The sequence below is a fragment of the Phaethon lepturus genome, unplaced genomic scaffold (genome assembly GCF_000687285.1).
Source record: "Phaethon lepturus isolate BGI_N335 unplaced genomic scaffold, ASM68728v1 scaffold7041, whole genome shotgun sequence".
NCBI lineage: Eukaryota > Metazoa > Chordata > Aves > Phaethontiformes > Phaethontidae > Phaethon > Phaethon lepturus.
The window spans coordinates 1-101,316 of NW_010516922.1; the positions used below are offsets into that span (position 1 = coordinate 1).

Below are 101,316 nucleotides of genomic sequence, written 5' to 3' on the forward strand. Positions count from 1 at the left end.
CGCACATGGCCGTGCTCATTATAGACACATCCATGAACACACAAATGCAAAGAGGCAAAGTAAAGCCACACACGCAGGAGCAACCTGTGTCAGCGATGGGAGTGGGGGGGATGGCATGGTGCTGTGAGGAAGGGCCCCTCATCAGTATGGCGCAGGCGCCGTCCCTCAAGCAGCAGAGAATTCTCCTTTGCTGCTTTAGTCAGTGGGGCAGGGGGGAGCCAAAAATGGCAGATGAAAGGAAAATCAGAAAGCAACAAGCAGAAATGCCCAACTTTTTGTGTGTATGAGCTTGGAAACGTTACCCAGCCCCACACTGAAAGCTGCCAGCTCCGGAGAGGGCAGGAACCTACATTGCCTTGCAGGTTTCCCTCTCAGTCCTGTGTGATTTTGTAGGTATTTTCCTGCCTTCATGACCACCAGCCTCACCGGTTATGTCTTCCTGAGCTGAGGAGGCCGAAGTTGGCTGGAGGTCCAAGGAAGGAAAAATGTGCTGAGTGGGTGTGACAGGGCAACAGGGGTTTTGGGGCCTGTCGTGATACAAATCAGTATTTGTAACTGACTTTTCTTTCGAAACCAGCTGAGAATCTGACCCTCGGAAAAGGAAAACTCAGTCATTACCAGGTCAACCAACCAGTGCCTGAAATTAGTTTTAATTTCAACTACCTGGGTAATTTTTAACACTGCTTTCAGGAATGGGGAGTGTAATTAGACAGGTAGTCTTCACTGGTTCCTTATTAAAGAGTCCACTTTCCTTTTAGTTTACCTCTTGGAAGTTTCCTTGAATGTCTGTAACTGTTAAAACAGTCTCTCTGCTGACACACCGTGCCCTTTGGCAGTGAAGGGTTACGTGGTCCCAGGCCAGGAGCAAGAGTCTTTAGATTTCCTAGTGCTCCCTTTAGTTTACTCATGCAGCGTGTCTCCACAACATGAGGCATACTACTTCAAAAAACAGTTGATAAATGGTTAAATAAAAGGAACGTTTTTGTGATACAACATACTTCAACTCATGGAATCGCTTTACTATGAAATAGGATGGAGAAAAACATCCTAGGATGAAAACCAAGTTCAAGGACAGTTATTGGAAAGAAGGCTAGCATTTTCAGGTTACACAGAATATAAATTTATCAACTGAGACAAAAGAGTCTCAGTGAAGTTTGCGCTACTGAGTGAAAGAACTTCCATTTAACAGTGATCTAAGATTATGCAGACAGTGAAACAGATCCTGATGAAGAAAATCAGACTTGTCATGATTTCTTACAGGCACACATGATGACTTCTTTTTTTTACTAGGAACGTGATTTGTTAAAAGATATTTTAAGAAAGAAATGCATATAGTGGTGTACAAACGGAGTCACAGATCCAGGTGAATCTCACTTGCATTTCAGAAAAGCCTGTTTATAGCATTATACATGTGTAGGAAAACAGATGCAAAGAGTGAACTACACCTTGTATTGCTAGCTGGAGGACCAGGTTGAAGAATATAGAAGAGGTCAAATGACAGGGATGTAGCAACCTATGATCAAAGAGAAGCCCAAATACAAAAGCACGTTTCTTTCTGAACTAAAATAGTAAGTGTTCTATAATTGAACAAAGAGTGAAGGGCGTCAGTAGAGTCAGTCTAAGTTATAATATAACAGAGGGTGTTAACAAATTTTCAAACTGCCAACCAAGTAGGTGAAGAAGGAATGGGAACTGCTGGTGGTAGCTTAGGTCCTGTCTGGTATGATATACGTAGTTTGCTTTCTGTTATGATATGGTACATATCAAAATAAGTAAGCATAAAATTAAAGTGTTACACATATTATAACCAATTGTGACACATAGTAATGATACTGAAATAATGTCCTGAAGACCTATATACAGATGCTTAAGTGAAAAGTGACTTTATGTGAGTACCATTGCTAGATAATAAGTAAATGAATTTTACAGCAATGCTTTAATAAATGAAGCAGATGTTTTCATTGATTTCTTTGTGCATTATTTTGCTGTTTGAAGTTTTGCCTTTTTCTTCCTTGTAGATACGATGTTGAGAATCCACTAGATAAAATCCTTCCATCCAGAAAGCATCAGCACAAAAGTGAAAAATGCCACACGGGGACAATACACAACAGCCACTTACCCTCTGGGGGTAAGAAGTTAAAAGACAGTGGAGAAGATTTAAAAGCAGCAACGATTTCTGAGGACCTGAAATCCACAGTGAAGGAAAAGCCAAGGCCCAGGTCTGGTCTCATTGTCAGAGGAATGATGGCTGGACCAGTAGCAAGTTCACCAGAGGTGATTTCCAACACTTACAAAATATTGGGCTTGGCTGTGGATTTTATATCTAACCTTCTGTGATAAAGTCATTTGCAAATAATATTAAAATTACTTCTGCATGCTAATCCATTAAATCCGCAGTCTGAAAATATGTGGTAAGTTAGGGAAGTGGTTCTGATTAATTCAGAAATTCAAATTGTTTCAGATATAACCACTACATGCAACTGCTCCCTGCATGTCTGTGATCTTAGGTTACAGAATTTCTTTAGAAATCTTTTCCATTCTTGATATATCTTGACAGATGGGACCTTCCATTTTACTAGCAAAATTGCTTATTTACCTTAGCAGTATCTACAGCTTTCAATGTTTTCTTAGCCACGGGTATCTTTTTTACTCTTTTTTTTCCAAAACCCTACAGTTAATGAGTAGCCGTTTGGAATTGAAAATTACTTGCAGTTAGAAATACATTTCTAAATTGGTCCAATCAGATCATATTCCATCAGTAAGTGTTTTTAAAACACAATTCTAAAATTCTTGCCTCTCTTTTTTTTTTTTTTCCCCTTCTTCCTGCTTTTATATAGACAGGAACTTTGCCAGTGAGAAATTAGACTTGTAATAATGAGAAACTGAGATATTTTAAACATATCATTTGGATAATACTGAAGAGAATATGGAAGTTAAATGAATTATTTAGATTTTTCTAAATATCTCTGATATGGAAATAAAGACTAGGTACCTGTAGTGGGCAGTCTTTCCAGTAAAATGTCTTATATGTCTCGGTTTCCTCTGAGTTCGGTACAAACCCAAAATTAAGCTTCTAGGAGGTATTTTGTTGATGATCTTGCGTAAAAGGAAGCAGTCTTTTAAGGGTATACAGCATCTTTAATACTGTTCAAATTTTAAGTAGAAGTGTATGTTTGTTCTTATTTATTATAAATTTAAAAAAAATCTGATTCCTATTTAACCTGATTCCTAATAATGAAGGAATTGCTTAGCCCAGAAATTAGTGATAGACCTTTCCTTTGGTTTTCATGTTTATTTAAAGATGCTCAAATTTTAATCTATGGTTTTAATGGCACTTATTTCTAGGATCTGCAGAAAAGGAGGCTTTCAAAGCGATCTACTAGCATAAGCAACACAGCACAGTTCAAGGGTGAAGAACATGAAGAAAATGATCTGAGTTTCCCAAGTGCTGATTTTCAAGAAAGCAAAGGATCTTCAACACAAGTAAATATGGAGTTTGCATCAAAGACACTGTCAAGCTCACATATGAATTCAGCCTCTGAAAAACTAAGAAATGTCCCCAAAGATACAGATGGCTCTGTTGCCAAACTGCTGCCTGAAAGAGAGAGGACGAAGACAGAAGAAAGAAAATCAGTTCCAAGCTTTGATACAAACAGCAATGAAAAAAGCCTTAAAGTGAGTGCCTCCCATAGACATTCAGGGGCTGGAAGAGAGAAGAGAGAAAGGTCCCTCAGGAAAAATGAGAGTCGGTTGTCAGGCCCCAGGTAAGAATGTTTGTAAGAATATTACACTAAAATGTTGAGGCAATCCGATGAAGGACTAGGAGTGACTGAGATATGCCTTCTGATTTCATTGAGGGGAAGTAGCTGGAAGAGGTAAAGATACTGAAAGTCGGAGAAGTTTTAAGATTAAACTTCCTAACTTTTGACATCCCAAGCCACTCAAGACTCCTTTCTTGGGCAATGAAGAGACCTAGAGGTGCTGGTTTCTCTTTGCTACCTCAGAAGGGAGCTAGTTACTAGTTCAGACTTAGACCACTTAGACATCTAAGCAGTACAGATGACTCCCACCTGCGGAGGTCATCTACAGTGTTCCACAGAGACATTGATCACTCCTTAGGAAATAGTGTTGATTACCTCTAAATATTGCAGTGGTACATCCAGAAAACCTCAGAGGATAAAATTAAGGAGTACCAGCCAAGTGCATAGATATGTACACATGGTTTAGTGCAGTGCTGTGTCGAGATACCCAAGCCATGCCCAAACAGGCCTGCTTAGCTACCAGAATTATTTTACTCAAAGTTAGCTCAGATTTTTTTTTTATTGTGCTGCATTGCTTCACATTGATATAAAAGGTTTAGAAGAGCCTCCTCCTGTGAGCTCCAAATATCTATTTCTGGCTTTTCTCTGTGTTATACTCTTAGTCGATTTTTTTTAAAGTTTGGGTTTGTTTTTTTTCTGTGCAGAATTTGAGAAGAGTGGGAGGCATGGGATTTTGTTTATTTGGGGAGTGCTAATGCAGTAGGACCCAGACTGCCACATCTGAGATCTGGCTTTGTAGGAGGGGCTGTGACTTGGGTTGGGTTTTGAAATGCTTCAGATTGAGTCATCTGTCAAAGTTTAACCAGTCTGGAATTCTGAATTGGTGAAGATACTCTTGGTTTGAGCAGTGCAGGGTGAATGTGCCCTGTCCATATATAAAATCCTCACAATAACGACTGCTGCCTCGTATCTAGGGCTTTTCGTCAGCAGCTCTCAAACAATTTCAAGCAGGGAGTGAGTATCACTCTGCCCATACTACAGGTGGGAAAACTGAAGCACGTAGAGGGAGACGTGCATACCAGAGGTCACACAGCACGTCAATAGTAAAGTCAAGCATAGCATTCAGGCACCCTGAGTGTTGGTCTTGTGGTGCACTCCCAGTGCTAGAGGTAAGCGTGTGTTATAACTGGTAGAAATATTTTCAAGTGTATATCACCTGCTGCTCCATAAACATATCGGCATGCCATTATCCCCTTCTGTGGACCATAAAGTAGTATTTCTGTTTTACTCAATTTAACAGAAGCCAGGTTTGTTGGTTTTGTTTAAGTGCTGAAAACTGCTAGAACTGCAACTACAGATTTTTTTCTAAATTATTGCTATTTTGTTTTCCTGTTTAATTTCGTACAAATCTTGAGATACAGTGTATTGAGGCTCTGTTGAGATCATGAGGAAGCAATTATATATCAGGTCTTTCCACATTTGTGTTATGGTCTGTGGGAGTTAAAAAACTGTGGATCTACTGGAGCTGCAAATGGGCTGGGAGTGGCACTTGCTTCCCCTCTGGAACAAAAAGCAACTGAAAACAGCCACCAGCATTATGCATTTATTAGCTAACTTAATTTGTAGAAGGTTATTGAATGACAGGCCAAAGTAAAACTGTCTTAAGTCTTAAAATCCACAAGAGGTCAGTTCTCCACTATGTACTGTACTGGAAAGCTGACTTATCTCAAATAACAGCCAAAGCCAGGCAATACAAGTCCAGATGTTGCTGGACTGGAACAGGTTCCTGCAGATCCACCTTTGATATTCTGCTTCCAGAAGGATTTATTAAGTCTTTTGTGACTCCAAGTGAATGCAGAGAGACAGCTCATAAGTCAGTCTGGAAGCAGAAGCAATAGGGTCTGACTCCATGCAACTCTTGTTTCATATAGCTTGACAGTGTATAAGATAGTGCTAACCCATCACTTCATCTTTTCCAGTTTCAGGATGGTTTATTACTTCACACTCATCATTAATTGGGGTAGAGAATACAGCTTCAGTGGGCTTTTGACAGCTCCCCAACAAAGCTGAGAACAATAAGTGTATTCCTGGTATTTGATAATCAATGAATATATAGTATGTTATTTATGAGTGTCAAAGGCATATTGGACTGGATCAAATTCTTTGGGAAGACTGTGTCTGACCAAGAAACCTCTTCTACTAACTTCACTCAGCTGCAGTTGGACGTGCTGACACTGCCCAACCTTATGCAATAATTGTGAAGTGATCGGAAAAGGAGAAGCTGGACTGAGAGGGGACTTCCCCAGTGCACCATTTTCTGCAAAGTATTGTGGTACTGTGCTCCATTGCTGTAGTAAGTGGTTTGAAACAGTTCCCTTCCTCCAGAGAACTGGGTTTTTTTGATCCAACAGAAGAGGGAGCTATTTCCTAAGAAGAATCCACGTAATCTGTTTCGAAAGCAAAAAAGGGACTTTCCTTGCCAGATGATTTGAGTTAAAGCCAGGAGAGTATTTGAAGTCATGCTGAGCTCTGAGCTCCTGAAAACTGTCACTGAAATCAGCAGCACTGCTGATACTCCTGAAGTTAAGTGGAAGTAACAGAGAGTGGAAGTGAGACTCCAAATAAACATCGACCATTACAATATAAGGCCTGGCTCTTGCCAGACTTATATCCCTTTGATCAAATCCTGCAGTGTTTGAGAGCCTTTCAGCATTTGTCCAGGCATGAAAAATTACAGTGTAGGAGCAGATATTTGTCTGGATCCTCTTCCATTCTTTGTTACTGCTACCTGACGCCTCTGACATAAATGCTAATCTAAGTATTTAGATGAGTAGCTCTAAATCTATATAGGATTAACCACAGATAGTTCGTTCACAGGCATCTGCAATTCTGTTTTTGTTTCCCACAGAAAACTAAACACATACAAATCTTATTTTTCCTTCCATTCGCCGTACTTTTTCATTCTCTTTTCCTATATGCAAAAAATGGTGTTGTTGCACACAGGCTGCAGGCATCTGTTGTCTACATAGGAGAAAAAAAATGAAACACCACCACTGCCATGCTTCAGAAGACAAGCTGCATGTTATCGAATAAATGCTCACGAATTGGTTGGGCAGAAATACCTAGCTATAAAAATATCCTGGGGAATTACAGATCCACAGTATTTTGACTCATACATTTTAATGAAAGAAATGATTGTGCTTTTTTTTCATCAACTGTCTAATTCTTAGCTACTGCATGAAGTGTGTGCGGTGGGGTAACTGTGTTGAGAGGCCAGATTTGTGACTTGATACTTCAATCTTATGGTATCAACATGAAGTTAGACCTCTGAGTACCATATTTCATGTAAAAGTTTGTCCTCATTAAGAATTAGAGGTTCTGTCTTTGTTCAAATAGATATTATTTTGCTATCTTGACAATGAGGAGTCATTTGGATTTCTGTGATGACCCAAATTAAAGGCTTACATGCAAAGCCGGCAAAATTCAAGAGTGAGCACTAAGTTTTCCAGAATGACAAACCAACACACCCACCACAGATAGGAAAAATAATGCACATTCATTTATTTGCATTGCGATTGCTGCAATTCCTTGTTTCTTTCTAGGAAAATGGAATCAAGTTATCATAGAATCATAGAATCATAGAATAGTTTGGGTTGGAAGGCAGCTTTAAAGGTCATCTAGTCCAACCCCCCCTGCAATGAACAGGGACATCTTCAACTAGATCAGGTCGCTCAGAGCCTCGTCCAATGAGACCTTGAATGTTTCCAGCGATGAGGCATCTACCACCTCTCTGGGCAACCTGTTCTGAAAAGCTGTTCAGGAAAGCATCTGCTTTCAAATTCAGGTAACTCTAGTGATGTTTTAAAAGGCCAATGCTTAACTACAGTTATTACCTAATTGTTCATAACTGTAATTAAATATTGACTTTTAATAGAAAACTGCTTGCTATTTTTTCAACATACCTAATGTTGATCCCCTTGCAGACATATTGTCATTACATAACAAGTGCACAGCATTCCTTTAATCACAGAAAGATAGAGGTGAAGAACAATTTGTTCACCTGCATCTTCATTTATCTACATACTACCTGGCAATATGATGTCTGAATTCTTCCCCAGAAAAGGGACAATAATGATTGCAAAGAATTAGAACAAAAGGATTATTTTCTTCCTTGTATTACAGGAGGAACAGAAATTTTTGTTCTGTTGGGTCAATGATAGCTCTCTATGTCATGACTGTATTCTTTTCCATGTCACTAGAAGTTACTCCATAAAGTATAATATGCTGAAGAGTTTGCCTGCCTGCTCAGATGTAATTATGAATGCAATCTATATGCCATTTTTTAAAGAATTCCTTAAGTCCAATTTTTCTTGGCAAAACCACCATCTAGACAAGATGGCCCAACACCCAGTCCATCCGAATATTAAAAGTGTCCAATGTTGGGGAATCCAGCACTTCCCTGGGGAGTTTTTTCCAGTGGGTAATTGTTCTCACTGAAAAATTTTCCTCTTGTGTCTAATCGGAATCTCCCCAGGAGTAACCTGTACCCATTAACCCTTTTCTTCATGTGACTCCTTGTAAAAGGGGAGTCTCCATTGCCTTTGTAGCCACCCTTTAAATACTGGAACATGGTGATAAGGTCTCCCCTCAAGGCTGAACAAACCCAGTTCTCTAAGGCTTTCCTCATATGGCAGGGTTCCCAGTCCTTTGATCATCATTGTGGCCCTTCTCTGGACCCTCTCCAGCCTGTCCACATCTTTTTTGTATAGTGGGGACCAAAACTGATCCCAGTATTCCAGGTGTGGCCTGACAAGCACAGAGTAGAGTGGGATAACAACTTCTTCATCTCTGCTGGTGATGCCCTTATTGATGCAACCCAGCATCCTGTTGGCTTTCTTTGGCTCAGCAGTGCACAGTTCACTCCTGTTGAGCTTGTTGTCTACCAGGACTGCCCAGGTCCCTTTCCACAGAGCTGCTTCCCAGCCAGGTAGATCACAGCCTGTCCTGCACTCCTGGATTATGTTTTCCCAGGTGCAAGACCTTACATTTGTCCTTGTTGAACTTCATAAGGTTCTTGTTAGCCCAATCTTCCAGCCTATCCAGGTCTTCCTGCAGGGTGGCTCTCCCTTCTGAAGTATCCATTTTCCTGCTCAGTTTGGTATCATGGGCAAACTTCATCAGGGTACACTTGATCCCATCATCCAGATCACTTATGAAGATACTAAACAGCATTGGGGCCAGTATGGATCCCTGGGGGACACCCTTGTGACAGGTCGCCAGCTTGAAAAGGAGCTGTTTACCACCACCCTCTGGGTGCGGCATCTTGTTTTGTTTATTGTACCATATATGTTGTGTTGGTAATGGTAACCGTGCTGGTCCCTGGAAGCTGTAGATACAGGAGGTTATTTTAAGGACAGTATTTCTGAGTTTTAAACTTCCTTTTCTCAGGAGTTGGATGTCGGACTTTTTGTATTCCATGGCTTTAGCTTTTAATAGTTTAGATAGAATGCTTTAGTGGTCACAGTACTTTTCTTCTTTTCTGCCTAAACCAAGTAATAGTAGTACAATCATAAATATATGAAGTAAATAAGGTAAGGTAAGGCAAAGGTTTGCTTTGACAGAGAAATCATACGGCAGAAGTAATTAACAGTGAATTAGTTTATGATACTTTCCTATGTGGTTTTATCATGCAAAGGCAGATAGTTGATGAGTTTTCTTGTTGTATAAACTGATATGATTATACAGCACTCCTATTATTTTACTGTACAACCTTCTGTTTTAAGGAAATGCAAAGTGTTTCTCCAAGAATATATGAAGACAAATACATAATCCAGTATTTGTATATTGATACCAAACTACACACAGATGTGTATCCAGAATTGTCAGTAATTCCTCCATGCTCCTTCATAGCCATTTTATTTACAGAATCACAGAATCACTAAGGTTGCAAAGGACCTTCAAGATCATCAAGTCCAACTGTTAACCCAATGCCACCATGCCCCCTAAACTATGTCCCGAAGTGCCACATCCACAGGTTTTTTGAATACTTCCAGAGATGGTGACTACCACCTCCCTGGGCAGCCTGTTCCAATGCTTGACCACTCTCTCGGTGAAGAAATTTTTCCTAATATCCAATCTAAACTTCCCCTAGTGCAACTTGAGGCCATTTCCTCTCATCACTAGTTGCTTGGGAGAAGAGACCAACACTCACGTCACCACAACTCCTTCTCAGGTAGTTTTAGAGAGTGACAAGGTCTCCCCTCAGCCTCCTCTTCTCCAGACTGAACAACCCCAGTTCCCTCAGCCGCTCCTCATAAGACTTGTGCTCCAGACCCCTCACCAGCTTCATTGCTCTTCTCTGGACACGCTCCCACCTCAACGTCCTTCTTGTAGTGAACACAGGATTCAAGGTGCAGCCTCACCAGTGCCGAGTACAGGGGCACAATCACTTCCCTGCTCCTGCTGGACACACTATTTCTGATACAGGCCAGGATGCTGTTGGCTTTCCTGGCCACCTGGGCACACTGCCGGCTCATGTTCAGCCGGCTGTCAACCAGCACCCCCAGGTCCCTTTCCGCCGCTCTCCAGCCACTCCTCCCCAAGCCTGTAGCGTTGCATGGGGTTGTTGTGACCCAAGTGCAGGATCCGGCACTTGGCCTTATTAAACCTCATACAGTTGACCTCTGCCCATCGATCCAGCCTGTCCAGATCCCTCTGCAGAGCCCTCCTGCCCTCCAGCAGATCAACACTCCCACCCAACTTGGTGTCATCTGCAAATTTAACTTAAATTAAAAATGATATTTATATCTCAGTGCCACTTCAGTGGAGAATTTGAAACCCCATTTATCCTTTAAGATCATTTTGATGCTGCTGTTTGTAGTTCATTCCCAAAGGAGTATTTCTCACTGTTGAGTCCTTTTTGTTGAGTCCTTGTTCCTCTCTGTAGTGTTAGGTGTGTGTAGGGCACACGCAAAATGTGGATGACTCTCTATTTTAAAAAATTTTTAATTTGAGATTTTCAAGGGCATAAAAAATTATGTTTAGAAATGCACAATTCAGCTAACTAAAAAGTTGCTGTATCATCTTTTATGATTTTGTTAAAATGTTGCACATTCCACTGGAACTTGAGAGAGACGATGATGAAGGAACATATTTGGATCAAAGGTAGCAAACTACTAAAGACTTTCCTGAGTCTTTTAACCTGGGCAGAGCTTTGAATGGCAGGGAGGAAAGATTGTCTGCCACCTTTAATATCTCGACATGGTGTCAACCTCCGTTGAGCAGCAGGGTTGGACCAGATGACTTCCAGAGGTCCCTTCCAACCTCAACCATTCTGTGATTCTCCTTAATGCTGAACCCCCTACAAGAAGGAAGTATTTATCACTAAACTGAGCACACAGAATAAAGAATGAAGGTCTACATTGGAATGGAAGTCATGATCTTTAGGAACTGTAAAAAAATAAATAGCTGTTGAAGCTGATGTCTGACCTTAGATCTTTCTATTGCTTTTCCAGAAAAACCATGGTGAATAATGAGTTATTTGGGAAGGCTAAATGGTGTTAGAAGGTCAAGATTCCCCCATGTTTCACGGCTTGAGCAAACAAAATCGGGGAAAGGCAAGCAAAACCACTTCACAGCAGTTGAGAAACAATTCTTTCATCTCAACTACAGAGACGTACTATAGTTGTTGCTTATGCAACCTCTGAAGTTGAAGTGTTCTCCTAATTTTCCATGCCCCTTAATTTTGTCAATGTAAGGTGTGGTGGTGATGTGGAAAACCTCCAGTTCTCAGCTGAATAGTTTCTAAATGAGTAAATCTGAGTTGGCCAGCTGCATTCTGACTGGGCATTTCTGCAGTGTAGTGGAACCACATTATGCCGAGTTAGATGGGCAGATACTATCTGTAGACCTCAGTTTCACTTCTGGTAGTTAAGAAGAATGTATTGCAATGTTTGAACTTCTAGCTTTCATGTATAAAGCCAACCATTCTCCTTCCCCCAATTCCAAGAAAAATAGCATAAAAACTAGAATCAGAGCTATGAAAGAATAAAAACATGGAAAACTGGAGTCAAAGACCCAAGGGAACTAAAAGACTTAGCAATCAGGACCTGAAGTTAAAGATATCCTGCCAATTTCACAGAAATTAAAAGGGAATGGCTATGAGAAAGGCCAAAAAACCAGGGAATATTGTTACATCAGAACAAAAATTTCCTCCTGCAAGTGAGCAAAAGGATACAGCAGTGGATCCCATTGTCCAAAAGCAGAAATTATAATACAGTTTCAGGAGCAAGGAAGGTAATTGATTCTCCACTCATCCTTTCATTGTGAACAATCACCCTACTTATCCGGTTCTTCTAATTGCATCTGCCATACCCTCCTTTGCCTTGCCATTAGTCTTGGCTACAGACTGAATGTGAACTAGTGGTTTCCTTTCAGAAGTCTGCAGTACAGATGGATATTTCAGGCAGTTTGGACTGTTTTATGACTATGTAGCTTGGCTTCAGATGCCTTTTCCAACCAAAACCTAAGTCTCTCTGATGCACTTCAGCTCCACCACCAAGAAAGCAAGTGCCAGTGAGTTCAGAGCCAGAACTTCTCTTCCTGCAATAGTTTCTCAACTGAGTTCACCTTAGCTGGACACTCTTTAGTGGTTCCCAAAATATCACTCATGATTTGGTAATAAGCCTTTTTCTAGCAGTGCTCTGCATTCTAACACAAATAGGGTAGGGTTAGTGAATTGCCATAGATACCAAGTTTCTTAGTGGAACATTACTCATATTTCATAGAATCTTAGAAATTACAGATGGAAAAGACCTTTTAAGGACATTTGTTTCTATGGCAGATGATTCATTACTCTCTCTCTATATATTTGCTGTAATACTTTTTCCAGGGTTTTGTCTAGTCCAGTCTTAAATGACTCAAGTGACACCTCTCCCCTGAGAATATATTCCAGTGTCTAGCAATACTTAGTCTTAGGAATTTTTCACTTATATTCACCTTGCATTTGCTTTTTTTCTGCCCTGTTATCCATGACTGAAGTTGATTTTAACTGAACTTTCAGTTCCTTGCTACATACTCACCTCTGTTAAAACACTTCTAAATATTTTTCATGCTCCTTTGGACACTTTTTTTTTCTAAAGCTTGTATCATCTGCATGTATTTTTATCTTTCCTGCACTGAAATTTTGCTCTTGTTTTTCTGTTAGGTTTTCTTGATTTGTTTTATATTTCTTTCATGTATTTAAGGACTGCTCTAACTTTGTCGCACTGTGACTCTCACTAATACAGGGTAAGAACAGTCACCTGCTGCTAATGGCATGATTCTCAGCATTATAAAACCACATTAGCACAGATGCCACTGCAGTGTATCACAGGCATATGCCTTCTTACTTTCAGTTTCGAGCACATTGAATGCAGAATGTCTCCTCGGTGTCTTAATGTGTTTTCCTCCAAAATGACCTTTGTAGTATAATTATGAAGTCAGTCTAATCTTCTGTGATAAGGCAATATGTGTTTCTATTTATTGATAGAAAAGGTATCTCCCTTCAGCTCCCTGCATTTCCTTGTAAGACCAACAAGGAGTGAATGGTTTGGCTTTGTTTTCTGAACCACCTATGGCTTTCTTCATCCTGAATGGAGACCAGGATGGAGTGCAGGTGAATCCATTGTGTAACTGAAAATTCCTGCCTTTTCATATGTCCCAACAAAAAGTCCTTGAAAATTCAATTTTATGGAGCTAGGACATACTTAGAGGAAAACAAAATAATCTTCTTCAAGTAAATCCTTTAATTCCTTTAAAAATATGTGCATGTTTTTTTGTATTCTTTTAGATATCTGAGACTTTCAAAATAATATTTTGAAAGTGTTATGGTCCTTAAAGGATTAATATTCATGCTTTCTGTTGTTAACAGGAATAAACCATCTTACTATCTATGTGAGGACCAAGCTTATACCTGCCAGTTATACATGATTGAATGCTTAAAACTGCTAAGGTCCTCTCACTCGTTTTTATTCTGCATCATTTCTGGCCACAAGCTGTGCTGATTTACATTAGAACATTGGCAGAGAATGTTGGCCATGAGTTTCTGAACAAGTCCAGAGCAGAATTTGACATTCCCCCCATCTGGACTTCAGAAAAGCAGCCTTTGGCCTGTTCAGGGACCTGTTTGGAAAAAATATTATAGAACACAGGTCTAAAAAAAGGGAGGTCCAAGGAAGCTGATTGATCTCCAAGGATCACTTCCTTCAAGCTCAAGAACAGTCTAGCTCAACATGCAGGAAGTCAAGCAAATGCAACAGGAGTCCTGGATGGGTGAACAAGAAGCTGCTGAGAAAATCGAAACACAAAAAGTAAGCATAGAAGAAGTTGAAGAAGGATCAGGTGACGTGGGAGCAATACAGAGACACTGTCTGGCTGTGCAGGGTTGAGGTTAGGAAAACCAAAGCCCTCCTGGAGATGAATACGGTCAGGGATATGAAAGGACACAAGAAGGGCTTCTGCAAGTACATCATCAGGAAAAGAAAGACTAGGGAAACTGTGGACCTACTGCTGAATGGGGCAGGGGACCTGGTGACAAAAGACACAGAAGAAGCTGAAGTATTCGGTACTTGGAGCAGGGAGCAATTATCCTCAGTAGGGGAGGTTCGTATTACGAAAGATTTAAGCAGCTTATAGATACACAAGTCCATGGGACCTGATGATGTTGAGTGCTGAGGGAGGTGGCCATTGTCAGTCACACACCATTCTGGATTATATTTTCAATTGTGGCAATTGGGAAAGGTTCTTGAAAACTAGAAGAAAATGAATGTCACTCCTGTTTGCAAGGAAGTTAAGAAGGAATGTCTGGGGAACTTCAGGCTGGATAGCTTCACATTGATCCCTGGGAAGGTAATGGAGCAAATCCTCCTGGAAGCTATTTCCAAGAATGTTAAGGACAGGAGGATGATTTGGAATAGTCAGCATGGATTTATGATAGGGAAGTTGTATGTAACCAACCTGATAGCTTTCTATGATGAGATGATTGGCTTGGTGGGTGAGGGGAGAGCAGTGGACATTATTTATCTTGATTTTAGTAAGGCTTTCAACACTCTTCTATAACATCCTCATCGACAACCTGATGAATTACGGGCTAGATAAATGGACACTGAAATGGATTAAAAACTGTTAGGACCACTAGGCTCAAAAGGTTGTGATCAGCAGCTTGAATGCCAGCTGGAGGCCAGGCAGTAGTGGTGTACCACAGGGGGTTGATGCATGGATCAATACTGTTTAAGATTTTCATTGATGACCTGGATGATGGGACAGAGTGCATCCTCAGCAAGTTTACAGATGACACAATTTGGGAAGAGTGAGTGACAGACTAAGTGGTTATACTGCCATTCAGTCCCATTCAGAGGGACTTTGATGGGCTGGAGAAATGGTCTGGTGGGTGTCTCATGAAGTTCAATAAAGGCAAATGCGAAGTCCTGGACTTATAGAAGAATAACCCCATGCCCCAGCACAGGCTGGGGGCTGACCAGCTGGAAAGCAGCTCTGCAGAGGACCGAAGGGTCCTGGTGGACAGCAAGTTGAACTTGTGCCAGCGGTGTGCTCTCATGGCAAAGGCAGCCAACAGCACCCTCTGTTGCCTTAGTAAGACCATTGCAAACAGATCAAGGGAGGTGATCTTTCCCCTCAGTTCAGCCCTGGTGAGACGCATCTTGGAGTGCTGTATCCACTGCTGGGTACAAGAGAGACACAAACGTACTGGAATGAGTCCAGCATAGGACTCCACAAAGATTATTAAAGGATTGGAGTTTCTTGATGTATGAGGAGAGGCTGAGCGAGCTGGGACTTTTCAGCCTGGAGAAGACATGGCTCAGAGGGATCTTACCAATATAGAAATACATGATGGAATTTGGGGGAGTCAGAGGCGGACTTTTCTCAGTGGTGCCATGATAGGAAAAGAAGCAATGGGCACAAACTGAGCTACAAGAAGGTCCATTTAAACATAAGAAAATTCTTCTTTCCTATAAGGGTGGAAATGCTGGAACAGGTTGCTTAGGGAGTCTGTGGTGTCTCCATCCTGGGAGATGCTTAAAACATGACTGGACATGGCCCCGAGCAACCTGCACTAGTGTAACCTGCTCTGAGCAGAGGGTTGGACTAAGTGAGCTCCAGAGTTCCCTTCCAACCTCAGCTATTCTGTGATTCTGAGCTCATGACAGAAATAAGAGAGCCAAAGCAGCTGCCCTTTTTAAAATATGGGCTATCACTGAAACAGGATAATACAGTGCCTAATGAAGGTTAATGTATGAATGTCAGATTTCATAAAGAATACTAATCAGCATTCCAGTTTTAATTGCATTGTTTAAATAAAATTGAATTTCCTACTCAAAAGAAAAATAGTTTCAGAAAAGTTATTTAATGTACATTATTTACCCAACAGTTATGATTTGCTGCAGTCTTTTCTACTATGCATTTTGGTGTAAAAATAGGTTTTCTAGGAATAGAGAATACTTTTAAGACTGTACTGTTTGCCCAATGGGCTGTAATACTTCAGTTGTATACAAAAATGGTGTGTCAGATGAGGTTGCTTTGCCTAAAATAATACCTGGCATTTTGGTAAGTAATAAAGTTTTGATTCTGTGAGCTGTTGAGCAGTTCCTAAAAGTCATTGTCACCTTGATAGCCTATTCTATGAAATGAGGTCTGAGCTCAGCTATATTCTTATAAACTAAAGCCTGTTTAAAATCAGTCAGAAGACCCCAATTGATTCCAGTATATGCCAGCATACTCAATGACATGCAGCATGTATGAGCGAAGTCCGAGGAATTCATTAAATTTTTCCCTACTATGAGAGGAAGAGGATGTATTGGGCAATGGTGGCATTTCTAGGAAATAGGAGTTTAGTCAGAGTGCAACATTTCAGATAAAAGAACAGAAAGGATTGCAGAGTTGGAGCAACCTAATAGTAAATTACCTTTGCATGTTTCCTTCCATCCTTGTGTGTGATCTGTGCGTAGCACCAGGCATTGTCCTTAAGCCGCATGAAGAAGCACATGGCGTCATCTCATGCTTTCATCGATGCTTTGGTGTGGCTTTGTAGGCAGGAAGCACAGTAAGAATAGTGCAGTCGGCACCTTCCCTGAGAGACTAACCAAACCCTCCTGCAGTGTGCTCAGCTGCCAGCCGGGGAGTCAGTCTTTATTTGAGTCTTGCAATTGGCAATCAGAAGAATGGCTGTCAAACAAAACGGGATCATCTTTGGGGAATATGGATTTAATGAGCCCCTATAAAAAAAGAGAGATTGCAGTTGCAAATCACTCAGTAGTGAAAACCTTCAAGTATCTGGAGTTACATAACACCTTTTATAACATAATGCTTGGACCGGAAAAAAGAACCTAAAATAAAAGTAACTGTTGTGACTTTTGTTTTGTGCCAATGGATTTATGGCATCAGAGCCTTCGACATAACATCTGTGTGTGCTGCCATTTGCCCTTTTAGTATTTTTCCAGCTCTCCATAGGAAGAAGCACTTAGCAATTACTGGAAATCACAAATGGCTTCTGTATCATGTCTTTATTTTTGGAAAGGATGTAAAACTGGAAAGGTCCAGCCCATTACCTAAAATGCATTCAGTCAGTGGAGGATTTGCCTTATTCATGCAAACATAGAGGGACTCTAGATCTTCTCAAATGTAAAGCAAGGACACTATACATCCTATTTTTCTGCTGGAGCTTCACAACGTTTCCTTTCACTGTGTCAACATACAGGCGTCTGGGGGAGCACAGTAGGAAGAAGCATAAGGAATTACCTGCACCTTAAAAACAATTAGTCGTTTGCAGGTAGCACGAGGAATTTTTGTCCCCCTATGTGTTATGTTGCCTAAGATTAACAGGAGGAAAAAACGCTCTCTGCGCTCCGTGTGCTCACCAATAGGCTGTTACCTGTGTTCACCTTTTTTCATAATAAAATAAGAAAATTAGCCCACTCCTCATGTAAGCTCTTGTCTTCTTCCAATTTGACATTTGATATTAGCGTTCAGAAAGATAATTAATTTTGCTAAAATCTGTCATAGAATCATAAAATATAATAATAGAATAGTTAGTGTTGGAAAGGATCTTTAAAGGTCATCTAGTCCAACTCCCCTGCAATGAGCAGGGACATCTTCAGCTAGATCAGGTTGCTCAGAGCCCTGTCCAACCTGTCAGGTTACAGTGGTTTGGACTGTTAAAAATCTGAGGTTTCTGACAGGACACGTAAGGCCACAAAAACTCCACATCCTTAAAAATAAATGGCCTGAAAGTTGAAGGCCAAAACCAGAGAGAGTGGGTACTTTATATATGACAAAGAGAATGGAGGGTTGTATTCACCTCCACTGATGTGAACTGATTGAGTGTTGAAGTCTGGGAACCCTTCTCAATGCTTTACGTAGTGTCTCTTAACTGGTCTCTTGTAAGCATCTTTAATGGAATTTTAGCTGTTTTATTTTACTGATACTTGTTTATTTTGCTGACAACTGTTCCGAGTTGCTGAATGTAATGGTCAGTTCACACGAGTGGTACTGTGCTCTTTGAAAATCCCAGATGTTGGGGTGTTGCACTGAAAAATCTTTGATAAAGTACAGTATGACTAAAGGAGCTAAACTTTTATTATAGTAGGTCTGGTTTTATAGCTGGAGATAAATATTCATTCATTACCTATGACGGAGCATTCTGTTCGGGTGAGCCCAACTCATCACGCAGTTCAAACCATCTTGTAGCTCAACTTCTGATTATAATCATATTTTTTTCATATGCAAACCTTCCCAGCAAAGATGCTGTTTTCTCCTGAATTGTCATACAATCATTAAAAATCAGCACGACAAAAGCAGATTCGTGTGTGAGTTGATTTAAAATGACCCTTTCAATGACAATTTTTTTCATTTACTTTTTTTTATATTTGTAGTGAGCCATCTGTTTATGAATTAATTTTTCATAATGCAAACAGCCCAATCAAATCAGATGCAGTGCTTAACTAAAAAGGAAGTTTGGAGAAACTAAGTGTATGAGTTCTGTTACCTTTGTCAACCAGACTTACAAGCATGGCAGAATTTATATTAAATCTTCTTGACAAGGTCTTTTTCCCATATAAATATATTTCCTGGTATTGATTATGATAATTTCCTTTGCATCTTTACAACAGCTTTTAATAATTCCATTTTTATAACTTTGCCCCAAAGCAGTGGCAAGGTGCATCACATATAATGGCCTTGTTTACTCTTTTGCAATAGTAAAATAGTAACAGAGTCTAATTTTTTTCTTACCTACTTTCCAGATCTTACTCAGTGTATCAAGAATGCCGTATATGTCTGTATATGGCATAACAGCACAAGATGGTAGGACTTCATTGTGACTTCTAGGCATCCTTCTGACACTAAATCATTATGCAGAAAAGTCCAGTAGAAAAACTGTGGTAATCAGGCAGTGAAAGTAAGTTTTACCAACACAGTCCCCTTAAAGCCACTGCTGATCTGTGTTTAATTTTTAAGACCCTTTGTTTATTTGACCTCTTGTGTATGGTAGTATAAATAGGAAACAGTGGAATGTACATGCATTATTGTGCTGAGAAGTGCTTTCTCTCTGACTTCAGCTATTCTGCGTAAATTCAGTTTTCTGCAATGCATGAAGATCAGATAGGAATGTTCAAATATTTAGGGAAAGTACTGTATAGTTTGTTTATAATGAAACATATTTTCTTCCTGTCCCATTTTTCTGCCATGATAGATGACTTCCCCCTTCCTAAGTATTCTAACTGTATGGTTTTGCGTGTACAATGAATTTTCCTGGAACAGTAATCATCTGCTGAAATGGAAATTGCAATAAATGTCCTGACAGTGTTCTGAGAAACGCAAGTTCCCCTTAAGGAGGGAACTTACACCTGCAAAAATACCCCACTTAACCAGAGAACACCCTGCATCAATCTTTGATGTCAGCACTTTCCTCAGCTTGATAGGAATTTCCTTGTGCCTTGAGAACTCAAAGCACTTTGCATACCGGGCTTGGTTCTTCCTGGAATGGGTGTAGAACCAAAGTCTTTTAGACTTTCCAGAAACCAGTAATGTTACAAAAACTGGTGCCAGGTGAACTATATATGAATTGTACCATAGCTGACTTTATTTTCATTTATAGATCTTTTCAGATGAAACAGTACTGAGGAGAAATGTTTGGGACAACAATGAATCAAGGGTGCTAATTTGATGTAGGGAGTGATCTATGTACTTAAACATAGGCATATAGTGCTATTTGAGACTCTGTGATATCCAAGACATGTAATGAAGCTGGGAGTTATCATACAGTACCTGTAGGAGACCCAAGCCCTTCTGAAGCAGCAGGTGAGGCCGGATAGGATGCTGCAACCTGTAGTGCTGCATTTTCAACTCTTAGCAGCTGTGTTTTTGCAAAACTAGATTGAAATGGGTTGACCTGGGAAGAAATACATTATTCTGTAGGAAACAAGAGACAACATTGTGCAATCTCAGAAAAAACAAAAATGTGGATTTTCGTTACATCTAAGTGCGGTTGGGTGACATGAGTACTTGGCTGAAAAACATTTTATTGGCAAATTTAGTGTCATTGAGAACCTTTCCCTGCCCAGGACAGATGAAAATACTAGTGAGTAGCTCGCAGAAAGACATCTCAGATGAAATTCCATATTAGCGAAAAGCAAGGGGTGGTCTGAATTGTGTTTTAAAATATACTACAGTTAGCTAAATTAAACTCTGTATCACAATAAAAGTACTGTTATATTCAGTGAGAGCTCAATACTACTTATGCCACTATACAAATTTGCTCTCAGTCCTCCTATTCATACTGACCTGCTGGGCATAGTATTTATTTTTACCTCAAGTCCCTTGTAATATAGAATCATAGAATCATAGCATAGTTTGGGTTGGTTTACCTACCTAAAGGCCATCTAGTCCAACCCCTCTGCAGTGAGCAGGGACATCTTCAACTAGATCAGGTTGCTCAGAGCCCCGTCCAGCCTGACTTGGGATGTTTCCAGGTGAACATGGAACGTGGAAACTTGGGTGATTCATTTCCATTCTATGTTTTCTGAATTGTGGCCATCCACATTTCATTGCATAAATCCTTTAACTTGTTTACAGAGAAAGAGAAAAGTGTTTCTTTTCTTGTAGTATCAAACACTATCAGTGAGAAAGGTGCCAAAATCTTTCAAACTGGAAAAGTCCTCAGTGTGATATGTCTTTGTTCTGGTTTTATTCATCTTTCACACACTGAAAAAGGAAATTAAGTTAATGGAAAGTATGTGATATGACAGCAGTTGTTGCTATAATAATGTCATGCATACAAAGAATGTTGCTGAGGAAATTATTCCATACTATTTTTGCAAGGACTGTCAGGGTAATACCTTTTTTCCAAAGCAAAGGCCAATGATGCAGTATTGCTCTTTTGAAAAAAAAAAAAAGACCATCTTTTTACAGTTGTTAGTTGAAACTTTTCCTTGGTTCTGAATTCATTTTGGTACGAATTCAATAGGAAGAATAAACCCATCTCATTTCCAAAAATTTAACATTCTACTTAAGTTCTGACTTCATATCCAAGTTTAAATGCTTAGTCCTTTTAGTAGTTGTTTATATGAGTTTGTCGTGGTTTAGCCCCAGCCGGCAACTGAGCACCACGCAGCCGCTCACTCACTCCCCCTCCCACAGTGGGACGGGGAAGAGAATTGGGAAAAAAAAACCTCGTGGGTTGAGATAAACACGGTTTAATAGGACAGAAAGAAAGAAGGGAACAACAATGATAATACCAACAAAGGAATGTACAAGAACAAGTGATGCCCAATACAGCAATTGCTCACCACCCCGTGATCGACAGCCCGTCCCCGAGCAGCGATTTCCGCCCCCCGGCCAACTCCAGTTTATGTACTGGGCATGACGTCGTATGGTAGGGAATATCTCTTTGGCCAGTCTGGGTCAGCTGTCCCGGCTGTGTCCCCTCCCAGCTCCCCGTGCACCCCCAGCCTACTCGCTGGAAGGCCAGCACAAGAAGCTGGACTGTCCTTGGCTGCTCAGGAGCGACCCAAAACATCAGCACACTATCAACAGCTTCTCATCCCAAATCCAAAACACAGTCCCGCACCAGCCTCTGCGAAGAAAACCAGCTTCATCCTGGCTGAAACCAGGACAGAGTTTTTTACCTACTATTTATGTAATATACAATTAAATCACAAGGGCGTTTGGACAACTGCTACCTATTAGTGGATTAAAAAATTACCCTGGTAAAGGAAGTCGGTCTAATACCTTTCCCCACCTATTTGCATATTTCAAGTAGTTTAATGACTAACTTGAATCTCATCCTGATCGCCATTATTTGATGTCCTGATCCTTTGAACTCAGAGGCAGTCACACAGATGTGAATATCCTCACTTGAAATTCAGGGCAGTATAAAATCTGTCCTTGTATTTGAGCTTGCAGGACCTGACATAGACTGAAATCACACAAATTAAATGAAAGTGAATGTTGGAACAGGATTGAAATCAATCACAATGTATTGCTCTGTGCTGGTGGCTTTTCCTGATGAACTCCTGCAGCTCAGCTTTCTTCCATTGAAAAAGGTTTTGCTCTAACACTATTTATTTCTTTATACAGGAATGTTACTGAGACTGAGCACCTTTGTATAGAACATTTTAAAAGCTAAAGGTGAAAGCCACTGAATATGTTTTTTGTCTATTTGCGTCTTTTATCCTCCCTCTCTCTCTCTCTCTCCCCCTCCCATACAGACACCCCCCTTTGTACATATACATACACACACGTATGTATATACAGAGGTAAAAAACGATACCTTTGCGTGGACAGCTTTTCCCATTAAAAGTGAACATTTTGTCATTCATTCTTTGATTAATTTTATTGTAGGAAGTCTCCAACATCCACTTGCTATAGAGAAGACCAGATGAAAGATGTCCTAGAATTAGGTAAGTTATGTCAAGCTTCAGTTTGGCTTTTGCCATCATATTCTTCAGAGCACCTGTAACCAAATATGTATGAGTCGCTTCTTTTGTAACTCTTAGCTGATTCAGAGTAATTGCATTTACTACTAGCTTCTTGGCCAAGACTGTGTAAAGAAGATTAGGAAGTAATCAAACTGGCTCGCTCACGTATTTTTTATCTGTCCTTGCTGGCTAAAACTGTATTTTCTTTTTTATAAAGACAGATGACAGGAAAGTGTTGTCATATTGATGACCACCTGGCACTGAGCTTGCTGGGGGAAGCAATTTTTTTCATCCAAAACATATCATCTTTTTTTTCTTTTCTTTCAGTTGATGTTGAGGATGAAGAAGCAACCAGAGAAGTTAGTAAGAACCTGGATCTTTCAACACTGTACATGCTTCAAGTAGTATCAAAAGCAATTGATGTTTCTCTGGCAAAAGTAAGACTAACTATGGTGGTAACTACAAATAGATGTGTGAGGATGTTATTTCAGTTACATTAGCCAAAGCTGCAATGGGTTGCGTGTTTGTGTGCGACTTAATTTGTGCTGTATCCATTCCTGAGTATATTCCTTATTTGGTATCCAGGTGAAAAAGTAATGTAGGGATGCCTGTCTAAAATTCAGAAAAATACAGAAGAGCATGCGGGAATGCATCAGCCCACTTGAAGCACAGATAACAGCTGTAACTAATGAAGCTTGTATTATGACATTAATACCTCTGGTCAGTTATTCATGTGCTTATACTCCAGACCTTTAAATTGACAGTGGTTTAGAACAAATTTATTATTCCCCTATCACTGTTTCTCCCTTGCTTATCTTTCTTATTTAGAGCAGAGATGGAACCATTAAATACTTCCAATATTTTCCTTCCTATTCAGACAGAGGGAAAAAAAAACCCCAGAGACAAGATAATGAGGGTGTCTTCCAATTTCATGTAGATATCAAAGAGTTCCAAGTAACTACACAAACACTGAGCAGTTTGTTCTTATTTACTCAGCTTTACTTTAGCATGAATGAAATTTCTTCAGTGTAGCTATCTCTGAATAGCAAGTGGTCTCCAGTTGTTCAGGGCCAGGATCTGAATTTCCCATATGCTGATATACCATCTGACATAAAGCAGTCAAACATCCGAGTAACATTTATCTCATACCAGCAACTTTGACAGGTGAAACAGGCTGCCTTTTCTCCATACTGTGTCCCTCAGGGTTCTTTTCTCCCTAATGTAACCATTAGTAGGCGTTGATCTTCTAGGTGTTAAATTTAAGGCAGTATTCTGTAATGCTTTCGTGGGAAACTGTGCCCCAGACGATCTGCATAAACAGTTTCCTATGCTGAGCAGCACACAGCTTTATGAGTTGAAGGAACATTGCAGGAAAAGGAAAAAATTGCTCCTTTTCATCTGAGCGTTGCTATTTACAGTATGTATAAAGCAGAAAAGGGTGGTTATAGTTATGAGTTAGTCATTACCCTTCCACACTCCTCCTTTCTTTTCTACAAATTACTGCAAGAAAACATACCTGTGTTTTGGATTTGGTTTTAAAATGAGAACTTTTTTCTTTCTTTTTTTAATAGGAATTAAAAAATCTTTTGTTTGGCTCTAGTCTTTCTTGCTTCAGTGAAGAATGGAAAATACAGAGCTTTACATTTAATAACATACCACAGTTAAAATACGGCATTGTGCAGAAAAAGGTACTGTAAAAGACTTCCTTAAAGTGATCTTTGCTTTTTACACTGACCTGAAAAAGGCTGTGTGTTTCAGCAGTAAAAAAAAAAAGTCTCCTAAAGACTTTTTCTTTAACTTCTCTGGTTACCTCTGGATGATGTCACCTTGTCAAGTCTTGTTGGGAGACTCGAGAAGGATGGAATATTTCTGAGGGGAACTTAAAGTAGCTACAGAAAGTGTGCGTATGCGTGTGTGTGATGGGGAGTTATTCGTAGGGAGGAAGACAAGCCACTTCAGCTGAAAGCTAGTGGTGGTAAAATAATAAAAGGGCATAAATCAAGGGTGGAGTTCAAGAGGAAAAGGAATTGTAGGGGAAGAGTTTAATAAGTTTAAGATGGAGCTTGATCTGTCTCGAAATGGGAGGACATAGCACAAAGTGCCTGCAGTGCCAGGGAAGTCACAAGGAGATTTTTGCCTCTTAAAGATATGGGGCATGATGAGGCTCATTCCTAAAATAAAAGGGAACAAAAACCCCTGCTATGTCACTGGGACTGGGACATGGGAACAGCTGGGACCCCCTTTTTTTGCAGCCATGTTTCTGTAATTCTGGACTGCAGCCACAAGATGCCAGCTACTCCCTAAAACAAGGTTTTCATCAGTTTCTAGCATCAGCTACCAAGTGACCCTTTCTAAAATCCCCAGCATGTCCCTGTGGTGACCAGAGCTGGTGAAACTACCATGCCATGACTAGGGCCACCCTGGAAAACATGTACCTAATCCGTAGAAATTTTTGCTGCTAAAAAAGGTCTCTCTGGTCTAGGTCATTCAGTGGGAGACTCACTTATCCGGTGTCTATTTTGTCAATCTTGCCTGGGCCCCTGACTCTTACAGACTGAGACTGCAGTGCTTCAGACTGTCCTTCTGCTCTGTATGCCGGGTGCAGTTGGTCAGCCTCGTTTCTCAGGTGGCCGATGACCAGGCACTCAGACCAGGGACCACACACAGGGCACAGGATGCATAGCTGTCTCCAAAATCAAACAGGTCTGTTGTAAAAATGCATCCTCCTCAATTGCAGTGTAATGCTTTTGTCTTTGCCCCGTGACTCTGTACCTATGCTTCTGTGATACCCGTGCACTAGGTCTCTTCTCCTAAAAGCAAGGATCTGAGGACTTCAGTAAAGACTAGAGGAGGAGTAAGACTCCTTTTTACAAAACACTCATCAGGCTTCTGTACTCATGCAGAAAATCTTTATCTGGCCTGAAAGAAGTAGACCATTATGTACTATAGAGAAATGAGAGGAAGAAAGGCTTTGAGGCAAAGACAGTGGCTAATAAACATGTCCTTAAGATGTTTAATTAACTTACCTTGTCTAGTTAAATATTCCATTAGGTTGATGATCTCATAAGAAAGTTGCTTATGTTTAAATAAAACCTGGTGGAAAAAAGATATTAAATGTTAATTTAAACTCCAAAAGGAACCATGGCAGTAATGTTCACTGGTCCACAGTAAATGTTACTTTGGTGTTTCCAGACCCTGCTGCTAGAGAAAGGATGTCTCATCACTTCTAGCAACTCACTGGCCATTAAATTTCCTACTGTAAAATCCACAACAGGAATGGTAAACCAGAGTGTTTCACTTAGATGTGTTTTATTTCAGAGAGTTAATATAATCATCCTCGCTTCCAAAATTCTTTTCAGCTGAACAATTGTTTGATTCTCTCCTACATTAAATTTCTGTGGTGCTATAAGAAGATATTTAGAATAGTTCCTATAATTTTTTTGACTGGGATGCTTTCCCTGGTGGACTGAAATAAACCTTGCTTTTTTACTTAATATATTTCAGACGATTCACTCATTAGTTATGTAAGTAATTATAGAGTGGTAGTGTGGGTGCAATATAAATGAGAAAATGGAAAGTATCAATATATCAGCTATTTTCTGATTACAGGACCTTGATTTTCTAGGTTGCATACTGTGCATACTGCATGTACCTGCAGGTCCCATTCCAGGCTTAATGCTGTACTTAGGACAACCTGAGAATTACACTTACTACTTTGATCACATTGCTGTTTGAAAATAGTGCTGGCTGTGCTTTTCATTCTCATCCAGGTTTTTGAGAGGGGTTTGACAGATCCCAAACTGATTCATCACAGCCTGGTCATTATCTACAGGGAAAATCAGGGGTGCAGCTGTAGCATATGACAACAGTCATGCTATCAGACAGGTATCACATCATATCAGACAGGTTAATCTCGTGCTATGGAGGGTAACAACAGCATAGACTTTGGCATGAGTTGAAATCAGAACACAGACTCTCCAGAAAACCTACTGGGTGGTCCATACTTTTTTACCCTCATTGTTTTTCCTATTCTACTTCAGTAGACAAAGCTAGCACTGATATGTCAGCCTATATGAGATGTTGGTTTAGGGAGGACCTGTATTAAAGAAATGAACTTCCTCATGTTAAGAATAAACCCGTTTCTGAGAATGGCAGCATGTGGTGACGGACACATGGGACAGCGTCTGTGTGATTTAATATGCTGAATGTTAAGCTGCAGTAATTCCCAGTACTACCAATGTGATGTGTGGTATTGTGGTATCTGTGATGTTGGTCTTATGTCCTGCATAGCCTGCTCCATTCACGCATAGATGTTCCAGACAAATGATGGCTTTTCTCTGTCTCCTCGGTAAACTACTAGAGTACATAATATGATATGAGGCATCTGGGTGAGAACTGAGTGATAAAGGAAGAAGAGTGACGCTGGATGAAGTTTTCTAGGCAAGAAGAGGGCATACCATTTGCATCTCAGGATGACTGGCACAGCTGTCTCTGCCATATAGTTAACCCACAGGAAGAGGTCTTGGTCATGCAATGGGGTCAGGTCGGCTAGATGGCAGGGAATAAGCAAGGAGAAGGAAATACATTGCTACCCTATCCCACAGTCTTTCAAAACAGCTATAAATATATTTTCTGTAAAATTTGAAGTTAATATGGTATTTTTTGTTATTGTGATTTTTCCCCAACATTAATCATTTGAAAGGTTCAAACTTTCTTCATTTTCTTTCTCTTCCCCAGTGAGATAGCTGCCTGGTGCAGAGGGGTATACTAAAACTGAAATCTTTGTTTAATGATGTAAGTGGGAACTTGAGGGGAGGCATGGTGCTTATAGGAGGTAAAAGAGCAAGGCTTACTTTCACACTTGGGAAGAAGTCAGATTGGATTTCTTCCTAGAAGTTAAGGCAGACTGTGGCTCAGTAGAAGTCAGGAGATCTTTCATTTCTTTGCATGATTTTAAGAAAACTTTCCGTTGATATTTACAGATGTCTAGGCATTTTCAGGAAAAATAGGTGGGAAACACAATACCAGTTAGTAACGCTTATTTTCACTGGCTTGCAAAAAAACCCAGAGCAACAGAGAGCACTACAAAGTCATGGATGGAAAGAGAGAGGTGAAAGAATGGCTTAAGCTTGAATGGAAGCACATGGCTTGCAAAAGTTTTCACCAACATCAAACAGTGAAAATTGTTTTGCTCATGGAGTGTCCCATTATTCTCCTCAGGGTGGCCCATGTGGAGTACTGGCTGCAGTTCAAGCTTGTGTCCTACAGCAGCTTATCTTTGCAGACAGTAACACGAATAAAGACACTCGGTAAGTCAGCAATTGACATCAGAAATATTTTCCATACAGAAGTAAAAAATTTGTTTCTCTGCTGCAGCCACTCAGGAGCCTTTTGAGTTTGAACTTATTGAACTTCTCTTTGTCTCTGTGAGAGAAAGAAAGTAGCATATGATTTACTTTATTTACTTCCCTTTCAACTGTAGGAATTTAGAGGCTGTTGTTTTATTTGTGCAATTACTTGCTTGTGATTAACCCAAGAACCTCTAAAAAATCCGACAGCTTGAAGTGAGGCCAGTGAGGATTATTTAACCTTCAGATCCCATGGAGATATGATTTAAGAAAATGTAATCAAGGTTGGAAAGACCATGAAATTCATGCAATTTTAGACACAACGAATCTCGGGGATGGTGAAAAATTAACGTTATAGCTATAATTTTTCTTTTTCTTGACACTATGTTTGACCTTTCACAGTTAAACTCCATAATAGAATTTGAATCAAAATTCTGCATGTGTATTTTCTAATTACTTTAAAGGAATATGGTTAAGTATTGCTAGTGTCAGAAAACTGCTTGGACCGCTATAATATTAACGTACTTGTCACTTTACTGAAGGAACAGAGCTTACTCAGTGAAATGCTGGAAGATAATGTCTAAAAAAATTACTTTATTACCAGGCTTGTATTTGCCTTTTGTTTTCAGTAAGAAATTAAGTCCATTACAAAAGAAAAATGTCACAAAGCTTTCCTGTGCTTTATAGGTACAGTTTGTTGAATAGGGATAACAGTATTTTACTGGTTTACCACCTTGTGTTTTTTGTTGATGATACACTGACACCAATTTAGTCAGAAGAAAAGTTTTCATGCTGAGGTTTCTCCTGAACTTCATTACTTTACAATGTAAAAATGCTCATAATGTATAAAAACTTGGCCTTAAATAATAGTTTTCTGCTTGGAACCGTTTAGGAAAGTGACAGGGTCTCTGTTGATTTTCCTTAGTTTTGTCTGACTTGGCACTTAGTGTAAATTCATTGTTTGGGCTGTTTTCATCAATAATGGAAAGAAACAATGTAGAAAATCATTATTTGTCTTCAGCACCCAGGATGGGAGGTGGCAGTTAACCAAAGGATTACCAAGCCCTAGGGGGTCCACACAGGTACCCAAGTCCAGCAGAACTAGAGGGTAGGCAGTCCTGGTATCAGACACGTCATAAGCTGTTAGAAATATTGAAGACCAGGCTTAGAGTCTAAATACAATACTGAAAGTTTTACCATTACTACTACTATTGGTGTTGCTAGTTACTATTGTCACTGATTGCTTGCGGACCCTAAGACAAAGGCCAAATAAATAAGATGCTATGAATTTATCACTTGAAAGTCACTTAAAGGCAATTAACATGAACTAATAAAGAGATAGGGTCAGCGGTATAATACATGAGCAGAGTGTAATGTCAAGTTAATTCTACAACATGATGCAGTTTAGGTTTTTTTCTTCAGTTCTTTCAGTACATCACATCTGTCTGTAATTCATATCAAGAGCCTTCTGTTCAGAGCACACTTTTTAAAAGTGCAAAAATTGGTTAGCAAAACTTTATTATTCTAATTTAGATTATAATCAGAGTAGACTTTTCAAGGGAGAATGAGGCTCTTGTCCACATAAAAGAAAAAACTCTGAAAGTTCTATGCGAGAAAATCAGTACATAAATAGATTTTATGATCAGAAATCTCTACAGAATTCACTGAAGAATTATTTCTGGTTGTGAAAACCAAGAATTTGTTTCAGCCTGGAGGACAACCTTTGATCATCTGCTCCATGGTCCCTTTGAGTCTCAGGTCATCCTTAGTAAAAATAGAGATGTTATCCTTTTCCTCTTTCAAAATGGTTCATTGATCGCAAATGTCATAAAATTATGTGGCACCCAAATAAGTGGATTGAGGCCAGACTGTTTAAACTGTAAGTGCCCCAGCTCATGCCAGCCACAACCTATCCTCTTTACTTGGTGATATTTGCCTCCTATTTTTCCCCTCCTATTATCCACATGGTTTTAAAAGATTTTTTTTTCACACATATATGTATATGAAGAATGCTGCTGAAGTATGCAGAAAGTCTCCAAGGAATTTCAGGTTAGTAGGTGAGATTTTTGTGTTTATGCACAGAAATACTAAAAGTCTCCAGGCTCCTAAAAATGAATAGCAAGATGGAGATGGACTGTTTTATTCATGAGATAAACATGTTTTTCACATGATGTCTTTTCCATGGGCAGAAATTCTTAGTCAGGCATAAAGAAAGGGAAGTCTCAGAGCTTGAAATGAGAGGAGTAATATTCCTTTCTAATTCTAACCTGAATTTTCAAATTATTAGCCACTTCACAATAAGTGTTTGACTTCAGGCTTCTTCAGTGTTCAAGAAATAATTATCATGTCTCCTTACTTTGCTGCATCTCTCAGACACATTAATTAATTGCTGTTCCCATAAATTTCTGAGTGTCTGTATTAGAACACAGGCAGAGATAGGAAGTTGTGATTATGTTTTTTTTACTTGAAAGCTCTCACCAATTATTTCCCATATCTCACATCCTTCAGGAGGGAAACATTGTCTAAATGAACATTATATTCAAGGACGACACTGAACTTGAAAGTCTGTTTAATTTTTTGATATTTGGTGTTTTTTGTTTAGTCTTTTGAATTATTAGATCTTTTACTCAAATGCTGGGAACAGGTTTTGATGCCATCTCCCATGCTGGTAACACTCTAAGACTGATAATATCTGAATTTCAAAGACTGTAGTTCTTGAAGCCACAAGATTCTGTGGTTCCCAGAGGCATGAATCTGTTGTCCACTTCTTCAGGCTCATGGATGTTGGGTTTTACTCTTAAATCTGCCAGTTTTCCATTATTTGACTTTTGGCCTCCTGGTCCTCTATATCTCCATTCATATCATGGAAGTTAGAATAACAGGAGGTATTAGAAGACTTCACAAACCACAGTTTATAGGAAATGTGTTGACAGCATTGCTTACATGTTTGGGATCAATAGATTACTGTAAACATTCTGTAGTTTTGCACATCATTGTGTAAGTTCCAAGCCAACCATCTCAGTGAAGGTATTTAAGGACCTTAATAGACTCCATATAAGGACCTTAATAAGGACTCCATAGACCGATAGTGGGTCAGTTACCATAACGTTTTAGGTCATCACTTTGGGGCATACCTTATTAAAAAAATGCAAGCATAGTGCTTATTGCAGATTGTACTTAAGATAAAATTTAGTAGTAGGTAAGAACATAATGGTGTACATTTGTTGGCAAGAGTTAAGAAATAAAAACTTTAGAAAGAAATTAAATATGAAGGCCTTTATAAACTAAAAATCATATTTAATGTATACAATAATACTCTAACAGAATATTAAACCAGTTTTGTTACAGATACAAAGATTAATTAGCTTCTCTTGTCCATTATTTGCCAATATAGTATTGCTCCCTAAAGTACATTTACCTGTTTTTTTTGCAACCAGGTATAAATACGTATTCTGAAAGAGCATCCACTACTTCTTTTAGAAGAGTAGTTTTCAGGGTATGATTATAGATCTGTGTATAGTCTGTTCCTGTTGTTTATCATAACTTAACTTAGTCTTCTCTTGATTTTGGTCCATTGCTCTTAATAATAATAATAATAGTTTTTTTTTAATCGTTCCTTATAAATCAGACACTGTCTTTAGTATTAATCTCCTAGAAGTAGAGATTGTACATTTCATCTCTTAGATTCACCTGTATTGCAAGGGTATTGTTATAGAACATACAGACATAGGCTAGTAAGCTTACAATTGCTTAGCTTAAGTACCCATAACAGCAGTCTAACTATCATTATGAGCAACATAAGCTCATCCAGATCCTCTAAATGCAACACACGGCTGCTAGCACTTGACCTATGTGAATTAACTTCCCTCAAATTTCTGTTTTTCTTGACTTCAGAAGACACCTACCCACTGTGCCCAGTTTGTTTTACTAGCAATCTAAAGAGGAAGTTGTTCTAGTTACAGCTCTATTCACTAGGTCTAATTATCTTCAGTAAGATCCAAGGGACCTTCTTAAATGCCTAAAATGAGATTTGAGGTGGTTCACCTCAAAGAATGGTTCCAGAAAGCCCATATGCCACTGGCGACTTCAGTTGCATCTCCTTCTTCAGAGCCCTTTAGGTGCTGAATAGCAACACCACATCCTCCTAGCACCTGTTTGGTCCAATGCCGAGAACTCTTCACACTGAGTGCACAGTGAGTGCTCTCATGGAATTTCATTCAGCTGCCTAAGCCTCAGAGAAAGGTTGGATTCAACTGTACCTTTATACTTGGCATGTGTTCTTAATAACAGTACTAGCTCCCTGTTCAGCTCACAGGATTTTTTTGAGTTGGTCATCCAAGTTGTCTCTTTCTTCACTATAGAAGAAACCGAGATACCTAAATGATAATTTTATGAGGCAGCTTGCTGGAGCCTCAGTATTAGTCATTACAGTACCTAGATAGTCTCTAAAAAAATGCTTTTGTTCTTTTAGCTACAAACCTGCTGTGAATCTGTGTATACTGTAATTGGGGCAGTTTGCCCTCTAATGAGTAAGCTTCCCAGTACACATTTTGGTACTTGTCTGTTTCTTGCATTTCCTGGACTGCAGTTGTCTTCAACCTTCAGAAGTTCACAGGACCAAATGCCTCACCATGGCTATTGCAGACATATTGTGGCGTGCAGGAGGCAATGAAAAAGCAATTGTGGCACTGTAAGTAGGAGAAGCAGTTTTAGTTATTGTACAATGCTCCTATACTTGTGTCTGTCATATATGTACATAATTTACAAAATGAAAGTGTTGTAAGATGTATTTATGCAGTGGAAAATGAGTTAGGGAGACATGCAAAATGCCATTTCTGCTATCCCAGTAGCTGGGACAGAATAGTCATATTCTTTGAAATTGCTGTGAGAGGTTGTATGGATTTCATTGAGGCTAAGATTCCTCCAAAACCCTTATGAAGAGTTATTCTTCCAAATGCAGAATTTTACTCCAACAATTTTGTATTGCAGGATATTCTATTATGGCTGGGATTAATTTCCCTTTGCTGTAGCTGCCTACTAGTTACTTCGTTTATGCTATGCAATTAGGCTGCTTGTACACGAGACATCTAGCTTTTCGATCACTAGCTTTGGCTGTACTGGATCCTACATGATAGTTTTAAGTGAGCCAGGTTTTGTGAGAATAGGTCATTTTTTTATTAGATCAACTAAGGTAGCTGAAAAATATCAGAAAAGCTCTTGAGCACAGAAGTCCTTCTTCAAATGGGAAGTAGAAGCAGCAAATTCAAAGACATTTCAAATTACATTTTACGTATTTTACATCTATAAAATGCTTCCCCTGTGATGATATTGTACATATGTTCTTCTGCTTGTTTTAATGTCATTGCTTTAATACTCTTTTCTAATAAAAACTGTCATTAACATATTAAACCTTTATTTATCCTTTTTCTGTATAGAGAAACTTATAATTTATATTAAATAGACTGAGAGAGCACAGCACAGCTACAGTATATGCTTCACTGATGAGAGTTTGTTTAATATGTAAGATGAACTTATTATGCAAGAGGTCCTTTATATAAAAAGTGGTTAAAAATAATAATAGAAAATCTTTGGCTCATCATTCAGTTCATATTACATGTTGATTTCTCTTGAATGCCATTTTGTTCCTTTTAACATGAGCTTTGGTTTTGTGTGAATATCCTCCTCAGGCCATCAGGAAGACAGCAGTTCACTCCCATAGGAAAATACAAGGCAGATGGAATCTTAGAAACTGTAAGGCTCTGTGTAACTCACAGTAACATTCTCCTTATATTATCTTTCTAGCTTTTCTTATTTTAGAACAGTGAGTCTGATTTTCATTGCTCTCCTAGTGTTTTAAAATCTTTTACGTCAAATTAGTTAGTTGTGATCCAAAAACCAATAGGAAGTAACAAAATCCTGTAGTCCGTCTGGCTCTGAGTTGTCCCAGTGTCTGTGGGCGGTTGGGGTCTCTGAAGTCCTTTTTGTTCCATTTACCTTTCAGGCTTATAAACTCTGCCTACTTTTATTGATATGCAGTAAAAATGAACATGAATCCTTTCAAGTTGACCAGCATGGCTGTGAGCATCAAAAGGCAGTATTTTCTTCCTGTCTTACACAGAATTCTTTGCCCTTTTTTTTTTCCTCCAGAAGCTCCAAATGGCAAAATACTTTCCAGTTATGCCTTTATTTCCATCTGAAGCTCTCAAATGGCTGTGCAGACAGTGATGCCATTAGCCAGACTTTAGTGGTTTAAGGAAATATTACTGGCCTCCTAAATAAAGGAATGGATGTGTCAACAACTTTTCAGAACCAGACAGTTTTGGAACAACTGGAAGTGAAAACCTGTATAAATAGGGTGAATACAGCAGAAAACCTTGGCTATAATATGCTCTTCCAAGAGACAGATTATTTATTAATACATTACCATAATTCTGAGCTGCTGGCTATTTCAGTGTGCAACTAACACCATTATTCTGCCTCGAAGTACTACTTATCAAAAGTCATGTAGACATAGCCACAGTGAAAATGTGATGGAAAGAAGTATAATCCAGACTGCTTCAACTTTCCTCACCACAGTATCCACAAGACCATCATTTCTGTCAAAATCTGAAGGTGGAAAAATAGACAAAGAATATTGAAGTATCCTGAACTTCATGTTAATTAGGAGTATTCACGGGAGTGTTCTCTGAGTAGGATAAGTGCTCTGATATATGCCTACTATACAAGGCTCACCACATAGGTACAAATTCTTGAGCTACTTGCCCATTCTATATCTTCAAAAGCTCAGTATTCTATGTTTGTTCTAGGAGTTGTTTTTCATTGCATAAACAGTGGTTAAAATTGAATCAAACTGTTCAAAAAACTTAAAACCAACAAGAAGCAGTACTTAAAAATTCAGAAGTGCTGAGATGCGCTATTACAGCAAGTAACAACAGTAAGAGGTAGATTTCATTAGATCTTTATTCCATTTTGTTAGTTCAAATCTTTCCAGTCAGATTTAAAGTTTTGGCTACTTTAGTTCAGCTTTCAGGTTATAAAAATGGGTTGTTACTGTTTCAGTTACTGTTTTTTCTTCTTACATTTCTTCCCAGCTAATACTACATAGTACCACAAGATATGAAGATCTGATTGTATTTCTTCAGCAGAATATTCACCAGGTACTGTGTGTAGAGAAGTTACTAAACCTGTTATAGTTCAGCTGCCAGTCTTTTGGTGTTTATCGGTCTTCTATGATATCTTCTGAACATTGCTTCAAAAACTATATGGACATGTCTTGCATTTTAACAAACAGAGCAATAAATTCAGTTTTAGGACAAATGAGAACAATTCTTTCTACTTCCAGTTTGATTTGCATTTTTTTAGGAATGGGTCAAAAATGTACAGAACAAGCATAATAAAAACAGTCCTTTTCTTTTTCAGTTTGAAATCGGTCCCTGTGGGTGCATCCTTCTGACTGTGTCTGTCATCTTATCAAGATCTATCAATCTGTGAGTGTCTCTGTATCCCTGTTTCATAAACTGCAGAGCAAACAAGGTGTGCGAAGTGAGGAAACAACCATGATGTACTTAACCTTCTGGCCTTTTTAATCTGTCTTGATGTTTACTCTGATAAATATGGGGAAGTTATGCAGATTTACCCACCTAATCTTGGCTTTTTTTGTTGTATACACACAAAATTGTATATATATATGTTGTTAAAGTGGCAGCGATCGATCTACCATATCTGATATAAATGACTCCATCTAAACATTAGGCATCATGTCTAAGGTAGTTGCCTACTCTCCCTGTCTCGACAGTTGAAAGCAAGATTCGTTTAAAGGGTTATTTATTACACATAGGTATTGTTCTTGGTAGGGATGAATAACTTGTGATGTCCCAATCTCTCCGTCAATGATAATGATAAAGAAAGGCTAGTATAAAATAGATTAGGTAGCTAATTTTTAGATGGTTATAGGTAAGGTATGACAAATCTGGTCTCAGTTTATTAGGATAATAAATATGCTGAGCTCTAACTAAGGGGTAGTCATTATAGCCTCTTTTAAAAAACTCATTGAGGCTTGCCCAAGCACAGTTACAGTTAATTGTGTTTTTATGCAGATTAAACATATTTATGTGGTACTGTGAATATCAGAGTGGGTCAGAATGTAAAAGCTTTCTTCATTTTGTCAAATTCCACTTTTGTAAACATCTCCGAGAGTTATCTGCAAGTGAAAAGAACTGTGCCCTGACAACTTGCAGTAACAACCAACATGAAGAGAGCAGCTCGGGTTTGATTTATGTAAGCTTTTATTTCTTACATCTCTGCATTGTCTTGAAAATAAATAGCAACTTAGTCCAAATTTGTGACATGCATTCAGTTGCTCACCTTCTGAGATTTCTACAAGCATTTTTTTTTTCTTATTGTCATTTCTTCCTTTCTTTTGCTTACAGTAACACTACAGGCCATTGGCTTAACTCCACTTTTGCACTCTAAGACAAATGACATGATAATTTTAGAGCATATGTTATTCTCATTTTTTGGAATTAGTTACAGCAGAGAGGTCCAGATTAGTAAAGGTATTTGAGCAAGTGATGACTTATTTGGCATTTGGTAGGATCACCAAAAGCAGCAATGTTCCTAATTGCTATTGTTAGCATTGCTTTACTTGCTATAAAATGGTAAACATTCTTTAATAATATAAGCAAGGAGCTTATTTTTCCTATCACCTCTCATTTCGTAACAGATGGATTATGGCAACACCAATCAATCATCTGTGTTTGTATTTGAGGGAGCTAACTGTCTAAAGTGAACATGAAAATACCTTGTGGTGCCTATTTGCATTTTTAGGTATCTAAATATTTTTACAGTTCTGGTCCACAGTGTCAGAATTGTTTACAAAATGTAGCTCTATTTCAAGGAAGATTCATGACTTTCTCACAGAACTTCATTTTAAAGTACCGTTACTCTTCTAGCTTGGTACTGAGTAATACATTGCATTGGTACCTATCTTTTGTTTATAAGAAACAGGATTTTTTCTCTGTCATTACATACAGTGGAATGTGTTTTCAGACCTGTGCATAAATTTTTTTAGAAGTGCAAACTAAATTTCGTTTATATAATTTTCAGTAATAGATTTGAATAGCTATGTCATAGTACTTTTCTTAGGATATTACAAATATCAAGACAAATAACTCACTGCTTGTATCATCAAGAAATATGTACCATTTAGTGAGTGTTACAAGCATTGTTAGTAATTATTTACATAACTGACATAGTTCTGGATGAATAGTTGAAGACAAGTAAGAGTTGTTTTAAGTAATGGAATTTTCATCCAGTAATAGATCTCCCTGGGATTTTTTTTTTGTCCCAGTTTCTTAAAAGAAAACCAGTGGGATTTTTTTTGAAGAAAAAGAAAACTCCATGGAAGTTTCAATTTTTCTGATCTTTGTGTACATATTGTATTGAAAAAGTTAGATAGGTTATTTAATCTTAGTTGAGAAGCTGTCATATTCTAGTTTCTCAAATCATGTTGAAATGCTTCTGTTTGGGTCAGTTCTCCACCATGTGCCCACAATTCTGACTCGCTGGTGTCCCTTGGTAAATATATCTTCTATAAATAATTGACATTTCTTTAGTCAAGTTGAAGGCTAAGGATGGAATAGTCTTGAATTGTGGTTATCATAAAACAACATTGTGTAAGATGCCGAGGTATGTCCAGTGAAACCAAACCAAAACATTTGTGTTTGGTTCAACAAAAAGACGACTGGCATTTTGATTAATGAATATTGAAATGTTTCTTTCAATCACAAATGTTCTTCCTGATATTTTATGTTCCATTAATAACTCCAGTGTTTACTGAAGCTTTCACTTCAGGATATAATTAGAAGAAAAGAATACCTTATTTTATATGGTTGGGAAGCATTAATTACAATTTAAAAGGCAGAGCACTGAATGTGGACTAAATGATGAGGTTGATTAATTGAAAGATAAGCACCACTGTCCCAAGACCTGTGCAGAACTGATCTAGAAGAAGTGCAGGATGGAAGTGCATGTCTGTACAGATGGAAGATGGCATGCAGTTGTGACCATGCCACATAACTTGGGAATGATAGCTGCAGTAGTTGGCGCGGTTCCGCATGATCAAGACCTGTTAGCACCTTCTTAAATCTGTGACTAAGTTCTAGCAGTTCAGAAGGATCTCATAGTACCAACAATGGAGTAATCTCATCTAAATTTAGCCTTCTAAAAATTATGCCCTCTCAGTCTTACCAGTTCCCTCTGTAGTCAGTGAAAAGAGAGAAGCTTCTCTAAGAGAGTCATCCTATCTGAAAACAAGTGTCAGGAAAGGTGAGGAGAATTGCTGTGGGCAGTGACTATCTTTTTCTTTGATTTTGGAGGGAGTACTACTAGCTAAGACTCCTATTTCTTAGATATTTGCTATTTTGAGGGTAATGATCTATCTTACTTATCTTTATTTACTTTCTATGGAAATATTTTACTTCTAGGCTTCCTTTATGCTCAAAAAAGAGAAAAAGATTATGATTATTTGATTTATTTTGAATATCTACCTTAGAATGAGGTAAATAATCTCCTGAAATGTGTACTTATTTTTCCTACATAAAAAGAAAATATAAATGACCTGCTCCTATAGAGGTTTTACACTGTAAACATCAAGTGGCAAAATTAATTCTTTCTTACAGTGGTTGGTCAATAAAATGGGAGATGAAATTCAGTGTTAATGCAAAACATTATACATGATGAAAAAAAGGTCTCAACTATACTTACCTAGTGATGGACTTTAAATAGGCTATTATAAAAAAGGAGAGAAATTCTGGCACCACTACTCGTAATTTAATTATCTGAACATAGTAGTTCAATTTTCTGTAACAGACATAAAAGAAATAATGTACTGGGAGTTACGGTGATAAGGAATGAGGACAGAATAAAACCATGGTAAATCTTTGTCTAATACATGACCTTCTCATGTCTTTATCTTGCATGTAGTCTTGACCCCCCAGGTCAGTAAAGTCCCATTGGAACTAGAACACACTGAAAGACAGAGTTTCCCTTTAGTGTGGACTAGCTTCCACGTGAGGACAGGTGAAATCTTTCCTCTTCAGCATTGAAGAGGAATAACTTGGATGTTATAAAAATTTAGACATCCATGATAAGGTTGAATAAGGAGTGATTACATACTATTTCTCAGAGTTCAAAAACTTGGAGACTGTCATGGAAATGCTCAGGTTTCAATTTTAAAACAAACCATACTTTTTTCCCAAAGCATAAGTAACTTTCAATACTGGGAGATGAGGAGGGCAGAAGTATGAGGAGGTTCAAATAAATTTAGACAAATTACTGGAATGTACATGCTTCAGTGCCTTTAAACCCACCCGTCTAGATGTAATCTCCATGTGCCCCATTTTTGTGTTCTGCCTTGAAGTTTGCTACTGCTGCTGCTGACTGGATGCTGGGATAGGCTGACTTTGGGTCTGGCTCCATAATTTTTACATGGTTACTGATTCTTCTTGTAAACGGAAATTCCAGATTTCAGCTAGGTCTGTCAGGCAGTTGTTCTAAATCACTGACAATCTAAGTATTTTTATTTAATGGGAACGCATGCCAGGAAATGCAGCATTTTGCCCTGCTTTGTAGATTTTGGTAATGAGTTTATCATACTCCATGCACTAATGATCATCACTGGTAGAACTGATAACAAATGGCCAAAGAGGAGTGAGAATTCCTGAGGAAGTTGCTGAGAACGTGTTGTTGCTTCTGGTACAGGAAGGAATGCTAGTTACTAACAATTGTAACCTCCTTTTTTTTTTTACAACCAGTGAAAAATTAAAAAATAGTGGGCGTATTGCACTAGCTCAAGGGACTAATCTTCCTGAATGTGCAAAATGTGTACTAAAATCTTCACGTTGTTAAGAGCTACGGGACATTTTCCATGTACCTAGGAGACACTGCACTTAAAAGCGGGCTGCAAGCCCCCATGTGTTCCTCACTGTTGCATCCAAGAATGGCACATTGCCTGTAGGAGAGTTACGAATTCTCAGGAGTGGTTTATACTGACCCTGTAATGGCAGCTTCAGTAAACCCCACACTCTTACTAAAGTTGCAACATATACTGGAACTGCAGCACAACATTTCGCTGCTAGATGCTGTCTCATCACCTCTAACACTTGGCACTTTCCTCCCTGTGCTTACTCATGCAAAACCATTGCTATATTGGGATGTGGCTGATTCTGATCCATTCACTGAAAAGCCTTCTTTAAATTTCAGCTTCTTACCAACCAGTCACACTGGCTCTTTTAATTGCCATATTTTTCTTAATCGATCAGTGCGATAACTTTATTGCATAAAACCATCATTGGTAGAACCTATTAGAGCAAAGAACATATTGAATGAGAGAATTCCTTAGGTCAAATTCCTTTGTGTATTGCCGTTTTCAAGCTACATGGAAAAAATAAATAGAGCCTCATCTGAAACAGACTCACTGTGTTACTCACAAATTTTCTGATCAATAGAATCAAAACACTAGTGTTTGCAATCTCTTTCGTTGACTTAGGGATACTTTATCAATTACTGACAGCAGATCACAAATGTAATTCTGCAGTCAGCATTGGTCATTTGCGTATCTTTTCAATTTTTTCGATGAAGTGTTTCTGTGAGAATTAAGAAAACAATGGCTTTATCTGTGGGGAAAAAAAAAAAAGTAGAGTGATTTTGCAAGTCAAGAGGAGGCTGTGTACTTCATTAAGGTTGGCCACATATAAATCTAGGAAAATATGTGTCAACACCTTTTTCCTTATTGTGGTCCCACAACTCTAATAACTATCCTTCTGTAGTCTTTACTGCTCCAGAAATGTGTACAGCCGTGTTTAAAAATTGTTTGTACTGTTTCCATTTCTGAGTTTAGGAGTTTTCGTTGTGTGGGGTTCTTTTTCTTTTTTTTTTTTTTCCCCCCAAAATCCAATGCGTTTTTACTAAATGGAATAAATTACATTTTGATTCTTTGTCAGTCTAGGACTTCTCACACGAATAAGTCTGCCCCTAGTTATTAGTAATTATCTAGTTCTCTGAAATCTTCTATCAATTAACACTTTTTTAGTAAGGGGAATCATATGATTAAAGTTATGTTGTTCTGTGCTCTTGAGCACTTATTCTTCATTCCTGTGGTACCATTTTACTGAGCTATGGAAGTTAAATTTTCTTCATCTTTCATTCTAATCCAACCTTGAAATAAACACACACAAGCATCAAATTATCTTAATAGTTGTCCAGTATACTTATTCCATCTCAAAAAATATCCTTCCTGTAATAAATGAAGCTGAGCTCCACTTGGCATGTTACAGGAAAGAGAAGTTTTGACTTGTCTGAACTTCATGTGAGAGGAAAGCCTGATCAGACAGGCAAAGGAGCAGTGACTACAATCCCTCTCTGGCTATGCTGAACATCTAGCTTCAGCATTTACAGGACTTGTATACCTTCCTCAGTGAACAACTTGCTCTTTTTAAGTGCTCCAAGGATGCTGGACAAACTATGCATGGTTATCATTATTATGTTATCATTATTATGCCCCATACTATGCTCAAATATATCCGTTTGTTAACTTGGTTTAACTTCTGTAATTCTTTGTCTGGTTGCAAGCCATGTTCCAAGAACCTTCCTGCTTTGGTCCATTGGCAAACTATTTTTATCAGTTTAAAAAAATCCAAAACGGTTTTGTCTTTATTTGTCTCCATAGCATTTCACTGTGAGACATACTGTTATACATTTACATAATATATTTATAGTAAAGCAGTACCTATGGGCTGTAATAAAGATCAGAAACTCTCCTTGCCAAAGCGTCAGAAAGTAAAGCCACATTCAGAGTCACCTAAGCATGTCACCTACTACTCCACAAAGCTGTACCCGTACATGCACTAACTTACAGGGCAAACAGATGTGTTCATCCTTGTTTCGCACAGGAGAAAGTAATCTCAGATTTGCTGCAGGGTAAGAGCATGTAGCTATGCAGTTGCTATGGGTCACACTTTACCTGGCCTCAGGATCAGCTGTTTGCCCATAGCCATACAATTCCTGCTCTACAGAGTTTTCATAGAACAGGAGGGACATGTGACAAATGGGAAGCAGAAGCCTGTGGGGACTGATTTATCAAAGATCTTCCAGATGTGTATAATTTGTTGGGCATGTGCAATAAGCACGTGAGCACATTGTTTTACTGTGGCCAGAATGAGGTGGCACAAATCAGAGAAGAAACTGTAAATTGAGTACTGAACTTTGGCATCTCTAGCCATGATGTTACCTGCCTTTCAGACAGGATTTGCTGATCCATTTTCATCCACATTGTTTCATATTGCTGCAAGGACAGAAAAAGCACTCTTAATTAACCATACACTTGATTATGATAAATAATCTTAAATAATCTCAAATAACATTAAAATTATAAAAAAATACTGCAATTAAAAAATACTGCAAAGCAAGCTCTGGGAAGACTACCTTCACGCAGTAAGACGTTTTTATTGAGATATGTAACAGAAGATAATTGTCATTGTAGTAATCTGTATCAATACATTTTTTTTCTGTATCCTTTTCTATATCCTTTCTGTATACTTTTCTGTATCATTTACCATGAAATAACCCTGATTCTGACATGTTACTTGACTTTTAAACTCTTCCAGTCACGTAGGACATTGAAAAAGAAAGTGATGCTCTGATGGTGCATGAATTGCAGGTGGAACAATGGGTCCTCCACCCTCAATCCACTTTCCTTAACTGACACCTTTTCCTGTCTCAGAGCCAATCTCTAATTTAGAGTTCCCCTAAAATGCACCTGCTCTCCTCATGCTATCTGGCTGGTGAAGAAAGGCTTTCTGTGAAATGACCATTTGGCTTGTCCAATAGTAAAAGCAATTACAACCTCATATAAAAGATCCAGTCACATGTGGCAATACTCAGTTCTTGATGGAAATACATTTTTCTATGAGCCAGTTTTCTGGGAAAACTTTTTCAGAGGTAGTTCCCCCTCCTACTTGAGAACGCCTAGTAGACCAAGAGCAAGGGGAAATTACGTGTGTGAGCAGTTTGCTCTCAGTGTTTACAGTTATGTAATATAAATACATGTCATCATGTGGTTTTACAGCTTAGTCTTTTGGTGTTTGAAAAAGATAGGGAAGCAGCTATTTTTAAGGGGAAACAGCTGTCAATTACGTTACAGTGCTAAAAAACAAGCAGCTTGACCTAACTGAAAAATCCATATTTGAGAGTCTCAGACCCCTCCAAGACCCATTTGTGATTTTACAACATGGAGGAAGCATGAGATTAGATATATCAAGAATAGTGGGAGGAGAGCAAATAGAAGAGTTTGTGTGGGATCCAGTCCTTGGTAGGGAAGAACTGAGTCCTTGGTTGTTTGGGTAAGTGAACTTCTGTGCTTCCTGCTCAGTAGGTTGCATGCAATTCATAATCTTCAGGATCTTCCTTGTCTTTGAGGCTCTGTTGTGTGAATTAGACAGAGGCCCTTCTAGCTGGATGTTCACAGGGCAAGAATTGCTTGCTACATTAGTAAATATATTAATAAATGTAGAACCTTAATGAAGCACAAATTGCAGCTTCAGCTGCTAGGAGGCAATAAAGAAGGGAGTTTGCTTGGAAGAAGTTAATGTTTTTCCTTCAAAGAAAGACAAGAAGACAGGGACAATAAGTGAGACTGTCTTAGCAATATTTGAAAGAGGATGTGGGACCAAGATTTGAAGCTATGAGATTTATATTCTTTCAAAACTGGATATGCAGCGGAATACATTGATGTATTTAAAAGAAACCCCACTTTTTAACAGTTAAGAAAGAGGGGCCCCAGGGACAAAATAATAAAGCTAGAGATGATGGTAGAATGGGATTTTGAAGACAAGATACAGGAAGGAGAATAGGATCTGACACGACACAAATATGGAGGCATCTGTCAAATAAGATCTGAAGATAAGGAAGCTGTATAGCCAGCTAGATAAGGAGTGTGACCAAGGTGGAAACATGACCACAGAGGCAAAGAAGAGGAAGAGGTGAATTAGGTTTGAAGAAGTTTGCTGTGCTGAAGAACAAGGAACAAAATTTAGTGGTAAAGGAAACTGAAAAAATGAAACCAAACTCAGCAAAAAAGGGAAGAATCAAGAAGACAAAGAGGTTGTTATACTGATTCTGTTTGACATCCTGCTAGGTGAGGGACTGGTATATTGGGAAATAATATAAAGGAAGGGGAGAAGAATGGGATTCTCACAAATAATGGGGACAGACATATGACTCTTGTCTCCCTATTAAGAAAATTCAGGAAGCCTGCCACTAGCATGGGTCCACAAAACAGAGAAGTGGACTACATACTGGATGATAGCAAATTTGGTGTAGGTATGCCACAGAAAGATTTCTTATGGCAACAGGGGAAAAAATCAAGATTGTTCTCCTGACACATCCAGTTCCTTCTAGAATAGATCTGGATAAATCATAAAGCTGAGGAACGTGCCTGAAGAGAAGGAAGCTTATTAGCTCATTCTCAAGAGAATTTTCTGATCTCTAAAGAAAGAGTAAAAAGGAATGAAAAAAGTGTGGTGAGCAACAAATAGGTCTAGCAGTAGTGGTCTGAGTCTTGGTGTTGGAAACTACAGAAATAATGTGATTCATACAAGGTCAGACCCAGACCTTGTGTCACAGAAGTTACACAAGAAGCAATTTCCTTATCATATCAATAAAGAAGCATCAGGAGAAGATGTGAAGTCTCTGTGTAGAGTGGATGTGGCTGATATTAGGAATAATGTAAAAAACGCTCCAAATCTAAATTAATATTCTGCCTTACATTTCAGTAAGGAGAGCAACATGATGCGAAGTTAAGATGGATAAATGGAATCCATGCATAGAAATTGAATTAATTTTGTGGGAGGTAGAATTGAACACAACATGAAAGAAAAAAGAAACCAGATATCTTTTTGCTTATGTCTCATTCCTAAACTTATGCAAGACTTTCTGAGCTCTCTCTTGCTTTGTCAGACTTTATGAATGGGCTCGATCCGAAAAGCTTACATGCTTTCTCATACTATACCACTTGCCCCATTAAAACATACAGTAATGTTGCATCTCTGGTGCAGTAAGTCTGGAGAAGTGGATGCTCTCCACCTGTAAATACTGAAATAACTAGCATCTAAAATCACAGATACAATGACAATGATGCTTAATACCTTTTCACAATAGAGGTCACCATATAACTGTGTAATAGGAAAGAATGCTTACATTTAAGAAAGGTGGAAAAGCAGACCAAGCAACTTAGCCTGTATCTCAGCAGGTTGAAAAGCTGTAGGCAAAATTCTGAAGTAAATTTGAAGAGTAACTAACTACAGAGATAAACGGAAAATGGCAGGGAATGCAGTCTGATTTTATAGAAGATAAGTTATACAAGACTGAACTAACGTTCTGATTTGATAAAAGAGCTGCTTTTTTTTAAAGTGGGAAATGAAATAGGTTAATTCTGCCTGAAATTCAGTAAAGCATGCAATTATAGTACCAAATGGAGAACTGTTAATTAAATTGAAAAAAAAGGAATAAAATTATTTAATGGAGAGTTAATAAGAAGTTCTTGTATTTGCTGTCATGCCAAATGAGAAGTCGTTTGCTAATAAGAAAATAATAGATCTTTTAAGAATTGTAAAGGTGGTAAAGGAAAAGGACTCAGAAAAGTTATCAGTGTGGGGAAGATTACTGATAGAGTTCCTCAGTGATCAGCCTGGGATTAAACTTAGTTTTTATTCCCTACAGTAATGTTGGAAAAAGGGAGCGGTGTGCTAATGAAATGTACTGATGACTCAAAAGTTGAAAGGCACTGTCAATACAGAAAACAAATCATGTACAAAAATAGTTGGCTCAGCTTCATGATGAAGGTAATAAGAAAAGAATTTCTTTTAACTATAGAAACTACAAGGCCATGCAAACAGGGACCCCTCACTACTGTACTTTGGGGATTCCTAAGTCGTAAATGGCAGGATAAAGAGTTGAGAAGAGTAGCGGAGCACGCAGTGACTTTGAGCTTTGAGTCAGCATTATAAAATAGCATTGGATCTACTCCTTTATGTATCAGCATAAATAGTTTTAGGAGGTGAAGAAATATTGATAGACTGTGCAAGGCACTGATGCGTCCTCATCAAAAAAGCATGTCAAATTGGGCTCACCCATTAAAACTGGGAGAAGAGAAGGGAAAGGGAAGAACAGGGGAATAAGAAATCTGTCTTACAGAAGAAGAACAAAAGTTTTTTATCTTTTCTAGCCTAAAAAACAAATTTTGAGAGGGGACATAACTATTTTCTAAAAAATGTGTGGGTAACAGTTGTAAGTAAACAAGAAGGACCGAGAAGAATTATTTAATTTAAAGAACAATATTCGTACAAAATGAAAATGTATCAGTAAACTTAGCCTGTGACTCAATAAACCTAGTCAAAGTGTGTCTAGATTTCAGGTTCCTAAGCTGCCACAGAAAAACATGGAAAGCCAAGATAGCAATTAAGAAATGTGGTTTTCTGTGAAAAAGTGTAACTGGGATGGCTGGATTTTACCTGCCAGATGCAGAGAACATCATCTTCCTTTCTTCCCCCTCTCGGCAGCTCTGCTTTATCCCAGTATGGCTGTAGTACACACCGTGACTAATAGAAACACCGAGTATTGTTCTGAGAAGTATCTGAGATATGTTGATATAATTGCCCCTCAGTTCCGTAAGACTGTCCGTACAGGATCAGAGGAAAGGTCCATCTAGCCTGTTAGTCTGTCTTTGATAGTGGAAAGCTGTGGCTGCTGAAGGAAACTGTGTAAGAAATGGGGTGAATATGAAGCAATTATTCTGCTGGTATATTCTCCATGTTTCCGAAAGTCGGTAATTCAGAGACTTCCTAAGCTGGCAGTTGTATCCGGACCATTGAGTTTATTAGTCCTTGATGAACCTGTCCTCCATTAATTTTTCTAAAACCTTTTTGAACCCTTTAATTCTTTTGGCCTTTGCAACATCCTGTGGCAATCAGTTCCCCAATGTAGTTACGTTCTTTGTGAAAGAGTTTTTCCTTCTGTTTGCTTGAACCGGTTGCCCAATAAGTCTACAGAGCGTTGCCTAGTTCATGTTATGAAAGGCAGTGAGTAGCTGTTCCTTAATCATCTCCTTACCATTGAGGAGTTTTTGAACTTCTGTTGAAGAACAATCCATCAGTTGTGACCCTTTGTAGTGAAATGGTCCTTCTCTATATAGTCTCTTCTCATAGGAAATGGAACAGATCCTCCTAGAAGCTATACTAAGGGACACGGAGGACAAGGAGGTGATTCGGGACAGTCAGCATGGCTTCACCAAGGGCAAGTCCTGCCTGACCAACCTAGCAGCCTTCTATGATGGTGTGACCATAACAGTGGACAAGGGAAAAGCTACCAATGTCATCTATCTGGACTTCTGTAAGGTCTTTGGCACAGTTCCCCACAATCCTTCTCTCTCCAGTTTAGAGATATGGATTTGATGGGTGGACTGTTTGGTGGATGAGGAGTTGTTTGGATGGTCGCACCCAGCGGGTAGTGGTCAATGGCTCAATGTCCAGATGGAGATAGGTGATGAGTGGTGTCCCTTAGGGGTCCGTATTGGGACCAGAACTGTTTAATATCTTCATCAATGACAAAGACAGTGGGATTGAGTGCACCCTCGGCCAGTTTTCAGATGACACCAAGTTGAGTGGTGTCGTTGACACACCTGAGGGACAGGATGGCATCCAGAAGGACGTGGACAAGCTCAAGGCGTGGGCGCATGTGAACCTCATGAGGTTCAACAAGACCAAGCGCAGGGTCATGCACCTGGGTCAGGGCAACCCCCAGTATCAATACAGGCTGGGGGATGAAGGGATGGAGAGCAGCCCTGCCGAGATGGACTTGGGGGTACTGGGGAATAAAAAGCTGAACATGAGCCGGCAGCGTGCACTCACAGCCCAGAAGGCCAACTGTGTCCTGGGCTGCCCCCAAAGCCGTGTGGCCAGCATGGGGCGAGGGAGAGGATTCTGCCCCTCTGCTCTGCTCTGGTGAGACCCCCCTGCAGTGCTGCATCCAGCTCGGGAGCCCTCGGCACAGGAGAGACATGGACCTGTTGGAGCGAGTTCGGAGGAGGCCACAAAAATGCTCCGAGGGCTGGACCAGCTCTGCTGGGAGGACAGGCTGGGAGAGCTGGGGGGGGCTCAGCCTGGAGCAGAGAAGGCTCCGGGGAGACCTTCCTGCAGCTGCCAGGGCTTAAAGGGGGCTTATGAGAAAAATGGGGACAGACTTTTTAGCAAGGCTTGTAGCGATAGGACAAGGGGTAACGGTTTTAAACTAAAAGAGGGCAGATTTAGACTAGAGAAAAGGAAGAAATTTTTCACAAGGAGCATGGTGAAACCTTGTCCCAGGTTTCCCAGAGAAGTGGTAGATGCCCCATCCCTGGAAGCATTCCAGGTCAGGTTGGACGGGGCTCTGAGCAACCTGATCTAGTTGATGATGTCCCTACTCACTGGGACAGGGGGTTTGGACTAGATGTTCTTTAAAGGTCCCTTCCAACCCAAAGATTCTATGATGATGATGATGATGATGATGATGATGATGATGATGATGATGATGATGAAAGCCGCTCCATATGTTGATTGGTTTCTTCTGACCATCCGAACTTCCTCTGATTCTTCTATATCTATATACTTAAATTCTGTTACTATTGAGCTAAAATTTATAACATAGTGATTATTTGAAACCAGGTCTTCATGCATTACTTGTAATTGGCTTGTCCAGTTGAGGAGTCTTTTTTCAAGGCTGACTACAGGGTGTTGTCATTTCTATAGCAACCTTATTTCTCATCTTGTAATCTAAAAAAAATATACTCAGCCTGTCTGCAGTGCCGGCATATTTCTGAGTATGATTTATCTGTCCAGTCCCTGGTATATAGCAATTAGATGGCCATGCCCAAGTCGTGGCAGGCTCCCTTTATGTTCATCAGATTTTCCAGTAGAGTTTCTTCCTCTACTCTGCAAATTCTCTAAGCAAGGTCACATAAATTAACTTCAGAATGTACCAGTTTCTCTCCGTGTACGAAAATATAAAGAAACCCAGAGTGATTAGCTGATATTTGTGTGTCCATCTTTAGTTATAAAAAAATTAATGATATGAAGCCCGTCCCTAAGTGATTGATTAGCTTTGTCATCTTCCCAGCCTTTTTTTTCCCCTTTTCCTCAGGAAATCAAAGTATTTCAGAAATGGACTCTTTTGATTTTGATTTGATTTTAGGGGTGTAAAGTATATTTATTAAAAAGATCTGAAAGAATAAGTGTGATTCTACTACAAAATGGAGCACTAGCAAAAGCATTGTCATATTTTTGCCAAATTTCAGCAAGTGTACTGTCATACTGTGTACTATTCAGCTGTTTGCTAAACCTGGGGTCAATATGGTTAAGCAGATCCAGGTTTAGTATCTTTGCTTAATGTCTTGTGCACAGGCAGACATATTGCATTCGTAAGAAAGATAATGTATTTTAAAAAATGAAATAGTGAGTTGAATGTGCCAGTAAGTAAATCACTTATCACATCATATATTTGAAATATAAATACCTCCTATAGTATGTTAGCACCCCATAACAGCTCAGCTGATGAATTAAATGTGCATGATTACCTGAGTACATGTACTTATTAATAACTTTGTGAAATTAGCAAGTACATGAAAAAAAAAAGGTAAATAAGGAATGAAGCCACTTCCTTGCTTTCACTGGTTTGAATCCCAAACAGCAATCTTTTTTTTTTCTTTTTTTTTTTTTCCAGAAGGGCTCTTCCCTTCTATTTTGAACATTCATTTGAAACCTTTGCAGTGTGCCAGTATAAAAAAAATAATATTATGGAACATTTACACAATAAGCCAGTCACCCATCCTGTCATTTTCCACAGCCCCATTGTAATTATTTGAAATCCTTATGCTTGAAGATGAGTTTTTCTCCCTCCCAACCCAAATTCTATTTTCAGAATAGACTTGTAATTGTGTGTTTGTTAATATAGCTGTCTGTTGCCATGAACAAAGTGAGGTCACCAATTTTCTATTACAGCTTTGCTGCAGAGTTAAGGACTATAAAACAGCTAGCACTTACTTGAATGCACCATTTTCTGGTTTATATTGCTTTATTTTGTTTTGCTATCAATCCAAAAGATATCTAGGGTAAATATTTGACATGAACTAACTCGTATTTTGATAGTCTGGAGTTATTCCTAGTGTTACGGTTTGTATGTGACTTTTCTATTTAATATTCAGTGCTCAGATGTTCTCCATTTAAGACTTGGCAAGAATTTTCCTGGAAGTAAATTGAGAATTAATGTGTATGAAGCATTTTTAAAATGTCCTATTTATCTAAGTCAGTGTTATTTGCTATGAAAAATTCATCTGATTACATATTATGTTATATTGTAGCATCCAGTGCTCAAAATATCTATATTTTGGATTTGTATTTATGCACTTCTAAAACTTTAATAGAGTCCGTAGAGATCACTGTAATTTATTTTATCAGTGCACCATCAGTGCTAAGGTTTATACTGCCATTACAGTTTCTTCTAACTCTGGTATTTTTGTCCATCTGTCTTAAACTCTTAGAATATTTTTTTTTTATAATTTGTATATCGCAGAATGGATGAATGAATTGCAAACATGAGGCAGATTCCTAATAAGAACTGTCACGGCCACCTCGAAGTCAGCAAGTTATGTCAGTATGGCTGTGACAATTCAGAGCAGTCGAAGGTTTGGCTCAGAGCATCTATGCATAATCTAAAGTACTTCTAAGTACTTTACATCCTTAATAAACATATTATTTATAACTTGAAACTAACAGTTTCAACAAGGCTGAGGATTAACACAGAATCACCAACAGGAACATGGAGAGAAAATGAGATTTGTAATATATAATGATATTTTTTTGGAAAGGCTATTTCAGAAACCAGCAGCATTAGAAAACATGAAAAGCATGTGTAATTCACACCGGATGTATTTTGTTTTTCTGTGATGAAGAGATTTCTCCAGTTTCTATAAAGTAGATATTTTCTCTGGAGCCACCTTACACATCTTTTGGTTTTGCCCCATAAAGACGTTCGTTATATGTGATAATGTGAAAAAAAATGTTTGGTTACATGCTGAACAAAAAGACAGTTAAGTGCCAGGATATAGGTGCCTCACCCTGATCTCCCTGTTGGGGGGTGGAAATGAAGGTTTAAGTAGGAATATTTTTAAAAAGAACAGTACAAAATTAATAAAGTCTTCGGAGACGTGTTTTGCCATGTTATTTGGGTTCTGTGAGTGTATAAAAATACATCCACATTTTGTCAAGATATCAGAAAAGCTGGACTAAGCAATTCCAGCACTGAGGAATGGAGAATTAAGCAATTCAAGGATCCCATGGCAAAAACTGAAACACAAATGTTGAAATGATGACTTTACGCACATTAGGAAGTATGTTAGTCGAGGGTGTTTGCTGCTATCTCTCATCTCAACAGGCTGCTTCTGCCGTAGCAGAAGCCACACCTTCACTCGCGGCGTAGAGGATTCAAACCCTCTCCTCCCTGGTTTCAGTACAGACGTAAGCCACGTTACTCTACGCACAGTACAACTAAAAATAAAAATCAAGCTGGGAGATCTTGCAGAGTGATCTGAAATTTAGCAGATCTCATTGTCAACTTTTTGATTATATATCAATTCAGGAAATTATTTCTGCTGACAATTGCGCTTCAGCATATCTGAACACGTGCTTTATTTTACGTATTTGTCCAGGAGATTTTTAAAATCAGTATCTTGCTCTCTGATTGATTTTTTTTTTCCACAGACTTTACAGTATTACCAAGCAAACACCACCGTTCTGTGCCAGCAGTCAGCATGCTCCTGGCTCACTCTCCAGTTAGAATTGGGTACTGCTGTTACACTGGAAAATACTGATGATATAGCATTAGGAAGAAATATTTACCATTAACACTGTTCTCTTTGGTAATATCTTTTTACTGACCTTTGATTCTGTCAAAGCAGCATGCAGAGCATTGGGTTGTAAATTAAGGAGGGATTCAGTAGAGTCAGGCCTTTAACTCATTATCTGATGATGACTGGGATACTTGAAAGTCTCCTGGCTTAAAAGTAATGGGGTTTTCTGTTTTGAAGTGATTTAAAAATTATAAATGGAAAATTCCATGCAGGGACGAAGTAGTATTAGTAGTAATCATTTATTCATTATGTCTGTTTTGACATCTGAATGATCTGTCAAAGACACCAGAATGAACAAATGCTTCAGATTTGCTTGTCATCAATGAATGTCTTCACAGCCCAGCAGAAAACAAAACACATTGTTATCATTATCTGATATTTTTACAATGCATGAAGTGTGCTTGCACTTAAATGCTGACACCTTTTATTATAACACAATAAATACACCTGCACAAAAGCCGGTAAGTCTTTGGCAGGTATGAATAATAATCTTAAAAGCATTTAGAATAGGTGTAAATCTCGTAGCTATATGCCTGTTGTTTGTTTCCTCATTAGCAGAGATGATTTGAAAGGCAGATGTTCTTCTTCTTGAAAATCTGAGATACACCTCTAAACTCCCATATTGTTTGTACCTACAGATGAAATTAGAACTTCCTCCTATTGTCTTTGTCGTATGTCCCATCGTCCCTAACTGACGCATATTGTATAGTCTACTCATTTCAAACAAGGCTATGGCGTTTTCAAGATGAAACTGTTTCTAAAACTAAAGAATGGCCAAAATCCAAAGATTATTATCACCTCATCCATTCCTTGCGGTGTTGCATGAGAGAATTTTCCATATCACAGGCACACTTTCCGTGGTCTGTTCTTTGATTTCACACTAGCAAGAGATGTTATTGTGGCTCATTGTTATGACTGAGACTAAACCTGTAAATTATCTTAAAAATATATTTTTTTTAAAAGGAGAACTGTGGTTTTATGGCTATGATTTGATTTGAATGATTGTAAGTATCATGAGGGCTGGAAATCTTATATATTACATTCTGATTCTGGCTTTCAAAGAAATCCCATGAGAAAATAATTATATAAAGTTTGGGGTGAAGACAGGGAATGTCCCAGCTTTTTGCTTAGGGAATCAATTTTTGAACAGAGCAAGTGTAGCACTGTTGAAGGGAAATTTCTAGCTAGGTCTACTCTAACTACATCAGTTCGACTCTTTATTTTTTTTTTTTTTAATAATTGTGCTAATTGCCAGGAAATATAAATATTTGGGTGCATAGAATATTTTGCATGTCAAATGAGACTGAGAAGACCAGATGTGTGTAGAATAACTAAGTTTTAATTTATGATCATTCAGGCATTCTCTCTACCTTTGTAACAATACCAAAATAAGGATGTAGACAAAACAATTGAGATCAACATATTTTATACCGAAAGGAAATAGCTTCTTTATGAACCGTAGAACTAATCTATGGAGTTTATTGCCATAGCTGTCCCAGGATATAGTACACTGTTTTTTCTCAAAACTAGATTAGACATTTATTTATGTATAAAATAATGTTTGCAATTACATTGTAGCTGCAGGATAAAAATGATCACAGTTAAAACCTATATTTTTTAGGTCATCAACCAATCACTAATTCAATAATTCCAGGAGTTCTGGGAGAGGGAACTTAGTTTTGCGAGCTGTTACTCCATAATTATCAATAATGCAATTTCACACACTTTTCTCTTTCATGTCATAAAATAGAAGAAGGGACCACACAGCAGTATTATAAATGTGTACCCCTAGAGTCTTTTTTTTTCCTTCTTCTTTTCATGGACAATATAATGTATAGATTATATCATCTTCAGTTTGTGAGTATATTCCAAGTATTGATGATAGGAATAACAAATACATGCAATTTGTGAGAACACCTTATCTGAGTACTAGAATAGGTTGCCCAGGTAGGCTGTGAAGTCTACATCCGTAGAGATACTGAAAAACCATCTAGACATGGTCCTGGGCAACTGGATCTGGGTGGCCTTTCTTGAGTGGGGGGTTGGACAAGTTGATGTCCCTTCCAACCTCAACTGTTCTGTGATTCTGTAATTCTGTAAGACAAGTAGTCCAGTAGTTCTAATTTCTAAAGTTCTAAAGTTCTAAGTAGTGGTCATAATGGCTTCTTTTCTCCTTTACAGCTATTTTCTTTAGTCTAGCTCTAACAAACTTTTGCTTGCCACAGGTTTAGTTGATATATACACTTTTTTTTTTACCATGCCAAAAATCACTTTGAAAGACTTCCAAAATATAGGTTGGGAAGCAGCTTGGGGTTTTTTTGCGCCAAGATTTTAGAGACATTCAGTCTAAAGAGAATTGCTTCTAAATGAAGCAATTGTATTTAAATTTAATTGTATACTCCACTCCTTTTCAGGGTGCGCAATGATTTTGATGTACTTACAAACCGATTGATTGGCAGCCATGGCTATTGCACTCAGGTAAGTTAAACGTGAGGTCTTGGGGATGTCATACGCCTCTGCATGCAGAGCTGTGAACTGACCTCTGGGAAGAGATGGCATTTCTTGTTTCAAGTTCCTTGTGGTTTTCCTTTTTCCCCATAGTGTCAAGCACCTTCATCCTTTATTCTTTTTTCCTTGTGTATTGGCATATTGTTGTTTTTGGTTTCAGAGCCTCTGCTTTTTGGCCTGCGTTTCTGGTCTGCGTGTGTCCGTACCTGTATGTGCATGTGCTCGTACTCCTCTCATCTGGCTCCTTAGTTGATTTTAGTGCTGAGACTGCAAACTGTGTTTCCTCCCTGCCATTTCAGAAAGATGACTGAGGTTGCATGTCTGATTGTACGGTTCCTCTGTAAAAAGTCACGGCCCAGCTAACTGTGCTGATGCTGACTGAAGCTAACTGGTACTTCAAACTGGAGATGCTGACTTATTATAGGTGTGTCTAAAAGACATGTGCTTGAAAATAAGCAGTCTGAAGCGCTGTCTGACACTTAGGACCACAACTTTATGTAGTCTAAATACCAGCTTCTGTCCTGTGCCAAATGTGTCCCACTGGCTTTAAGTCTGCGGAGGCATCCACCCAGTTGGAAACACTTTGTCTTGGACACATAAGTGGAATGTAGATCCCAAAGTTCTGGGACACAGATTCCCCCAAAGCTGGAACATGGGCAGTTGCGTGGGCTGAATATGGTCCACAGCTACTAAGTGTAATGCCATTTTGGCTGCAAAAGGCAAGCTTCATGTTCTTCTCTTGTACTGTTGCTAGAAGACTTTTATACTGTGCTTATGCGGTGATTCCTTAAAAAGGTGGTGGAACATCACTGGTAGATTAGAAGTCCTAAAAACATCAGTAAGAACCTATAAACTTTGGAGAGTCCTTCAGGAGAAACATGGGGCTATAAATGTGTGCAGTATTTTTAAAATCATACATTAAGTCCAAACTGGCAATAGCAGTGTTATTCATGTCTTCAGGCATGGTAATTTGGACCATTTTTTCTGGAAACTTTCTTCTTATTTCCCCTCATGTTTCTTGACATATGTTATTTATTAATAGTAAGCTGGTTCACTGCTGTAGCACAGTCTGCTGCTAGATACCGTTACGTGCCGTTACATCCTAGCTGGCCCTTGCGGGATCTTATGCTAAGCAAAATATCTAGTGTCTCTGATCCTTGAATGTTATGCACACTCGCATGCACACATGCACACACCCCCACCTCTCACATGTATTTAGCCTCTGACACACCTGTACTTCCAATTCAATTGGAGAGGAAATAATCAACAATCTGCTACAGTAAGTACGAGCATATTAGTGATATGGACCAGATGTGATGCCATATGGATGAATGTCTTTTACTGAATAAGAGTTAACTTCATCCAGAAATAATCAGTGAGAAAAAAAAAAATCTTGTAACATATCTTGTCCAACATACAAAATACATCACTAAGCACATGTAACTGTACAGGCTTTTAATGTATATCATTCATGGTGTAGCTTTCATTGTAGAGAAAAAGGGACACCAAAATGTTTTAATTTAAAAAAACACACAACACTAATATGAGACGGTTGAAAGTTGTAAGACTAATTGTTTATCAGCAGTTTGCCTCTGGAAAGTTGAATATTGAAAACTCCGGTAATATTCTGCATTTTACTTTGGGAGTAGACTTTCCCCAAAATACCTGGAAAACTTCTTATAAGCAATCCTAATCCTAAACCTAAACTTAAAGCCACCAAATAAATTAAGAGTCTGTTACACTTACCAATCCTGAATCAATCGTGTACTGATGTCTGGTAGAGACAAGATGTTTAACTGCTGTTTTGTTTGTTTGTTTGTGTTTTTTTTTAAACATGTCACAAACAGGAATTGGTGAACTTGCTTTTGACTGGCAAAGCTGTGTCCAATGTTTTCAACAATGTGATAGAGCTGGACTCTGGAAATGGCAATATCACAATTTTGAAAGGTATCACAAGCCGCAGTGATATTGGTTTGCTGTCTCTCTTCGAGCACTATGATGTTTGTCAGGTATGCTTTCCATTCTTCTGATTTTAATTAAAAAGGAAACAATTGAATTTAAAATTGGCTTGGAGTGAGTATAGCAGCTAAGAAATTGTGGGCTTGATTCAGTTGCTCACTCAGAGGCATCTAGCGCTGTTTTAGACGCCCCAAGGCAGAGCATGGTCTCCCTTCTGGATACAGGTTCTGTGTCACAAATGCCACACCATGGTAAATGACTTGAGTAGTCTACAGCATCTCAAATTTTACATGCCTGTGCCATTTTCTAGCTGATCTCCTGAAGCGGGAGCCAGCTTACAGACTAACACTTCTGTTTAAGTGGCTACTGTGTAGATCTGTATACATGAACTAGGACCTGCTCAGTGCAGTCCGCGGAGTTAAAAGCTGTCCAGCTGACTAAACATAATTGCGTACTCTAGGCTGAGCTGGACAAGTTCACTGACTGTATTCACTAGCTCTCCACTGATTATAGTGGAGTTGAGACACCCAGCTCACACGTGGACACCTATATCCTAGTCATGTATATATAAGCAACTGAATCTGGAACTCAAATTCACCTTAAGTATTCAGTTTTCCACAAGTTCCTATGTGAATGGGAACCAGATTGATTGAATCCTCTACTCCATGCTGTAATGGTGGTCATATTAGCAGTAAAAAAAAATTAATAGACAATTAAAACAGTTGTCATATAATGGGAATGTTCCCTTTAATGTGTTTTTGAAATCAGTATTTTAATTGTAGTCATAATGAAAATTAAAAGATAGATTAAAATTTTCAAAGAAGTGACAGCCATGAATTTACCTCTGGAAAAATTTGTGGAAGCATTTCACAGGTTCGCTATCAACGCACATCGTCATCAAGATGGACATCTTTTCTAAAGACATCTTAAACAGAAATTTTATGTTTGATGCAAGGATATTATTTGAAATTCTCTTGCTTGTGTTAGATGCTAGGTTAGATAACTGTAACAGTCCCATCTGGATTTGCAGTCAGTACCTCTGTAAAAATTTGAAAGCGATTAGCAAAGAATTTGTTTGTTCTGATCTAATATAAATGTGCAACTGAAAACAAAGCTTGATTTTTACCCGTTTCCCATATGACTAAAGAAGGTTACATTTTCCTACTACTGGCAAATTATAATTTTTGTTATTTTTAGTTAACACAATCCTTTACATTATTCACAAGATTATAATAAAGCTTAAATTCAGTCAAGATGGCATATCAGTGTATCCAAATCAGATTAATTCAAAAGAAACAGGACTAAAAATAAATTAGCTTCTGTGTCTAGTTCAAGCTCCTTGTCCTTTTCTATAAAAAATGTAACATTTAAAACCTCAAAAAATGGTTATGCACCACTGTAGCATTTTTTCCATTCTCTAGTGAGGAAAATGACTTCTAAGTAGCAAAATGGTAAATGAGGTCAGTGCAGGTAAAAGCTATTTCTTTCCCATCTGCCCTCTAAAAATAAAACAAAAGTTACCCGGAAAATCAGACACCATCTTCCACTAATTCTGCAAATTATATGGTGGATGGGGTCTGTTTCTTCTACTACTGTGCCCTTGCATGGGAGCTGGACTCATGAGCAGAGATCTGTTTTCCAAGCCAGTGACTCTTAATCAGTTACAGAAACGCCAACAGACGTAGTTTGCTTTTTTTTTCAGTCTACACTGGTTAGGCATCTGATGCAAATTGTCTTGCTTTTTATTGAGAACGTCTGCCAGTGCTCCACATTGCAGTTCAGACATCTCAGCGCATGCTGCGATTCCTGCCTTAGGACTAGGACAAAAGTCAGATTCTGCTAGATTTTGGCCTCAGGTCTGGGGCTTTTGGCCTCTCTACTGTGGCTTCAGCATGAGGGGCCAGATTCTGGTTTCTGTTACAGAGATGTAAGTTTAGACCAATTCAGAAAAAATTAATGTCACCAATAGTTTGCAGTGCTGGAACTGAGAATAGCATTTGCCTGTCAGTCTTTCAAACTGACTCTTTTCTTCCTTTCAGTGTTTCAGTAAGTGGATTCAGAATCCAATTACGCTGTGGCTATGAGGATGGTAACTGAAACCAGTAATGGAAAAGGACTGTCATTTTTTGGGTTTTGGGTTTTTTTTTGTTGTTTCCAGGAGTAAGAAAATTCTGAACATGATATATGGTGAATCATAGACATTAGAGCTGGAAAACTCCCTTTAGGTCATATCCAGCCAGTCTCTCAGGGGATAATTCAGGATATTTTTATGTCCTGTTATATAGTAGGCTTTCTTTTACAAATCTGTATCCATGAAGTTCCTGTCTTTTTGTTCAGATGTACGTTTAGTAGTTGATTGTAGTGCATATAACTGTAATCTTACCTTTTTTCTCATACATCTGTACTTTAAAATAGGAGGAGGTGCAAATACAGATTTGCAAGCACCTGCAAACGTGGAGACCTTATTACCTACTGCACAGCTTGTGCTTTGGATATACTACTGTTGGCTACTGACCGTTCATTTACTTAGTTTCCTCTGATTATCGTTCTCACTCCTAATCCAACCTGCCCCTTAAACAATTCATCCTCATCCGCTAGACATTTGCAAGCTGATGTAACAGTTCCTCCCTTTTTCATCAGTACATCCTGTCCAAACCTTATTTTTATTGCTCTACTCTAGACTTCTTCCAACTTAGCAATGCATTTAGGAAGAGGTATGCAAGATACCAGGCTGGATGCAGTAAAATCACATAGAGAAAGATTTCTATACCATTTTATCTTCCGTGTCTAAAACGTAGAGTATTTGTATAGTCCACGGTTTCCTTGGCGTGTCTTCTGAGTTGAAAATGTCATAAGGGCATGAGAACTTAATTAACCCTTCTGTCAAACTTCAACAGTAGCAAATCAAAACAAAATGATCAGTCCCTTTTCTCCAGTGTTTGCCTGAAGAATCCCTCTGTTGCTGAGCCAGTAATCTCTTTCAGTGGCTCGTACTGAATGTGTTATCTTTGCTGATTGGAAAAATGTGTGCTTCATGTAATTTGTCTGGAATTGTTAATGTCTAATCATCACTCTTAGTCCTAACGTATCACCATGCTCAGTATAATTTTTGTAATGTAATTACTTGTTGCAAATTGTTTCACAATGACAGATGGATTCATTCAATGTATTTCATATGCAAACATTTAGTTTCATAGTGAGATTCCATATTTTAATGAAAAAAAAGCTAAAAGTCCAGTTCTGTTATGTTTCAGTAGGCAAGTCACACATCCTTGGATTTCTTTTCTCTGTGTTAAGCCCATGTTTAAGCTATATTAATTCCATCTGATCTTACACATTTAACTAAGAAGCCTAAATTCAGATTTTAGGTTTCCTGGGATTTCTTTAGAGCTCTTAAAGCAATAGAAGCATTTCCAAAAGCTGGTCAGTCCACAGAAAACTAGTGCAGGTTTTCCTCTCCTTGCTGGGCTGCATCATGCGGCAGTTTAGCAGTAGTCCCGGGGAAGCTGAGTCGTTTCTGCAGCAGGGACAAGACCTCAGAGAAGAGGGTGAGGCACAGAAGTGGACAGGGCCAATTATAGAAGTTGTGATTGAGACAGTCCTTGCATTTGGGTCAGAGTCTTTGGCCTCAATGCCGCATTAAAATTGCAGGTGAAAAAACTTTGAATGATGAAATGCTCTTTTCAAAACTTATTGTGATGTTAAAAGTAGAAACAGATGGAAACAGATGCTCATCATATTTATACCAGATCATTTAAGAGACTAACAGTGACAAAAGGCAAAAATAACGTGCATTCTCATCTGCAAAATCAAAAAGGTACTACTATCTTCATTATTATCATTAATAATTATAATAATAATATCTAGCATTTATGTGTCATTTCCTATGAATAGATGTCTGCTTTGCAAAAGAGGCAAGTTTCATTACCATTTTACAGGGGGGGGTAACAGATGAACAAAAGTCGAAGTGCTTATCCCAATAAATCATCCAATAAGCTAGTTGATGAACTGGGAAGAGAATACAGGTCTGCTGAATCTCTCGTTCTAAAGTTAGTACAATCCTGGCTGATGAATTTGGCCATCCTTCGGAAATGCTTTTTGAAACCACTTTAAGTATGTGCTGTTGTACATGAAGTATTCAAGGTTACTTGTCTCTTTTGAACCTTGACTCTGGTTCTTCTTTGTCTTCACTGATTCTCTCCTGCTTTTAACCTGTCCTGATAGAGTAGTTAAACCTCCTATCATCTGACCTCCCAAACTCACCCTACTCTGATTCTTGACAATGTCCAAGACTCTGTCTGAGCTGTCAGCATTTTAAGAGACTGATGCTTTTATGTTATTGTATTTCTGAAAATTAACAGAGAACGTGGCATTTGACAAAGAAGTTATGCTCATTTTTCCTATTTCTTTTCAAAAAGAGAGAGAAACATAAATAAACAGAATTTATTCATTAAAATTCCACAGATGGGAAATATTATCTTTGGTCCTTTTGATGAAACCAGCACACTCTGTGCTATAACAAGACCTACTTGAATTATTAAATTCAGCACACATGCTCTGTCTTCTGGCACCTCACCTGTTTATTTGCCCTGTGGAACGTCCTTCCTATAACCTTCTTCGCTGGGAAATATGTCTGCTAAACAGGCGCCTTTCTCAGTCAGATGGACTGGATTCAAGCCAGGTCATTGGTGGGGTTGCGGAGGGGGAAGTTTAGAAAGAGGTTTTTAACCATCTCATTTAAGAAACCAACAGCAAAAATATGCATGTGCAAAATGGAAGCTGATGGTTGGTTTTAATTTTCTGCTTATTTTTCAGTAATGGATATGCGGTAGATATTGTGTCGCGTAGATGCATTCAGCAAGGGATCCTGCTATTTATGTAAGATGTTTGTGAGCGCCACTGTGGGCAACAACATGTGATTCATACAAGTTTGACTGAAACAAGGCTGACAAAGCATTGTCCGTCTAAAAAGTCTGTTCTTCATTCCTTGTTTTTACATCTCCCTTTGTAGCCTGGAACTGAAATTTTCTTAAATGAAGTCCTATTGTCCTCCTACTTATCCATGGACAGTTATTTTCCCAGAGGCCAATCACTGTTGCTGGGATATTGGCATTGATTTCTTGTCAACATCTTTCCAAATAAAATAGAATCACAGAGTTTTTATTTAAGACAATAAGAATAACAAACCCCACATGTTTAAAAGAGTCCTGCATGCTTTGCAAACAGACAAAACAGAAAATGATAAGTCAAATATTTTCCATGTCTCTCTGGATTACAAACACCTGCATTTGGATCTGGATTTATCCCATCTAACTTTAGGTTCTTTATAGGCTGAAAATGCTTCAGGTAAGAGTCCAGCCAACTCCCTTTATAGCTGGTGAACAGGGGGGGTCTAAATTTCTAACAATACCCATCTCTTGTTTGATTTTACAGACAGCCAAAGCCTAGGGACCAACCTAAGTTAGAAGGCCTAGAAATAGATGCTGAAGAGTTAAGTGGACTGAATCTTGACCTGTCTTTGTCATTGCAGTGAAGTAACTTACTGAAATGAATTATAAACTCTCATATCTATTGAGGGAATGGAGAAGTACTGAAGTCTGAGAGAGGGTCTGAATCTCCTTCAACATTTTCTTCACTTGATGGAACATACCAGAAAAGCAGCAGAATGGGACAAGGATAAAGAAAAGATCCTGAGGCTACCTGGCACCCTGACATCTATTTTCCTTGCCAAAACTCCTGTTGTCTTTTATGTTGTAGCAGCATAAGAGAACTTTAGTCAAAAGCCAATGCTTTCCAGGAGCCTTTCTTTGGTTTGGTAGTCCTGGCATTAAACACACATCCCCTTCTATTCTTCTTCATTAATGTTTCCCTCCCCACCCTCCCCCCTTTCATTATCATAAATATTTCCTTTTCTACAACAAAATGGATTCAAAGCTGCAGAGAAATGATCTAGGGCTCCCACGTGGCAGTAGTGTTTTCTACTACAATTTATAAATGGCTAAAAACTCTTCAATTTCTGCTTAGCTTGGCATAGTCATTAAATTATGCATACTCTGAATGTCAGGTCTTGTGAGCATTAACTTTATTTTTCTTAATCTGATTGAAATCAAGTACATATTAATGGCAATAACTTTACCCTCACAGTGTCCCTTAACTATATGCAAAGATAATAGTAATGTGGCTGACCTGGTGTTTTAATAGTGCTGGTGGAGTAGGTGAACTGAATCAGTAGTGTTCTTGATAACCCAAGGGCTGTTGCAAGGATATCTGTTTTTACACCATTGACACTTCAGTCTTAACACTGTTGGAACATTGTTTAATATTAATGCAGTAAAGGTCATTGCAATTGCAGGGAAAAAACATTGGCAGAACAAACAATAGGCTGTGGCCTGTAACTGTGAAAGTTTTGTGTAATTATCCTTTTGTCTATCCTATTGGATTCAGTAGAATTAGCAATTATTCTGTTTGACAGAACCCAGACCTTTGTGGAATCGTATGGGTCTCAGTACTGCACTGTATGATTACTTTGGAAAATAAGCATCTATAACAGTTGTATTCAGGCTAACAAACGTGATTATAAATTTAATTAAAAAAAAAAAGTCCAACAAGCAAGGAAGTGAAATTCTATTAAGTGATAACAAAACTCCTGGAGAAAAATGCCATCATATTAGCATTAACATCACATACCCAGTGATCCCTTGGTTTTGATAGGATCTCCTCCTCTTCTTTGAATCATGGCCACTGCATAGGAGTGATAACCTAATGTTTGTTTCTATTCAAGGTAAATTGTGTAATGGAGTCCAAGAAACACAGAATCTTGGTTATATTTCTTGTTTGTTTCCTTTGGTATATACATGGCAAAAGATAGCCTTGTTCAATGAGCAAATAAAATCTGAATGGTGGAGTACCATATGGCATCTGCATTCTGGCAGATATATTGGAATAATTCTCCAGGAATAAATATTTGTCTGTAGATTTCATTTCACCATTGTGTGAATGCACACTAAAGTCAGATGTGGAAAAAGACCACCCGTAGTGTTGAAAATGAGCCCTTTGAAGGTGCTTGCCTTTGAAAGGTTGACATTTTCCGAAGATGAGAATTGTGTCCCTGAAATTTATGAGCATTCTTAAGGGTTTTGTAAGGGAGAGGATTAGGGTTAGTGAAGTTTCCATAGGAATCAAAAACATGCAGCTTGAAAAGACACTTAATTCATTCCCCCCTTACTTTTTTTTTGCCTGAAGAAGATTAATGAGCATGTTTGAAAACAAATATTTGAATAGTGATGCGTTATTACTTTTTAATGCATTAGGATACTGCAAGCAGCAAAAAAAAAAAAAAGGGTTTTTTTTTTTATGTTCTGCAAAGTAGAAATACAGCTGTTGAACCCTTAAGAAAAATAATACTATTTAATAAAATAGATTCAAGTCACATATCCCTGGTTTGCCTTTGGAAGTCAGAGCCAGCATTACACTCATAGGGCAGCATACAACAGCTGGAAAGAAGGGCCCCCGTTCTCTGGTAAGCACTTGTTGGATGACACACACTCTCACTGAGTTTAAACGGTTTCCTGAGGAGTCTAAAGGTTTTCCTGAGGAGTCGGAATGCTGGTTGTTCATGCTCTTTCTTCCCTATCATGCTTCAAGGTCCTGTTATATTCCAGGATCACTACCACCAAGCAACCTGGCCAGGCAATTGAAGAAGCACACACCACTCGCCAGCTGCACCAGTTAAATGAGGACATACTTTTAGTCTACTCAATAACTGATGCTTGAAGAAGCGGGCAAAGGAACCCTCACAATGACGATTGCCCTTGCATTACCAGTAGCATGTTCTGAATTATATTTTGTAGAAGAAACCTGGACATGTTTTGGAGAATGCTGTGGGAGAGGGAAGTTCCTTATAGGAAGTCTAGACAAAGTAACGTTTGAGGAGAGGAAGGAATTTTAGCCTTATCGATAAAAACCATTCCATGTTGCTTGGCCTTAAAGCTGGAATGTAGGAATAACCTGAGGTATCTTGAGAACCAGAAGCCCCTGGAAGGTGACGATAGTAGGACAGAGTGGCCAGTGGTTTTGGGGAGAAGCAAACCTGCAGTGACCAGCCAACAGCTAGAATGCAACTTAATGTTAAAGGCAGCAGCTAATCCTCAACTAGTATAATTGATGTAACTAAAATTAAGACATCTCCCTTTTTATGGGAGATGAGGATTTGACCTGCAATGTTTTTATACTCTCCTTATTGTCTTAAAGTTCATGCCCTTGCCTTCTTCTGCAAGCATTGTAATTGAAAAGTGTACATATTTGGAAAATGTTCCTCCAGACCTTTCTCATCTGAACAATTTGTCCTGACTTCAATAGGACTGTTCATGTGAGTAAGAACTGGAGTGGATGTGTGCTTTGAAACAGTTCTGTATCTCTCTGATCTTGTTTTGTCAAATGCTGTTTGATGAAGCTTGGAAGTTACTTTAGCAGGCATATGTAGGAAGAACACATTTTTAGGAAAAGACTGGCAGTTCCTTTTTGGTTTTGATTTATCTGCATATTGAAATACACATGTTTGTGAGACTGAATCTTCTCATCCATATCCCTCTAATTTGCCATCTTTTGTTGCATCTGCATATTTCCCTTTTTGGTAACTCCTGTTATGAGTATTTTTGTAAGCTTGTAAAAAATTTCTTTGCTTTTAAGCCAAGAATTTACATAAAAAGCAAAACTGTTGTATAAAAGGCTGTTTTAAGTAGATATTAGCGAAGTAATGAGTCGGGGAACAGTTACTTAATTAGCTAGAGACTTGTTATCTAACATCAGATAATTGATTTTGTACGCATGTAGTACTTCAGATATAAATTCTAAATCTCAATAATGAAAACCTCACACACTGCTTATCACATAAGATGCTGTTTAGTTTTTTAATTACAACAGCATATATGTTGGCTTCTGCCCTTTAGCAGTATATTAGATTACATTTGCACCTGTGTGCCGAAGGTGAGGAACTGAGGGCTGTACTGTGGAAGCTGTATCCATGAATCTTTATCTAGAAAACATGTAGGAGAATTTTTCTGTTAAAAGCCCTCCAGTTTCCACTAGCACCCACTGCATATGCTGAAGCATGATTTAGATCCCATAGTGGCAAAGGTAAAGGTAGAAATAGGCAGACATGATTTCTGTAGATTATATCACTTAACCATATTACTATGCAAACGTCTTCAAAACTCCCCAAAACTCTAAACTAGCAAAGTTCCTTTGGTCCATGTGTCTGCATTACAGAGACAGAAACTGATCTTACATTTCTGTGCATGTCTATTTGCACACTTGCCTGCCATTCCTTGTTTTGCAGATTGGTAGCTACCAGCAGGGCAATATCTGTTTAGCAAAGGATACATAGAACTGGGAATAAAATAAATATGGTTATACCCAGCGTCCTGCACAGTAGTGATTCTGTCTACTATAAGAATAATAAGCAGAGCTGCAGTCAGAAACATTCCACCAAAAGCAAAAAGTTTTATTTTGTTTTTTAGTTTCCCTGAGCGATTTATTAAAGATACAAAACCCAACAATTCAATGGGGGACAAAACAGTATTATTCTGAACTTAGAAAACAGCTTTCAATGACAGGAATATAGCTAACAATAAATATCTGTTGTAGCTGAATATTAAAATCCTAGGTGGAAGAAACAAGGTTTCTTTGCTACATTAAGCAATCTAATCACCATTTTTACTCTCAGAACTACTGAGAAGTTACTACTGAAGGGTCTAATATCATTAACTGATGCTGCAGCTTTAAAGCAGCAGCACGCAGTAAGAAGATGGTATCTGTCTCAGAACACACTAGTGTGAGGAGAAGAAAGTATAAGAGATTAACTGACCTCAGGGGATGTAGGAAACTTCCAAGACTCTTTGTATCAGCATGTATTACATTTCAAAACCATAGATACACTCCCCCTGGTATTGAAGCATATATATGTCTGCCTTAAAACATAAGTTCCATGAGAAGTAATAGATATAAGCCTAAATAGACATAAAACTAGCCTCAATCCTTTGCTGGACTTGAACCTTAAAGACTGTGGGGTGAAGCAGCAAAAAAACCTGATTAAACTGATAAATGGGTACATATATAGATAAAAGCAATTACTTACAAATCCAAATAATTGCTGTAGTAGCCCAAATTTTAAATAGCTGGTAGATTTAAGAACAATGCTTCAAATAAGTAGACTAGAATAAAATAGACTATTTCAGTTGGAAAGGACCTGCAATGATCATCTAGTCCAACTGTCTGACCAATTCAGGGCTGACCAAAAGTTAAATGATATTGTTAAAGGCATTGTCAAAATGCTTCTTAAACACTGACAGATTTAGAGCGTCGACCACCTCTCTGGGAAGCCCGTTCCAGTGTTTGACCATCCTCTCAGTAAGAAAATGCTTCCTAATGTCCCATCTAAACCTCTCCTGGTGCAGCTTTGAACCATTCCCACGTGTCCTATCCCTGGACTCCAGGGAGAAGAGATCAGCACCTCCCTCTCCACGTCCCCTCCTTAGGAAGCTGCAGAGAGCAATGAGGTCACCTCTCAACCTCCTTTTCTCCAAACTAGACAAGACCAGAGTCCTCAGCCACTCCTGATAGGACATTCCTTCCGGTCCTTTCACCAGCTTTGTTGCCTTACTCTGGACTTCAAAGACCTTCACATCCTTCTTAAACCGTGCGTCCCAGAAGTGCACATCGTACTCCAATTCTCCAGTCACACCAATGCCGAATACATTATACAGGCATAATCACCTCTTTTGACCGGCTGGTTATACTGTGTGGGATGTACCTCAGGATGTGGTTTGCTTTTTTGGCTGCCGGGGCACACTGCTGGCTCATGTTGAGCCTGCTGCTGACCAGCACCCCCAGATCCCTTTCTTCAGGGCTGCGGTCCAGCCACTCCTCTCCCAGTTCATACTTGTGCCCAGCATTACTCCATCCTAGGTGCAGAATTCAGCATTTCAACTTGTTAGATTTCATCCCGTTAATCATAGCCCAATGCTCCAATCTATCTAGATCCCTCTGCCAGGCCTTCTGTCCCTCAACAGAGTCAACAAGCACCTCCCAGTTTGGTATCATCAGCAAACTTGCTAATGGTGCATTCAACTCCTGCACGCAGATCATTAGTAAGTATATTGAACAGAACTGGCCCTAGAATTGAACCATGAGGAACACCACTGGTGACCAGTTGCCAGCCAGATGTAGCCCCATTCACTACAACCCTTTGAGCTCTGCCCTTCAGCCAGTTCTGCACCCAGTGCACCGTAAACCCACTCATCCCACAGTTGGACAACTTTTCCAGAAGGATGCTGTAAGGGACAGTATCAAAAGCCTTACTAAAATCCAGAAAAACTACATCCACCATATTCCCTTGATCCACTAGCTGGGTGACCTTATCATAGAAGGATATCGAATTAGTTAAACAGGACTTGTTGACTGTGCCTGATGATTGCATTATTCTTTAAGTGCCTTTCAATAGCACCCAGTATAATCTTCTCCATAATTTTTCCAGGAACTGAGGTTAGACTGACAGCTCTGTAGTTCCCTGGGTCTTCCGTCATGCCCTCTTTGTAGATCATTGGCTAGCTTCCAGTCACCAGGGACGTCTCCAGACTCCCAAAACCTCTGGTGCGTGATTGAGAGGTGTCCTGCCATAACATCCACTAGGTCCTTCATAACTCTGGGATGAATCCCATCAGGCCCCATGGACTTGTGGACATTCAGCTGATACTGCTGATCCCTTACAATTTCAGTGTCCACAAACGGAAAGTCACTGTTCCCACACTTGTGGTCCTCTGACTCAGGGTACCAGGCAGCCCAAGGTCTGTCAGCATTATTAGAGACTGAGGCAAAAAAATGCATTGAATTCCTCTGCTTTTTCTTCATCCCTATTAATCAGATGACCATCTTCAACAGGTATCGGTCCAATGTTTTTTTTAGATTTCCTCTTGCTGTTAACATACTTAAAAAAACCCTTCTTGTTATTTGAAACATCTCTGGCCAGTTTCAACTCTAATTGAGCTTCGGCCTTTCGTGCTTTCTCCCTACATAAATGAACCACAGCTCTGTAGTCTTCCTGCAAAACCTGACCTTTCTTCCAGAGATCATACAGTTCCTTTTTCCTCTTGAACTCCACGAGGAGTTCCCTGTTCAGCCAAGCTGGTCTTCTGTGCCTGTTGTTTGGCTCACGACACAGTAGAATTGCCTGCTCCTGTTTTTCTAAAAGGTGGTTCTTAAAGACTGACCAGCACTCATGGACCCGTAAGCCCTCAAAAGCAGATTCCCAGGATATTCTGCTAAATAGCTGAAGAGCTTAAAGTTTTCTCTCCTGAAGTCCAGGGTAGCAATTCTGCTGTCCTTTTCTCTCATTACACTGAAAGTTTTAAACTCAACCATTTCATGATCACTGTGGCCATGACAGCCACATACCATCCCATACCCCATAAGTCCTTCTGTATTCACAGACATCAAGCCTAGGGGGGCATCTTTCCTAGTTGGCTCACTGAGTACCTGTGACAAGCGGTTATCTCCTACAAACCTCAAAAATTTCCAAGACCTGCTTGTCACAGCAGTATGATATTCCCAGTTAATGTCTGGGAAGTTGAAATCTTCCATAAGGACAAGGGCTACCATTCCAGAAATTTCTCCTGATTGCCTATAGAATTACTCATCAGTGCTTACATCCTGGCTAGGTGATGAGAAGTAGATACCCACTACAACATCTCCTTTGTTTTCCATCCCCCTAATCCTTACCCAGAGGCTCTCCACCACATCATCACTAACTATAAGGGCTCTGCAATCAAACCTCTCCCTTACGTGCAACAACTCCACCTCGCCTGCCCTGCCTATCCCTCCTGAACAGCCTGTAGCCTCCATCCCAGAAGTCCCATCATGGGACTCGTTCCACCAAGTCTCACTAATATCAATGATATCATAGCTCTGGGAGCTGACCGACGCTTCCAGTTCATCCTGTTTGTTTCTCATACTGTGTGTGTTGGTGTACAAGCACTTCAGATACACTCCTGTGCCCTCTGTGCTCCCAGGAGCGACGTAAACATTTGCATTAGTATTGCCACCCTCAGGTGATGCCATGCCAGCTCGTGGCTTACCAAATGCAATCCTGTTGGTATCCCCTTCCTCCATCAATTCTAGTTTAAAGTTCTTGAGTATTGTAGTTTAAAGCATTTTGAGTATGAGAATAATTTATATGCAATTTCATACAGAATATTTAGGATATTTATAAATAAGTATACTTTCAAACTTTCAAGAGGAGGACAAAGGCTTAGAAAAGGCATCTGTTAAAGAAATCATTGTTTTTTTCAGCTAAGAATATTTCATTTTTAAGAATAATGAATCAATTTTGCTTCTGTTATTGCTTTCTTTTAGTAGCTGAAAATATTTTACATATCTGTACTGTGAAGCTAGAACAAGATGCTAAAATGAAGGGAAAGTACTATATTCTTAATCTAAGAAAAGATACTTGGGCTCAGTTTAGTTAACCACACAGGGGTGTCCCATGTCATCTGAGATCCTATGAAGTCTCTTGCCTGGCTTCCAGGTACTGTTGCATAAGAGCACGGTCTCCCATTGATCTCATGTAGTATTCTTGACCTAAACACACTGCGGTTTTATAGCTATTGCAGTGGGCAGGATTCCTTTTTGTTGTGATCATCAACACATGTTGGGATATGTACTTTTTGCTGTAAGGATACTACAGCGGGATTTCATTACCTGCCTATAACTCAAGGCCAGATACTTGCTTTATATGTTCCATGATTTACCAGAGCTATCCTGGTCTGCTTCATCACCAGTGTATAATGAGCCTTCATTAATGTTTGTAAACTATAATAAGTAAATGATCTTATACATCTCATGTTTTCCACAATGAATTGTTTCCCTCCCTGCCTCCCGTGATGTTCTAATGTTTTGTATCTTTCTTTTAGGTTGGTTGTTACCTGAAGACCCCTAGATACCCAATTTGGCTGGTGTGCAGTGAAAGCCACTTCAGTGTGCTTTTTTGTTTGGAAAAGGATTTACTAGGTGACTGCAAAACAGAGCGGAGATTTGATCTATATTATTATGATGGCTTGGCCAACCAGGAGGAAGAAATACGGTTAACAGTTGGTATGTATAACTCAGTAACTCTGCATTTCATCTCTGCTGGTGGCAACAGCATCACATCAGAAAGAAGAATCCAATGATACAAACGATGATGGTCTCAGGCATTAAAGATTATTTGTGTGCCTGTTTCTTAATTTCAATAATTAGTTTTGATGATTAATTGGAAATAGATTTCACAAGGAAATTTTGAGGATAAGTTCTTGAAAGGGTTAAAAGTGAGCATGTGCTACTTTATAGAGACTCGGAAATTTTTCAGTGACACTGATTTCCAAGGAACAGATTGTGATCTGGCCTATTCATGCTTGAAGGACTATAAACCGTATTTAACTACTGCCATTCTCCTTCACACCTTCTCACATAATTTCTACAGGCAGAAAGTGCAAGTCTCCTGTTCCTCAACACTACATGCTTGTAGTAAAATGAGCAGAGAGGGTGAGGAAGCATGAAATCCTTGCCTCCAAAACCAGCTACTTTATGGCAGCAATCTGTTATCAATGTCTAGTCTCTCACCTGCTTGCAAGCATACCTGGAAACACAAGATCTTCTATCTTCCAACTTGTTACACACATTCTTTCATGAAACCATGCCAAATTATGCAGCTGCTTTTACAGTAATTACGTATTTCTCCAACTGGAAGGCATTTGGACAAGAAGTATTCTGATGCTTAGAAAGCTCCTACTTATCGCCATGTTAAGACATTCTTGACCACTGAATTCCTATTTGCTAATAATATCCTACTTAACCTTTGTTTTCTTTCCTTCAATATATTTATAAAATCTAATCAAATTCCTTCTCAATCTTAAGGAGCCACTCTATTGTAGTCCACTCTTTAAAAATAAGCTGTCTGTATTCTTTGTTTGTACCTACATTCTGATTCTTGGACAGGATGTTATATACACGGGTGTTGTAAGTTCTAATTTCTAATTGAGTCCTTGTGGCAAAGCTGTTTGTATGGTGGGAGTGCTGGGGGCTTTAGCATCTCACAGGATTCGGTAGTGAACTCAATCATCTTTCTGCCTGTTATTTATCCTCTTATTTTAACTAAAACCCCTGTCATTCTATTGTAGTGATCACATTATATATTATCTCCAAAAAATGCATAGCCTTTACAGGACTATACTTGCCAGTTGGTTCCCACATGGTCTGTCCCAGATAAAAGATTCTTTGTAAGTGACACAGATGATAGAGTTCAGCACAGGACTAGAGAGATCGCGACACATTTTTTCTGTTGTGTTGCAGCATGTAACATAGGGTCCAAAATAGGTGTCCTTATCTTCTTTTGACAGAGAAGATCGATAAATCATCAATGTTTCCAAAGTCCAGAGCTACGAAGCGCTCTGAGATCCCTGGATGAGAAAGTGCTCAGAGTGTGTATAATTTTTTCTCTTTACTGTTCAACCTGTCATGGCATATCTGGGTATTTCTCCTCAAAGGCTAAACATGCATTGGGAGGTGGATATCTTTTTGTTGTGGCTATAGCCTCTTCCAGGGATGTGTCCTCGTAAATCTTTTGTTAATCTGTGAAATTCTGCAAAAGGCTATAAAATGCAAATAATTTCATCATTCCAGGGGAATGCTTTTTTAGTTCTGGCTGTACAGTAATCCTTTGTTAGGCCTGGAGAAAAACTGAAATTACTTTACATCCAAAAGGTAGCATTGATCATACATCCAAACCATGCATGCAGTACCAGATGGAAATAACAGAATACTAAGTATTACTGGTATTTCCGTTGTAGAAATATCAACCAGCTATGATGGTTAGCCAGTGTTACTTAGAGATACAGTAATGAGGTCCTGGGTGCTGCACAGCCACATCTCAGCAGTGCTGGTTAGCAAAGTTGTTTGCTTTTCACTAGCAAGAAGGTGAATTCCTTGAAATGGGAATCTTGATTATAATTAGGACGATTAAAATCAAGATCACGTTTCAGGAAATCTTGAATAACTTACAGTGGGCAAGAAAGGCAAAAATTCCAGAAAGAGCAGAATTACATTTTGGGGGTAATAGCAGTTGCGACTTTATATTGAGAATTTGCCCTGCTTCTCATACTCATAACCGTTTGCCAAAATGTAGACAAGAAACACAAAGTTCTTTCCTAAAAGCAGGCAATGCCTGCTAGTGAGTTCAACATACTATCCTAAAGAGATGAAGGTTCTTCAGTCCTTTTCATTGGGGTAGGAATTTCTGATAGCCAGAGAAGGAAAACAAACCAGTGTATCTAAATTAAAAACTCTCTGCATTTTGCTCATCTATTTTTTTTGCCAGCTGTTTAGGGCCCACGTGGACATTCTGGGATTTTTGTGATATGTCACAGAGAGCACTTGTATGAGTTGAGTTGTGTGTGTTGTACTGCTCAGAGAGATACTGATCCTCCTTTCTAATATATACAGTTAACACCTATCTATGTTAACATTTACAATATGTTGTCTCCAAGTAAAAATATAGGGAATTCTTGTACGGTCTGTTTTAATAAATCATTCTTATATCTCATTGGTGCATACCTTCAACTCAGTATCCTTTTAGAGGTGTTTTCAAAAAGCAGCTGAGTAATCGCTAAGAAGAATGTAACTGAATTTCTTGGAAGATTCTTCCAGAGTCATAGACACCATCCTGAGCCCCTTTGCAGATCCCACAGGAGGTAGCACAAGCAGTGAAATTAGCAGAGGTTCAGATACCGGAGGCAGCTTCTAGGGAAGGCTGGTGTATTGGTTATGACACTTTCAGAAGAGTTTTTTCACACAGTTTAAGATGAGATTGTTCCAATGTGCAAAAGTCTTCTGGAAAGGTAAGTAATAAAACATCACTTCCTAACGTTGCCGTTTAAATTATGAGCAGGGTTTATTCTCTCAGTGATTGTCTGTTTGGATTCCATTCTTCTGAACCCATGCTTATCATATCTCCTGAATAGCAGGTTTGTCTGTAATTGTTCTGGCACTCAGTTTCTCATTACCCTTAGCTTAGAATATAAGTGAAGACGTAAGAGATCATATTCATGTCCTTCTTTCTGTTGGTGGCTCCAAGATGGAAGAGTGTAACTTCAATATTGCTTGCTCCAAATGAGTTGTATGAAACATTTTAACACAGTTTGTTGGTTAATTAACTTAGCTAAATGATCCTTGCCTGCCACTCTAAGATACACCTTTAGTGATACTGTTTTTCCTATTCCTTTGTATGAAAAACTTCCATTCAGACCTCCTGGTTGGAGGAACTCAAGTCTAAAAATTATGAAATTCAGCAAGTTGTCAATGACTGGGAAAGGCAGCCATGCCATATCCTGCTACCAGTACTATGGTCAAGACGGTGGCTGTTGCTTCTCACTATGAGAAGATCCAGAACATCAGTATCAGGAATTCCTAGAGGGGTCCAAATACTATTGGAGACCTCTAATGAACCATTATAAACCTGAACCATTATAAACCCTTCAATATTAGGATAAAAGAGGTCCTTTGAAGCTTAAAAGATTCCTGTATATGTCTAGGTTCCTGAGGATCTAGGAGAAAACTACCAGTACTTTATGTACTTTTAAATATTGTTCATTTCCTACTACTCCAGCCCTTACAGTTATTCAGAATTTTCTGCATGTATTTATACCGACAAGATCAACAAGCCAGGGAGAGCCAGGTTCTCTTGATGACATGAGGAAGACAGATATATCTGAGACTGGCAGCTGTGAATGTAAGGGCAATTGCCTCCCATCCTGTCTACATCAGTGTCACTGAAGCAGACTCATATCCTACACCCTGTCTTGGCATCATTTGTTGCTTGCAACCTACCCGTTGGCTGGATGACAGACAGAAAAGAAGAAAAAGAAAAAACCCTACTCTGCTGCAGTTTAAAATGTTTTACTCCAAAACAGGAAACAGCTGAGCAGACTGACATCCAAGCTGGTCGCAGGATGTTTTCTCCCTGGGAAGTTCAGCGACTACTTTCACTGTTGACAGATCCAGTGTCTGAGACACTGACCTCTCTGTTTTCTCCAGAACAGCGCAATTGCCTTTCCTCCCCGAGGCAATGCTCACAGCCTGTGATAGCTCTCATATCCAGCACAACATCGTCTTCTCCTGTCTGTGCATTACCTTCTCAACAGTCAAGGGATAATCTTCTCTTCCAGGGTGAAAAATTCTTATCCCAGTTTGGACTGGACTTGGGGTTTCCTATTCAAGTGTAGGACTACCACTGTCCTTAGTGTTTGAGTATCAAAAATGGGTTTCTTAGTAATTGCAACATCAATTGCAAAATAAAAACCTCATGATGGCCCTCCAGGACATTCTTTCACCTTCTAATCCATGTTTTTCCTTCTAATCCATGTTTTTCCTTGAAATCATCTCCATGTTAGTAAACTAACCTGAGTCAGAGCATGAGTATGAACACTGTCCCACAATCATCCTTACCGTTAAGTAGTCAGCACAATTTGGGCAAGTTTCTGGCCCAGAACAACTAATACTGGGCACAATCTGGGGATCATTTGCAAGAGCAAGTTTGCGTTGTCACCCCTTTTCAGCTTTTAGCTTGCCATCACATGAACAGTAGACTATGAGCTAAAAGCATTTAAGAGATGGCAAAGCAGCGACTGCCAGACTGTCCACTCTAAGGTCAGCTGTAAAGCCCATGCTATTTGCAAAGAGCTGTAGTCGTGCTATCTACTCCGAGCATTCCAGGCCCTGTTTGGAGCCACTCTGTTCAGATGGTGTGAACGAGGGCATGAGATGGTATTCAAGTGCTCATCTTCCAAGGTGTTTCAATCCGAAGTGGGTACGTGCCTGTTGTGGGCTAGGGGATTTGCAGTGTGAGTGGCAGTCTGTCACTTCTACGGGTGGGGTTCCTAGAAGCTACTGCGGTATTCTGTATGAATAAAATATACTCCAGCCACTAATCATGTCTGATATGTCTCTGCAGACACAACTCAGATGTGCACTGAAGATAAAGAAAATGATCTTACTCCTCCACTTGAGCACTGTATTAGGACAAAGTAAGTGAAACTACAGTTTTTCATACAGATAAATTGAGTTCCTGATATAAATAATATATGTAAGGCTGGAATGTGGTAAAAAATATTACAGCAAGTAATCTTGCAAAATTACTGCTTAAAAACCAGAAAGGATCTAAATAGGCCAGGTTGTGATATTAAGTATTACACATTTAATTGTCTGTTATTGTATTTAACATCAAGCTGACTAAGATGTCCACTTCATTCTTAGAGGAGCCTTCATTACATCACCAAGAACTGACTGAGACAAGTTCAGTTTGAGAGCACAACTTGATTTCAATAGATGTACATTTAGATTCCCAGAAGCGATTGATTCGTATAGTAGAAGTATAATGAGAAAAGGAGAAAATTTTTTCAATCTTCATCAGTCTTTTCTGAAAAATATAATTGCACTGGGGGACTTGGGTACCATTCTTGATGCATGAAGCCCTGTGCTCAACAGCCTCAGTTTTCTCAAGCTTTCCATGTGTCTATGGGCAGCACAGAGTTTCTCAAGGTCACAAAACATGGTGTTTTGTGAAGTCATTCTTGACAGTTCTTAGGTCATATTCTCTCCTTAAATGTAAGGCTAGTTCCTGTCATGTTAGGATTTTCATGGCCATTTTAAGGTCTATATGATATTAAATGATGGACTTCTAAGTAATTTATACAAGTCATATTAAAATTAACAAGAACATTTTCAGTTTAGTGAGACACGAAAGAAGAAAAATAGAGAAATTTAACTGGGTAGAAAAATCAGCCTTATATCAACTCCAGCAGCATGACTTTGAAAGCTGCTATCTGCATATCTTTGGAGCAAGAAGTAAAAGCCTCATTGTCAAAGACCGTAACATGTATTAAATCAGCAAGCCAAGCAGCTTCAGATTTCTCTTGTAATTGGCCTCCTTTCCTTGCCACAATTTGTCCTGTAAGAAAACACCAAAAAAAAAAAAAAATGACAATGACTGCCAAACAGCGTGTTCACGCAGGGTTGCCATTATAAAGTTCCAGAAAAGTAGAAGAGATGCCTTGTAACATGACAGCAGTGACATTAGTCCAGGCTCCCTGCACATATAGATTGTACCAATTCCTCTGTCCTAGTGACACATTAGCATGACTACAAACTAAAATAAATAATACATAGCCTCAGAAACCCACCCAGTGAGGGTGAATAATGCGTGCAGCTACTTAAAGTTGCTCTTAGAAGATCTTCCATTCCTGGCCTTGTATCAAAGTTAAACAGTTTTTGTAATGGTGATGTTTGTTTGTTTTAAATTCCCTGCTTTAATCTACTGGAGAAGTAAATTGCCAACAAATTCCAGTGTCAATTTATTTTGTTGGTACCATTCTCAGGACTGTCTGATTTACCCTGATCAGTCTGGCTTCTTGTTTCCAGTATTCTCCATTTTCTCTGAGCCTATTTATTTAAGCATGGCCTTACTGATAAAGGTTTTTCATGTTATATTTTTCCTTTTTGTTTTAAGAACTTTTTCTTCCAACTGTGAAACAGTATACAAGGAAAAGTAAAAACAAACCAAGCTAACCATAATTTTAACAAATTGGGAGGTAAAAAAGTAAATGTTTTCCATCATACAACCATGGAAAACACTCCTAAGCTGATTTTTAGTAAAGTAAGCAAACAAGCAAAGAGTTGTTACTTATTTTGACCCAGCATTCATCATGAAGCTCCTTATCAAACCTTTCTCATAAAAAAATGCAGGATAATTTCTCAGGCAGTGTGGAGAATTTCACAGTCTGAACAATCAGAACAGAGAAGGTTAACTCAGTTCTGTTTTAATCTGTGAAAAGCCTTAACCATTAGAGATGGCTCAAATGACCCCCCTTACAGACGGGTCAAATGTACCCCAATATCTGAACACCATCATCCTGTAATGCACTGAGTTATATGCCTAACATCTGTCTGCTGTTTGTTCTCTTATCCTATCCCAGAGGGAAAACTGCATATGTAACAGACTGTTTCTGTATTTAGTTTTTTTTTGTTATTATTATTATCAGAGGAGAAGGGTTGTTTTGCTTCTGCAGGATGAGGAGGCTCATGTTTTTAGTCCCTATTCTATAAAATGTCAGAAGAATGAGATTTGAGTTTAGAGCAGGTAGCACTCACGTGACTAGACCGACTAGTCACCCAAAGGTATCATTGTAACGTGCAGACTCCCAGCCAAAGAGTCAGTACAAGTACCTGCGCTTTTATTGTGGCTTTCAGCTCTAGACATCTGTAGAAGCAGTCAAATTCTGACCAAGAGATGTCTGGAATGTGCATCCCTGGGTTGTTTGGGAGATGCCGTGCAGACGTCTTATCCCATTCTTCCCTGAAGAATACTCTTATATCACAGTCATGATCCTTGGCGTCTCTCTGCACTGGTGGAAATAACATCTGTTAGCTCTGCCTGAGGGGAAGAAAACTTTGGTCTAATATTATAATCTGAATCCAGTGGTATATTTTGTTAACCCTCCAGTATCAGCTTTCCTCTCTGATAGTGGGGATGTATGATACATTAGTTCATCTGTTTGAAGTGAGACATCCAGTGGAAATTTAGTGGATAAGAAGAGAGCATGGGCATTTCATCCTGAATTATTGGTATGCTCTAAAACAATACCAAATGATTAGTACAGGAGATACTTTCTGAATGTTATTCCAGACTGAGCATTGTTCAGGGCCTGAACCAGTTCCGCTTGGGTTCCCGTTAAATCCATGACCCATGGGTGAGGTTGTAGTTGAACCAGATGAGTCAAATGTAGTTTTCACGTTGCTAATCTGATAATTTATAATTGAATCAGCAGGTAGAATCTGGGTTGCATTTGAATTACATTGTGGCAGGATAGTTTGGGGAAATGATCACGCTGCAATGTCTGGACAATTTTGTAAAGAAAGATACTTGTTCAGCACCTGTCAGTGAGGTTCCTCCCTATCTGACACCTTTTCTTGTGCAGATGCAATTGGTGAAAAAAGTTTTGAATCCGTCTCCATAGGAGCAAACAGCCAAAGACTGTTTTTCAATCTACAAACAGCTCAGCAAAAATGGTTTGAAAATAAACACAGGAGATAAGGGTTGTTATGAAAGTTACCTTGAGTCCTGCTTCAAAATTTCATTTTCTGTTTAAGCTCTTTCTTAAAAGCTTTTTGTGAAAAAGGCAGTTCCTCACTGCATAGTGATTAGCAACATCTTAAGCCATAACTGCAAAAATGGTGTCAGCACATGATGTGTATTTTCACAGAGAACAGTGTAGTCTCAGAGCAGATTTCATTCAGTGTCTTTTGGCCTCTGTGGGGTCTCAGTGGAGCCCTCTCAAAGCTTTAATTACCCTGATGAGGTAGAAGGTGGTGCCTTGGGAAGATTGTACACAAGGGTAAAGGATGATTTGATGGCATTACCTGAAAAATCCAATGGAGACAGAAGGTAGCAATTATGCTTCTCACTTGCATTTGGTTGTTCTGGGGGTGATATTCTGAACCTCTGGCAGGGACAGCTCTCCCCACCGGTGAATGCCAGACTAGGAAGAATATTACCAGCTAGAACATATTCTGCTTTTAGCTTAAGATGTGAGGCATCACTGTTGTGTATTCCTACTAAGTCCTGGTATGAGGACAGCCTTTCTGCAAGTTTTTAATTTTTATTTTCTCAACAAAATAAAAAAAAGAAGGAAAAAATTCACAACAGCCCTCATATGGTCACTTCCCTTTAGTCTTTGCACTGAATACTGCGTGAATTGAGCTTTTGGTTTTGTTTTACACTTAATTGACTTGCTCAGCAAAAGGACTGAGCTGCCATACCCTTGCTGACACATCCTTTCCTCGGTGACAGAAAGAATGTGGCACTCTGGCAACTCATTGTTGTCTCCAGCCCTTCGTCAATGTCTTAACTACTGTGCACATGCACTCTGAGACAGATTTTCAAAACAGATATAAATACTTGACACTGGGAATGCAATAGTTTATTTCTTAGAAGATCTGGACCATGACCTTGCAAATGTGAGGAATGCCACAGACAAGGGTGCAATTCATGCAGTGAATGACTCTGGCTGTACAGTAAGATGACTCACCTCAACCCAGTGAGGTCACTGGAGAGCATCATCCTGATTTCACCGAGTCTTGGTTCAGATCTTTGTCTTCTGCCGTGATTTGAAGACACGTCTGGTGACAAATGCAGGATCGATACCTTCTTTGCATTCAGAGTTGGTCACACTCCTGGAGTGGGCAGCTGAGCAGTAGCAGCCAATACAGAGACGAGAGTTAAAAACATGGGAGGTGTTTGTGCACATGCATACGGACTCATTCAGAAACATTGTTCTTAGTATACATGTCTAGTGTTATTCTGAAGAAAGAGTGAAGGCAGAGAAAAAACAAAACCTCTGCACAAGAAAAGCAAAACATTGCCATTAAAGTGAGCCATTGGATACTTCAGAGGAACCAGGGCCAGGAACAAAGATAACTGCTAAATGCAATGATCTGGTTCTTAGGATCTGAGAGTCACAGAGCTCCTAATCAGAGGCCTCCCTGTATGAGAGTGTGCAAATGTCCTTGTAACAGCTGAGACCGAGCATTCTGGTTATATAGGGTTAATTCTTGTACCCATAGAATCATGGAATAGTTTGGGTTGGAAGGGACCTTTTAAGGTCATCTAGTCCAACCCCCCTGCAGTGAGCAGGGACATCTTCAACTAGATCAGGTTCTTGGGGATTCCCTACAGTCTTTGCAACACAAAGGTACTTGTTCTGAGTCAGCTGCTGCTGAGGACTCTTGCCTAGAAGCGACTGGAGGAAGGGTAAGGAGATTGACCTCTAAACTTTGGCACATGAACTTAGGAGGCACAAGTACCTCACTTTGTTCCTTTCCCTTTGAGAAGATGTGGTTAGTTACCCCAAATGAGTCCATCCTAGTCTCTCTAAGGTTCTTTGGGTGGTTGAGGAGTGTTGGGTTACCTTTCCCATGACTTGATTAACTGATGGAGTAAAATGATTGCTTTCATTTCTAGGTGGCAAGGAGCTGTTATTGACTGGAATGGCACAGAACCAATCTTGTGACTGACCTGACCTGCACTTTATTTGTAAAGACAAAAAGGAAATAACTGAATTAGCACATTCCGATTCCCACCAATACAGGAAATAGGACAACAGTTGTGCAGTTTACGATGAGGAAGAATGACATGATTTGCAGGCTGGGAGAGTTGCACCTCAATTACCTTGTGCTTCAGATATTTTGCTTATAATATAAACAACACTTACGTAAATTCCTTGTCACTGCCTTTAACATACAGCTTCTGAGAGTAGACTGAGTTTCCACCACCAAATCAAGGTTACAGATGAAGCAGTGAAGTTGTCAACGTCCCCTTGAGGTCTTTTTCTGGATCCACTCTGTATCCTGCAATTGTTTCAAAAAATGTGATGAAAGACGCTGAACCCAGATTTCTGTCATTGTATATGCCTTCTCTGTACTGCCTAGTTCTTCACCTACAAAACTCCAGTGCAAGTATAAAATATCATCCAGGAAATACATATTTACTTCTTTACCTGATATTAGTAAGTCTCGTTTTGCACTAAACAGATTGGTAACCATATGGGCTTTGCAGATAAAGGCTGACCTATACAAAATTCGTTTGTCATAAAATTTGCACTAAGGGTTGTGCTTTTGTGTTACGAGAATAATAACACTAGTACATTCCTTATACTGGGTGCAACTGGTGTGTAACAGTGTCTCACACTGATGTAGCTCATTTTTCTTTTCGGATGAGAGAAAGCTGTATCAGTATCTTTACATTTATACCATTGTAACTACTTATACACTATGATTTATTTACACCAAAGGGACAAACAAGATATGTGGTTTGCTTCTTCATAATTACAAGAAAACAGAAGAGCTGTTGGGTTTGAAATTTAAATGGTGAATATCTGTGATAGATACCGTTTTTCATTACTAAAAAAAGTGCATGTACTGAAATTATGTACTCTGGAGATGTATCACGAGGTACTGAAACAGCAGCATGCATTCTGAAATGAATTCTTTAAGTGACATATTTTGGCAACACTTTACCAAAATTGGAACAAGTTACTGAACTGAAGATTGGAAAAAATGCCTTGGAAAAAAGGCAGATAAATTTCTAGAATTATTCCTCTCTCTTGAGAGTGAATATTTCATGAGAGTTTAATAAAGAACTTTTCCTTTCTGATATTTATCATAGCACCTTCTTCCTAGTCAGTATGCAAACTCCTCTGAGTGCTGATAAAGTAGTAGCTCTTTCCAAAATCAATTTCCAACAGAAATTCCATGTCCTACTGTGTGTAGTGTGGAGATACCAAACTGACTATGCAAATACAAATCTTGGGGAATTAGCATTTAAGTTACATTTGGAAGCCAACCTGAATATAAGACATAACGGAGTACCAGAAAGGTTTATATAGTGTTTGAATGAACATCTGTCTCTCCCTTAGCTTTCCATTCACATCAAACTATCTACATGCAGTAAAGCATCTCAAAGTTTCAGTTTTTAATTTTATTTAGTTCAGTGTAATGTAGTTGGTTTGGTTTAGAGCAGAGAGATAGGCAAACTTCTTTAAACTTTGTGAGATTAAGATCTCCCATTCAGACTCTGAGGCACAGGCAGAATCAGATCTGAGCGCACTCCTGGCTCTGCTACAGGAATGTTACCGGCGTCTGGCAAACCCTTTCTTCTTTGTGTATATAGGGATATATTTGTACTGTCAGCTGTAGGTGGGCTCAATACTGCCTTTAAGATACACTCATCATCCATACTTCAAGCACTCCAGTTTCATAGGAAGAACTTGCCTCACTGTGAGCTTCAGCGTTTCTGGGAGTGGGAGATCCCAAACAGTCAAAATATCCCAGATTCAAAGCCTTTGTTCCTCTTGAAATTTCTATGAACTCTAGTCTACGCTTAGTTTTATGAAGCAAATATAGTTTGATTTTTCCACCTACACTCACAGAGCATCTGCAATGCAAAATAAGATTTTTTGCAGAATGCATTTGGACAGAGAGTAGCGTGGAGATGAAAAATGGTGGAAGATTTTTGGAACCAGGTTTAACAAAAAAATCCCTTTCTCTATTTTCCAGTCTAGTAAACCTACACCATTTACTTTAAAGGACTGCTTTTAAGTATGTCAGTTTGGAGATAACCTCCCACTCCCTGACAGAAGAGCAGCAAAGATAAGCATTCATTTTGGAAAGAAGGGAGCTGCTTTGTGACAGGTCAGATTTCATCTGTCTAAAATATGGATGTCTGCAGTGCAGGTGTGTTCAGAGGAGCTGTTCTCCTCTATTCAGAAGAGGGTGGATATCAGGGTGTGATGTATCTTTGCTCTAGGATGAGAAGAACTGTGCTCCAGACTGTGGGATGATTGAGTATAAAGGGAGCCCAAGAGGATTGCCTCAAACGGATTTCACCAGTGAAGATGTAAGGATTTTTCAGGGTACAAGAAAGAGTATAGATTAGCTAATAGGGATTGGAAATAGCGTGTGTTTTATGGTTTATCTTGGAGGGTAAATGAAGATGAGGAGAGTCTCTGAACTGTGACTCTCTTTCTAAAACAGGCTGCAAAGAACTCGCAGACTCCTTCATCACTGGATATGGAAAGTATTTTTGTTGAAACTTAATTTCTATGACAACAGAACCTCAGTGATACATCTTTCTTACCTGTTATCTATCATTGTGTCCACATATATTTGTTCTGCAAAGTCCATTGTCCACCTGTCATCTATTAAAGATGAACTCACTCCGGAATCACCTGTGCCCTCACTCGCAAAGGCAGAAATAAAGCACTTGGACCACTTCACCAAACCGCCACCTGTGTAGGGTAATTCCACCAAGCTGGAGCACGGACAACTTCAGCATTGCTAACCTCCTTCCACCATCCTTGCTCCTGGAGCCTAACAGCAGTATCTTCCTTCGCCAGGATTTAGTGGCACTGTCCTTACTAAGGAAGAGGTGGCTCTTGAGATTTGCTAGGGGATCCTTTCATCAGGAAGAAATGTGCAACCAGAACATGAATCTAGATCTAGGTCTCAGAAAAACACGAGAACATTACCTTGATCACTGTCTGCATGCATAGTTTTACTCTGCACAAAGCACCAGAATTTTTAATTCCTTTAAGTCATTACAGGGCTTTTTGAGTCAATCAGACAAGGCAATGCAAAATGTAACAAAGCAATGCAAAAACCTTTGCACAGATCTGTGTAGAAACATATCCTGTTCCAGCAGCATGCATCTATTTTTTTTAATTACGTTTTCCTCTTCATTGTTTCTCATTTTCTTTTTCATTGACCAATGAATGTGACTTCCTGAAATGAACAAAACAGCAACCATTTGATAATTGAGCATTCAAAGACACCGGTGACATTGGCACTTGGTCTGCATGATGTCTTAATTTCATTCTCATTTCTTCTATGGCATAAAAAAATACACAGTCTGCTGAAAATTGACCCCTTAGCTAACAACAGACATGGCGTATTGTGTATATAGATGAATATGTAAGCAGAGTTACTATTTTGGTAAGGTGTCATATATGTCACCTTTGTACAAAATGTATATTTAACTTTGTCTTGTACAGAATGTCCCATACAAATAAAACATTTAAAGCAATGGTAATAGTGACAGCCCAGATTTCCTCTTCATTTTTTTAGTATGTCATTTGCTAGTGGAAATTAATCTGGGAGATTAGAGTGTAAAAGTTTAAAGAGCTTCATCAGGTCAGCGGAATAATAAGAAGTTAAACCTCCTCTTCTGTGAGAGGAACCGTAGGGCATTTGCAGTGGGATAAAGTAGCCCGTGCTGCTCTCAGTGGTTTTAAGCCCAGGCAGCTCCAGGCACTTAAACCAACTAGTCTGAAGCTGGTTTAAACCTGAGGTACTGTGTGACTCCATGTACGCGCGTCCACCGTGTTCTGTTTGAAGCTTACCCAAGTGGTAGCAAGAACTGCAAAGATCTTACTACTTGTTTAGAATCAGAGAATAGTTTGGGTTGGAAGGGATATTTAAAGTCTGCAGTGAGCAGGGACATCTTCAGCTCGAGCAGGTTGCTCAGAGCCCCGTCCAACCCAACCTGGGATGTTCCCAGGGATGGGGCATCTACCACCTCTCTGGGCAACCTGGGCCAGGGTTTCACCACCCTCACTGGGAAAAATATCTTCCTGATATCTAGTCTAAAACTACCCTCTTTTAGTTTAAAACCGTTACCCCTTGTCTTATCGCAACAGGCCCTGCTGAAAAGTCTGTCCCCATCTTTCCTATAGGCCCCCTTTAAGTACTGGAAGGGGCAGTCGGGTCTTCCCAGAGCCTTCTCTGCTCCAGGCTGAACAACCCCAGCTCGCTCAGCCTGGCCTCACAGCTGAGATGTTCCAGCCCTCTGATCAGTTTTGAGGCCTCCTCTGGACCCGCTCCAACAGGTCCATGTTTTTCACGTATTTAATGGGCTAATTTGAAATGACGGGAAATGGTCACTTTAGAAATCACAGGAAAGCTGAAGAGGCTGGAAAAATGACACAGCCATAAGCCAAGTTTTTCAGAAGTGGTAAGTGGCTTAGGGGCTCTACAGATTCTGTTGCTGAAACTGAAGTACTTGAAGAAGGCACGACTTTCTGGTGCTGGTTGGGAGCTCCATTAAACCACCTCAAATCACCAGTTGTTCCTGTTCCAACTTTTTTAAGGAGTAAAATAGTCAGTTCTTCAGAGTGCCTGCATGATTTGGGGTACGATTACAAAAACCTAATGTGATAAAAAATACAGATTTACATTATTTTGGTAACTCTGTTTCATTTTCCTGTCCCAGGGTAAGTTTACTATGGAGGAAACTGCCCTGAATTATTTCACATCGACCACACCTGGTATATGGACTGTTATGGTGGAGTAGGCGATAAAAAGTTAACCCACGCCAAAGTTTGCTCCTGCATGTCCGTATGATGCAGGGCCCAGTCTGCTGCATAACCTAAGGAAAACTCATGCCATTAAGAACACTTTGTGTCTACTAGCACTCCTCACTTATTTGTTTTTATTGGCTAAAAGTTAATAAATCCAACACGTGCTCTGAAACAAGAAGCAGTTTCTCCTTAGCAGCTTTGTTTATAAAACTAGAGAAGCAAAGAGGGCATTTTCAATCAGATGTTTTATTTGTCATTTTAACCAGGGTGGAGTGGGATTGTTCTTACAGTGGAAAGCAACCTATTTTTGTGATGTCCCTCATTAACAATAGTTGTTGACTACATCAACATGGAAACAAGCACTGACCTTAAAATGAAAAACCTTCTCAAGTCTGCACAGTGACTTTTTTTCCCAGATAAATATTTATCAGCAACCGAGATTTCAAGTTTCATGTGCTGTGGTTTTTTTTATTTTTCTTTCTCTTGAAGGAATTATGTTAAACTGCAAGAGCCGACACTTCATGGAACGTGTGCTTTAAGGCACGGAATGGATAGCATTGAGACTTTCGCTAGACCCTTGAACTAGAGCACTATTTCTTTGGCCTCTAGCTCTTGGCATCAAGCTGAGTTTCAGTTAGTGTGTGGTTTCCATGGCTCTGTACCCTTTACGTGTTATGCACAGCATGCTTTTACATAGCACATTCTTGCTCTGCACAGATTAAAATATCTTATAGCAACTCATGGATCTGGGTGCCTAAATTTTCAAGGCTCATTTGAGAAAGCTGAGATCATTTATGAAAAAATAGAGTATAATGAGTTGGCTGTATACAGCTTGAGGTGAGGTGGTCCTGTGCAGAGGCTTGGTTCAGACACTCGGAGGTGGTAAAACTGGAAGCAGCAGTGGGGCATTAATATGGCTCTGAAGTCGGACTTACAAACCCTCCTTCTTTTATGGAGGCTAATTGACTGAGATGCAACCAGGCTAACGTGTTCAGATGCAACACTCTGTTAATTTTCGCAGCTGGTCCACGCATTCCTGACTGGGAAATGTTTGTAACGTGGTCTGTTTACTTGATGTACCGATGCCTATAAAGCTACTGGAAAGCAGCGAGCATCCACAATCTCAAAATAAAGGTCTTTCATGCCAAACCAAAACCTCCCAACATTGTCAACTGTTCTTGGCAATAGTTATTCTACTTAGGCCGCTTCCTGCTGTAGGAAGTTTAGTCTCAGAAGCGTGGCCAGCGGGTCAAGGGAGGTGATTCTGCCCCTCTGCCCCGCTCTGGGGAGACCCCCCTGCAGGGCTGCGTCCAGCTCCGGAGCCCTCGGCACAGGAGAGACACGGACCTGCTGGAGCGGGGCCAGAGGAGGCCCCAGCAACGCTCCGAGGGCTGGAACAGCTCTGCTGGGAGGACAGGCTGGGAGAGCTGGGGGGGTTCAGCCTGGAGCAGAGAAGCTCCGGGGAGACCTTCCTGCAGCTGCCAGGGCTGAGAGGGGATGATAAGAAAGATGGGGACAGACTTTCTAGCAGGGCCTGTTGCCGTAGGACAAGGAGTAATGGTTTAAACTAAAAGAGGGCAGATTTTGACTAGATATCAGGAAGAAATTTTTCCCAGTGAGGATAGTGAAACCCTGTCCCAGGTTGCCCAGAGAGGTGGTGGATGCCCCATCCCTGGGAACATCCCAGGTCAGGTTGGACGGGGCTCTGAGCAACCTGCTGTGGTTGCAGATGTCCCTGCTCACTGCAGGGGGTTGAACTACATGACTTTTAAAGGTTCCCTCCGACCCAAAGATTCTATGATTCTATGATCTGTGAATCTCAGGCAGGATCCATCTAATCTAGTCAGATGTGTCTACAGGGTAGATATCTCCACGTTAAACCAGTGACCCAGGACTATCTTTACAGCCATTGGCGAGAAACAGGCACAATATGGGCATGAACCACCTGACCTGTTTTAGGTGCCTACTAAGCAAATTGAATTTTTCCCTTCCCTGCCTGCTGCTGGCTGGATCTCCACGGATTATACGGACTCTCGTGAAGCTGGGATGACTAGTTCAAATGAATCCCACTGTGTGTGAATGATAAAATCAGAAAAGAGGAAGAACGTGTTTATAGACCTGCATACTTGACAAAACAAGTGAATGAGATGGTGGGTTAGGGATTCCTCCTGGCTCCTGCACCGTTCTTACCTCTGTCTTCCACTTCGTAGCTTTTAGCTGTGCGATAGAAGACAGAACATCTCTCTGTGACAGACATCACAGGATCAAGCAAGCATTTGGAGAAGCAGCTGCTGATAAAATTGTGTTGCTCACATGGGCACACAAGGAGGCATAGCAGATTTGAGACCTGGAAGGTGTCCTGGACATGAGATTTTGTAAGCATAGATTTCCTGTATAACAGCATTAGGGCTGTGTCACAATCCTGAATCCTGGTAAAACACCCAAGATATCTGTACCTTGTGTGGGTGTTCTACTTATTTTCTTATCAGTATCTTATCATTTGGCAAAGACTTCCAAATTAATCTAAGAAATGTTCTGAGCATTTATAAAAATACTCCGTGCACTGGAATTCAGCAAATATTTATTAATTGACAAAACACTAGCGAAGAATGTGTAACCAAAAAAAGAATAAAACTGTTCAGCTCCTCTCTGTACAATACACAAAGAATACGAGGTTAAAAGTTACATTCCGCAAACATACCTTTTTCTGAGATGTACTTGGTTTGGTAAGTGCTGTGGATACGAGCCAAGGTCTCCAGACCTTGAATTCTGGATCAGTGCTGCAGGGAGCATGGAAAAATATAGCTTCTAGCTAGGGAAAGGGAGTGGTCCACGGTCTCCACTTGTGCAGATCTGTGTGGCACAGTTCCCCTCAGGACGTCCAGGTTTCTGCAGTTATTTCCAAAGAGACGTTAAAACCTCAGCTGAAGATCACAGAGTTACTGAGTAGCTGTGCCTATGACATGGGCCACAGTAGTGAAGTTTTGGTAGGGATTAAATCCTAAATGCCAAAAAGGCATCATCATAACTGGAGTGGAAAGTGCAACAGTAAATTGATTTTAAAACCTCAAGTAACAAAAAAAATCCATCTTAAACACTGAACGTGGAAGAGTCTACAAACCATTTTATTCTAGAGGTACAGGACATCATGAATCACAGATTTGTGTGTTACTTAGATTTTTTTTTCTTCTTTATGATGCAGTTTTAGGCCTACTCTTCATTTACTTTATTGGCCATTACATTCAGGGGAAAAACATATTAAGAGCCAAACTCATGCCAAGTGCAAATCAGCTAAATACTGTTTTCAGTGTGCGTCCTATTTTTGTTTATCTCATGGAAGACAACTTTCTTGCACGCTATTACATTTTGGCCCGGAGAAAGGTTGACAGTTTGTGTCTTTATGACTTACTGCTATGACACATCTCCATATTCCTGCTTCTAAGTGGCTGTAACACGTTGCTGATATGATTTCAAATCCGCTGTCATATGTTGTTTGGATTTCGTTAACACAAGTAAAAGGGCAAAATATCACAATAGCAAAGTGCAGCTGGTAAATGTCAGTCCTAGATAGAGCAACAAATGAGTAATGCTTTGCAACGGCGTGTGAAGAAAGCCTGTCTTTTACGAGCGTTGCAATGCAGAACGGTTTTATTACGACTGACATCCTTCTCAGGGCTGAATTCCTGTCGTGCACAATAACCTTCTGGGTCGCTGTTGGTCGAGTTAGTTCTGTAAGAAACGATCCAGTTTTATTAAAGTTATGATTCCAGTTTGCAAACCTGACAAATACAACACACACATTAGAATCTGCTCTGCTTTTACTAGTATTATTTTTCAAGTGTTTTTAATGTCGGTAGCAGACGAACACAGTAGGTGAAGATCTGAAAATCAGGGTTTTTTTTACAGTATGAGATATAGCTGTGGATACGCAAGTGTTGAGTCATCTAGGAGATAAAATAGGTGTCTAATGGCTGCATGCATATGCTTTGAGAAATATATGTGTGTATGAGTAGCAGAGGGCACAGAAAGAGGAATTAGAATGATAATTCTTATATTTCTTTTCATTTTAGGTGGAATTTGTTAGGTTTTATGCAACAGCGCTAGGGCATCCACTAATTTTTAACAGAAGGCTGAGTTAAAAATACAAGGAAGCATCCTGAAGAATGAGAGACTGAACAGCCATGAAACCGTGTTAGGAGCTGTTAGAGCTCCTGGTGCTCTAATTGCACCAGCCCAGACTGAAATTCTTCTGACAACTTGTGCTCTCCAAATACACATTGTGCTTGTGCTTCCTCCTTTGGAGTTTTCTCAACTGCTAAGAGCAATCAAAAGCTCTTCATAACTTACTGTATAAAGAGAGCTTAATTTTTACTCTCTCCTTGCTTGTTATGTCCACTTTACATATCCTATGTCTAATGTGTAACTGAATTAGGAAGCCTCTTTTCTTTTGTGGACTCTGACAGCAAAATGTCAGTGTGGTCTGAGAGGAGCAGGGTGATTTATGAGGTTTCCAGGATGCAGGGAACAGGTGACTTTTGCTTAAAGGAAAAATTATGTTTCTTGATTAAAAAAATAATCAAGAAAAAGTAAAGCCATAGGGAGAATATACGTTATCTACAATCGTTCCAGAAAGAGTTTCCTACAGAACAACCATTACAAGTCATTGTAAGTCTCTTGGGAACGGCAGTCAAAAACATCAGCGGTTAATTACTAGAACTTCCTAAATCAACCTTCTTTGGCATGACATGAAGTGAATGAAAGCAATAAAAGCAAGGAAGTGCATTGTGCTTTGTCCTGTCCAACTCCTGTTCGGACAGGCGTAGGTCACAAGCACAAATGTAACCAGGCATGAATTGTTGTTTTTTAATTCCTGGCCTTGGGTTAAGTTAAATCAGCATGCTGGAAAGGCCAAGGTGAAACGTAGGGCCAAGTCTTCAGACTGCGTAAATCCTCTGACTTCAGTTGAGCTCTACCATTTCCACACCTTCGGAGCGTAGTCTCTGCTCTATTAAAGCATCAAAGAGTACGGAAGAGGTATGCCCTACAATAGCTGGCAAAATAGAGAAACTGAACACTCAGTTCTTATTGAGGTCTTCAAAGTATTAGCTTTGGAGAATGTGTGCTGGGGTGCTGCTAAATTTTGTGTTAACAACTCTGGGAAGTGGAGATTTTTCTTTGCCTTGCCCCAGTTGTGGTCAGTCCTGGGGGCAGCAGAAGGGTTGTGCAGGTTCTGTGGCTGCTGCAATGAGTCTGGAAGGAAGAGATTAGTACCCTCATGTTTGTTACCAGGTGTGGGAAAAGGAAAATGTTTCATGTGGACCATGTTTCAAAATCGATTTCTCTGCTTTAAAACCAGCCTGCGAAATCTAGAACATCTGCTTGGTAAAGCGGAGTTACTGCTGTTGTTCAGTGATCTCTGCATTCTTGCCCCTGTGTCTCACAGTGGGATGGAGAAGGTGTTTCACCAGCTGATTTGGTGAGTCTTCCAGGGAAAAGGAGTTTTGAGTAGGGATGTGAACGGGGCAGACTTGCAGGCATCACACGTCTTTGACTCAGAGTGAATGAGAAGGAAACCCAGAGGAAAGACTAGTGTCTTAATTGGAGGGACGGAGCCAAAGGGAAAGGCACACAACAAATGAGGCAGAAGTTGTATATCAGGAAGACTTTTATAGGATCTCAAAACCTTCACAGACGTGGGTGAGGAGAAGATAGTGATTGATATAGGGTGGCTCAAAGGGATGAGAGCACAGTGAGATGTTGGCCAGACAGAGTTCCCCAGACCTTGGGAACTTAATGCAGCCTGGGCAATGGGAAGCAGCAGAGCACGGTATTTTCAGATCAGCAAATCTTGCCAGGTGCCATACAGGGGCTGGCCAGAAGAGCAATAAACTGGGCAGCAGGCAGGATGATTCCCTAATCCATTAGCATAAGTGATTAAGAGCTAATCACCATAAACCCAGAGGCTCGTCAAGGAGTTGAGGAACTACAAGAGGTGGAGGAACCCCAGCAACGTCATTAGTGCCAGTGGAGTACTCTGACTCGGTCGCTCCTGGGGCTGCCCAGGGAGGGTGATCATGGTCAGGGCTGAGACACGCAGAGATGGCTTGGCTTGGCCAAAGAATCGCTCCCCAGCTGGCCTTGAAAGCTGTGGGGTTTGCTGCCTCCGCAGGAACGGGACTCGTAGTGGGATGCAAGGATTGTGTAAAACTTATTGTGGGATGTTTTTACGGGAATTGTGAGTGTGTGAGATTTATTATAAGATGTTTGGGGGACAGACCAACCAGTGTGGGCCTGGGGAGGAGCAAGTGTGGGAAAACGGAGGGATAAGGGGATAAAAGCAGTCAAATATGTATAAACCAGGGCTCAGCTCAGTCTGTCCTGTCTCCTTATTAAACTCCATTTCCAAATCTCTCCCTGGGCGAGGGGCTGCCTATGCCGCGTTCACACAGCTCTACAGGGTCTGAGTGCCAGCAGCGGAGAAGGGGCCACGGCTCACAGGGCCATGTGTCTGTGGGGCCAGGGACCAGAGAGACCAGGGTGTGGGAGTGATTCCCTGAGGAAGTGCAGTCCTCTGCGTGTGCGTGCGTGTGGCTGTACTTCATTTGTTGGCAAACTTCAAACCAGTCTAACTAGCGAGGAGGGTAGCGGTCCGGGAGCTGCGCATGGGAGAGACCTTGGCTCTGGGGCCAAATACTGGAGGGACCAGAGGGTCGGCAAGTTGGCTACTGGGGGGTCTGTAGGTCTGAAGCAGCTACTGGAGAGGTTGCAAGTGTGTGGGCACGGCTGTTGGGGATATATGCTGAGCCTCACGGCTGGCTGAGCCTGCGGACACGGAGCTGTGGCAACCTGGCATCCAACGGGCACTTGGGTCCAACTGCCTCTAACATCCATCATCCTGACCCGTGGTCTCCCCATTTTTTCCTCCATGTCTCTACAGATCTGACTCCTGTGCAATGAACCAACCGGTTTCTGATTTAATATTTCCTATAATAAAGGTGAACAGTTATGAAATGCCATACCAGTATGTTGGGCGTCACATCCAATATTAATAACAAATCCAAAATTAAATGTTAGGTGCCTGAACTAGAATTTTATTATTTATTGTTAAGTCCACGGAACCCCAGTGAAGCTCTGACTAATACCAGGTTCTGCTTTTCTGTGCGTTTTAATGGCATGTGACATAAAAAGATTCTCCTTACCAGAAAACATTCAACATTTAGACAGATTGAAGCAAAGAGAATTTATATCACGGATAACTTTAGTCTGTTACCAAAATCCAGAGTGCAGCCACGGCCCGTGGTCTCACAGCAAACGCACATCTGCTCTCTCCTGCTCCTCATGTTCAGAAATATTTTATGCTTAGATGTGCTTACCTGGCGTTTACCAGTGCACGGCCTTTATTTTCATCTGTGGTTTGTGCTTTTCAGTTTATTGCTAAGGATTTTGAAAATAAAGGACTTTTTTTGAATTAACAAGCTAATGAAACATCTCTCGATCATGTTTTCATAAAAAGGCTCTTACGGTCAGCTTCTGTGCTAGGTAAGTCTGCAAATCATGCAAAAGTTTTAAGTGTGAAAACAGAGAACAACTGGAGAAACAAACCATGCAGATAGGGAAAGTGATTGTTATCCAGAGGATTTTATCAGTTTCTGTGCCAAAACCATGGCTATCGTGTTGCTTGTTACCATTGCTATGTTTAAAAGCCAGTGTCCCTTTAGGCTAAAGCGAAGTTGCATTTCGTTCACTGCAGCACTAGTCTGTTTTCCGCTGTACGCCAAAAATGGAGCAAAAGGAGGGAAGGAGTTTTGCTTTTTCATCCCCTCATGAAAGACACCTGGTTACCTCGGGCTGCGCGTGCGTGCGGGAAATGATGGTCTGGTCTGGAGCAGCCCTGACGCGGACCGACGCGTGACTGACACAGTTTTGTTAAACGCTGTTTTCCTCTTGAGGTGGAAGCCGTCGATCTTAATTTTATTCCTGAAATGTTACGGCTGAACTCATTACCCTACAGACCCTTTAGGATCAGGTGAACAGATGCCTTGTCGATCTTAATTTTATTCCTGAAACGTTACGGCTGAACTCATTACCCTGCAGACCCTTTAGGATCAGGTGAACAGATGCCTCCTCCTGACCTGCCTTTTACAGCTTCTGCAGGAAAACACAAGTCCGCTTCTGGAAGCGGAGCACAGCATGTCGGACGAATCGTGGCTTCAGAAGCTGCTTCAGGGGACCCTCTGCTTGCAACTCGAACAGCACAGATTTTTTTTTACCCCCTCCCTTTCTATACAGGGGTCATAGCCAGTGGCATCCGTGTGCAGACCACGGGCTGGCGGAAAAGAAAATAAAATTACAGAATCAAGTGTAATTTTCCGGGCTTTTTCTCCATGCTCTTTCTGAGCTTGCACGGGGTTTAACTGCTTGTTCCAGCATCAGGATCAGTGTCATTTACGCACGAGAAGCCCTTTATGGTCTCAGGCCCCTGCAGGCTGTTTTCCAGCTGAGATTTCTGAGCAATTGCAGTGCAGTGTGTAGGAAACAGCCTCTGGCGACATTATTCTGCTTCCAGTGCCAGTGCCAGCCTGGGCCAGCACGATTGCTACTATAACAAATAAACGAAGCCGTGCTGCAGTTGGTGTAAATTAGGAGTGAGAACTGGGAACGCCCCTAACTTGGCCAGAGCTGAAGTATAAATCTGCTGCTTTATCCAAAATTAACAGCATGGGGCATCCCCGCTTAAGATTCTGGGGGATGTTTATTACTGACTGTTAACTCCACAGAACCCCAGTGAAACTCTGGCTAACTCCGGGTTCTGCTTTGCTGTGCTTTTTAATGGCATGTGACATAAAAAGATTCTCCTTACCAAAAAAATAAAGAGAATTTACGTCACGGATGTGCACTCACGGGTTTTTGTGAATGCACCCATGCAGTAACTGACACTACAGTTAATTATTAGCTTGTTAATATTTGATGAAAAGGCCCAGTGTATGCAGCTTGGGGAAGCAAGCAAGAGAAAGGAGAATCCGAAATTAATAGAGTCCCAGTATAAAGACATAAGTAGGTAACAGCGAGCAGTTGTGCTGGGGTAGAGTCACAGCACAGAATATTAATAACGTTGTTCCTCGCGCGCTCTGTACCTGAGGAGTTCAGGGAGGACAAACTCTTTTAACAACCCCTGAGCTCAGCAGGTTACAAAGCAGAACAGATCCAAGCAAACTTCATTTGTGAGAAAAAGAATGAATCTCAGATTTTTTTAACCAGTTCTATAGGACTGACTCAGAAAGCCATCTAAAATAAACAGATGAACAAAATGTCACGTTCTGGTGGTTTTCACTCTGAAACTCACAGTAAATATGCAAAAGGAGAGCCAAGTCCATGTTGAACATTGAGGAAAATACTGCTGTGTGTAAAAATAAAAAGGCAAAATTGAAAGTGAATAACCAAAATTTTCTGGTTGCAATTCTGTAATTTGAAAATGAAATAAAAAATATTTTCACCTCCAATGAGGTGAAGGGAAATTGAAAGAAGAAAGAATAACATAACTTCAAATCAAAGACATATGGAGTACCACCGTCCAATCGTCTTATGTTTATTTCTGTCCTGATATACTTGAGGATGTTCGGGAAAAACTTTGTTGGCCGAGTTTTATTTTTCCTTTTCTACTTCTTAACAACATGGAGTTTGAGAATAAAAATGACACCTTCATACTCTAACATGAAGGATCTCACTGCAAAATAGAGAAAATTTCCCATGTGAATTTGAATGGATATTGTAAAATTAGAAATGGAACATTTCTGTGAGGCTTAATCAGAGAACTTCTGACTTGCCTTTCAATACTTCTCAGTATTCATCAGTATCATGATGCCTTAAATACCTCCTGTTAATGTTGGCATAAGAAGTGTAGAGTGATTCATAGCAGAGCCTTACAGGCCTGCACATTTCTAATTATCAACTAATGAGGCTAACTGGGTATCAACCAATATGCTGCTTCGAGAGAAAAAAACAGTTATGACAAGGAATGAAGGAAACAAACTCCATTTATAAAGTTCAGTATCCCATTAAAAGGCTTTAAAGGTGAAATTCCATTCTTGTTGAAATCAATCTGATTTGATTTCAAAATGAATAGGATTTCACTAATTAAAAAAAAAAAAATCAGCTTTGAGGTGTATGGAATCAAATAAAACTCCAGCACTGAGCATGGGTTCTGAATTTGGTAGCTCGTAAAGCACGTAATAAATAAAATAGTCTGTAAGCCAGCTGAAGTCACAGACCTGTGTGTTAGTCCGTCGGGCTCGCCTCCTCCAGCGGCGTTCGGTTTTGTGGTCATGGTGCACCGTCAGCGTGCAAAAAAACCGTTGAGGATCACGGTCATTGATGTACAGTTCCCCACACAAACGATCGCATGACCACTTTCAGACGGATTAATTGGGTGAGCACTCGCAGATTCCTAGCCAAAATATAGCCTTGATTTAAACAGAAAAATTCTGTTCATTTGATGTAAAAAAAACACAAAAAAACTATGGCCGTTTGACTAAATAAGCTACACCAAGATATTCTATCAGTCGATGAGAGTGAAAAATTTTGCAACGGGGCATAAATTGCTACACCCACAGTTTTTACCAAAGAAGGAAAAATGCGGAGTCATTATTATCCTGAAAATAATCCGTCAGGACCTGACAAATGAAAGACTGTTTACCAAGATTCGCAGGAACAAAAGAAAAGAAAACATTAAGAAACCTTGGAACTGAAATGACCAGATCACTGATCCAACAGAAAACAGGGATGTGAAAAAAGCAGTGCTGCTCCCGAGGCAAACGTGCTGAAAAATGAGCCAGGGCAAGCGGGACCCTTCCCTGCCCGGGGAGGGGATCGTTACTGCCTAAACTCTCGCCTAACGATCCCTGGGAAGCTGCTCTGCTTCGGGATGCTGTGTGGAGCGGATAATCCTGCGTGCAGCGGATGATCCTGCGTGCAGCGGATGATCCCGGAGCCGCCTCAAGCCGAGCGGCAAAGCGGATCGCCGCTCTGGAGGTGCCGCGTTTCATCAGCCTCTCCCCGGGCGCGTTCTGCAAGGACGAGAACCGGGAACAGAAACCGCGCACACACGGCTCACTTTAGTACCAGAATTCCCCAAGGCATCCCAGCTCCCCCCGCTTTTAAAGGCATTTCTGGAAAATTAATGATTTTTTTTAACGGTTTTCATAATTGAAGAGCAGTCGGGCTAATGAGAACCGTAGGGGCGGTTGTTACGAGGACGGGACTCCCTTGCTTTCTGCCTTCCCGCTTAGAAGCGACGGACCAGACTGATCCCGTTTCCGTTCAAATATCTGATTGAGACGTGAGCCTTATGCTTCTGCAGAGACATCTTGTTTCAAAAACGCTTCAGACTTCACGTTCCCCGCTAACGGTTGGGTCACGTAAGCAATAAGAGCTTGTTGCCAGATAATGGAGTCCAAGTGATTGGCTTCCACGTTTGAATCCCAGTGTCCCAGGTTTTCCTCTACTAACGACCCAGCTGAGCAAAACGTTTCACCGGATTCACTGATTTCTGCCACCTATGGCAAATCGTGCCAAGGCCGTCTCCACAATTTTCTGAAAGCACACTCGCATCGGAGGCAGCCCTGCAAGCTAAATTGTAAACATTCAGCTGGAAACTGTAAGGGAAAACGTGTTTTATTCTGAGAAATACCAGAAAAGAGTCCGTGCCAGCGTTAGATCACCAGCAGGAACAAAACCACCACCAAAACTGGGCTTCTTGAGTTTGATGCTTTATTCCGAACTCAAACATCTCAAGAAAACTGATCTGATTTTCAGAAGTGTTTTTCTTCCTGAACATCTCACTTGAGATATATGATAATGAAAATATGGAACCCTGCTTAGTAATTTTGAAGCATTAAGGCTTAGTAGATAAATAATGGTTAAATTCATAATGGTTATAAAAAATCTTCTGGAAATTCAGGGTACAGCAAGCCCAGAAGATGCCTTGTAATTATTCTTTTTCCATGTCTTTCTGCTGATATTATATAATAACCAATATTCAGTAACCACAGCCTAAACTGTACATCGTAGTATCTGGCACAAATCATTCTTATCCCTTACTGGCTCCACAACAGTTTGGAAATGAAATAAAAAGAATATTCTGCTTTCTCTTCTCATAAATCTATGGTAGCGTCTCATTAGGTTTTATTTTACATGTCAGAATAAAACATGGATGAGACTCTAGGGTGCACATAGTTCTAGGCAACAGTTTAGTTTTATTAAAATTATTTGCATCTGTTAAGACGCATATAAAGCTTACTTGATTTTTTTTTTTCTTTCCAAAATCCCTGGCACTACACCAAAGTGACGGAATTTGGAGTTCTGACCCGTAAGACTCTTGTCAGCAAACTGAAGATGTAATTTGCTTTGGGGTTACTATAGCTCTGAAAAGACTGAGCTAGATTTAACCTGATACTGTTTGAACGAGTTTACAATCAAATAGAAAAACTAAAGATAGAGTAACGGCTCATATTTTTTAATGTAGGCATCTAAGACTTTTTTACATCAGCAGAGATCGGCACTGTTGAGACGTTGGAGGGCTTTTGAGATTATTTTATTTTTCATTTGCCTAACAAGCTTGCTTACATTTGTGGAAGCTTTTTGCTCTATTTTTCTCGTAGGGAGTCTAGATACTGCTGAAAAAATTAATTGTGCAGTGGCAGAATCAGGTCTTACAGGGAGGCCTGAAGCTAAACAGAACTCTGTGTGCAGAGAGCATCTGTCTATTCTCAATAGGTAAGTCTTGCCGAAGACCTGGATGCTCAGCTCAGATGGTTCCTCAGAAGTTCTTATTTAGGTTTGAATCTTGAATGTTCGGGAAATCAGCCTGGAACTAGCATAGCTTAAGAACAAAACAAAGCAAAACAAAGCAAAACTTTCTGGAAGTTACTTCTGAGGTGATGGACGGGTTCTCTGAATTTAAAATAGAACAAAGCTTGCTTAATTGTGTTGACTGGGTCTGAAATACCACGAATCCTACGCCTTCCGCATAATTCTGGCAGATAGGTGTTCTGTCCTAGCCAAATCTCAGTTGTACCAAAGAAAGAAAACATGTAAGAGAAAACATTATTTCATGGAATCTGTCAATTTTTCACTTGTCAGGAAAGGTACAGATGAAAACTTCAGTGGTTTTTCATTTGTTCAAAAGCAGTTTATCATCAAAAGGATAGAGCGGAAAAGAAAGTCTGTTTTTCTCTGGGACTAAATCTATACCTTGTGAATAGACTTTTGACAACATTTCAGTTTATGTTAAAGTGACTCAAAATCTGTGCTCAAATTCTATGCAATATTTGGCTTCCAGAAAGGGGGAGAGAGTGAAAGTGGGAGATAGGTTGACAGACAAACCACAAACTGCACCTTGTTGTGGTTTCTGTCAAAAGAGTTTATGAAATTTCCTGCTACCAAGATGGTGTTACCTGTGGGTAATTGCAAGAATTTGCTGCTGAATGACAAATTAAAAATTTTGAAAACTTCATCTGGGTTTGGGGAAGAGTGCTCTTAATTAAGGAAAACAGAACAGCAAAAGCAGAGCAGATTGTAGATGAGAAATGCAGCTCAACAGAGCTCTAGCAAACAGTGTTACAGGCAAGCCCTCAGCCAGACTGTCTCTGACAAAACACTTCCCAACAGTTCAGCAACTATGTGCTTTTCTGCCAAGGCACATGAAATAGTTCATTATAAATAAATGCCTTTATCTATTGGCAAAGCTATTGAGAATGTAGGTGGGGTTATGGTATTATGTCCTACAAGTCAGAAGGGTCCAAACCCCCATTGGAGGTGAGGCTGAGGTTGGGTGGATGCCCCTTCTTGCTCCTTGCTGAGCCCTCCGTTTTGAAACCTACCACCTTGACCTCTCATGGCCTTTTTCCCTTTGGAAGTCACCTCCAGCTATGTCTTTCCTGTAACCTAATCTTCTTTTCTGGTTACACGCCTCACACTACATAACAATATTTCATCAAAACACATTTCTCATTAATATGTTCTGGATTTGATCCCGCCTTAGAGAAAACGTCCAACTGATTTCAGTGGGAGAAAGATCAATTTTTGTTGTGTTCTCCTCTGTTCAGAATGTACCAAGATCCTATGAAGCATAATCAAATAAAGTGATTTGTCTCTGACAATCTGTCTATCTCTCATGAGCCTTTAAGAGGCTGTTCAGGTCATTAAAAGCACCTTGGAAAATGTTGCACTTGGGGACAACGAAAGGCGCAAACATGATTAGCTGCAGATCAGCAATTTCTTTTTAAAAATCAGGAAATTAGAATCAAGCTTTGGAAATCTTTTTTGCTCTGTGGCAGCAGCCGTTCCTTCTCACTACACTTGGGAAGGATTATCTGAGCGATGTTGCTTTCAGAGTCACGTGTTTCAAAGACGTCAACAGAGCGTACCATAGCCAAGCCAAGCAATACGCACCTCCACCGCTCTGTCAAGAGAGTCATGCTCTTTAATGCCATTTTCCTCTCACATACTGGTGTAACATATTGTGCTGATTTTCCAGAGGGGAAAACCGTCAGAGAATGGCTGGGAGTGCACAAGAGCATCTGCTGTAGGAGCGATTGTGTAGAGACTGCATGCTGCCTTCAAGTCAGTATTTTTCTCCAGGGAGGTGTTCATGACTAGTGATTTTAATTAATAGAAGCCAAATCAAAAAGTGGATTAGAAAAATATGGGTGTGGTAATTCCTACAGGCCCCAGCCAACCTTATGACCCTTTATCTCAAGCACTGTACACTTAAACTGGGTTTATGCTGTTAAATTAAAGCCAACCAGGGCTGGACCTGCAATCCTCTGCAGTGAGCAACTGTTAGCACCCTCCCAGGGTGGTGAGCAAAACCAATTTTGCTCCATGTCATTTTTCTCTTTCCCAGACAGTGCTCAGAGATGGTTCAAGTAATATTACAGGTCAGAGTGTTCCCAGTAGGCGCTATGGGTGAGGCCACGCTTTTTTTCACATGGAAGAAAGTTTAGCCATATGGCCATGAGATGAATCACACCACTTACCTTCAGGGCCAAGGAACAGGTCCTGGCTTGTTTGTCATACTTTTGTTGATCTATCCTCACGTAATAAGAGAAAGGGCTTGTCTTTTAATACTTGTAATCTCAACAGAAAAGAAAATCAAAAGGGAAAAATCAAAGAAATTTTATTATTTTCCAGATGGTACAGAGAGATTAAAGACATGTTTACTTAGGGCAATGGAGCGTCAGACATCCTCAAGCTAGTGCTGACCTGTGGTTGATACATGTTGACCACGATAATGGAGAGAATATCTTTATTGGCCCATCAAACTTTAGAAGTTGGCTTAAATTCCATATAACCCAAAACCACTGAGAAAACAGTTGGTAAGGGTAGCAAAAAGACAGTTGACAAGAGAAGTAAAAGGAGCGGGCTTCACTATAATCCTTGTATTAGATCTGGAGTACGACTGTATTAGGTTTGGTTCCATGTAAGTCCCCTACTTGTACTGAGCAGTTGCCAGTGTCATTTTCTGATGGCATCTCCCTGTCTCAGAGCTACAAATCCTTTTAATTTTTGACAGAAGGACCATCAGACTGTAGTAGTGCCTGTGAGATTAATTCATAGCATTCAGTTTTTATCTCCTTGAAAGATGAGTTTCTTCACCCTTTCAGAGATTTGGAAGAGTTTGAGTCTTGATAGAACTGCAACATGAACTCTGTAATATGATAGAGGACATCTCCTCTTAGGCTTTCTGAAGTTAGTTAGAAACTTGGACCATGAATTGGAAAGCAGCAG

General features: G+C 39.7%; 1 protein-coding gene across 1 annotated transcript; it reads left to right on the forward strand.

Annotated features, from left to right (window-relative positions):
* Positions 1-2,018: 2,018 nt before the first annotated feature.
* On the forward strand, positions 2,019-80,688 carry FAM188B (family with sequence similarity 188, member B; the record flags this gene model as incomplete). The annotated part of the gene is made up of 15 exons (XM_010296214.1): positions 2,019-2,274; positions 3,346-3,764; positions 22,656-22,714; positions 23,060-23,169; positions 24,304-24,420; positions 27,953-28,041; positions 32,669-32,770; positions 33,768-33,831; positions 35,172-35,237; positions 35,500-35,567; positions 54,487-54,550; positions 56,428-56,589; positions 70,504-70,684; positions 75,576-75,648; positions 80,640-80,688. Coding segments are annotated over 15 exons (1,879 nt in total), but the record flags the coding sequence as incomplete, so codon positions are not given.
* Between the last annotated feature and the right edge of the window lie 20,628 nt (positions 80,689-101,316).